Source organism: Felis catus, chromosome A3 (assembly GCF_018350175.1).
Source record: "Felis catus isolate Fca126 chromosome A3, F.catus_Fca126_mat1.0, whole genome shotgun sequence".
NCBI lineage: Eukaryota > Metazoa > Chordata > Mammalia > Carnivora > Felidae > Felis > Felis catus.
The window spans coordinates 32,109,290-32,239,259 of record NC_058370.1 but is presented as its reverse complement, the minus strand read 5'-3'; the positions used below and the strand labels follow the sequence as shown (position 1 = coordinate 32,239,259).

Below are 129,970 nucleotides of genomic sequence, written 5' to 3'. Positions count from 1 at the left end.
TCTCATTTCACAAAGGAGGAAACAGGTTCATAAGGTGAAATAACTTGCCCAAAGCCACACCACCAGTAAGCAAAACCAGAATTCAAAGTCAGGTGTGTCTTACTAACACTGTCCAAAGAGCTACACTGTTGGCATTTTGGGTTCTGTCTTTTCAGCCTTTATACCAACTTGTATACTGGTTTCTGGTTTTGTATTTTAATATTATATCTATTAAGTCATTACACATTCATGGAAATTGAATAAGTCATGAGATATTCACTGAGGAAAAAAGAAGAGTAGCTATTTAACTGCTGGCTGAATGCAAAGTAAGGGGCTATGATCCTACCTGAAAGCAGCTTAAAGCATCCCCACCTTCACACATTTCCTCCACCTTCCATCCCCCACATCTGACAACCATCAATCTAGTCTATGAGTTTGTTTCTTTTAGATTCCACATATAAGATTATACAGTGTCTTTCTCTGCCTGACTTATTTCACCTAATATGATGCCCTCAAGGTCCATCCATGTTGTTGCAAATGGCAGAATTTCCCTCTTCTTAGTGGCTGAATAATATTCCATCGTGTATATATACATGTATATATATGTATATATACACCTCACATACACACACACACACACACATTTTATCTACATCCATTTACCCAGCAATAGACACTTAGGCTGTTTCTATATCTTGGCTGTTGTGAATAATGCTGCAATGAACATGGGAATACAGATATCTCTTCAAGACAGTTATTGTATTAGCCTGATCAAAAAGGAAACTGAAACAACAAAAACAGAAAATCCAAGCCCCCACCTGAGAGCATATGTCTCCTCATCTGTAAAACAAGGGTTTGGATGGTGCGGTTTCTTACAGCCCTTCGTCTCCAGCATTCCTTGGTTGTGGTTCATTTTCCCCACAATCCAGTTGGGGTACATCCTCCACTCCTATGCACCACGTGCACACTTTCCTTCTGAAACTCTAGTATCACTCTGCCAACACGGGCCCATTATTCGAATCAAACCAGGTAGTTCTATAACTCGAATTTCAGGGCAGGTTGACAGGCTGCCCTGACAGTCAAACCACAGGGGCAAAACAGATACCAAGAGGTTAAATGGTTGTGCCAACCAATGTTAGAGCAAGTCAGATCTTGTGTCTGCCTCCCCAGATAATATCCTCAACAATAGAGTTGTTATTACATGGCTAAAAGAATTAGAATGCTAACATGTATTAAGGGGTATCACTTGTGCTTCCCAGGAGTCCTCTCAATTCAGCCTCTGGGTAAGGTAAGTATTGTCAGCCTCATTGTACAGATTAGGAAACATGCAGTGGTTGCTGGTAAATACAGGAGGAGACCTGATTCACCCATTTCCTTGGTGTAAAGACTCCCACCATAGACAGCATGGCATCCGTGAAAACAATTGGGAAGATACCCAGCTCTCTGACAGGGACAAGCCAGCTCTAGCATACACAGGAACTACTGTGTACAGAGTCAAGCAACTTGCATTTTAATAAGCAACTTGTCAAGGTCACCCAACTGGAGTGTTGAAAGCAAGGATTTGAACCTAGACCTCCTGACTTGAGTGGTATTCTCTAGCACCACTCTTGATAATCCTGTGTGAATGGCAAGGCCTCTTGAGTCAAGAGCCCTAGATTGTCTTTATTTGCGATAATCCCTCTTGAGGTGATTTGTCCCCATCCCACCCCAACATACGTCAGTAAGGCCTACAAAACTCCATAGACATTTTTTTTCCTTCAATTACATTATACCAGATTTCAAATGTCAAAAGCGTGAAATTTTCTACTAAAAAAATTTTTCAGATCCCAACGGCCAGCCGACTTGTCCAATATGATATCTGATTGCAAATTTGGGTCAGAGGTGGAATTCAGGAGGGTAGGAAAGAGTTCTGCCTTCTTCCCAGCAGAGAAAACACCAACCCATGACCAGAGAAAACCCCATCCACCCCCATCCCCACAAATGATTGGCCCTGATCCTACCATTGCATATAAGTGATTAATGCCAATTCCACCACAGAGAGGCAACTTTCCCTCAGGGTCTGAGCTCTGTTTTTAGAGGCTGAGTGAAATGTTCTTATTCTGACCTTTTCCTCCCTTTACAAATGGTTCTTTGAATCAGGTAGACATCAGAAGAGCAAATGGGCAGCCAAACACTTGGCAAGAAGCTGTTGAATAATCCACTCCTTATAACCTAAGCAAAGTTCATTCTAGGACAAGGGGCTGCAAATGCTACTGTGTTTGGGGGGAGGTGATGTACACAGACACAGTCAGATATGACACACAGGGATTTGTGAAGCATGCCCTGACTAGTAGTCACAGATCTTAAAATATGTGAATAATCTCTAATATATCCGAGAACCTAATGTAGCCTATGGGCCTACAGTTGTCAATCCATGCTAGGGTTCAGCCAACTGTATTTCAGCCAGTTCAGTTAAACAAGCACATACACACAAACACACACATGTATATAATATATATGTTTCATATAAGCTATATAACATATAAATATACAGTTGATATAACTTACTATACTTACTGTATGTTTGTATATTTATATATAATATAAATTATATATACATATATATTTCTATCAGTTAAAATTGCTTAGCTACAAGTACATATACAGATATATATATGTAATATATATAAAATAATAGTGGCTCAAACAAGAGATGTTTTTCTCTCTTCCACCTGACATTCCTAAGGCAAGTCTGGGCCAATAAAGCACATATACCATGTCAAGGACCCATGTCATTGCATCTTTTCCATCCACTATGTATAGCTTCTATTCACAAAGTCCTCTCATGATCCAACGTGGCTGCTCTGGCTACAGGCATTATGTCATATGGCTTCAATTAACTATAAGGGAGGTTGAAATATTTGGTCTTTATTCAAAGTAGCCATGGCCTCAACTAAAAATCAGAGTTCTTTTACTGATAAACAGGGTGAGAGTAGATATCAGGAAACAAGTAGCTCCATCTGCCATAAGCACCTACTATGTGCTAGGCACTACACTAGCTGCCAAGGATAATACAATCTAGCAAAAGACAGGCAGCTGAGTAAATAACTCTGTAATGTTATATAACAGGCATTATTCTTGATACATTAAAGACATATGAGCACAATAGAGAGGGAGTAGTTTTGTTAGAGTCAAGAGCAAAGGAGGAAGGATCTTCCCAGAAAGAAAGGACATTTAGACTGGGTCTTGAAGGATGAATAAGAGTTTTCCAAGTGAGAGCAGGACAGAAATAAGGTCAAGCTTGGAAGAGGGGCCATTAGTGATTGGTGTGTGTGTGCGCGCGCGTGTGTGAAACTCATTCTGAAAGCAATTCCAGAGCAAGAATTACAAACATGTTTTCAACACTTGAAAGCATCATCTGTAAAACGACATCATCTACCAAGTACCTTTGCTCAAGACCAACCCTTGCCAGATAATTTTTTTAAATCACTCTCAGGAGGTGATGATCCAAACATCTTCTTCAAGTAAAATAAACATGTTCTCAATTCTCCTAAGAAAATGATCTCAGAGTTCTAATCTTGGGTGCTTTCTCAGACTTACTTCATGAAACTAATGCTAGTTCCTCCAGCAACAAAATGGAAATATAATATCATGTGATCCCATCTAAAAGAATTGGTCAGCAACTTCCTAGAATTTAGAGTATCTCAGATAGGTTCCATAAACAGTTGGTGTAATTAATAATCACTAAAAAAGTAATTTTCTTAATATATTATTAAGGATTCATCATCATGTACTTACAATCTATACTATTTTCAGTAATGACAAAAAGCCATCACTGTTAAAATCTTTTCAAAAAAATACTTAACATTCCAACTCTCTGATATTACTATTTCATACCTTCTTTTCTTTTCAACCCACCTCAACACCTACCCTCAGCTGATGATCTGTAACAGAATGACCTGCGTGTTACTGAGCACAGTGATGTCATCAGATGGGAAGAGCCTCATCTCTTCACTCTTCATCTGTCCTCACAATGTCTTTCTTCCCTCTTGCCTCAGTTGGAAAAGTGCCTAATCCACAGCCTTCTGAGTACTGTCCCCTCATGACCTCCAAAGCACTCAATTCCTGCAGTTTCCTCCTCTCTCTCTTGCATCATTCTCTTCTCCCCATCTCTTGACACATTTCCATCAGACTGCAAACATGTTCTCTCTGTTTGGGGGTTTTAAAATACAGCTACAAACTCTCTCAGTGTCCTCCCATCAAGAGATGGGATCTAAGTCCCCTCACCTTAAATCTGAGTAGGCTTGTGGCTGGATTGACCAATAGAGTACAGCAAAAGTAATGCTATGTGACTTCTAACTGTAAGTCATAAAAGGCCCTGTAGCTTCTGTTTTGTCCACAGGATACTCCCTCTTCGAGCCCTAAGGCTACCATGCTAGGGAAGCCACAAGTAGGCATTCCAACTGACAATCTCAGCAGAGCCCGGCCCTCAGGTCATCCCTACCAAGGTGCCAGACCCATGAGTAAATCCATCTTGAAGCCTCAAAACCAGTCCACTGAACAGCTGAATACTACCAATGACTAATCAATGCTAAATGGAACAAAAGAGTCATCTAGCCAAACTCCGACCAAATTCCTGACCCTCAAAAATCATGTAATAGAATATAATAAATGTTGCTTTAAGCCACTAAGTTTTGGGGGTACTTACTGGGCAGCCATAGATAACTACAACGATATTCCCCACCTTATAAAAGGTTTGAACTCTGCCCCATTTTTCTGCTCCTGCTCACAGCAAAAGTTCTCCGAATACGTAGGAAAGCTAACACATATTTTCTCATGCCCTTAACTCACTCCTCTCTGGCTTCTGTCCCCCCCCCCTCACCCCCAATCAACCCTTCTCTTGTCCAGCTCATAAAAGTCCTCCATTATTTAGTCTGTCACAACCTGGCTGGCTGTGCCCCTCTTAATGAAATATTGTTCTCTCTTAACTTCCATGATTCAAAATTTTCCTGATTTTTCTCCTACCTCCCTGGCTTTCTCTCAGCCTGCTAGGCTGATTTCTCTTCCTCTGTTCCACTAGCAAATGTTGGCTTGTTCCTCTTCTCTTCTCTTTCTACGCACTTGCCCTAGGTGGCCTCAACCAGTCTACTGGCTTCAAGCATCATCTATATGGTGATGCCTCCCAAATGTAACTTTCCAGCTCTGACCTCTCCCCAGAATTCCAGTTGGATGTCCAGTTATCTCCCTCAGTATCTCCTTGTAGGTCTAACAGACATCTCAAACTTAATATGGTCAAAACAGAGCCTATGATTTTCCTCCCCCAAATCTGTTGCTGTCTTAGACCTTTCTTTCCCAGTAAATGGCCTCTCAGTCCATCAATCCTTTCAATGTCCTCAGGTCCAAGAACTTAGGGATCATCATTTTTTTTAATGTTTATTTATTTATTTTGAGAGAGAGAGAGAGAGAGTGACAGAGTGAAAGTGAGAGCGAGCGAGCGCACCAGCAGGGGTGGGGCAGAGAGTTGGGGGAGAGAATCCCAGGCAGACTCTGTGCTGTCAGCACAGAGCCCAACGCAGGGCTTGATCTCACAACCCGGGAGATCATGCCCTGAGCCTAAATCAAGAGTCAGACACTTACCCAACTGAGCCACCCAAGCGGCTTAGGGATCATGCTTGATACTTTTTCTCTCATCTCTCATGTATTAGTTTTCCCTAGCTGCTATAACAAATCACCCCAATTAAAACAATATACAATATCATTCAGCCACAAAAAGGAATGAAATTTTGATATATGCTACAACATGATTGACCTTGGCATTAAACATTATGTGAAGGGTACCTGAGTGGCTCAGTTGGTGAAACGCCCAACTTTGGCTAAGGTCATGACCTCATGGTTTGTGAGTTTGAGCCCTGCGTTGTGTGCTGATACCTCAGAACCTGGAGCCTACTTCATATTCTGTATCTCCCTCTCTCTCTGCCTCTCCCCTGCTCGTGCTCTCTCTCTCTCTCTCTCTCTCTCTCAAATAAATAAATAAACAAACAAACAAACAAACAAACATTAAACATTATGCCTGGTGACATAAGCCAGACAAAGGACAAATATTGTACAATTCCACTTAGAGGAGGTATCTAGAATAGACCAATATAGAGACAGAGAGTAGAACAGAGGTTACCAGCAGTTGGGGAGGCAGAGAAAGGAGAGTTGTCATTTAATGAGTAAAGTTTTTGTTGTGATGACAGCAATGTTTCAGGCATAGATAACAGTTACACAACATTATGAATGTATTTAATGCCACTGAATTGTATACCTAAGGAGTGGTTAAAATGATACGTATTGTTCTATATATTTTACCACAATAAAAACAATGACATACGCATTTATTCTCTCAGAGTTCTAGAAATGAGCATTCTGAAATCAGTTTCCCTGAGCCCAAATCAAAGTGCCAGCAGAGCCATACTCCCTCAGGAGGGATTGGGGACAATCCATGTCCTTGCCTTTCTAGCTTCTGCATTCCTAGACCCTCCTCCTATCTTCATTAGTTAAGTATATTTATTTGTTTTGAGGAAGGGGGAGAGAGAGCATGAGCAGGGGAGGGGTGGAGACAGAGGGAGAAAGAGGGAGAGGGGGAGAGAGAGAAACTGAGAGAGAAAGAGAGATAGAAAGAGAAAGAGAGAGAGAGGAGAGAGACTCCCAAGCAGGCTTCCTGCTGTCAGCACAGAGCCCGACAGAGGGTTCAATCTCATGAACTGTGAGATCATGACCTGAGCTGCAATCAAGAGCCAGATGCTTAACTGACTGAGCCACCCAGGTGCCCCTTCCTCTATCTTCAAAGCCCATAGCATAGCATCTTCCTTCAGTCTCCACATGGCCTTCCTCTTCTCTGTAGTAAACTCTCCCTCTGCCTCTATCTTATAAAGACACCTGTGCTTCCATCAGCAGCCCATCCAGATGATCCAGGATAATCTCTCAATCTCAAGACTCTTACCTTAATCTCATATGCAAACTCCTGTTGCCATTTAAGAAACATCTACAGGTTCCATCAATTAAAATGTATGTGTCTTTGGGGCCATTATCCAGCCTACCACACCTCACTTCCAACCCACTTACAAGTCTTGTGGATCCCACTTTCACAACATAATTCAAATGTGAACACTCTTCTCCACGTTCACTATCCTCACTGTCAAACCAGCATCATCTCCCCCCCTTGGACACTTTCAACACCCCCTTAATGTAGCTCTCTTGCCTACAATAGATACAGCAACTAGAGTGACCTTTAACACAACCCCCTTAATCACAACCCTTCCCACCTGTCCCCTCTCCCACCATCCTCTAGCCACAAAGATCTGCTTTCTGTGACTCACACACAGCAGGCTCTTCCCTGCTTCCAAATCTTTGCTCATTTGCTCTGGAATATTATTCCCCATGGCCCTTTGCTTGACAGCTCCATCCCACCCCAGGCCTCAGTGCAAATGAAGCAAGCCTTCCGATGACCACCTCCACTCTCCTCCCCAATTCCTTTACATCACATCAGTCTGTTCATATCCTTTATAATTCTTACTGTAATCTGTAATTATCATATTCACTTACTATTTCCCAATATAGGCACAACAGCCTCAGGGGAACTCTGGTCTTCCTAAGGACCCAGGCTGACACAACAGCCACCTTCCCAAATACTGCCAATTTTCAGAGGGGAAGAGAGAGCCCTGGAGGGTCTCACACCAGCAGCTAAATGCATTGTCTGGAAGTGATACTCATTGGCCAGAACAAAATATGGAAACATTCAACCACAAGGGGTCAGGAAGTATAATCTTACTGAGTGACCAGAAGGAAGAAGAGCTGAAATACGTGGCAACTAGCGCTAATGATCACAACAAAGCCTTTTACAAAATGACCCCCAAATAATGTTTCCGATGTCTTCTCCCTACATTCCTCCACCATGGCTCCTGCTAGTCTCCTACCATATTGAACTGTCCATCCCTTCAACACACCAGGTCTTGTCATACCTCCAATTTGTTAATACATACTGAGCCATGCACCTCAGATGCTCTTCAAAAATAACCACTATTCTGAAGATTGATTAGTTTTGCCTCTTCTTGAACTTCACATAAATGGAACCATATAGTACATACTCTTGTCCCTGGCTTCTGCTGTTCAACAAGTGTCTGTGAGAATCATCTCTGTTGCTGAGTTCATTGTTCACTGCGACTGTGCCATCGTATGACTATGCCATAATTTATGTATTCATTTTCCTACTTATAGCCCTTTGGGTTGTGTTCAGTTTGGGGCCTTCATGAATAAAGTTGTTATAAACATTCTTTTGGTGGATATATATGCTCATTTCTCTTGAGTATCAAGAGTGCACCTGCTCAGTCATTATGTAGATATATGCTTGTCATTCATCAAAACTGCCAGTTTTGGGGAATGCAAGCTGATGCAGCCACTCTGGAAAACAGTATGGAGGTTCCTCAAAAAATTAAAAATAGATCTACCCTACGACCCAGCAATTACACTACTAGGCATTTATCCAAGGGATACAGATGTGCTGTTTCAAAGGGACACATGCACCCCCATGTTTATAGCAGCACTATCGACAATAGCCAAAGTATGGAAAGAGCCCAAATGTCCATCGATGGATGAATGGATAAAGAAGATGTGGTATATATATACAATGAAGTATTACTTGGCAATCAAAAAGAATGAAATCTTGCCATTTGCAACTACATGGATGGACTGGAGAGTATCATGCTAAGTGAAATTAGTCAGTCATAGAAGACAAATATCATATGACTTCGCTCATATGAGGACTTTGAGATACAAAAAAAGATGAACATAAGGGAAGGGAAGCAAAAATAATATACAAACAGAAAGGGGGACAAAACATAAGAGACTCTTAAATATAGAGAACAAACAGAGGGCTGCTGGAGGGGTTGTGGGAGGGGGGATGGGCTAAATGGGTAAAGGACATTAAGGAATCTACTGAAATCATTGTTGCACCATATGCTAACTTAGATGTAAATTAAACAATAAATTTAAAATAATTAATTAAAAATTTGCCAATTTTCCAAAGTAGCTGCACCGTCTGACATTCGCACCAGCAGTGTCTAATAATTCTACTTACTCCACACCCTTTCCCAAACTTGGTACTCTCAGTCCCTTTAATTTTGGTCATTCTGGTGAGTGCACAGTAGTATCTCATTGTGGTTTGAATTTGCATTTCCACGTTAAGTAATAACATTAAGCACATGCTCATATGCTTGATGGATAGTGTGTGTTTTTTCTTTCAACAAAATGTTATCGTGTCTGCAAGTCGCTGTAGCAATGGGGAATAAACAACATCCAAGCTCTGTAAGATTCTAAATTATGACCTTGTGTATGCAACTTGAATACTTTTGCTTCGGGAAGAATCTTCTTTAACATACTAAAAAGTCTATACAAGCAAACCATCACTGTTCTGTGGAAAACCCCAAAGAAAGGAAATAGAACCGATCAGAAACAAAAGAAGCGAAGGACATAGTTAATAAATGCTCATTTGTTCAGCAAATGTTTCTTTTTTAATTTTTTTTAATGTTTCTTTATTTTTGAGAGACAGAGTGTGAGCAGGGGAAGGGCAGTGTTAGAGGGAGACACAGAATCCGAAGCAGGCTCCAGGCTCTGAGCTGTCAGCACAGAGCCCGACATGGGGCTCAAACCCACCGACTGTGAGATCATGACCTGAGCTGAAGCCAGATGCTCAACCACCTGAGCCACCCAGAGGGCCCCTCATTCAGCAAATGTTTCTTAAATACCCATTGTATGCAGGTACTGCCAGACGCTGGGATGCAGAAGTGAACAAGCTAGACACACATTCCCTGGGCTAACAGAGCTTGCATTTCAGCCTTCTGTGACAAGAAGATAGTGTACTCACACTGATGGTGACTTTTCTCTGTCTTCCACCCCTTCTAGACTGGGAACTGCTTGAAGGCCATGGTTCAGGTCTTATTCATCTCTGAGTCCCCATTTTATACACCGAGCACCTAGGGCATGCACTGGCATGTTCTCAGGGACGTGTGTACTGAATTGTTAACCCTGGACTGATCTATTTACTTATAGATGAGAAATATGAGACAGAAGCTCAAGAATACAGAAGCTGTATTCTTATAAATAATTCTTATAAAAAATTCTTATAAAAGAATTCTTATAAATTCTTATAAAAGAATAATATAAATAATTCTTATAAAAAAGGAGCAGCATTAAAATGCAAACCCAGTGGGGCACCTGGATGGCTCAGTCTTTTAAGCATCCGACTTTGGTTCAGGTCATGATCTCACGATTCGTGAGTTCGAGCCCTGGGTCGGGCTCTGTGCTGACAGCTCAGAGCCTGGAGCCTGCTGGGGATTCTGTGTGTCCCTCTCTCTCTGTTCCTCCCCTGCTCACATACACACACACACACACACACACACACACACACACACACACACACACACTCACTCTCTCTCTCTCTCTCAAAAGTAAATAAACTAAAAAAAAAAAAAACATTTTTTTCAATGCAAACCCAATATCTTGTCCCTGTTTTAGGACCTTTCCACTCATGTGCTGTCTCGGGCTGTAATGAATTCCAGAATGTGCTTTATAAAAACAGCCCATGTACTGTCTTATCCCACTCCCTACGTGCAAAATAAAGTGGCAGATTAAAGTCTGACCTCTCATTTCAGTTTGAATCCTTCCCACTACAATTTTAACAGAATCTCAAATGGCATTTTTTTAAAAACTCTAAGCATTCTACAAATCCTTATGCTGCAAACTTACTGCTATTGAGGGACGCCTCAACAGAAAAATAAACAGGACTCTCAACCCATGACTATTTTATTCCCTGAAGATCATTTCCTTACAGGCAGGTCAGCCACGTCAGTGGAGCCCACTGACGTCTTGGTCCCCACCACCTGAAGGCCCCTCTCCTGCATTCCATTCCGTGAGAGCTGGCTGCTGGAGACCTGACAACCTGGTACCATCTCCTCCCTCAGACACTCCCCCATTCCTCCAGCTTATCTCTATCAGAGAAGAATGCAGCCTTCAAGCTAGTACATTCCGGCTCCAGCGCTTACCGGAAGAACCCTCAGCAGAACTGTCTGGCATCTGGAAAGCAGGGCAGAGGCAGCTGGCTGAACAGTCACCTGCCACCTAGGCCAGCATCCCAGGCTGCTACAGCTGTGAACAGAGCTGGACAGGACTCCTGGGGAAGCACCAATTCTGGATCTCTGGGGCAACCTATATTAGGGGTATTCATTTCTGGAGTTCTGGGGATAGGTTGGAGAGAACAGGGGTAAGAACCCCCCAGAAATTCTGCCCAGAGACCTGATGCTCATCAGATGTGTTCAATTGGTCAGACCAACGGGGAAAGACCCTGCTAATGCCAGGGCAGGTGAAACCCGCCTATGCAGATGGCTATGCAGATGAGCCCAGAATAGAATAGGGAGAATGAGGTCACCCTTCCTTCTCACTAGATTGCTAGGATTCACCTCTGTGACCTCAGATAAGCCAATTTCCCTCTCTAGGGCCATTTTCTCCCTCTAAAGTGGACAGGGGAGGGTAGAACCAGACACGTTGTAATGTCACTCTTAAGGCCAAGAATCCACAAGTCTGATTTTGATCTAAATCCAGAAAAGGAGTGTGACCAAATGTATAATTAATTGCTGGCTCATTTTTTTTTCTTCTGCAGGCTTTGGTTTTATTAACACTCTGACCTTGCGATCTTCTTCCATGTGATCTTTCCCCAAAAAATCCATGAGAGTGTCAGGAGTCTGAGTTGGAAATTTCTTTGTGACCCAATTCTCTCCTTCCACTTCCACCCCCACCCACCATACCCCTTGTCAACCCTCACCTGAGCTCTTTCAATGCTGGGATGCTGGCGGGCCTGGGAATTCTATGTTTACTGTTTTGAGTCCTGCCCCATCCACTCCTGGCACTGTGGAGGACACCGTGACTCGCCACATACTCTTCCCATTCATTTAGCGAACATTTCTCCGGAGTGCCAGGTTCCACGCCGGGCACCAGGACTACTGAGAACAACAACGTGGTGCAGTTCTCAGGAAGTTTTAATCCATATATTAGAGAGATGCCATGTCAGGGCGCTTAGGTGGCTCAGTCGGTTTAGTGTCTGATTCTTGATTTCAGCCCGGGTCACGATCTCATGGTTTGTGAGTTCGAGCCCCATGCTGGGCTCTGCACTGACAGCACGGAGCCTGCTTGGGATTCTCTCTCTCTCCCTCTCTCTGCCCCTCCCCAGCTTGCACACTCTCTCTCTTAAAATAAATAAATAAAATATTTTAGAACGATGCCATGTCAATCCACCTGATGGCAGTTGACCTAGGTCAGAGAGAACACCAAGAAGGGCCTGCCTGGGCAAAATCTTGAAGGGTGCTATAGCTGAGGCTAGCACTCTGGGGTCTCTCAAGAGTTGACCTTGAGATAAGGACTTCAGAGCAGTTAGTTTATTGGGGGTGGTGGCCGTAGCCCACTCAATCCATGCGCAGGATAAGCCAGGCATGTCAGGGAGTTGAAGCCCCAAGAAGAACCCTCAAGCCAACAAGAAACAGAAGCTGGCAGGTAAATGCCCCAATTCCTCTCCCACTTGATCCTGATCAAGTATGCTCAAACCCAATGGGATTGAGTGATCCCCATTAAGGCACCTGTAGTGGCTTACTTTCCCTAACTCATTTCCTATTCCCTATCCATGCTCCTTGGGGCCACCAACCCCAATAAACTACCTGCTCCGAAGTCCTTATCTCAAGGTCAGCTCTTGAGAGACCCCAGAGTAGATATGGAAGAGTAAGCTTAAATGGAAAGCCAGGTGGTCAAGGGGGAGAGCACCTAGGCAGAGGGAGCCACTTGGGTAAAGTGATGGAGGTCAGGACGTGGCATGGGATTTGGAGGACACAAACTTATTGTTTCCAGGACTCTGTTGTGGGACCTTAGCATCCTTGTCCAGACGGGACAAACACTTCAGTCATCTTTTCCTGACCTCCCAAAGGGGCTGGAAGAGAAGGACCTTGCCTCAGTCCTGTGCCCTCAGGGGTACAAGAGGTTTCTTCTGAAAATGAGCTGCTCAACTAGGAAAAGGAATTTCCCAACTGTCCTGGCTGCTTGCATAATTTGGGTCTATCTAAATATTTGGAAAAGGTTCTCTTGTGCTTATAGGGAGTATTACAGTGTCAAATGTTGAGGCCTATGGAAGGCAGTATGAAGGAGTGGTTAAGCCAAAGAGACTAACTAGTCTAGGCAGCCCCTGTGAACCTGTTTCCTTATCTGTACCATGGGAATAATAGTACCTGGTGAGGATTCAATGAGATCATGCATATGGCATTAGGCTCTGACTATAACAGATGCTCAATTTTTTTTTAATTTTTTTTTAACATTTATTTATTTTTGAGAGAGAGAGAGACAGAGCATGAACGGGGGAGGGGCAGAGAGAGAGGGGGACACAGAATCGGAAACAGGCTCCAGGCTCTGAGCCATCAGCCCAGAGCCTGACGCGGGGCTCGAACTCACGGACCGCGAGATCGTGACCTGAGCCGAAGTCGGATGCTTAACCGACTGAGCCACCCAGGCGCCCCCAGATGCTCAATTTTTAAAAGATGGTGTGGTGACAAGCAGAGTGCACCCACTGGGGCAAGGCCAACCAGCCACCAGGAAGCAAGCTCTGCCATGAAACGTCTGCCACCAGACTCTCCAGCTCAAAGCCCAACTGGGCAGCCCACCAAGGGCGTGGGCCAGAGCAAACCAGATGGCCAAGCTCAGACATTGGGTCAGCCTGTCCAGGCCAGGACTTTGCCACCATGGATGAGCTAGCCACCAAGCAGCAGGGACAAGAAGCTGGCTCAGAAGTCCTGGGGCTCTGGGCAAGCGCAAGGCAATGCCTCAGTGGGCTTGCTCAGCCCTGGTCTCTCCAGACCCCTTACCCCACTGGAGTACAGAGGAGCACCCAACATTGGTCACTGGGATCTTATTTTATAGGTGTCCATGTCATGGGGGGGGGGGGAAACCACTGCTTTCCTCATCAGGGTCCCTGTCTCAATAGATTTGGCCCCTCACATCTGGGGAGTCCTGCCTGCACTCCCTAAACCCCTGCCAGCCTGTAGTATAGACCTGGCTGGTTTAACTCTGAGAGAAGGTTGGAAGGGAGGGGCACTGGAGCCTAGTCTCTGGCTCCCTGGACAGTGACTGCACTGCCCCAGACAGGGTTGTACAGAACAGGCCTCTCCCTGCCCCCCACCTGAGCCAGACGAAAGAATGCTTCCGAGCAGCAAGCCCCAGACTGGCACTTCGGCTGATATTTTGAGGCTGTGAGTAGAGAAGGCCTCAAAGGAGATCCCAGGGGACTTGCAATTATCCAATTAATACAACATGCCAGTCTCGAGGTGTCCTGGAGTTCCTCAGGGCTACTCAGATAAGGACTGACAGGGGGACAGATCCATGAAGTTCTGGTCCTTGTCTGTGTGCACAATGCTGGGGATGATTAACCCCGGGCCTGGGAGCGGTGGCAGGAAGGGGATGAGGGTAGGGGGTGAAGATCAAAGGCTCTCAGATAAAATGGCCAGTCTTGGAACTCTGGGGAAGAAAGGCTCTGCTCTAAACGAAGCATTTTTAGCATTGTCACAGCTTCAGCATCAACCACTTCAGTCCTAAGGCAGAAATGTTCTTTCTGCATTTCTGCCCTCTTTATTTATCTTCACAAGATGGAGAGACAAACATCCATGATGTCACCGAACTGGGTCCTAGAGAAACCAACCCCAGCGTTCTTGGGGACTCCTGGATCTGGCTCGAGCCTGCCCCTGCTCCCCAGGCTCCTCTGAGGACCTCTTCTCCTGCCACTTTGTCCTCTGAAGCTCTGCAAGCTTTCCTACGGACTGGGGTGCCTTCCTCCTTGGGAAGAGGGCTTCCTCCTCATTCCAGCTGATCATTCAGCCTCCAACCATCCCAGGAGTGGGAACTACCTGGCAGGAGGATCAGATTCCTGGGAGGTGACTGTGCTGCCTCTGCATCACTGCACCCTTGAGCCCTCAGCACTCCCTTCAGCCAAGGAGAGCTGACTCCCTCCCTTTGTCAGGCCCCCAAAAGGCAGTGTCAGGAGAGGTGAAGATGGGGGAGGGCAGGGAGGAGGTGCCAGGCCTAAAAAAGAGCAGGTTCAGGCCGAGTGGGGGAGGAGGGAGACAGGCAGTGAAAGCCTGGGCTAAGAACCATACTGTCTTGGTGGGGAGGGAGGGGCTGCAGGGACTGGAGTATCTCAGGCCCTTGTAGTGGGTGGGGCCGGGAGCAGGGGCACCTGGGAAACAGGCCTCCCTCTGGAATTCACAGTTTAGCGGCTAAGTCACTGACCCCTGGAATCTGCAAGACAAGATAGAGGACTGCAAAGGGGCATCCGGGGGTGCTACACTCCTAAAGGACAGCTTAGGGTGAGTATGACACATTGCCGGATGGGTGGACTCCTGGCCTCAGTTTTCAGGATCCTTCTCATTGCCTTGACCCCCAACTAGCAGGAGGGAAGCCCTTCCCCTGTAGCCTGGCTGCTCTGAAACCTGGTGGCCAGCAGAGACAGCAGGGTAGAGGAAGTGGGGCTATATGAAGCAGTGACCTCAAGGCCAAGCCTGGTTAGAAGTAACTTTGCCGCTCCCAAACCAGCCCACGGCCACATGATCTACCCCTACCTGATCTCCCAGCTGCTCTGAGAAATTCTGGGTACTCTAGAAACTCCACACCTAGGAGCCTTCAGCCATCCCTCCAGAGCAAGGCTGACCTCAGGGGCCCTAGCTTTCTCTGGGACCAGCATGAGACCGGGAAATCTTGACTCCACGTTCTTAACCCTCACAGCTTTCTGGGGGCTCTTTTTTCCCAAAGCGAACCTCTCAGGAAAGAGCCCTCTCAACAGAAAGTTCTGCCTTCAGAACTTGCTTTAAAATAAGGGGTGCCTGGGTGGCTCGGTCGGTTAGGCATCCAACTTTGGCTCAGGTCATGATCTTGAGGCCTGTGAGTCTGAGCCCCGAGTTGGACTCTGTGCTGACAGCCCGGAGCCTGCTTCGGATTCTGTCTCCCTGTCTCTCTGCTCCTCCCCTGTTCATGCTCTGTCTCTCCCTCTCTCTCAAAAATAAATAAACATTAAAAAATTTACAATAAAACATGACCTGCAAACCAGATCACATGCAAAACAGACTCACCTGTGGCTGGGCAGTTCTCAGGGGGAAAATTGAGGCAACTGAGTTTCCCTGGAATTGATAAAATCTTCCAGAAGTTCCATGTTTCTATTCCAATAGGGCTTCTCTTGACGGGGAAGGCTCATTATTAATAGATGTTTCTGGAGCAGCATCTGTGGACCTGGGGAAAGTTTACAGTAATAAAGAGCACAGTCTCTTCCCTCCAGAAGCTCATGCAATGGGGACAAGGAAGGAGGTTACTTGAAAGTTCAAGGCCAGAGGGGACAGATGGAGGAGGCCTTCTGCAAGCGGTCACCTGTGGATGCTGAGCCGCACGGGAATTAGGGGGAAAGGCATCGCTGGGAGCAGGAAGGTCAGGTGTCACAGGAGCGTCCCCCGCCCTTCAGGGTACATCCAGGGCCTGTGCTTCTCCTCAGAGCCCGAGCGTAGCGGGGGACATTTGCTGGCTTTAAGGGACTGTCCCGCTCTTCTCTCCCCAGCCACGCACCATGTGGTGGTTCCTGCTGCCGCTGCTGCTGCGCCCCAGCTGGGCAGGGCCTCCCCAGGAGAGGGCCCCTCTTTTCCGGCTGACTCAGCAGGGCCCCTGGGAGAGCGGGGCCAGCAACGCCACGGTCTCCCCCTGCGAGGGGCTGCCCGTCGCGGGAGCCACGACCTTGACCCTCGCCAACAGCAGCCTGGAGCGCCTGCCCGACTGTCTGCCGCCCACGCTGCGCAGCCTCGACGGCAGCCACAACCTGCTGCGCTCCCTGAGCGCGGCCGAGCTCGGCCACCTGCCGCAGCTGCAGGTGCTGACGCTGCGCCACAACCGCATAGCGGCGCTGCGCTGGGGGCCCGGGGGGCCGGCGGGGCTGCACACGCTGGACCTCAGCTACAACCGGCTGGCCGCGCTGCCGCCCTGCGCCGGGCCCGCTCTGCCCGGCCTCCGCTCGCTGGCGCTCGCCGGGAACCCGCTGCGGGAGCTGCAGCCCGGGGCCTTCGCCTGCCTCCCCGCGCTGCGCCTCCTCAACCTCTCCTGCACCGAGCTCGGCCGCGACCCCGGGGCGGGCATCGCCGACGCGGCCTTCGCGGGGGCGGGCGGCGCGCTCGAGGTCCTGGACCTCAGCGGCACGTCCCTGGAGCAGGGTGAGTCCGGGCCGCTCCGGGAGTTGGGAGCCGGGCTGGGCATGCCCTCCGGGGCAAGGCCGTGAACTTCCTCTAGGGGTGGCTACCGGGCGCCCTGTGCCCGGGTGGGCCAGGGCAGCTGGAAACTAACCCCAGCTCGACTTCCAAAGCCCAGCGGGCCCTGTTCGAAGGGCCACAGTGGGGTCAACTTCCGGAGGCCCAGGAGGTGGGAATTATTATTATCTAACATAGGGAGTTAACTCCTGGAAGCCCAAGAGGTGGAGACTGTTATTATCTAGCTCTGCTTCACAAAGGGGGGAAGGGCATGGATGGGAAGGCGACGACTGGCCTGTGGTCTCACAGCTCGTGCTAACCCAAAGCAACAGATGTCCTGAGGGTGAATTCATTGGTCTTTCTACTTGGTTGACTCGAATTATTCTGTGAATTCTGTGAACGTTGGGTCTTTCAAACAAGACACAGGAGGGAGGTGAGAATACCAGCTCCCCTGTACTTGGCGGTGTTCTGACTCTAATTCACAAGGTTGGTTTTATTTAAAAAAAAAAAAAAAAAACACTTCATGTGTCTGTAATCACCTGTTCCACCACAGACAGAAAAAAGAGCGAGAATGGGAAGCAGGGGAAGTGGTATGGTCTCCATTTGTTAAGAGAGCCACAAAGCTAGGTTCTGGGCCCTCATCCAGCCTTGCTCCTCCTCTCCTACTTCCTCACCTCTCTCAAAAATGTCTCCAGTCGTTGTAGCCATCAGAGTGAACAAGAGGGTGTTTAACAAGAGGGTGGGGCAGCAGAGGCCTTGGAGACAGTGTCCTGGGTTCAAGTCCTGGTTCTGCTCCCACCCAGCTGTGTGGCCCTGGGCCTGTCATTCTCCTCTCTGACCTTGGCTGCCCCGGGGCGGGCAGGCAGGCAGGAAGGACAGACAGGCGGTCTCTGAGGGCTCTTCCAGCTGAAATGGCTATGCTTCTAGATTCCCAAAGCTGCTAACTGTGCCCATGCTCAGCAATGATCTTGTTTCCTTAATGCTGGGCTAGCCTCTTGATGTTTTCCTGGGTAGTGGGCAGTTCCCCCTCTGTGTTTCAGTTCAGTCCGGGTGGATCAGAGACCTGAGAAAGCTCAGGTCTCTCCACCTGAGGAAGATGCCCAGGCTGAGAACCCTGGAGGGGGACATTTTCAAGATGACCCCTGACTTGCAGCAGCTGGATTGTCAAGACTCTTCAGCACTTACCTTTGTCCACACACACATCTTTGAAGACACTCCTCGCCTACAGGTCCTTCTATTCCAGAAGTAAGTGTTTCTTTCTTTCTTTTTTTTAATGTTTATTTTTGAGAAAGAGAGACAGAGAGCAAGCAAGGGAGGGGCGGGGGGACAGAAGATCCAAAGCAGGCTCTGTGCTGACGGCAGAGGGCCTGATGCGGGGCTTGAACTTGCAAACCATGAGATCATGCCTGGAGCCGAAGTCGGACGCTTAATGAACTGAGCCACCCAGGCGTCCCCGAAGTAAGTGTTCCTAAGACCCATCTGAATCACATAACTGATTTCTGCCACTGCGCTAAGTTGAACACGTGTAACCATTTTATGGAACTAACCAGACCTTGATTCTTCTCCCTCTGCTCCTTCCCATCCTCTCGGGGCTTCTGTTCTTCCTCATCCTCTGGGTGATATCGTGGTCAGGTACCAGATAGTGCATCGGCCTAATAACCATGGAACTCAGTCTTCTCCAGAGTAATATTAAAACTCCAAAGTCTCATGTATGTAAACGTCCCTTTAAGCCCAGGCTGAGAAACTTGTAGCGGAAACAGGGGATGAGGCATCAGGTTCTTTTCTATCTCTGGATCCACCTGCTTCCCCAGGTGTTTAGGCAATTCAGCCTTCCAAGGTTTGAACGGGCCAAGGAGGAAAGGTGAAAGGCTAGAAGGGTCCTTCTTGCAGTTGGGACCCCAGGTCAGTGCTTTCAGGCCTACTTATCTGAAGTATCACTACATTCACCCTCCTTCTCAACAGGAAGGTGACTTCAACAGGAAGGGCAGTGTCACTTTGAAGATGACCCCAGGCTGCCTGCTTTCCTGAGGGCCCACATCTGGGCCCTGGGAAGCTGGCACCTTTGCCCTATCATCACTTTCAATGTAGCCACATCTCTCCTTTCTCTGCTAGCCCCAGCCACAGCTGGACTATTCACTCTGGGGCTTGTCATGACAGCAAAACAAATAGAACAGGCACACAGAGCTCTTAGCTCAGCGCCTGGCACAGGGCCCATGCTGTAACATTCGTGAAGATGATGGTGGCTGTGAAGAAGGTGATGGGAAGGATGGCAGTAACAGTGATGGTGGTGATGGTGATGATGTGGGTAATGATCGTGAATCGGTGATAGTGGATGGTAATCATGATGATGGTGGTGGTGGTGGTGATGGTGGTGAGTGTAACGTCCTCTCTGGCTCAGACTCCTCTTCTGAGCTTCAGACTTGTGTCTAAGGTATCAGATATGGAGCCAAAGTGCCCCGGCTCAAATCCTGACTCCATCCACTTTCACATACCCTGTCTCTTCCTACCCCCAGTTAAGAACACTGGCAGTTCAGCCAAGAGATTCTTCTTGGCTGAAGAAGCCAAGGGATCTGTCTAAATCATAATCTGATGGAGTCTCCTACCAAATGAAAACACTGCAGTGCTTTATGAAGGACAGGATTTAATTCCTTCTGGCTCATCCTAGGCCCCCCACTGCACCACCTGTGCTCCAACTGGGGGTGGGGAGGAGCCACTTGCTTTCTGGGTGCTCTCAAGCTTCAGAAGCTCATTAAATGCTATCTGACCTACTGGACCCTCTCTCCCCCTTTTCAGCCTGGCCTGCTCTTGGCTCTCCTTAGCTCACCCACAACCTCCCCCAGGAGGCTGTGATAAATCCTGAGTGATGTTTGGCTGCCCTGACATAGGGAGCACCCACTAGAGATGGGATGGGCACCTTCCTGGCTGCTCTGCCAACCCAGCATGCCCAAAGCCCTCCACAGTCCCCTCTGACATGCAGGAGGGAGGGGCGGTATTTCAGCAAAGAAGTGAAAAGAGAGAGCAAATGGAAACTTCTTTCACACTAGGGCTCTGTCAGTTCAGATGTAGAGATGTACAGGCATGCACCAGGATGTGAGCCATCCCTCAGCATGTGGGTGGTAATTCAACTTGATTTTATCAAGTGCAAGTCACATTGGTGGCAGATATGGCCACCAGAGAAGGAAAGGACACATTTTCCTTATCTGTAAAATGAGCAAAATATTATTACTTCGCTGAACTGTCCTAATGATGTCAACATGAGATAATGGATGTAAAGCACTGGGCAATGTTACCTGCTCAAAAATACGATAATCCTTTCCTCTCTCCCTTCAGGCAAAAAGAGCAATATTTCCTTCGTGTGCTGAAGTGCTAAGTAAACTCTCATTCTAAGATTTCTACTCTAGCTCTGTGAAATCTCCTAAAACAAGCACATATATGTATATGCTCACATGTGTGCATATATATGTATATACCCATACGTGTGCGTTGAATTTCAATATAAATAGCACACACATATGTCTGGTGTCCCACGGGAACAGCTGCCAGGTCCCCATCACCCCGGAGTGTTAGAGCAGACCTGGGGAGTGGGTCCTTCCTCCTCTAGTACATGAGTAGCCCCCTCAGAGCAGTTGGGGAAGGCACATGGTTCCCAGGCAGATGGAGGAAAGCCAGCCTTTGGTCAGAAGAAACCTGAAGGGAAAGTGCAGCTCCTGTTGCTCTAGATAAATTGTGACTGAGTATATGTAAAGGAGGCTAGGGGGCTTGGGGAGTTGAAAACGTTGAGGCCAAACGCTCTGTAAGACCCTAGGGAAGAAAGAACTGAGTGTTGGGAGGGGCCCTGCCATTGCTGGGTGTTCTAAACCCTTTGCAAAACGGCCCCAATAAGTCCTCCCATCCTTGTAGACACACCCCTCCTCAATGTGACTTTGCAGCTCCCCCTGTCAAGAAGTGGAGTCTATTCTCCACCTCTAGAAGCTTGGCTTGGCCATGTGACCAGCTTAGGCAAGTGTGGCATTAGCAAAAGTGACGTGAGGTGAGACTTAAAAGCAGTTGAGGATTGGAGCTTTCCCCTCTTTGATGGTGGGGACCCCTCCACCACCATATGCACTAACCTGGGGCTAGCCTCCTGAATGATGAAGGGCGCATGAAGAGGGGCCCCAGCCTAGTGGAGGCTCCATGTATGTGAGGCCATCTTAGATCTTCCAGCCCTAGCTGAACTTGCCCAGACCACAAGAACCACAGAAGCATAAGAATAAATATTTGTTGTTTTAAGCTACTAAGTTTTGGGGAAATTCTCTACTCACAAGAGCTTCACTGATACACTTCAGTGAGGCGTGTTCCAAAGGACTGGTGTTGAGTGTCATCAGCTACAGTTCAACTGAAAGAGTATATATTCAAGAGTGTTCTCATTAATAAACAGTTTCTGTCACTTCTTGTGACTGGGTCTGGAATAACAATACCTTACTTTTGTGTGGAGATTTACACTTACAAACATTTTCGTTATCACAGACTCTTTTTTGATACAACAGTGGGCAAGAGAGTATTGTCTTCATTTGATATGAGGGGTGACAGTGACTGAATTGGGTTGGTATCTCCACTTTACAGATGACAAAAAATGAAGTCTAAGGTCATTAAGAGTTTTATCCAAAGTAGGATCACCTAAGCCCTAACAGGATGGTTTTGCCATGACACCACCATGGCTCTCTGGGGATAGTCTTGACTTGATTTTTAAAGCCTGACTTGGGGTGCCTCTTTTGGTTGAGCGTCCGACTCTTGGTTTCGGCTCAGATCATGATCTCACGGTTCATGAGGTTGAGCCCCACGTTAGGGGAGCTGTGCTGATAACGTGGAATTTTCTGTCTCCCAATCTCTCTCTCTGCCCCTCACCTACTTGCGCTTTCTCTCTCTCTCTCTCTCTCTCTCTCTCTCTCTCTCTCTCTCCCCCCTCTCTCTCTCAAAAATAAATAAATAAATTTAAAATAAAATAAAATAAAATAAAGCCTGACTTAATGGATTTTTTGTGTATTTCAGCTGCAACTTGAGTTCCTTCCCTCCTTGGAATCTGCATTCCTCCCAGGTCCTAACCATTAACCTCTTCGGCAACCCCCTCATTTGCAGCTGTGAATTGTCCTGGCTCCTGAAGGATGCAAAGAGGACTGTCCTAAGCAGGTAATACATTTACAAAGCAGATGACTGAGGGGTGAGCTGAAGTTCTCACAGCATTTGCCTTGCTCACCTGGGCAGTATAGCGGTGTTGGGCAGGGTGGCCACCCCCAGAGAGTCACACGCAGGGCCCCCAAGGAGAACGGCCTTTTATTGCAGCCAGCCAGAGTAGCAGAGAGCATGGAGGAACAGACATGGTGGTTTTGATGGGCCAAGCCAGGAGGAGGGGGGCGCCCATCACTTCCACTCACATCTCAGTGGCCAGATGTCAGTCAGAGGCCACACCTATCACAAGGGAGGCTAGGAAATGTAGTCTAGTTGTATGCCCAGTGGGGGGGGGGGGGGGGGGGAAGAATGGGCTAAGTGAACAGCTAGCTTGTCTCTGCCAAGGCAGTCTTATTGCCCCATTTTACAGATGAGTGGGTTGGGGCCCAAAGAGAGGAAGTGCTCACTTAAGTTCATGCAGCTTCTGGGCAGAGAAGCCAGGATCTGTCTTCCTTGAAAACTGTGCTCTTAATCACCGGGCCCCTCTACTGAGTCCCCAAGATGTAGCCTGGTCTCCTGCATCATTCAGTCCAAGACCAATGGGCTCTTATGGGACAGGGGAAAAAAAGAAGTCCTTCAGACATCCCATTGGCTGTTGGCTACAAGAGCTGTTTTTACAGTGGGGAGCCATGCCCAGGCTGGCCACCAGGAGAGAATGGGGCGGGGGGGGGGGGGGCAGGGCTGGCAGGGGACACTTCTGATCCTGAATACTCTCAGACCAGCTCCACTAGCTAAACTCTCCTCCTTGCAGCTCACTTTAGGAGACACCGCCCCCCCCCCCATCCTGTGTGTTTTTTTCTCACGTCCCACCCAAACCCAGCCGTGAAACAGGGCTCGGTCTACCCCCATCCCCTTCGTGTTACCTCCAAAGATAAGTAGCTAGGCCCTTTGCAGTGAAGGGTCTCACTACAGTATTAATAAGGAGGTTGAAAAAAATGAAGACTGAGAAAGAAAGAAGAAAAAACAAAAAAAAAGAGGTTGAGAGTGCAGCCTCTTCACAGCACTTACTACTATTGATTTTGGCTGCATGGCTTTAACCTCTTTGTGCCTCTATTTCTTCATCTGTAAAATGGGGATAATAACCTACCTCCTAAGGTTATACAGATTAAATTCGTTGATACAGTTAAGTGCTGACAGTAGTCACTAGCACATGGCAAGCACTCAGAAAATGTTGGCTAGTGTGAGTATTGTTACCGGTACTCAGCCAGGAAGCAGACAGGTGAGAACAAGATGGCAGACCACACTGGGAGAATCTGGACCACCATTCACAGTGCTGGCCCTGGGTTTTGGTTCTGCCACTTGCTGTCTTTGGGCAGTCAGTTCCTCTTGCTGAGCTTGGGTTTCTTTCTCTGCCCAATGGGAGTGTCTCCTCCACAGGTTGCCCTGAGGGTCAGTGAGTGAAGCAGGTAGAGTGTGTAGCATGTTGAGACAGTTTGAGGGGAGCAACTGTCTGCACTGAGGACTCAAAGCCCAGCACACAAGCGGCCCTGATGCCGAATACCCTCTCACTGGTTGGCCTCCCCTCTAGGGCAGCAGACACTGTGTGCACACCAGCTGCAGGATCCCAAGACACCTTCTCAGCCCCTCTTTCGCTGTCCTATCTGCCCAGTATGTGCCATTTGGACCAAAGCACTACCCTCCTGGATTCCAACTCGACCTTCTCTGTTCCCGTCACCCACGCACTATCTACACAGAGTCCTGCCACCCCACAGAGCACAGCCCCCTTTACTCCACCTTTGGAAGTCAGACAGAGTGTCACCAAGACCCCCTCCCCCCCTGCGGATTCCTCCACAAGGACTGCATGGTCGCGCAGTGGCATCAGGACGGGGACCACCCCCTCCGCTGCCATCTCCCCAGCAGATGCCAGCAACTCTAGCGCTCTGCGCAGGGCTGCAAGCACAGCCGAGACAGAGCACCAAGAACACGCCGCCAGGCTTGCCCATGAGTCTGGCATCCCAGCTGCAGCCACCCCATCCACCAGCAAACACCTTGGGCTCTTCCCCACCTCCTGGAACCCGGTGAGGATGCCCCAGCCCGACCACAGGCCACAGGCCACCCCGCAGGTGCCCCACCCGAGTCCTTCCGAGGACACGATTCCAATCTTGCTGTTGGACGACTCCAGTGAGGAGGAGGAGGAGGAGGAGGAAGGGGCGGGGAAGAAGGAGGAGGTGGGAGCGCCTCCCCAGGACGTCCTCTGTGATTACCAGCCCTGCAAGCACCTCCAGACCCCGTGCGCCGAGCTGCAGAGGCTCTCGCGGTGCCGGTGCCCCGGGCTCAGCGGGGAAGACACCGTCCCGGACCCCCCCACGCTGCAGGCGGTGACCGAGACCACGGACACGTCGGCGCTCGTGCGCTGGTGTGCCCCCAACTCGGTGGTGCGCGGCTACCAGATCCGCTACTCTCCCGAGGGCCGGCCGGGCAACCAGTCGGCGTCGGTGGTGGCGGACATCTATGCCACCGCCCGGCAGCACCCCCTGTACGGGCTCTCGCCGGGCACCACGTACCGCGTGTGCATCCTGGCGGCCAACCGGGCGGGCCTGAGCCGGGCGCGGGCCTCCGGCTGGACGCGAGCGTGCGCCGCCTTCACCACCAAGCCCAGCTTCGTGCTCATCTTCGCGGGGCTGTGCGCCGCCTGCGCCCTGCTGCTCGTCGCCACCCTGCTGCTCTCCGCCTGTCTGTGCCGGCGGGCCCGGACGCCACACCCGCGGCGCTACGACACTCACCTGGTGGCCTACAAAAACCCAGCCTTTGAGCACAGGCTGAAGCTCCAGACCGTCAGTTAGCCCAGCGCCCCCTCCTCCAGTGGAACACAGGCCGCCTGGGTGCAGAAGATACAGAGGGTCAAAGATGGCACCCCGTCAGCTCCGAAAGCCCCTCCTTCCTGTGAAGCCAGCGCTCCTCGGGCACACAGGGAGCTTGCCCGCTGTTTCTCAGTCCAAGGAACCACCGCCTTCCCTTCCTCCTCCTCCCCTCTGTGCCCAGAAACGTGCACACCAGTCCACTCCCGATGCCCGTTGCCACCGGGCATCCTTGTGCGTTACTTGGGTCTTTCAGCAGTTAATGCCGCTTGTGTCCAGTCGAATAGATTGCGTATGGAAGTCGATGGAGATAAAAACTAGGTCACACGATTCAGGCTCTTTTGCCATATTGGAAGTGACATCCTCAAGTCCTTTCAGGAAAGGAAGTTCCCTTCATGGTCAATCTCTGGCTAAGGCAGGTGTTATTCAAGGAATCAGCTCCAGTGGAGTCTTCATCTGAGAACTGGGGATAAGGGAGAACTACTGGTTATGTTTCCCCGAGGCCTCCTGGGTTTATTAGTTGTGTCTCAGGATATGGCACAAAATGTGCTTTTGTCTTTGTCGTTAGAACTGCAGTCTGCTGGGAACACTTGTGGAGTGTTCTCCACTTGTGGAGAATCTGTGCTTTTTACTCATTGTTTACTGCATTTCACCTGAGACTAAGTAGTCAGAGGAACTATGGACTCCTTTTCTTAAGAAAGCATAATAAGGTCACTTTCAGGATTTTGTTTTTTAAGAGAGAATAAATGAGCTTAGGAGAGAAACCTCTGGAGGCCTAGGTGGCTCGGTGGGTTAAAGGTCCGACTCTTGATCTCGGCTCAGGTCATGATCTCCCAAGTGGTGAGCTCTAGTTCCGGGGGGTCGGGGGGGCTCTGTGCTGACAGAGCCTGCTTGGAATTCTCTCTCCCTCTCCCTCTGCCCCTACCTGACTCGTGCTCTCTCAAAATAAATAAATGAAAAAGAGAGAAAAACCTCAAGGCTCCAACTGGAAGCTAAAGCATTTTGCTCTCAGTTGCATCAAACATCGCCTTTATGATTTGTATCTGAGTGTGCATGCAGTATCTCACTATACCCCTTTTCACTGGTATACAAACTTAGGGGGGGAAAAGTGATTTTACAAAATTATAGTGTGGATCATATTTCTAGATATTAATTTTCTGCATTAGAATTTATTTTTACTTTTCTGTGATGACTGCAACAATTACCACAAACTGGATGGCTTTAAAACAACAGAAATCTATTCTTAACAGTTCAGGCCAGAAAACCATAACCAAGCTGTCAGCAGGATTGGTTTCTTCTGGAGGCTCTGAGAATTACTCCACGCCCCTCCTGGTTACTGGCAATCTTTGGTGATCCTTGGCTTGCAGATAAATCCAGTCTGCGCCTCCATTGTCTCATAGCATTCTCTGTGTCCAAATTTCCCACCTTAAATAAAAATTTCTCCCATCTTTATGGGGATATAATTGACATATAACTGTGTGTAAGTTTACAGTGTACAAGGTGAAATGACATACACATATATTGGGAAATGACTACAAAAAGGTTAGTGAACACATCCTTTACCTCACATGGTTATCTCTGTGTGTGGGAAGACCTCCTTTCTAAGCAATTTCAAGTATACATTATTAACTATAATCATCATGCTGCCTTCTGGGGATCATTAGATCTCCAGAATTTCCTCATCTTACAACTGGAAGTGTGTACCCTTTGACCACATTCACCCATTGTCCCCCACCCCTATGAAGCACCAGTATACTGCTGTTTCTAGGAGTTGTGTTTTTTTGTTTTTGTTTTTTTTTAGATTTTCATTTAAGTGAAATCATACAGAATTTGTCCTTCTCTGCCTTATTTCGCTTGGTATAATGCCTTCAAGTTCCATCCGTGTTGGTGCAAATGGCGGATTTCCATGTTTATGGTTGAATAATTTTCCTGTGTCTGTGTGTTTGTATATATATACATATATACACATGCATTTTATCCACTCATCCATTGACACTTGAATACAGTTTGAGAGAGACTGAGCAGGGGGTAATAGGCAAAGGAGGGTAGGGAAGAGGGGAAGAGAGAGACAGAGACGGAGAGTCCCAAGAAGGCCCCATGCTGTCAGCCCAGAGCCCAACGCAGGGCTCAATCCCACAACCCTGGGATCATGACCTGAGCCAAAATCAAGAGTTGGATGCTCAACTGACTGAGCCACCCAGGCGCCCCCATGTCCTATGTCCTGACTATGGTAAATAATGCTGCAGTGAACATAGGGGTGCAGAGCTCTTCAAGAGGATATCATTTCCTTTGGATATATACCCAGAAGTCAAATTTCCTTCTTCTTACAAGGACACTAGGCATTGGATTAAGGCCCACCCAAATCCAGTATGACTTTACCCTAACACAATTACAGCTACAAAGACCCCATTTCTAAATTAAGATCATACACACAGATACCAGGGGTTAGAACTTGAACATATCTTTAGAGGAGACACAATTCAACCCAAAACAGCATTTATTTCTATTAAAAAAAAAAAAAAGTTTGATTTCCATGTGTCTTGTTTCCAAAATGTGCTGCAGCACAAAAACCATGCTGCTGCAACTCCATGTATCCCAGTTCAAGTTCAACCTGAATAGGTGTTTGAAGTTTTGAAAAGGCTTCCCAAAATTCTAAGGTGGAGCCTGAGTTTCATCACATATGTAACCAACAGAATTGGACGAAGCAATCTTTTAAGGTAGCTACCAGCTCCTGCTTGAAAAATTGGAAAGCAAAAGCCAAAAATGTGACTAGCATAGTCTTCAGACATGTAATAATCTCAATGCCTTTTTTGTTCCTATCAGTATTGAATCCATTATGTGGAGGCACCAAAATGAGTATCATGACTAACTCTGTACGCATGAGTATACACTCTAACATGTCTGATACAATTCCAGTGTTTTGTCAACTAGCAGAATTTACATTTTGTTACAGCTCAGTATCCAAAACCCTGAAGAAACATGTACCATGTTTCTAACGGTTGAGGTGTACTAACCAGAGCCAGATTAAGACCTTCATACAAAAGAGACTATGGGCCCAACCCGTAAGTAGCTCCAAATAGCATCAACACTAAACCATAAAATAAACACAATGAAGTACAAAATTGTAATTTTTCCCATATATCTCAAGTTATCCCATTTTAAAACGTTTGTGTGCTTGCACTTTGCTAGTGCCACGGCGTGTTCAACGTGCTCCTGGGTGGGGATTCCACCTCCAGCTTCACCACCTCCCAAGCTATGAGACTATACACAGGAGGTTCCAGAAGGAGAAAATGGCCAGCCACAGGCCATCCTTCTCTTCCTCACACCACCGTCCATCTGATTCAGTGACCGTGTCCCTGGATGCAAGCTTCAGTATACTTCAGGCCACGAGCAACTCAGCTGCTAGTCTGGAAACAAGGAAGCCAGGACTGAATGTGACTGAGGGACACACTGATCCAAGGATGCCAGCACCAAGACGCGTGAATTTTGCTTATAACTTCGCATCTTAATTTAACACAGCTCAATAAGCTGTGTTTGGATAATCTCACTGCACACTTCCATATTTCACTTGGGACAGGGGGCAGCAACAGGCCTCCACTGTTAAGAGGAAGAAACCAGCAACAGCCATGGTCTTCCTCCCCTCTCTCCCTGCATCTCCCACTCTTCCAAACATGATGGTGTAGCCAGAGTAAGGACTTGTAAGTCAGATGGTCCCCCAAAAGTTATTTTTACAATGACAGTGCGAGTGATATATCTGAATGGATTTTATGAATCAGAAAACTTACACAAGAGCAAGGCTCATAGCATGTTATACAGACCACCACCACCGAAGGGACTTTTCCAGCTCTTTTATTCCTTTAACATCTTAACAAAAGATTCCCCAAAATTTAAAAAAACTTTTGAAAAATATACAGTTTCATATTATTTACATAACATGGGTACAGGTTCCAGTAACATACAAACATTGCTATGTTAGAAACAGTGGAAGGCATGATGTAACTCACTGCCTCCTGGATGGTGCAGGCTAATGGACATGTTTTCATATTTCAACCACCTCTGTCACTTGTTATCCTGATACATAAACTATTAGGCACCTGAGAGGCTGGAAGACTACTGAACATGGACTTCAATACCTTCTATTTTGATCCTATAATTTTCAAAACTTACTGCATTTTAAGTCTCTTTACAAGTTTACTTCATCCATAACTAAGCTACCTTTATTGTCATTATCCTAAATGATCAAATATTAACCACACGAACTATTAATGTATACACAGTTCTAAAAATCAAACATAAAACTGTGTAGCCAAGTTGTGTAGGATAGATACGTAAATCCAGGAAATTCCCTAGTGCTTTGTAAGCAATCTAAATTCTGTTAAACAGAAGTGGCAACTCTTCAGTTTCCATGCTCTGGACTATGTTTTTAAAAAATGTATTAAAAAGTGACTGACAATAATTGGAATAATTGGTACCTTATAAATTAATCAAGAAACCTAAGATAAAAAATTCTAAATTATAGTTTTATTTGTATTTAAAAATACATTGGAAATTCTGCATATGCCCATGATCAAGCTGATTTTCAATGCACATTACTTAAATTCTGACGACATGGTTTGTTCTGACAAGTCCTTTTTCAAGCTGAACACCCAAATATGGAAAGTCCTGTGGGTCTCCACCGGCCCTGCCACCAATGATGCATATTGCTTCCTTGCTAATGATGCTGGATGACCTTCATCTGCCCTTTATCACCTGAACAGTTTTTCGACCATAATGATAGTAACTGTAAGCGGATGCAGCTGTGGTGAATGCTGTAAAACACCTTTTATGGAAGAAAGAAAGAAAGTTTAATTGTCAAGTCTAAACAACAGTAACCATGAGAATCACAGAGAATACGTTTAATAGTTCTTTAAAAAGCAAACGGGCTATGGGTGGAATTCTTTTAGCTACAACAATCTAAAGCTACTGCTTACAAGATTTCATTTGAACTAGTAATGTCAAACAGAGTTAATCTAGTTAATGAGCCTGAAAAGAAATAATACTAGCAACTGTCACTTTTACCCAGCCATTACTCTAGCTGTCTTATGCTATAGTTTTATTTTCACAACCTTATCTTACAGAGGAGCAAACGGAGTGCCAGAGAACTTTGCTCAGGGCCACAGAACACTGTGGGAGCCTGGCATGGTTTTATCTCTAGAGCCCATGTGCTCTGTCCACTGCTGCATGCTTGCTTAGAATATTAGGCTTTTATTCCCTGCAGAATTCTTTTTTCTTTTAATATTTATTTATTTTGAGGGAGAGAGTGTGAGTGGGGGAGATCTCAGCAGAGAGGGGGAGAGAGAATCCCAAGCAGGCTCTGCTGACAGCATGGATGTGGGTCTCAAACCCATGAACTCTGTGTGAGATCATGACCTAAGTTGAAATTAAGAGTCGGACACTCAACCTACTACACCACCCAGGAGCCCCTTCCTGCAGAATTCTAGGGTCATTTTAAATAATTCCAGCTTTTTTTTTTTTTAAACAATTTTTCCTTAAGTGAAGAGCCAAATTAACCAGATTCTCTTTGAAGTTACTGAGTGATGCTCATGGCTTGCTGAGTGCTTATGCCCTAACGGGTGCACCTGTGCATGTCTGCTTCCAGTAGCCAAGAGCGAGATCACTGAGACTCTATTTTTGTTTCATCCCAAAGCTGTCTGTGCTAGCTTGGTAATCTAAATTCACACCTAACCAATGAAACATACATGTAAGAAGAGGTGCTATTTCTGAGAACTAAGTTGGATGCCTTGGAAACACTTTATAACAAAGTGAGTTGCTAAAAACTACTGTCAAAGGAGGCAATATGATTGTTGAAAGGTCAGAAAAAATGGTAAAAATCTAGAAAGTTTCTGTACTTAGACTGCTTTGTAAAAGTCTTAGGAAGCAGCACAGAGCCTGCTTGGGATTCTCTCTCTCTGCTCCTCCCCGACTCCTATGTGCTCTCTCCCTCTCTCAAAATAAATAAACTAAAAAAAAAAAAAAAAGTTCAAAGAAGCAGCAAGTAAAAATCAGGTTATATTAGGAATGTAGTTTATTCACAGAGGAAAACTCCCACAGATGGAACAATACTCAAAGAAAAGGCATTGGTCCTATATCAGAAGATGTAGGATGAATCAGAATAAATGTACACTTATATTTTAGAAAATAAAATGGTTAGCATGTGTATCATTTTTATGCTTCTTTAGCTTAACTGGTTAACCATTCTCTGGCTCAGACTGCATCAGGAAAGGTTTTAAAGTGCACTACAATACAGTGCCTCAGTATCACTGTGGCACATCTGGACTCTGAACATTTGAATTTGACATATTTTCAAGGTGATACGTTAAGGCTCTAAGTAAGGACAATAAAATAAAAATCAAACTCCTTTCTCCAAGTTTCCCTCCCACTACGTCCCTATGCCACTAGGCTGGATGCACTTTCCCCTACCTGCTCTCCTACTCCTGACTCTGCTCAGGTCAGTCCTTCACCTCAATGGCCTACCCCCCACCCCACCCACGCCCTTCTCTCCCTGTATAAACCCACTAGACCTCTTGCTCAAACGCCACTTGCTCCCTGAAGCTTTCCCTCTTCTCCCTACCTGGAACCAAGTACCTTTCCCTCCTCCAAAATCCCAATACTTACTTTATCTATACGTCTCAACCCTTTTAACTTGCATGAAAACTGTAATTTCTACATCCCATGCTTGATAGTAAATTTAAGAATACTATCAATTATACAATAAAATACCGCCCACAGCTTCACCCAGCTGGTGCTCAATAAACACAATAAGAACTGATAATTCTAAGACTACCATAATAAGCCAATTTGCTGACATTCGAAGACAGTAATTCTAAATTTAGCTTACCACAGTATCTGAAGATAAATGCTGTCAGCGTAATTGAAAACTGGAGCTGCCAAAGAAGCTGCCACCAAGATTAACTGGACTGCTGTGTTTACCTAAAAAAAAGGAGTCATAAATGAACAATGCCAACCAGATCCTGTTTCAAGCTCAAAAGACAAAGGCACAGCCCATCACGATGTAACATAACATACCCTCAGCATGCTTGATGTTGTAATATCCTTGCCAAAGAAGCTGGCATGCATACAAAAGGGTGAACTTCACTAACCAGCTCCTCTGTCTGAACAGCTGCCCTTGACAGTGAGGATAAGGGCATCTGTCAGAAAATACTACTACCTTGAATTTCCATGGCAATTCAATAATGTTGCAAAGTTTTTTGCCTTTTTCAGTTGTCTGTTAAAATAGCCCCGTGAATGTGGAAATAATAAAGCTACCTCTTCACAGAAAATGTAATGAGCTGAGTGACTAGCCTGCAGTCACGGCAGGTTACAGAACAAACCTAGAACCCAGATTCTCCAGCACTTCATTTGGTGCTCCTTCACTTGCCCAGACAGCAAACCCTATGAGGTCAGAAAACTGAAATGCACTCATCTCCATAAGAGAGGCCCTGGAAGAAATGAGTAGGTTTCCCTACATTACAAGACAGCAGGGAAGAGATAAGGAAGAAAACAGAACCAAAAATGCACTGGAGACTGCCTCCTCATCCTGAGAAGCATGCTGGGAAGTGTGTCAAGTATGAAGCACTGGGAAACATGCACAGAAGCATCTCTGTTCTAGAGTACAATCTGCAACCAAAAAACAAGGACTCCACTTCATCTTAAAAAATAAATAGTGAGGGGAGCCTGGTTAAGCTTCCAACCTTGGCTCAAGTCATGATCTCACAGTTCATGCACTGGAGCCCCACACTGGGCGCTCTGCATCAGCGAGGAGACTGCTTCGATCCTCTGTCTCCCTCTCCCTCTGTCCGTCCCATGCTCATGTGCACATGCTTTCTCTCCCTCTCTCTCTCGCTCTCTCAAAAATAAACATTAAACAAAAATAAAAATAAATAATAAAATTGTCTGGAGAACTTCTTGCACCTCTTTAAGTCACTCTCTAAACAGTGCTACACTCAAACTGCTGTACTTAATACAAATATAAGTCATTTAAATCCAAAAACAAAAAACGAAAAAACCCCACACCATCAGTGTAGATAAAAGTCAACCCCAGGGAGTTTTAGGTATAAAAGTATTTAACCCCTCTGTCCCAAAGATGATCTGTGTCCCTAACTTAGGGACAAGGCAAAAGAATAAAGTTATCAAGGCCACTAGAAAAACAAACATGCCGTGAGAGGCATTAATAGTGCGCTCTCTGTATGCAAAGATTGGCACAGTCACTGTCCTAAAAAGGGCTCAGGAAAAACAGATGGACAACTTAAGAGGAGCAGTGGTTTATCAGTACTGAAAACTTGTTCCTATCTTTTCCATGGAATAATCAATCTTGAAAATGAAGGGCCCAATTTTATGGTGTTTCCACCACAGAAAGGTGGGTAATGAAACCAGAAAAGAACCTCCATTATATTTTTGTATCTCAATCAAGCTGTGATTACATTTCCACCTCCTCCACCTTCCCTAAACAGTGGCCCTAATACCTCATTCAGAAACTTAGATGCTCAGACCACCAATAGAAAATACAACGCATATACTAAAGACCCAAAAAGCTAGAAAGAAAAAAAGAACTGGGTTAATGACCCCACTCTCTATCCCATGCAGTCAGGGCATTTAAATTTGTCTCATTGTCAGCTGCTCCAGACTGAGGTTTACACTCATTTTAATAACCATTCACAGGGGAGTCACTTAAAAGGACATGTGTATCTCTTACCTTGCTGATGAAAGTTGGTTTTAACCTAGCAGTGGCATAGCAAGGATTGAAATACTTAGAAAGTGTTCGCTGGCAGAGGACAAAAAGATAAAGTTTATTGAATTTATCATTCAAGTTTAAAACATTTTGGTATTATATGTAGGTAACAGTTACTGAGTATTTACCACATGCCTGGTTCTATGTTAGGCAAGCCCTTTACCTGCATCTTCTTTTATTACCCTAAATGAGCAGTGTCTATATTCCTTTTAAGTCATACACAGGTTACTGAAACAGATTTTTTTTTAATTTATAGATTACTCAATCCCTATAAAACTCTAACATAGTACCTATCATAAAGTCTACTTGATTACATCTTTTTTCTACATAAACTCAATAAATCTCCCTTATGGTATTTTCTCTCATAGACTAAAAAATAAAATTAATAAAATACTGCTATTTTCACTGCACTGAGAATCAAAAGATGAGGTTATTATGCAATCCCTACGTGCTCAAACATCGCAGAACAATGAACATGCAAACAAACCATTACACTGTGATTTTAAAAACTAGATCTAGACAAATCCATAGTAGAGGCTAAATCAGACAGCAAAAGGGGCTTGGTTATACAAAAACTCCTAACAGTTTGCTGCTAGGGACAGGGCTAGCTGGTCTGGGTTTTATGTGCTATCAACTAAAAATGTTTTGACTTATAAACTTATAACTTTAAATCCAAGACAGTTAACATATAGTGCAGTACTGGTTTCAGTATAGTAGTAGAATTTAGTGATTCATCACTTACATATAACACCAAGTGCCCATCCCAACAAGTGCCCTCCTTAATGCCCATCACCCATTTAGCCCATCTCCCCACCCATCACCCCTCCAGCAACCCTCAGTTTGTTCTCTGTATTTAACAGTCTCTTACAGTTTGCCTCCCTCTGTTATTTTTTCTTTCCTTCCCCTATGTTCATTTGTTTCTTAAATCCCACATATGAGTGAAATAATATATTTGTCTTTCTCTGACTTATTTTGCTTAGCATAATACACTCTAGTTCCATCCACATTGTCTCAAACAGCAAGATTTCATTCTTTTTGATTAGCAAGTAATATTCCATTGTACATATATACCACATTTTTAACCATTCATCAGTCGATGAACATTTGGGCTCTTTCCATAATTTGGTTATGAAACATGCACTTTTAAAATTGGTCATTCACATGTTCACTGAACAACTACCATATTAGGTGATTCAAATAGCAAGATAACAGTTGCGTGTGTTTTTAAAATATTCTTGGTAAATGGATCAAAAACTAATGGCCATAAATTACTCCCATAAAGTGAAACTCTGGATTCAATATAGTGGGGTTTTTTTCTTTTCTTTTCTTTCTTTCTTTTTTTTTTTTTTTTTTTTTTTTTTTTTGCCTTAAGTTATAAGTAATAGTAAAAGAATTTTTTTTAAACAAACTCACCGGTGTTGGAAGAGTTCGATATCTGACATAAAAAACAGCAGCAATCAACATTACATCTCTTGAAATTATCATATAAGTAAGTGGAACTGAAAATGAAGTACAAAAAATAATTCTGATTGGGATTTTGAAAATTACTGATATTACACTTACTCTAAAGCCTCATTCAACCTTAATATAAACTGGTGTTTCACATACATAAAAATGTTATAATAAATACTTATTGATGGTTTAGGGACCTTGTAGTGAACCAGTAATTTTTATGTTCTTCTTTAACCTATCTCAAGCCAAGTGAAGAACAGACTATGGCTTTTAAAAGTCTACGTCTGCTTTTCAGAATGTTGATCCTCTTGCCTCTTTTCCTTCTTACATATGTTTTTAAGCTGTAGCTATTAAGTGTCAGCTCTACTCAGTCCCCACAATCTCCTTTGTTACTTCTCAGCTTTGTGAATTTGGAAAAATGATCACCATGATCACTATACTTACGTGGAACGAATGGGACGGTGAAGACTGGAAAGGTTACTGGAAGACTTTATTATGGTGACTCAGATGCTCTGATGGCTTCTGCATTCTGGACTATTTTATAAGCAGTAAAATTTGCTATATGTACCACTTATGGAGAAGCCAAATATTTTAATTCGTGTCTGGCCAGTTCCTACCCCTGCAATTGCTATTTTTTTCTCCTGCCCATTCATTCAATAAATTCTTATTTAACCTGTTAATAGTTTTCTCATTATTCTTAAGGTTCTATAGCATGGCCCCAGAGCAAGAGCCAGCAAAATATTTTAGACTGATACCCAAAGAACTCTCTTGCTGAATAACAATGGGAGGGCGGAGGTCTTATTTCACTTCACATCCTCCATGCTGCAGGAAGTCTTAGCCAAGAACATATACTGCTTTTATTAGAAAAAAAAATTTTTTTTAAGAGAAAAGGGGCAGAGCACCTGGGTGTCTCAGTCGGTTCAGGCTCAGGTCATGATCTCATGTTCAAGCCCCGCATCAATCAGATTCAGTGCTGACAGTTGGGAGCCTGCTTGGGATATTTTCTTCCTTTTCTTTCTTTTCTTTCTTTTCTTTCTCTCTCTCTCTCTCTCTCTCTCTGTCTTTCTTTCTCTCTCCACCCCTCCCAAGCACACTCTCTCTCAATATAAATAAACTTTATTTAAAAAATGATAAAAAAAAAAAAAAAAGAGAGAGAGAGAGCGAAAAGTGGTGCCTGGGTAGCTCAGATGGTTAAGCCTTAAACTCTTGATTTTGGCTCAGGTCATGATCTCACAGTCCTGAGATGGAGCCCTGCATCGGGCTCTACACTGGATGTGGAGCCTGCTGGAGATTCTCTCTCCCTAGCCCTCTGTCCCTGCCCTGCTTGCACATGCGTATACATGCAAGCACTCTCACTCTAAAAATAAATAAATAAAATTGTTTTAAGAAGAGAAAAAAATCCTGACACTCAGTTAAATTGTTTCAAACTAAAATAACAGGGTCACGAATATCCCTTCCATTATACTTTCGAACAGTTTTTCTACGAATTACTTTTGAGATCATGTTTATTTATGGTCCTCTCCAGTTCTGCCATTCTATTGGTTTTGCAACTTGAACAAAATCTAACTACAGATTTAACATTTAAATCTCTGTTGGTTATAGTTATGATGTATGGGTAGATCCTTGGCCTAGTCCTTGATGACAAGACTATTTCAAAGAAAAAATGATCATGGTACTTGGAGCACACAGAAGACACAGCTGTAGGAGTCAAATAACAGAAGAAGCCAGTCACGATTTTAGGAGAATTTTCGTGTTTGTAAAACAAACTTTTCAACAGCAGTCATTAGCTGACAGAACCCATCAGATTTTAAGATGCAACAAACTCATGCAAATTACATATAGTAAACGTCCTAAACACAACTTTAGAAGAGAGTAAACACCTGTTACTGTGTCATCATAGAGGAAAAAGGAATATTATCAATCCTAAATAAGAAGCTTCTACAAAAAAAGATGAGGCAATTTAATATACTGCAAAGACGCGCATTCTTGTTCTATTAACCACCAAAACTACCATTTATTGAGCATCTGGCACTGTTTGAAGCAATTCATACATATTGTCATCTAATCTACATATCAACTCCACAAAATAGGGACCATCATTGTCCCCTTTTTACCAATAAGGAAAACAAGCCTCAGGCAGATTATATAATCTGGCCAAGGTCACCAGTTAGTAAGTAGTACAGTCAGGAACGGAACCTAGGTCTACAGGATTCACAGCCTATGCTGAGGTCAGTGTATTCAGCTCCAACCCAGCAGTGTGAGTTGCAATTAGCATCTCTGGTCTCAGCTTACCATCTGTAACAGCCTGGAGGAAAGGACTGTTAACAAAAATCAAGTGCTCTCTAAACTGACTGCCCACCACAGTATCACCCTGGGAGGGTTTCATAAAAGCGCAGATGAAAGCTCCCTGGGGGATTTTCACGTATGGCCAGGCTGGAACCCTACCGCAGCACCGGGTGATCTCTAAGGCCTCTTATTATACACTGACAGCACATATACAGGCTCTTACTTTGGTTCTTTGGGCAATTCTATCCAGGTCCCTGGCTTTTGTATCTTCTAACTGCTCCTCTTTTCTCTCCAGCCTTCCCTTCCCTCTTATTCCAAGGCTAAAGCAGCTTCCACTTTGCCTATCAGAGTATGATAGTGTGTTAGTGGGGGTAGAAATGTGTAAAAATGTGTCAGGTATTGTTCCAAGGTTTCCTCCTTACTTGCTAACCCTGTCTGAAACATAGGTGAATGTCTGCAACAAAGACGTACATCATTGGCAAGTTTTATTAGCATTCAAGGGAAATTAATAAAACAAAGCCACTTTTACATATTACAAGTGGTACTATCAATATCATAGGTTACTGCATTGAAAACAATAAAATTTAATTTAGCAGAATAATTATTCCAGAAATGGACTTAAACCAGCAATAACATTTTGCTATACAGTAAACCAGTAATAATATAATGAAAAGAATGGAAATCACTATTTAGTAAATGTGGCAGAATACATACACAGTAGAAATTAACTTAGACTCACATCCCAGACTGTTTTAAGTGTAATAAATCAAGTAAGTTTTTTTCATCCTTATCTCCCCTCCCATAGAAAGAGCAAGAAAAGTGGAATTACCCTAGCTGAGGAAGGAAGCACATTTTTTACTCTCGGCAAAACAAAGCTATTCAAACCAAGGTGGATGGAACTTTTACAAAAATGCAGGCAGTATAAAAATAACAAAATGCTAAGACAACATATATACATTTCTCCCCCTAAAACCCTTCTAAAATGACAGTGAAGGAATGAAAAGACATAAAGTCACAAAGAGAATGGGAAGAGGAAACAAATTTCCCCATTCTGTTTGTTAGTAAGAACTACTTTAATTCCAACTGACTAAGGACATCATAAAAAGCCCAACAAATCCCAAGCAAGATCAATAAAAAAGACACTCATAACCAGATATATTACTGTGGAAAACCCCAAAGGCAAAGAGAAAATCTTAAAAACAGCCAGAGTAAAAAAGTTAACTTCAAAAAAGAAATGGATTAGCAGTTGATTTCTTATATACCAATAATGGAAATGAAAAGATAACTGAACAATATGTTAAATACGATGAAATGGCTACCAACCTAGACTTCTATACTCAATAAAAATATCCTTCAAGAACAAAGGCAAAATCAGAGAAAGACAAACACTGCCCAGTATCACTTATATGTGGAATCTAAAAAAAATGAAATAAAATAAAAGTTGAACTCATAGGAATAGCAAGTAAAAAAGTAGTTGCCAGAGGCTGGAGGATGGGAGAGAAATAGGAAGAAACTGATAAAAGGCTGCAAACTTCCAGTTTTAAGATGAATATGGTCCAGGGATCTGATGTAGAATATGGTAACTAGAGTTGATTACACTGTATCAGTATTGTATTAACTGAAATCTGCCAGGCGAGTAGAACTTAAATGTTCTTATACATACAAAAGAATAAAGGCAAAATAAAAATATTTTCAGAGAAACTAAAGACAAGAATGTACCACCAGTTGAGTTGTATTAAAAGAATTTCCAAAGATATACTTTAGACAAAAGGAAAATGATCCCAGATGGAAGGTGTGACATACACCAAAAATATAAGCCAGAAAAAAGTAAATATGAAGATACATCTAAATGAATACTGTATAAACAATATCATGTGGGTTTAAGAAGTATATAAAATCAAAGTATGGCAACAATAAACTAAGTTGAAAAAGGAATAAATGGAGGTAAAGCATTCTCAAGCCCTGCCAGTGCCCAGAGTGCATATTTGTTAACACTGAACTTTGATAAGGATGCATAATATAATTTTGAGAATAACTCAATGAAAACAGAGTGTAACACTTCCAAACTGGCACACAGGGAAAACAAGTATAATGTAAAAGATATATACAAATATAGAAAAGCACATATGAGCCAAATAGAACACATAAAATAAAGACTGCTACACAAATATTAGTAATCACAATAAATGTTAATGGATTAAATGTTCCAGTTGAAACACAAAATAGTGTTAGACTGGATAAAATAGAGAAAACGCATCTATCTATATGCTATTTATAAGAAATATCTAAAATATAAAGATATGGAGAAGTTGAAAGTGAAAGATTTATCTATCAGGCAAACACTGACCAAAAGTAAGCTAGTGGAGGTATAATATTCAACAAAACACACTTTAAGGCAATAATCATTATTGAAGATATGGAGGGTCACTTCATAATAAAACATTCAATTTACCAAGAAGACACAAAAATCTAATTCACATACACTTAACAGGACTTCAAAAGGCACAAAGCAAAAATAGGAACTACAAAGAAAAATCATGGAAAACTTGACACAAAGTAGAAAAACTAACCTACTCTCTCAGTAACTGAGAAACAAGCAGATCAAACAGAAAAAAAGAAGTCAGTAAAGATTTAAACATCAGGATTTAAAATCTGACCAACTGGATGTATACAGAACATCACTACAGAACATCACCAACTAACTACAGAATACCCATTCGTTTGTTTTTGTTTGTTTTTAAATGTTTATCCATTTTGAGAGAGAGAGAGAGGGAAATAGGCAGGGAGGGAGGGAGGGAGGGAGGGAGGGAGAGAGAAAGAGAGAGAGAGAGAATCCCAAGCAGGCTCTGCACCATCAGCACGGAGCCTGACATGGGGCTGGATCTCAGAAAGTGAGAGATCATGACCCAAGCTGAAATCGAGAGTCAGACGCTTAACCAGCTGAGGCACCGGGGTGCCCCAGAATACACATTCATTTGAAGCACACATAAAATTTTTATAAAATTTGAATACTGGGCTAAAGCGCTACTAAAATCCGAGCATGTTCTCTGGATACAAAGTAATTATGCTTGAAATTAATAATAAAAAGATACCTAGAAAACCCCACAAATTATGAAATACATTTCTAATAGCCCTATAAGCCAAAGAAAAAAATTAAAATGGAAATAGATTATTTTGAACTCAATAATGGCAAAAATACTCATATCAACAGATGCAATGCAGTGAAAGTGATACTTAAGACAAAATGTATAGCCCGCCCTAAATGTGAACTTTAGAGAAGCTAAAAAGCAATGAGTTAAATATTCATTTACAGCTGTGCTGTTCAATACAATAGCCACAAGCACCTGAAATGTGGCCAGTCTGAATGACAGGTGCTATAAATGAAAACTACATGCTGGCTTTTAAGAGCATAATATGAAAAAAACTCACTGATTTTTTTTACTGATTACACATTGAAATGACAATATTTTTCATCCAGTAGGTTAAACATTATTAAAATTATTTTCACTTATTCCCTTTTGTTTTTAATATACTTACTAGAAAGTTTTAAATTTCATATATGGCTCCCATTTTACTTCTACTAAACAGAACTGATCTAAAGAATTTAGAGAAAGAACAGCAAAGGAAACCTGGAGAAATAAATGAAAGAGCAAGATTTAAGGGTGTCTGAGTGGCTCAGTCAATTAAGTGACCAACCCTTGATTTCAGCTCAGGTCATGAGTTCACATTTCATGGGATCAAGCCCTATGTTGGGCTCTGCACTGACAGCGCAGAGTCTGCTTGGGATTCTCTCTCTCCCTCTCCCTCTGCCCCTCTCTCACTTGTGCTCTCTCTCTCAAAATAAATAAATGTTTTTTAAAAAGCAAGATTTAATGGAGTAAGCCTATCAGACAAAACCCATAATTGGTTCTTTGAAAAGATTCATAAAACTGACACACCTCTGTTAAGACGATTCAAGGGAAAAAAGAAGAGACAAAGAACTAATAATCAGAATGAAAAGGGGGGCATCACTACATACCCTACAGACATCAAAGTTAATGTGGATACCAAATAGTTAACGGTAAATCTTTATAAATGGAGCTGTAATGGACAAGTTCTTAGAAAAACACCATAACTTACCAAACAGACAAAAGATGAACCAGAAAATCTGAATTATCCTATAACCAAAAAAAAAAATGAATCACCTATTTGAAAACTCTTTCCTAAAGAAAACTCCAGTCCTCAATTCAATAAGTTCTACCAAACATTTAAAGAGGGAATGTTGCAAACTCACACAAACATCTCCCAAGATGGGGAAAAAAAGTAGACTTCCTAACTCTTATTATGAGATTAACATAAATTTGATACTAAAACCTAACAAGGATATTCAGAGAAAAAAATTCCAAGTCAACTTCGTGAGCATGGATATGAAATCCTCAACAAAATATTAGAAACCAAATTTAGCAATATTTTCATAATATATCATGACCGTGTTAGATGTATAGCAGGAATTTCAGGTTGGTTTGACATTAGAAAATCAAAAATATAATTCATCACATATTAACAGCTTAAAAGGAAAATAAACACAAGTCTCATAATACATGAAGAAAAAGAATTTTATAAAATTCAAAACCCAATTGTAATAAAAACTATCAGCAAACTCCCAAGAGAAGTGAACTTCCATAACCTGAAAAAAGGAGATCTATCTACATAACCCTATAGGAAATACCTTATTTAATAGCAAAATGTTGAGGAGCGCCTGGGTGGCTCAGTAGGTTGAGCGTCAGACTCCGGCTCACATCATGATCTCACATTTTGTGGGTTCAAGCCCCACATCAGGCTCTGTACTGACAGCTCAGAACCTGGAGCCTACTTCGGATTCTGTGTCTCCCTCTCTTTCTACCCCTCCTCCACTCACTCTCTCTCTCAAAAATAACAATTAAAAAAAAAAGAGAAAATGAAATAGTAAAAGCTACCATTTAGAAAACATCAAAATTACCCAGCAACTTGGAATAAATTTAATAAAAAATTGTTTATTACCTCTCTGAAGAAAACTAACATACTGACATTATAAAAAGACCTAAGTAGAGCAGATATATCATGCTTGTGAACTGGAAGATCAATATTGTAAAGATATCAATTCTTTCAAATAGATCTAGAAACTCAATGAAATCCCAATTAAAATTCCAACAGGTTTTTCTTGGGAGCTGGAAAAGCTGATTCTAAAATTTACACATGAGGAACACCAGGCTGGCTCAGTTGGTGGAGCATCAGGCTGTTGATCTCAGGGTCATGAGCTCAAGCCCCATGTTCGGTTTAGAGATTGCTTAAATAAATTAACTTTAAAAATATATATTTAGGGGTGCCTGGGTGGCTCAGTTGGTTAATCGACTTCAGCTCAGGTCATGATCTCACAGTTTGTGAGTTCGAGCCCTGCCTGCATTAGGCTCTGTGCTCACAGCTTAGAGCCTGGAGCCTGCTACAGATTCTTTATCTTCCTTTCTCTCTCTCCCTCCCCTGCTCACGCTCGCGCACGCTCTTTCTCTCTTTCTCTTTCTCTCTCTCTCTCTCTCTCTCTCTCTCTCTCTCTCTCTCTCTCAAAAATAAACAAACATTGGGGAGCCTGGGTGGCTCAGTCCATTAAACGTCCAACTTCAGCTCAGGTCATGATCTCACTGCTAGTGAGTTCAAGCCCCGCATTGGGCTCTGAACTGACAGCTCAGAGCTGGAGGCTGCTTCGGATTCTGTGACTCCCTCTCTCTCTCTGCCCCTCCCCTGCTCATGCTGTCTCTGTCTCTCAAGAAATGAATAAACATTAAAAAAAATTATAAAAAAATAAACATAAAAACAAATTAAAAAATAAAAATATTAAAAAAATAAAATTTACACACAAAATGGAAAGGGGTTAAGAATATCAAAGGACTTGCTCTATTATTTAGTAAAGCAATAATAATTAAGAATGGTACTGGTGCAAAAATAGACAAATGAGTGGGGAATAACCAGACAACCCAGAAATGGACTCATGTATATATGACAGTACGATGAGTCTGGAAAGTAGACTTTTCAATAAAAAGTGCTGGGATAACTGGGTAACCACAGAAATAGCTAGAAAATTAATTTTTAGGAGAGAATTTTTTTCTAAAACATCAACTAGAAAAAATGTGAATTAAAAAAAATTCCTAAAAACTTTCCAGTACAAAACATAATCACATATCAAGAAAAAGGTATCAGAATGGCATGAGATATCTCAATAGCATGATGGAATTTGGAAATCCACAGAACAGGATTCTTCAAAATTGAGTGAAAATAATCTGCAATTGAAAATTATGCTCAATTCAAATCTCAATCAAGTATGGAGGGTAGAATAAAGATATCTTAGAAATCTGTATAATAAAGACACTGTGAACCTCTAAAATGCTGGCTGCCACACTGCATCCTTGCACAAGAAACAACTAGAGGCTGTACTCCACCCAAAGGAAGATCTCAACAAGGAAGCCATAGGAGCTTGGAAAAACAGACCCACACAGAAGAGAGACAACAGAAATTCCCAGAATAATAGAAGAGAAGTCTCAGCTTGCAAAGCAACCTACACCAATTATTTAGGTAAAGGTCACAGCAACATTATCTATAATTACTAAAACCTGGATACAAATTCTATGTTCAAAAGTGAAATATCTGGTCAACCTCCATAAAATACAACAAAATACAAAATAACTCTAAAAAATCGGAGTCATGAAAGTATGCACACACATGCACACATGCACACACAAGATCATTTGGATTTTAAACAGTGTCAACAGAATGCTCCTTAGGTTCCTTTCCTCCCCCCATACTGTATTAGAATGAGAGTACCCCTACCCCTTCAACACCCCCCAACCATATGCATACCAAAAATCTGACTTTCAAAGAAACACATAAATATAAACATTAATCTGATTTATTTTTAATTTGTTATGGGAATTTAAAAGCCTAAAAGTAAAAGCCTCTATATTGAGGAAACTATACTAGACTGAAACACCATTACACTTCTTCCTATCAAATGTCAATAACATGCTATTTATTGAAGGACCATGTGGCAGCGCTTTCTTTATTCTCAGATTCTATTTCTAACACTTGGAAATTAACAGTTTCATCTGACCCAAGGGAGAAAAACTAAGAAATAACAGCTTAAGTAGAAAATGAACAACAGAAAAGCGCATGCAAAATACAAAGCAAAAGATTATACAATTCTGTTAGAAAGAGTATTCAGATATGAACAAACTATATATGATTTGAAACTCCCTAACAGTGTCTAAGTAATACTAATGTGAAGTTTTATAGACATCCTCAGGATTTCAAAGCTCTCGTTTTTTATGATCAAATTGCACTTAATATATAATAGACTTCTGAAAACTTTAAATTGCTTTCAAAAAACTAGGCAATAAGGGTATAAAATATTATTTCAAAAAATTCTAGACTGATATGAACTGGCACTGTGAAATAATATTTGCTTAAATTTAACTTTCAACAATCTAAGAAAACAACACATTCTACTAATATAACGAGGACATAAATTCTAAAGTAAAATAACAGCCTGACAAGCAAAGCAATTCAATAATTTAAAATTAGGGAAATAGTTTAAAGTTGAAAAATATACTTTTGGAACAAAAATTATCTATCTCTCAATCAAGAGAAATCCTAAACTGACTAATGTCAATCTTCCCTATGCTATTTAAAAGTACTCATGATGGTGTTCTTACCTGGAATAAGATCTGCATAGGTCAAGCTAACATATAAGATACTGATAAGTATTTTATCAGCAAGTGGATCAAGAGCACTTCCCAAAGCTGATTTTTGATTGGCCCAGTTTCGAGCAATAAATCCATCCAACTGAAAATAGAAGTTTTTTTTAATAAATGTCAGGATCCGTACAGAGCAGATACCTTGAAAGTTAATAGATACCAGAAAACAACTGTATTTTCATAAAAAGTTAATAAAACCTCTTCTGTTTCTTACCCCCAAACCTTCTCATTCTTTCACTAGTATATATTCAGCTTCCAAATTACCAACTGGTCTGAAAATAACTTCACTTTTCTACAGTACTTTTCTTTCTCAAGGCCTTCAGGTATTTCTTATATTTTCATAAGGCCCTTTTGCGGATTGAACTCAGACGCAAATTTAAAGATGTAAAGAACCCAAATAAAACTCACAGAAACCATGGCTGACAGAACAAGGACTAGGAGCCCCTCCCCTTTGAAAGCCTTGGGCTATTTCACTACAGCCAAAATAGCTGCTTTTGCTTGCAAGGCCAGACTTGTGACTCTCACTCCTACCTACTTTTCTATGATATGATCCAACACTCTTAAGTTTTCACTGTTATCATTTTTCTTTTTTTATTGTTTCGTGCAACTGTTAGTTCCAGGTCTGACTGTATATGAATAAAAAACTCAATCCTCTGTACCTGGCCTACATAAAAATTTTCACATGCAAATTACTTATTAACTATTCCTGAAGGCAAATTGCATTTTAAAGCAGAGGGTGTACATGGTTATCAATGGGCCAAATCGGGCCTGGGAGGACTTTTGTTCAACCTGCCCAGCACTTTTAAAAATGTAAATTCGTTGCCAACATTTAAATATTCAAAAATTAACCACAAAAATCCAGACTTCAAGTTTCACTTGACAAATGGGAAGATCTCATCACCCTGGGGTCACAATATGAATCGAAACCAAGTATCTATCATCTATTCCCATTAAGTAAGGGAGGTTATTTTCTGGCTTTCCAAGTCCCTACTTGGCTTTCACTCATTTAACTTCAAGCTTCAACAAATGTTTGGATTTTCTAGTCCTATTTCCAAGGAAAAAGATCAAATTAACTTAGACATAATTTAACATGGTACATTTTAAAGGATAAATAAGTTCTGTATATCTCAAGTATTCCAGTGAGTTAGAGACAGAAGTACAGGACAATGGTTAAGAACTTGCTCTGTGGCAGAACATAACTGGTTCAAGTCCTGGTTCAGCCATTTATTACCTATGTGACCTTGGGGAAGTTATTTGGCATAAGTTTCCCCTTTCTTATCTGCAAAACCTACCTCAAAGGGTTGATGGTCTTCAGCACATAACGGGGATTAATACTTGTTTAGTACTTGGCAAATCCTCAAAAACAGCAGTTACTAGCTATTACTACACTAACCAAAATAACCTATTTTTTTTTTTCTTAAGTATACTACAAGTAACAATGTCTAACAGAAAGTACCTAGAACTGGGTACTGGGGCCTTGGAAGATTCAGGTTTCAGTTCAGTTTCTGATATTGAGGAACTTAATCTCCCACTTTTCCACCACCATTCCATCTGGTCCTCCCCATTCCTCCACCCACATTAGATTCCAAGGTCATCAACATCACCACTCCTTTGCAAACATCTGTTAACTCCCTTACTTCACTCTTCACCCTGCTTACACACAACTATCCATTTACTCCAGGCCTGCACCTAAGCAGCTGACCATTGCTTAAGAATACATAAATGGGCTAACTGGTCTCACTTCAAATTCAGGACCACAAATCTCCCATGGGCATGCAGTACTGCCTGGAAATCCCATACCTGCCTGTGTTTACCTTCTCTTTTCATACTGTTGTTCTCACCTCAAGCCTAGTCTTCCTTCACTCCAACTCATGTTCTTATCTATACTTTCCTTGAAAAATAGAAACAGGTTGTTAACACTCCCTTATATTCCCACCTGCAAATCCACCCCTTACCTGCATCCATTCACATTCTCTCTGCCTTCCCTGATTCCTGATCCTAGGCCCTCTCCCCTTCTGTGATTTGCCTTTCTCCTCCTCCATCTCTCCTGCATCATCAATCTCTTTTTTACCTGGTCATTTAATTAACCAGTTAATTAACAACAAAAATTTCCCCAGTATATATAGGTTTAAAAACTACCTTCCCTTGACCCTACACTTCCCGGTACCCGTTCAAAGCAAAACTTCCTCAAAGCAAGGTCTCTGTCATTACACCTCACATGTGTTGCCAACCCATTCAGTCCCCATTCCTTTAGAGATGGTGGTCAGAAAGGTCACCAACGTATTCTACGTTTTTAGCGTACTTGACCTCAATGCAATTGAAGTACTTTCTTCACTTAACTTCTGGGACATCTGATGGCCTAATTTTCTTCCTTGCTCACCAGCTGTTCTTTCTCAGTGTCCTTTCCTGGCTCCTTTTTTATTACTCTACTCACTGCTCATTTCTCTGATCCTATCTCTTCTTTAACCCAGTCATTTAATTTCACCCAGACTTGATCATCCATATGCTGACAACTCTCAAATTTACCTCCAACCATGACTTCTTCCAACTCCAAACTACTATATTCAACTACCCAATTGATACCTCTATGTCAACAAGCATAGATATTCAACAGACATTCTTGGTATTTTTCTACCCTGTCCTACCCTGAGTGCTTCCCATCACAAAAATTATTACCTTCATGCATCAGTTGTTGAAAAGAAAACAAAACAAAAAAGTAACAGCCTATCACACATATTTCTCACTGCACATATGCAATCCATCGACATCAACTCTATCTTCAAAACATATCCCAAACCCATTGACTTCTCTCCAAACTCCCACCCCAGGCCAAGCCACTGCCACTCCCCCAGGTAACTGTAAGTCTCCTAACCAGCCTCTCTTGCTTCCACTCTCACCTTCCTACAACCTATTACCCATATACAATATCAATCAGGCCTTGCCATCCCCATTTAAACCCTGCATGGCTCCAGCCATCTGCCCAGTGGCCAACCTGGATATCAAAACCTCCACAGAATAAATGTGAAATATGGTGCCAGATAACTCAGGTTTTCACATACACTCTCATATATATTTAGAAATATGGCAAATGAGGCCTGAGTTCAGTGAATATTGCAATCACATGTGGCAGCTAAAAAAAAAAAAAAGGTACAAGGAGGGGTGCTTGGATGGCTCAGTCAGTTAAGCTTCTGAATTCTGCTCAGGTCATGATCTCATGGTTCTTGAGTTTGAGCCTCACATCGGGCTCTGTGCTGACAGCTCAGAGCCTGGAGCTTGCTCTGGATTCAGTTTCTCTCTCTCTCTGCCTCTCCCCGGCTTGCACTGCCTGTCTCTCTCTCTCAAAAATAAATAAACATTAATTATAAACATTTAAAAAAAATTTTTTTTTAAAGGTACAAGTTAAAGAAGAGCAAATTGAGTAACTAAAAAAGATCTCATCTGTTACATTAAAAAAAAAAAAAAAAGAAAATACAACCCCATTACCAATATAATGGCCTTTGACAGACTTGGAGTGTGTCTGAGTAAAGGCGTTCAGACTTCAGAGGCAAAAGCAGGGATCAAAAAAAAAAAAAAGATTGTGAGAATGGGGAGAAATAGTGACAAACAGGAGCTAAATTCTGGAAAAAAAGAAGTAGGAACCATTTTGAGAGAATTTTTGATGCATATTTGGAAATGCTATATAACAATGCAAATGTTCTCCTTTGTTTACCCTGTAAAATCTTCTATCTTAATTCTTCTATGTTGCTCACCAATGCCAACGGGCAGGTGGAATTTTGTTTCTGTGAACCTCAAAGGGAATAGTTGACACTACAGATACTATATAACTGTTATTTATAGAAAATTAGTTTCTCTTCATTCTCACTAAGTAAGTATCAAGGAATGCTTTTCAAACATAAATCCGTTTGAAGAGGCACCAAATCATTATTGACTGTCTAGGTGCTCACATGGATCTCAGATCAGCCTTGTACAAGAATATACTATTTCTACAGGCTAACTTTGCTCTGATTTTAAATTTTCCCTCCATCTTTTCACCACTTCCCTCAACTAGGTTTTTGTAGGACATAGTTTTAAAAGCCATTTCAAATCCATTATGCAACAAGGTGGGTGATAAATACAAGTAACGTCATACACGCAGCTGGCTGGTCAGTCCACAAAAGCCTATTTCATACATACGTTGCCCTCTCTTATAAAATGTTTGCCAAGTTCTAATTTGAAATAACCTGAAAAAATGCTTCCCTCTACCAAAGCTGAAACAGTGTGTCAAGTAGCTCTTTTCTCACTTGTCTACTAGGGGAGTAGAAGAAGGAAGGATGTCTAATGCCTGGACCAAGGCAGGATCTTCTGCTGGGTGGTCAGAGGGGTGCAGAGCAGGGAACAGGGAACAGAAACCAAATGTGTGTGGGTGCCTATGGCTTGCTCCCAGCATAAACCTGAATAGAGCTCTGACCTCTACAAGTGTCCTGGCCACAACAACTAACCCACTGTCTCTCTCTCCACCAGTAAAACCAACTATTGTTGCAGATCAGGTATCACAATAAATAGAAAAATAGTTTCACAACTTCTTTCCTTTATTTCTATCCCTAAAGCAAATACTTGGCTCCTTGGGAATTTCTAAGGGTTTTTCTTTTCCAAAGAAGTGAAAAACCAAGAACAAAAAGCACCCCCTCCTACACCTCCCAACAACTTTCACTTCCTTCCTTAGATCATTTAAAAAATAAGAGTCCCACACAAATGCTAAAGCCAAGTCGTTATACCAAGTACTAGGTCAAATTCATCTTAAGGATTTCCTTCCAGGGAGAAGCAGACTTAAGGCTGTGATATTTCATTGTAGCAGAGACCCTGATACTTGAAAGGGAAGCAAAACAGAAAAAGTGCATTTACAACTTACCAAATCAGTTAGCCCAGCTAGAGCAAAAACTCCTAGTGCAATATTAAAATCCTCTTCAATAATCAAATAGCCCAAAACTGGGGCCAAGCCAATTCTCGTCATTGACAACATATTTGGGATTGTCCATGGGTTTTCATACTGAAACGTAAAGACAACAAAATTTAAATTAAATGCTATGAACTCATACTTTAAATTAAGTATATTAGAAAAATATATATACACCAACTTAGGAGTCAGAAGCTACACAAACTTTAAATTTAGTATTTTGAGCTTTAAAATCCAATCTATTATTTACAGACCATAGCTCTAAAACTGTCTGGAATACAGAAGATGGAGATATATCACGTAACCCACAGACTAAAGTGTCTGCTATACAGAGCATATATATATACACATATATATATATATGTATATGTATATATACACACACACACACATATATATACACACACACTACCTAAAGAGAGAAAAAAAACAAACATATATCATCTACCATACAGGTCAAGACTTCATGATTTGAAGTCAAACCTTACAACACTCTGCTTTTAAAATTGTAACTTCAGGGGCGCCTGGGTGGCTCAGTCGGTTGAGCGGCCGACTTCGGCTCAGGTCATGATCTCGTGGTCCGTGAGTTCGAGCCCCGCGTGGGACTCTGTGCTGACAGCTCAGAGCCTGGAGCCTGTTTCAGATTCTGACCCTCCCCCTCTCACATTGTTTCTCTCTCTCAAAAATAAACATTAAAAAAAAAATTTTTTTTTAATTGTAATTTCAAGAAGGTCTTATACTTCAAGTAGACAGTCTAAATAGAGTGTTAGGGGAAAAAAGCACCAAATGATCAACCCCAGGCATTTTTTGGTTTAAAACACTAATTGCAAATAACCTCCCTCACTCCTCTGCAAATACCCATCAAAAGAAGGCTAACTGCTATGGTGTATGGACATATGAATGAAGAAGAAAAAAATTTAATTCCATAATCTCATCCCTAAATGGATAACTGCTGGAAGAAAATGAAGCTAGGAATAGCAATTGAGATCCTTAGGAAATACAGAAAAAATCTGCAAATCTGTTCAAAATAGTCATGAAAATGAAATGTTAAGATTCCCACCTAGAATCTGAGTGTTTTATGATTCCTTGAAACTTCACTTAAAGGCAAGGTGTTTGCAGTTGGCACTAACAAAAGGGCTCTTTGGCAGCTACTCTGAAGAACATTCCTTCCTTGCCAAACAAAACGTTTCATGAGAATATTTCAACTTTAAAAAGCCCCAGCCTAGTGAAGCTAAGATAATCTGCCCAACAGGATACAGAAATAATACCAGGAAAATGTCTCCCTAAAGCCTGGATTTTTTTCCCCACTGGTGAAGGGTGCCAATTCTACCCCATGGGACTGTCTCCTAACAAGACTAACCCTACTCTTAATCAGTAACCAAATAACCTGAACCTTAATTTCGATTTTTTTAAAAAGCGATAGTTTCCATTTTTTTTTTAACTTTTTAAATGTTTATTTGAGAGGGAGACAGAAAGCATGAGCCAGAGAGGGGCAGAGAGGGAGACAGAATCCGAAGCAGGCTCCAGGCTCTGAGCTGTCAACACAAAGCCAGACATGGGGCTCTAACTCACAAACTGCGAGATCAGGACCTGAGCTGAAGTCGGACGCTCAACCGACTGAGCCGCGCAGGCGCCCCTACAGTTTCCATTTCTAAAGAAATCTTTTAAAATTCCAGGAACGGTCCTGTAAGAAAAGGCAGTTTTCTAAAGATACTAAATTTGTGTTTATAAACAGAAACTGGCAACACATGTTCACCTTAGTTTGAAGAGACAGTGGGGTTGTTTTGGGGTCAGATGGCAGAATACTGCCATTCAAAACTACAGAAAAACGTCAAATTCTCTAAGAAACAATTGCCAACCAAGAAGCAGTATAAACCTCCACTACTCAAGGACCTTTTACTGAAGGTGGGCCATATTATGTAATGAAATGGGAACATTCTTGGAACATATTCCAAATTCAAGTTCAAAGGCCAGAGTGTTTCAGAGTCCAGAGAACAAAAGATAAGCCTGTTCACCATAATGTGGTACAGAATAAGTCAAATACTGATCTAATGTTACAGCAACTCAGAAAAAAAAAAAAAAAAAAACAACATAGTTCATGACTGAAAAAAAGGAATCACGAGGCAAAAGGTCAGAATACAGCCCCAAATATACATAAGGCAAATATCCATAATGTCAGAATAAATGACCAGAAATATCCATAGGGCAAAATTAAAAACGAAGCTGCAAATAGCCAGATTATTTCATTTGGAGAATTAATCAACAGAACTGTAATGTTGTTGGAACAGTGAAGAGTTCTTTTTAGCTCCACATAAAATATTTTAAAGTACCTCATTAATTTCTAATCATTACATTTGTAAACCTTTATAAATTGAATTAAGAGAGCTAATCTCAGATTACCCAACCAGATAACCTGTGGCATACTCGACCACTACTGCCGTTCTTGGGAAGGACTTCAGCCACGATACGGCAACCTCAAAGCATCCAGCATTCAAACTCCGACATGCTTTAGCTATTAGTGGAGTTGAGACCCCTGCCAGGATGTGGCCACCTCAACCCATGCTGTACAACTGACAAAAGCAGTACAAGGGCCCACTGAAGACATAACAATTGAAGATGTAATAATTGCATGAGTCTTGCTAACATGACATCAAAAGCTCTCCCACATTCATGATCTGGTGTCTTCTGCTTGGGCAATTACTTCAACAGGTAAGTGGAACGATATTTCGTTCCGTTACCTCAAGAAGACTTTAATCTTTTTCTGTAAGAAATTAAAGGGTCTTTTAATTACAACTTAATTATCCTTCATCTTATAATACTTAAGGTTACCAAAGGTCAAATGATAGTGAACCAAACCTGCACAAGCAAAACAGGCTGACATACTTTTCTAAAGATTTCTACTGACTTGCCCTAAACATTAGGGAATGGCTTCGGAGAATTAAAAATAGACTTAATGAGACAAGTGAAGGCTATTTTTACCAATGCAATATCCAGAGGCCGGTCCCGCTAAAGGTGCGGACAGAAAGGCAAGTAGGGAAGGAGGGATTCTAACTTGACCGCCGAGACTGACAGTGGACTCGTCTGGCACCCCTGAAATTCCTCCCAACTGAATAATGATGACCTGCCCATAACTTCTCTTCGGGAAACGGTTCCCAGGTTCTGGATCGGAAATGTCCGACTTGGGCCGGCCAGGGCACGTTATTCGCGTCCAGGTCCGAGCCCCGAGAGGGCCGGCGACGACGACCCAGTGCTGCCGCCCTCCGCCGCCTCCTCGATACGTACCAGGCTGGCGGCGCTCGCCGGGCCCCAGCGGCCGGCCCGGGCCTCGGCGGCGGCACCCCCTCCAGCCGCGGGCCCGGGGGCCGCCTTCCCTGCGCCCGAGCAGTGGCCTCGCGGGCCGGTCCCAGGCAACCTCAGGCCGAGCGCGGCCGGGCGCAGCCACCAACGCTCCACCAGGCAGCCTAGGCAGCCGGGCACGGAGCGTAGCAGGGACCCACGGGCGCGCCCCTTGCCCGGCCGCGCCCCCGGCGCCCATGCGGCGCTGCGAAGGGCCCCCCATGAGCCGCGAGCCACGCGAGAAGCCAGCATGACCCTGCGGCCGCGCCGTGGGGACACAGGCGGCGAGAGCTCAACAGCCTGGGGCACTGGCAAGCCGCCTCTCCATGGAGTCCCCGCAACGTCGGAGAAGCTCAGCAGCCTCCATAGCAGTTTTCAAAACCCAGCACGCTCCGCTTATACAGGTGGCCAGGAGCCGCCAAGGAAGGACGCCTTCGCGACGCTTTTGCGACACCGTCGCCCCTGGGCTTCCCAGCGCCCCCGGCGGCAGCGGGAGGCGAGTGTGGTTAGGCAGCGTGGGCTTTCGGGTAGCGGCCGGTGGGCGGTGCTGGCGTCTCTCCGCCCGAGGTCGGGAGCTGAGGGCCTTGGGGTGGGGAGTACCGGAACGAGCTGGGCGGGGTGAAGGCGCGGCCGAGGTGGCCGGAGAGCACTGGAACCAGCGCGCGCCCGGGCTTGAGGGCCCCTCCGAGGTGTGTGCGGCGCTCCGGGGGGCGCCCGTGGGAGGTTTAAAGATTAGTGAAGCGTCCGGTGCAGAAGTCATTAAAACAAGTTTCCTGCTCTCTTCCTTTATCTGAGCGTCTCATAAGCCAAAAATATGGGTATTAGAAAGTGCCAATAGTGGCAATTACTAATTGTTTACCAGGAAAGTATTTACTACAGCTAGGCTCTAGTGCATTCTCCCGTTTAACCCTCCCAGCAACTCCAGAATAGGTTCCATCATTACCTTTACGTTTACAGATAAGGAAATTTAAGCTTAGAGAAGTTAAGAAACTTGCTTATTAGAGGAATATCCCAAAATAATTAAGAATCTGTTCATTGTTAACTGATTGGTATTCTACATTAATTTTTAATATTGCAATGTCGCAGAACTGTTTTCTTATTGAGTTCTTTGAATGGTTCCTGCCGCCTTGTCACCACCTCTCCCCCCGCCCCCCATCGTGTCTGTGATGACAGACCCACGTTAAAGTTGTTCTTAATCTCTTAGTTCAGACAGCTAGGAAAGGAAAAGACCAGCTGAATTTGAAAGTCATTGTAGATCTGAGTATTTATCAAAAGAAATCCTTAATTACTTATGCACATGTTTAAATACGTATGTTGAGAGAAAAATTAAACTGTACTAGCAATGTAAAAATAATTTTCTAAAAAAAATAATCCTACTGGAATCATATACCTACAGTTCTCATTCACAGACATTGGATAATCGTGTCCAGCAGGAGTGGGCGGTATTTCAGCCTCTCCTGTCTTTCCAGCCACTGAATTGTCTTTATTCACTCTTTCCACTTCTTCCTACTTTAAGACAGTTTCTCATTGTTTCTTGGGATTTTTCTTCTCTCTCCTCCACGATGTTCCTGCCGCATCTGCCTGTAATAGTTGCCACTAAGGGCATGGCCTTGCTTTTTTCTTATTGTGGTAATTATTTCCCAATGTATACTGTTTCAAATCATCATGTTAAATGTATGAAATGTTATATGTCAATTGTAGCTCAATAAAGCTGGAAAAAATTTTAATATAGTAAACTAATATATTTTTTCCTTTTTTTTTTTTTTTTAAGAAAGCCAACTTTACTATGGAATCCTGATATCCCTGCTAAGTTATCACAAAGTAGTACAGTAAAGTGTCTGGCATTTTGGCCTTATTTGTCATTTGACAATGACAGCTCAATACACAGGACTAAAAAGTAGGGGTGCCTGGCTGGCTCAGTCAGTGGAGTGTACAACTCTTGATCTTGGGGTTGAATCTGAGCCCCATGTTGGGTGTAGAGATTCCTTAAAATCTTTAAACAAAGCAATAAATAAATAAAAAGTAACAGTGCTTCTAGCAATTCATTTCCCTAACTTTTTTTTTTTTTTTTTTTTTTTTTGAGAGACAGAGTGAGCCCATGAGCGGGGGAGAAGGGGAGAGAGAGAGAGAGAAGGAGAGAATCTTAGCCAGGCTCTGCTCTTATCAAGGAGTCCAACTTGGGGCTCCATCGCGCAATTTTGGGATCATGACCTGAGCCGAAATCAAAAGTCAGAGGCTCAACTGACCGAGCCACCCAGAGGCCCCTCCCTAACACTTTAAGACAGGAGAATATCCAGGTATCCGTCTCTGATTTCATTTTCTAGAACATGATAGGTGTCAATAAATGAACAGGTTAATCTGAGATGAATGATGGAAAAAATGCAGAAGCCTATGAAAACATACAGTAAGTAAAGAATGTAATGTATTTCCTAACATAGTTTAGAAGAGGGTAGAGGAAACCTAAAAACTCTTCAGTTAGTATTTGGTTTGTAGTAAGTTCATTTTCTGTTTTATAAATTCTGTAATAGTTAATTTCTATCCAATAAGATTAAGTAAGTGGGCAGCTCACATGTCTGAGGGGATTGGGGATCTCTATCACTGGACCTTTTCCCAAAACTGGGAAAAAATAATTAGAAAAGTAACAAATATCCAAATAAAAATCCAAGTGTAAACACTAGGTCCCATGCTTCAAATTAATTTCACATTTTTATCACTCCACCCTTTTTATTAGAATTCTTTTTTACAAAAGCAAAATATGCTAGTCAGGTATTTTATCCCAACTTCTCTAGCCAATCATGTAAGTGCTAACAGTAAAAGAACAAAAGAATATGAAAAGAAAAAGGATTATAAATAATCTTGGATAATTTAACCAGTTGACAGTGTACTTTAGTTCTTTGAAAACATAAATGCTATTAACAGCCACTAATATCTATTGTGCAATCACAGTTATACTGTTTGGCTCCTTATCCCTTAATTGATACTTTGTTAAGGAATTATAAAAATAAAGATCCTGCCCCTAGAGAGTAGTAGTAACTTGCCACTTCTATGCTTTCCTTGGTAAGCTGCAAAGCACTGAAGGTCTGGCTCTCCTAAATATTAACACATATTACTTCTTTGCTAAAAATTGGAGCCTGGGGGTGCCTGGGTGGCTCAGTTGGTTAAGCTTCCAACTTCAGCTCGGGTCATGATCTCACGGTCTGTGAGTTCAGGCCCCACATCGGGCTCTGTGCTGACAGCTCAGAGCCTGGAGCTGCTTCAGATTCTGTGTCTCCCTCTCTCTCTGCCCCACCCCTGCTTGTCCTCTCTCTCTCTCTCAAAAATAAATAATACATTTTTTTAATTAAAAAAAATTCCTGGAGCCTGTGTTTAGGCTTTTGAACATTCTGCAACCTAATCATTCTTTCTCACTTGTCACTTCTATTTGAAACATAAGCTTTTTGAAAAAAAAAAAAAAGAACTGTCCCAAATATATTAATATTTTCTGTCTACCGATAAACTGGTGAACTAGAAATATGTTTGCTCTCCCCTTGAGGCATAGGTTTATTACTTATATTGAGTTTTTCAGTCTGGGACACACTAAACTTGAGCCACTTTCTGTTTCTTGGGACCAGAAGAAAATGATAATAATAATGCAAATACATAGCTTTGCAAATGGATCTTATATGAGTAATAATGATTGGAAGTTAAAGCGAACCAGAAAAATGAAATTCTTTCTCTGGAAATCAAGTTAAATCTTGTAGGAGTGAGCTGCTGTTATTGACACTAAAGCCAGAGGTAACCGGTAACCCAAATAAGGCACAGGTCTAAATCATTGTGATAAATACGCCAATAGCCTTAAATAGGAAGAAATAAAATGATTGGATTTAGATTTAAAACACACCGTTCACAAGAGAGGAAATTAGTGGTAAGGCCAACTTCCTCAGGACTTGAGAGGTTAGCTCTACCTGAACTCTATAATTTAGATTACTCTTTAAATTATTGAGAGATCTAGGGGCGCCTGGGTGGCGCAGTCGATTAAGCATCTGACTTCAGCCAGGTCACGATCTCACGGTCCGTGAGTTCGAGCCCCGCGTCAGGCTCTGGGCTGATGGCTTGGAGCCTGGATCCTGTTTCCGATTCTGTGTCTCCCTCTCTCTCTGCCCCTCCCCCATTCATGCTCTGTCTCCCTCTGTCCCCCCCAAAAAAATAAACATTGAAAAAAATAATAAATTATTGAGAGATCTAAACTGTTCATTTTTTTGTCAACTTCTAGGGCCAAGTTTCCATCATTCCTTCTTACAAAAGTACTGATGTTACTAGAATAGGTGAACTGTCAAGTCTTCACCTAAGAGTTTTTATGTGGTCCATTCTTGTAGGAACCTGTAAAGCAAATAAAAATGCTCACATATCAACAAAAAATGAAGTAAAAAGGTTGGTTTCAATATATTTACCCACTTCCCTTAGTAATAAAATTGTTTAGAAGTAATGAAGGGAGGGAGGCCTCAGTAGCTCAGTTGGCTGGGTGTCCAACCTCAGCTCAGGTTGCGATCTCGAGTTTTGTGAGGTGGAACCCACATCGGGCTCTGTGCTGTCAGCATGGAGCCTGCTTCAGATCCTCTGTCCCCCTGTCTCTCTCTGCCCCTCCCCCCCCCCTCTCTCTCTCTCTCTCTCTCTCTCTCTCAAAAATAAACATTTTAACAAAAATCCTGATTCAAAGGGGGCACATGCACCCAATGTTTATAGCAGCACTGACAGTGGCCAAATTATGGAAAGAGCTCAAATGTCCATCAACTGATGCATGGATAAAGAAGATGTGGTATATATATACATGGAATACTACTGGGGGAGCAAAAAGAATGAAATCTTGCCATTTGCAACAAGCTGGATGGAACTAGAGTGTATTATACTAAGCAAAATAACTCAGAGAAAGATATATGATTTCATTTATATGTGGAATTTGAGAAACTCAACAGATAAACACAGGGGAAGGAAAGAAAAAAAGAACATAAAAACAGAGAGAGAAGCAAACCATAAGAGACTCTCAAATACAGAGAGCAAACAGGGTTGCTGGAGGGCTATTGGGTGGGGGGATGGGCTAAATGGGTGATGGGCATTAAGGAGGGCACTTGTTGGAATGAGCACTGGGTGTTATATTTAAGTGTTGAACCACTAGATTCTACTCCTGAAACCATTATTACGCTGTATGTTAACTAACTTGGGTTTAAATTTAAGAAAAGATGGTTAATATTGCACAATAAGAATATAATATATAAACCACCTCCCTGATTTTTTAGACTGTTTATGTTTCACAAATATGAATATACCATCTTAGTACATAAAATTCTGTGCACCTGTGTGTGTATTTCTATACGAGAGATGCACAAGTGAAAATTCTGGACCAAAGTATATCCACTTTACATATTTAATTCCTGTTTAACTTCCTTTCAAAAATGTTAAATAAACATACATCCAGGGGGCAGGGGAAGCATTTTTTTTTTTTAAGTTAACAGAGGGATTTTTTAACATTATTTGGTGTATGACTTGCTTTAGTTTCCATTCCATTCCTCCTTCCTGTCAAAAATTTAAGAATCTTGTTCTCCTTTTTTGTAGCTTAGGGAGCCCTGTTTTCATGTTATTATCTATCCTTTGCATTTCAGGACAAGTGACGGAATTTTGGAAAATGATAAATCCCCTCCACTGTCCACCAGAAAAAAATTAAACCAATGCTGTGGACTCCTTCAGGGATTTACTTCTGAGAGAAACCTTCAAATGTGAGCACAAGATAATTTTTTTTCCCTCCACAGAATCCTAAGCACTCCAGTTAATTTTAAAGGAGTTCATACCGGCTGGCTCAGTCAGTAGAGCATGTGACTCTTGATCTGCGCGTCATGAGTTCAAGCCCCACTTTCAGCATAGGGCTTACATAAAAAAATAAAGTTCACGTAATTATTGCAAATGGAATGAAAGTGTGAGAATTTTATTTTTTAGTGTTTTGAATATGGTACATATTCTTCAGCTATTGATTTCCTGCACATACCTCATATTCCTTAAGAATTGAATAGTTATTACGGTTCATATTTTCATAAACCGTTGTCTCCATACACTTCAGCATTAATATTTTTCCAGTTACCTCAGGTTGTTTAATAACCTTATCTCTGGTGCACATGCTGATATATAGGATAAGAGAGTACAGGCCTGGGAAGCTCAGTACTGATAGCATAAAAACAGTTGTGTTTCTATGTCCTTTCTGCTATTATGAGCAAAGTATAGGGCTGGATCCCTTTTGAAATATTTTTTCACTTTTTTTTTTCATTAAAACTGAGATTTTACCCAGTAAAACTAGGTATTACCAAAGTAAGGTCTACTTGTGGAGCTGTCAGCCAGAGCTTGGGATGGATTTTCTGATGCTAAAGCAACACTATGTCTTCTGTTCTTGTCAATTCCAAGCCCATTTCCCAGGAGGCAAATTAGACTAAATGTATTCTTTCCTTTTTCTCCCTACAAATACTTAGAGGATCACTGCATACCAGTCATGTACTAGATTCTAGGCCATCTGCACAAGTTTCTGTTCTCAGAGAACTTACACTATTGCACACTATCTGAACGTCAAAAGTGTCTTCCATGGAATGTTTTCCAGACCTCCTATAGAATCTGGAGAAAGCTATTAAAAAATATGCAACACAGATTTTGTATAAAATTTTAAGAGATTCTTGTAGCCCAAAAGACCCACTCACCAACCCCTAGGTAATAATCACTAGGCGGCACTCACAGCTCTGTGTTCAGAGCTCAGGTGGTATTACGAGCCCTTTGCCATGTTCCTAAGGGTCTGGTCTTGTGCTTGTTCCCTATAGCCCCTAATCTCATATATCAGGTGGAGAAAATACAGGGATATCACCTTAGCTTTTCTTTTAAAGGTATTAACTTAGCAACCCAGAAATGCCCTTTATTCTTGGCCTTGGTGAAGGTATGTGACCTTTCTCCGAGAACTGCCAGAAAGGTGTCTAGTCCCTTATTAAGAACCTCTCATGTCCAGCTGCTGTTTAGTTGGATAGATTCTGATGGTGTAGAATTACAGCCTAGAAAAAAAAAAAAGCATTTTATGGTCTCATAGGGGAGGTGTCAATAACAAAATGTTAAAAACCTCCACAACTGAAATGTTAGCTGAAAGTCTTTTTCACTGAGAGATTCTCCAAAATTCAGAGAGCAGGAGACAACAGACTGACCTGACTTGCCTTTTTTTTTTCCTTCCAGCTGTTTTCCAGTGTCATGATCAGATTTCAGCTCCTACTGTTAGAATACCATTTCTAAGAGGCACACCTAGGTGGCTCAGTTGGTTGGGCATCTGACTTCGGCTCGGGTCATGATCTTGCGGTTCGTGGGTTCAAGCCCCACGTCAGGCTCTGTGCTGAGAGCTCAGAGCCTGGAGTCTGCTTTGGATTCTGTGTCCCCTTCTCCCTCTGCCCCTCCCCTGCTCATACTCTGTCTCTCTCTCAAAAATAAAAACATTAAAAAAAAAGAATACCATTTATAAGCTGGTGTATTAGTGTGCTGTTGCTCTTGCAACACATTGCCACTACTTAGAGCCTTCACACAAATTTATTACCTTACAGCTCTGTAGGTCAAGAGTCTGACACAGGCCTCACTGGCCTTTAAACGTCAAGGCATTGGCAGGGCTGTGTTGCTGTCTAGAGGGTTGTCTCCTTGCCTTTTCCCAAGAGATTCTAGAGCTCACCCATATCCCTTGTCTGATGCCCCCCCCCCCCCCCCCCATCTAAAAGCCAACAGTATTGTGTCTGTTTGTGCCTTTCTTCTGCAGTCAGATCTTCTTCTGCCTGACACTCTCCTTCTGCCTCCCTCGGGCACTTTTAAGGTCCTTTGTGATTGTATCAGGCCTGCCTAAAGAATCCAAGATAACTTCCCAATTTTAGGGTCAGCTGACTAGCAACCTTAGTTTTCCTTTGCCGTGTAAGCTAACATAGTCTCAGGTTCTGGGGACTAAGATATGGCGATCTTGGGGGCGGGGGGCGGTGGTTGGTAATTACTCTGCCTACCAAACGTGTGAACACAGTATTCTAAGGTGCTTCTCAGAACTTAGAAGGAGGGCCATTTTGGGGCGCCTGGGTGCTCAGCCGGTTAAGCGTCCGACTTCAGCTCAGGTCACGATCTCCCAGTCCGTGAGTTCGAGCCCCGCGTCGGGCTCTGGGCTGATGGCTCAGAGCCTGGAGCCTGCTTCCGATTCTGTGTCTTCCTCTCTCTCTGCCACTTCCCCCATTCATGTTCTGTCTCTCTCTGTCTCAAAAATAATAAATAAACTTAAAAAAAAAAAAAAGCTGCTGAGGATTCAACTCAGTTAAAAAAAAAAAAAAGGAGGGCCATTTTTAATAGTAAAGATAATATACAGTCTCTAGGGAAGAGAAGGTTTGGGGCTCTCCAGTGTTTGGGGGATGTCTGGAGAAAGCCTGTTGAAATTATTATTCACTCATGGATGCAAACACAGAGGTCCTGCAGTCTCAGTGAACTATTCAGTGACTTTGCAAGTCAGTGTACTAAGAAGTTTGTTTGAATGCCAAAACCTCGCTCAATTTTTAAACATTTTCATTTACTTTGATCAAAGCTGTATATACACCTGGTAACTAATTCCACTGTGTAGAAAAGCCGATGACGTAAATCAATAGGTACGCTCTAACTTTCCATCCCCAGGCCCACTCTCCACAGCAAACCTGAGACAGCTTTTCTGCGTTTAGTTCTTCTGATGGTTACCTCCATAACTTTACATGCAGCTTTGGGGAATTATTATTATCTCATAACTTTAAGTATAGCACACGATCTGGGTGGATTGCTTTGGATAAGGATGCATCAGTGAGGGTTTAGTTGCAGGAAACACAAACCGCTCTAGCCACAGTAAAAAGGATTCCAAAATGGAATTGGGTGCTTGTCCTAAAGTCAGGCTGGAGGAGTGGGAGCTCCATGCTGGGTCTCCAGAACTGACTCCTAGAGAAAAGCTGCAGGTTTGGCTTGGCATGGGAGCTGTTTAACCCACGACAATGAGAAAGGGGGGGAATCGGAGCTGCTGCCATCACACCACAGCTGCTGCTTACAGACTACTAGGATTCGCAGAGAAATTAAATGTCTCCTCGGCTACACGTGCCACCGGAAAACGACGAGCAGGAGATAGATGGCTGTCTCTTCACTTCCACCTTCCCGCTCTCACACAGGACAGCTAATCAGGGCAATCCTACTCACAATCAGAACTTTAGCTGCAAAAGGGGTTTGGGAAATGTTTCATTGCTTTCTAGTCTCTGAATGACAGGAAGGCACGCTAAGAGGAGGGTGGAATGAAGGTTGGGTATCAAATCACTGTGTTCATGACCTTCACCTCTTTGGCTCGGCAATATGCACATTCAAAACTCTACCCATTCATAGACTTGTGTATAACCATAGCAACTATAACACGTTGATGCAAGAACCAGATTTCCCGCCTTTATAAAAGAAGTGTTATTCATAAAGGTGTCACTGACAGCGTGGTGCTTATTCATTCCTCTTCTGTTTCAGCTACATTCTCACCTTGATAACCTCTGTCCCAAAGACTAAATTATCAAGCTGATTATTAACAGTCCATTTAAACCACTAGAGGAAAATAAGAGGGAGGGAAAGCAAAGTGGTTAATGTACAGATACAGGCCTTTCCCCAGCTGGTCATGAGGTTCTAGTTAATGTTTAGAACTGTCTTCCGTCCATTCCCATTCCTTACTCCCTTTTTGCTCAGTCAGCATCTCAGCTGGTCTGGATTCTTTACCTTGCAGAGTGACTCAAAGCTTCATTCCTGAGGAGTCTGAGCCTTTAGAGATCCTGCCTGTAGCCTTCCATGACCTTTTCTTTTACTGGTGGATGTGAATGTGGGAAGATTCTCTTCAGTTTCAGAAATGTCCTCCAGGCCCCCATTTGTAGGAGTGACCCAGTTTCCCCTCATTATTGGGTGCAACCCCAGTAACCCTCTGTTTTCTACTTCACAGGTGTAAGAGCCCAGAATGTTTAGGTGGCAGTCTCAGCCTCCAGTTCAATGGAGCCATTGCTATGTCCTCTGATAGAAGTATGCCTCCTTTGGGGCGCCTAGGTAGCTCAATTGGTTAAGCATTGGCTTAGGTCATGATTTCCTGGTCTGTGAGTTCAAGCCCGTGTTGGGCTCTGTGCTCACAGCTCAGAGCCTGGAGCCTGCCTCGGATTCTGTGTCTCCCTCTCTTTCTGCCCCTCCCCTGCTTGTACTCTCTCTCTCTCAAAAATAAACATAAAAAAAAAAAAAAAAAGCATGCCTCCTTTGGAAGACCTCTAGCTGCTAAAAATTGGGCTTTACTAACAGTGATAAGATACAATGCTCACACCTTCTTTCCTAGGCCTGTGTATCCTGGCTACGGGAGAAACAGAATCATATAGGAGTCACTAGCTCAGAGAAGATCCCAGACTTGCAAGGTATTGTCACCTATCTGGCACCATAACTGAATCGCTGTTGTCCATTCTAATGTTCTCTAGGCCAGATGCTTTTGGCTAATGGGGTAAAGACATGCTAAAGACAGCATATGAACTTCAACCCGTTGCCTTACTTCTTCAGTTGTAAAATGTCTTCATGAGAAGTAATATTACATGGGATATCATGAAGGTGAATAAGCTGAGTAAATTCACACACGGGTCATTGCTGAAAGAAACAAGGCAGGAAGGGCAGACATCCAAAATAAGCTCCCTTCTCCCCGCCAGTGGAAACAAATAGCTGCCCCCTCGGGGCCCAGCGTAAATTGATCTCTCACCAAGCAACAAGCTAGTCCCCCTGAAATACAGTACTGTGTTGTTTCAGGATAGGTGCCTCCACTGGCAAATTAGATACTCAGCAATGGTGATCGTCTGTGCCAGCCTTGGTGAGGGGAAGTTTAGGCTTGGTGAGAGAGCAAGCTGAACTGCCAACCTTGGCCTCATGGTCACTTTGTTCATGAACTCATTGAGCAAGGACTGGGGTGGCTAGAGAAATAGACTAGCTGATGTTCATGGAGTGGGTGACATCCATTTAATTATGACGTTCCTTTAGTGAGCATTCACATGGACACAAATATTCTCATACTCAGAGCACATTCTGAGAAGCTCATTCACATGCCTCTTCACCAGACAGACGTTCATTCAGAAAATATTTACCGTGTGCCTTTCACATGCCAGGTACTGTTATAGGAACAGGGGATTTAACAGTGAAGATAGTAGTAAAAATTTCCCATCCCTATGGAGTTTACAATCTAGCCGGGACTAAGGAAACAGACATAAAGATGAGTAAGTTACCTAGTATGTTATTTCGTGTTGATTGCTACAGAGAAACACAGTAGGAAAGGAAATTAGGGTGGGGGGAGTGCAGTTTTAAAGTGTCCAGGAAAGATGTTGCTAAAAGACTGACATTTGAGTAATGACCCAAAGCTAGTTGGGAAGATGAGACATGTGGCTCTCTGGTGGAAAAGCAAACTGGATGGCAGAAACAGCATGTGCAAAGACCCTAAAGATAGGAAATGTGCCTGGCATATTCTAGAACCAGCAAAGAGACCAAATGGGGCTGAAGCAGAGTGAGTCAGGAACATGAGAGCAGTGGGATTTCAGGGGACAGTATGAACATGGGGCAAATGTAGAAGGCATCGTTTTATTTACTAAACAGCTATTAGCTGCTCCCCAGAGCTCCACACCCCACTATTCACCCAGCTATAATCTACAGTGGTATTCTGAGTTTCCCGGGATTAACGTCAGCTCGCAAGCAACATGTGACATTTGTTTTAGGTGTATCTTGCACATAAGAGTTTGTGAACCCATCTGAAAGTCTTTTAGTTTCAGTAGGTGAGTTGAGCCCATTTGCATTTATTATTATGACATTCTTAGATTTAGGTTGACTTTTGTCATGAATATGTTAGTCTCTTATTTTAAAAACTTTTCATGATGTAATGTTTTCTTGCTGTTTTTGTGCTTCTGTTCTAAAATTTGTACCTGGGATTTGTCTTAACTGGGCATGGTAAACTGACGGACATGAGACAATTGCCTTTGAAAGCATTAATTACATTTACCAAGAGAAGGGGGCATATGCCACAAAGGGCCACATGGGGAAGCACCCGGGTTGGTCAGGAGGCAGGAGTGAGGGGAAACCCTAGGCCTTTATTGCTATAGTTGGTGGGAAGTTTTTAGGTAGGGATGTCCCCTACTGGGCAGGAAGTGAAACACTGATGGGGTTTGTGGTTTGTGGTTTAGTTGCAAAAGCTGGGATTGCAGAGGAGATGTAAACAATTTTGGCTGTTAGGTTGGCCTTGTGATTAATGGATGCCAAAGGGACAGCACAATATGTAAGAAATCACAGAAGAGTTTCTTCTGATAATTTATTACCTTTTTCCCTGTGATTTTATATAATAGTAATAGCCTTTGACTTTTTAAATAAATAGTATCTATATATTTTCCTCTTTCAACACAATGTTGTATATTTAGACTATATTTATGATGTATGAACATACTACTTATATAGTATATATCTTTTAGTATATTTATATTTATATATATAAATATATATAATGTTTGAACATACCATTTATGTAGTACATATCCTTGTCCTCTCTCATCTACCATTTTATTTTGTTTGCTGTTATCTGACTTCACTTTTGTGAAATATGCTTTTCATTCCATTAATAGATTTATCAGCATTAAATACCTTTTAAGCCTCCACCCCAGCCTTTAAAGATGAAGTTCTCATATTTACACTATATATGTTTTCCCTCCTGTTTTTCAGAATCAGGACTTAATATTTATATTCTGTTCTGTGGCAGTTATCCCCACATTTATCTTAGTTTTTATCTTACAGTTAAATATCCAATGTACATTGCCAATTTTTCCCCCTGTTCATCTAGTTTGCTATAAGTCACATTTTGGTAGATTCTTCAAGAATGGTTCATGCTTTCTGAGTTCTTGTATGTTAGGACGTGTTTGTTGGCTCTATATACACGAATGATATTGGTCTGGCAGTCTAGTACCACTTGAATAGTCTCATAACAAATGAGAAAGTTTGGCTTTATTGGTCTTGCCTCACTAAAGCAGAACCCAAAACACTCCCTAGCACTCTATGAAAGAGGCATAGAACCTGGCCTCCATCAGTCAGGTGTTTCTGAATGAGATTTCTATTTTTGAATTCAGCAATTGAAACAGACCCTGTGAATAACTTTTTGTGGCTCTTTTGGTACGTGTTGGGGAGGGGGACATTCTTTCACCTTTCTGCAGGGGCGGTCACTTCCCAGTGTCCCTGGTACAGAAGTGGCATCAGTGGACCAGGGCGGCACAGCACTTTCCTCTAGTGCCTTGTGCAGCAGTAGGGTGACAGTGGCTTGGTCTTCGGACCAATCCTAAGGCATGGTTTTAGAAACTGCTCCTTGAAGCTCAGCCTTTGGTTCTCCAGTCTTCCAATAATTCTGTGAGCTAACCAAAATTCTTTTTAAAAAAACCCTAATTTTCCTACTTAATCAAGTCAGGGTTTTATTATTTGCAGTCAAGATGCTGCAAATTATAGCCAAATGGGCCAAATCTGACCCACTACCTATTATTATTAAATATTTCTTTTTAATTAAAATATTTACTACTCTCAACATGACATTTTTATGAAATTCATGGGCGCCTGGGTGGCTCAGTTGGTTAAGCATCCAACTTTGGCTCAGGTCATGATCTTGTGCTTTGTGAGTTCGAGCCCTGTGTTGGGCTCTGTGCTGACAGCTGAGAACCTGGAGCCTGCTTCAGATTCTGTGTCTCCTTTCTCTCTGCTCCTCCCTTCCTTGTGCTCTCTACGTCTCTCAAAAATAAACTTAAGAAGTAAAAAAAAAATTAAAATAAATAAACTTAAAAAAAACAATCTTGTAGGCAATGTTCCATTGTTTTACTGATGAATATTGCTTTGGAGAAATTTGAGCATAGCCAGATTTTTTTTTCCTCCTTCATGGTGGCTTATCAGTGTGACTTCTCATTTAACCTCTCCTGTTCTATTTCTTGTTCTAGCAAGATCCAGAGAAGCTGCCGCTGCCAACCTGTATGCCATATTCACACTATTACAAACATGGGGTTTTACTTTTTACCCCCAAAGATATTTAAAGTATACTTTAAGAAATACACTTTGTTGGTTTCTTCTAAGATATTCACCAATAGGCATCGTCTCGCCTCTTCCCTCCTGTAAGGCTACCTGGGTCATCCTGACAGCTTTTGGCAGCTTTTCCTAGTGTGTTGGGGTTTGGGGTTTCAGTTGTTTCCTAGTTCACAGAAGATGGACTATATATTTGTATTTCTCAGTTTCCTTGTTGGTTTTGAGCAACTTCATAGGAGAAAAAGAGGAGAATGCCTCCATCTTATTAGTAGAAATCCTTTTTATGCTCTTATTATTTTTCATAGTCTTACATCAAGTTGCTTACCTGCTTTGGTTAAGTTCTGTGTCCTCATTCACAAGTGGTATAATCACCCACTGTCTGTGTATCCACCTCAGAGGGGTATGTGTCAAAAATCCGTTCCACCTGCTGGGGCAGCAACAGAATAAAGTGCAGTCTTTGTCCTTATAAAGCGGTACAAGAGAGGGTGGCTTGATCCAGAATAGTGGAACTGGAACCAGTTAAAGGTACTGAGCAAACTTGTTGATGGACTGATACAGGGATAAAAGAAAAAAAAGAGGTAACGATAACACCAATATTTTTGGCATGAGGGACCACCAGGATAGTTATTAAACATTATACAATTTCAGGATACCTGGGAAAAGGGAAGATCCAAGCACCTTCTCAAGAAGAAAAAAAGGTCACATGCTATGAATAAAAATCACAATGGCCTTGGATTTCTACACTTGATCTTAGCCAAAAGGCTGGGAAGCGATTGTGGTCTTGGATTTCTAAACAGAAACATCCAATTTTAGTTTTACAAACTAAAATTCTATGCCCAATCCAGAGGTAAGGGTAGAATTTGCCTTATGAACTTTTTCTCAGGAAGCTACTAGAAGATCGATTCTACTAAAAGGAGGGAGTGAAACAAGAAAGAGGACATAGAACTAAATTGGAAAGAAATGGGAAACTGTGTATGTGTATTTATGTACGTACACAGAATAGGAGAACAGCATCCTCACCCTCTGTGTAGTGAGTTGAGGCGGCTTGGTTTTAATAAGCCTTACACAGCTATTGACTTAATATAGGTACATATTTGGGGCCCCTGGGTGGCTCAATTGGTTGAGTGTCCAACTTTGGCTCAGGTCATGATCTCATGATTTGTGAGTTCAAGCCCCACATTGGACTCGCTATCACCGTGGAGCTGGCTTGGGATCCTCTGTCCTCTTTTCTCTCTGCCCCTCCCCAGCTTGTACTCTCTCTCTCTCTTTCTCTCAAAAATAAACATTAAAAAAAAAAACCAAAACCCACAGGTACATATTTAACTTTGGTAATAAAACATAATATGGTTTAAAATTTTTTTCAGTAACTAAGATGTTAAATTAAATGTGTCAATATAAAATATTTCCAAACTTTTTTTGGAATTGAAAGTTGTTTTCAATTTATTTCTGAAAGATATTCATTTTTTGTGTGTCAGAGCTATTTAAACATTAAGATGTAACTTAGCAAATGTTTACTCAGATGGACATTTTATAGAAAAAAAGTAAGAATAAAAGAGGTCAAAAATACAACTATATATAATACATGTAATCACATCATTTAAAAATATAAACAATTTATTTTTCTCATCTTTCAGAGAAACTGTAAAAACTAAACACATGGCTTTATCACTTCTTAAATCTTTTTTCCTATTACATTAATTTTAGGACATCATTTTCCAGAGAACAATATATATATATATATATATATATATATATATATCAATCATACTCTTTATTACTGAGATAGTTTTAAACTGCTAATAATCTCAAGACGTCCTGGGTTGGTAGTCATTTTACATAGTTTGAAGTTGGTAGACCTTTGGGCCTTTTTTCAAGAGGTAACCTTGGTCATTTAGTGACCCGATAAAATTTTCAAAATCAGCAACCTGGAATAAAACATCAAAAAACAGCCCATTAAATAATATGCAAAAACATGATTTATAAAATGAATCTCTCAAACCATACCATGCATTCCTCAAGTTTCTTGGGCAAATAAATTTATTTGTACTTCCTCATAGAGAAAACTGCTTACATATGAGCTTTCAATTCTATTGTGAGATCCTATTCTATTTGATTAGCCGAGCTAATCAAAATTAAAAACTCCAGTATCCAGAGTATTTTTTGTATTTGTTTTAGATTAGCTTCAAAACAAAAATTAGACTAGCTCCAATTTTGAAATTGAGTGGACAGTTTTCCATATAAACTATCTTACATGTTTAAAGTCTTATTACATTCATTTTCACTAAAACTTTCAAGTAGCAGAGCAGGTGAAATCATGTCTATTTTTTTAAATGTTTATTTATTTTTGAGAGAGAGAGAGAGAGAGAGAGAGAGAGAGAGAGAGAGAGAGAGAGACAGAGAGGGAGACATAGAATCCGAAGCAGGCTCCAGGCTCCGAGCTGTCAGCATAGAGCCTGACGTGGGGCTCGAACTCACAGACCCCAAGATCATGACCTGAGCCGAAGTCGGACCCTGGAATCATGTCTGTTGAACAAACGAGGAAACAGAGATGCAAAGATGTAAGATGACTTGCCCACAAGAGATTTTGTCAGAAAAACATGGAAAGTGAGTCTCTTATGTTTCCTTCAACTATAAAGATGCTACAAAAGAGGTAGGTATGCATTTTAAATAAAAACTGCTGGGTTTTTTTTGTTTTTGTTTTTTGTTTTTAGGTAGGCTTCACACCCAGAGTAGGATCCAACATGGGGCTTGAACTCATGACCCTGAGATCAAGATCTGAGCTGAGACCAAGAATGGGATGTGTAACTGACTGAGCCACCCTGGAACCCTAACACTGCTGGGTTTTTTTGTTTTGTTTTGTTTTGTTTTTTTAAAGCTCTGAGCAGCTAATTTCATAGCTTAAACAAAGAAAATACTTCAAAAAAGCCTATTCCATTCTTTTCATCCAAATCTTTTATTATTTTTCCAATCTCCATTATATTTATTTATTTTAAAATTTTAGTTCCAGTGTAGTTAACATACAGTGTTCATTTCAGATGAACAATATAGCGATTCAACAATTCCATATATTACTTAGTGCTCGTGATACTTTTTTTTGCAAAGATTTTATTTTTATTTATTCATTTAAGCTTATTTATTTATTTTGAAAGAAAGAGAGAGAGAGAGAAAATGAGCAGGGGAGGGGCACAGAGAGAGGGAGGGAGAGGAGCTCAAGCAGGCTCTGCATCATCAGTGCAGAGCCCAATATGGGGCTCAAACCCACAAACCATGAGACCATGACCTGAGCCAAAATCAAGAGTCCAACACTTAACTGACTGAGCCACCATAGGCGCCCAAGCAAAGATTTTATTCTTAAGTAATCTCTGCACCCAACATGGGGCTCAAGTTTACCACCCTGAGATTAAGAGGAGCACACTCCACCAACTGAGCAAGCCAGGTGCCCCTGATAAAGTGCACTCTTAATCCCCATCACTTATTTCACCCACTCCCTCACCCACCTCCCCTCTGATAACCATCTGTTTGTTCACTATAGCTAAGGGTCTGTTTCTTCGGGGCGCCTGGATGGCTCAGTCAGTTAAGCGTCCAACTGGCTCAAGTCATGATCTGCGGTTAGGGAGTTCGAGCCCTGTGTCAGACTCTGTGCTGACCTGGAGCCTGCTTTGGATTCTGCGTCTCCCTCTCTGCCCCTCCCCCACTCATCTCAATCTCAGTCTCTCCCTCTCTCTCTCTCTCTTTCTCTCAAAAATAAATATTTAAAAAAATTTCTTAGAAGTTTTTATTTATTCATTTTTGAGAGAGAGAGAGAACGAGCGAGCACATAGGCGTGCTCTCTCTCTCTATACCACATCTTCTTTATCCCTTCATCCAACAATTGGCACTTGGGCTGTTTCCATATTTTGGCTATTGTAAATAATGCTGCAATAAACACAGGGATGCATATATTCCTTTGAATTCCTTTGTATTCTTTGGGTAAATATACCATAGTGCGATTGCTGAATCATAGATAGGGTAGTTCTACTTTTAATTTTTTGAGTAATTTCCATACTGTTTTCCACAGTCATCAAAATATTCTGATATTTAAAAATTCTACACTTAATAAAGACCTCCTGAAATTTTCATAAACAAGATTAAGTATTTGGCTTATCATACCTGAATGTTAAGCTCTTTGGCAATCTGCCGAAGTTGTTGAAATTGAAATAAGTTATTGTAAGTTCTTTCAGCAATGTTGTTGAGAGCAGAAATAAATCTTTTTGCTGTTGACCTGTTGCTCATTCCAGAACCATGCTGGGATCGCTCAAAATCTAGGTTTCCAAATTCATCAGAATAAGTTCCTAGCATGCTTAACGAGAAGGGAGGAAAACAGAGTTACCCAATGTAGCACGGGTATGGAAATTTTTGTCCCAGTTCATAAGAAGAAAAATGTGGAAATAACCATGAGACTCACGTAGCAAAGATTTCAACATGTATTGCTTGAACAGCCACTATGAAATTCACTATGGTATGAACTATGTGCCGATAAAAATATTTTTGGACACAGTTGCCACTTTTAAGAAACATCTACATTTGAAAAGAGAAAAGCGTAAGAATACAAAGTTGATAGACTATGATATAAATGCCTGGAACATTCTTTTTGATTCATGAAAGAAAGAAATTCTAAACATACTAAATTTAGGCTTTAGAGGACAAAGATATGTTCCCAGCTCCTAGTGCAGCACCTGGCAGATGAAAGATGTTTAAAAATACTGTGGGAATGAACTAGAACGGTTCTGCTGACTTGCAGTAGTGGTGGTTAGATATTAAAGGATCCACCTACTATTTTTAGTTCTCTGCTGCTTCCTCTTATTTTCACAGTATCATCAAAGAAAGACATATGCACTCTTGCTAGTGGATTTTAGCCAGAAGTCTGAAAACACCAGTGAGAGATAAAATTAGCCATCATTTCTAATCCAGCTCAGTGGATGACTCCCTGCCTGTACAATGGGACAGATACAATCTCACACAAAGCCCAGAGGCAAAGGTGTTATTTAATCAGGAATTGGTTAATCATATATAAACCGGTCACCTGCTAGGCAGTAGACTTGCACTGGTGAATAAAACGGATGTAATTCCTGCCCTTAAGGAGCTTACAGCAATGAGTTTATAGGGTTACTAAAAACATAGCTTTGTTTTGTTTCCTGATAAGAGCTTACGTGAAAGAGAAAGCTGTACAAATAGGAATGAATCATCCAAATCAGACTAATAAATGGTAAGAAATGTAATATGATTATGTAAATATAATAAACCATAGCTTATTTTTCATAAGGTGCTTGCCAAAAATGCTTTAAACTACTATGTATTAACAATTCATATTTAGCTTAATTATATTTAATCACCATATGCTACCCCATTTAGTCCAACAATCCTCTGATCTAGGGACTATTCTTATTCGCATTTTACAGATGAAGAAGCAAAGTGTGGTAAGTTAAGTGACTTGCCAAAGGTTACACAGCCAATGAGTGGAATATCTGGGCTTTAAATCCGCGATACATGGCTTCAGATGTGAAGATTTATAAATATCTGAGCCACTTTGCTGAAATAGAAAAAACTCAATGATGTTTCATCTTTGAAGGTGGCTCTATTCTCCTGTGCTTCCTAGTATATTTTTAAAGAAAACTTAAGTGAACTGTTGGCCATAAACATTTAGTTTTTATAGCTATGTGCTTTGATAACTATGATGAACTGTATCACAGTTTAGATTTTATTTTGGCTTCTGCTTCTGCTTAAAATGTAGTTTTATAGATTCAAGACCACATTAAGTACAAGCATTCACAACTCAAGAGAGGGAAACACTGAAATGGAAGAGTTAATGAACGAAAGATGATTCCCATGGTCAATTTTACTATCAATGCAGTACATTTACTGAGGGTGTGCTGTGTGCTAGGAGGGGCCCTGGGAGTACACTGGTAAAGATGACAGATAGGGTCCCTGCTCTCTTAGAGCATAGACTAGGGACAGAAAGCATGCTAAGTATAATAAAACAGACAGTTCACAACCTAGTCTCTGTGTTTAACTGGATCTTGATATCTACCATGGAAATAACTGCAGTCACTAGGAATCACTAGGAAACAATTCCAATCACTAGGAATCAACCTATTCTTTTTATCTGAAAATTTGTGTAAAAGCCAATAAAGCACATTCAGTTCAAGGAAACAAACTAGTAATTTCATGTAGATACTGTTTATATTTAACAATGAGATCTCTTTTTTCAGGAGTTCAGGAGTAAATTGACAGCCTAAAACTAATTCAGAATTACCAGCAAGGCAACTTTGAGAAGTAGTAGAAAAAAATACAAAGTTACACAAAAAAATATGGAAGAGTTCCTCTTGAATGGAAAAAGTACATGTAAACACTGTCCGACATGAGGATTCAGACATGCAGAATCAATATGGTATTTTTATTGAAAAGGTTTAATGTGTCATTTATAATGTGTAATGCTCAGATATGAGAATGAATCAGACCAGTGGACTTATTGTGGGGAAATACTAGATGGCTGCTTGAGGCAATGTCTGGGGTCTGAGGCCTAAGGAAACTAAGTTAGGGTAAAGCCTAAAAAGAGAATGTTACAGGTAAGAGAGAGTAATAAGGTAGTTTGATCCCTGATTTGCTGGATAGCCCAAGTCTATCCATGATATTATTCAGTAGAGCCAGGCACCAGTAGGTCTAAAGGGTGAGAGATCATTAAATGGAAAAGGAAACCAGGAGTAGCAATGATAGCCCCACTGCCACAGGTGGAGAATTTAAGAGCAGGATGCTCAGGGGAGCCTGGGTGGCTCAGTTGGTTAAGCGGCCAACTCTTGGTTTCAGCTCAGGTCATGATCTCATGGTTTGCAGGATCAAGCCCCATGTCAAGTTTTGTGCTGACAGCATGGAGCCTTCTTGGGATTTTCTCTCCCCCTCTCTCTCTGCCCCTCTCCCACTCACGCACATGCACATCCTCTCTCTCTCTCATAACAAACTTAAAAAAAAAAAAGCAGTCTGTTAAGAAAAATTCTAAACTAAGAGGCAACTTCTTATCATTAAACAAGGAGTCCCTACTAGTGGTCCTTGTTTTTAATTGGGAACAAAGTTAGAATCCAAATTTTTTGGAATTTTGGTTAGGTTCAGTGGCTTTGTTTTCTAGTGAAAAAAGAATCTCTGTTGGGGCAATCTCTAGGTATCTTTTTTTTTTTTTTTTTTCCAAGTAAGCCTTACACCTCACATGGGGCTTAAACTCAAGACCCTGAGATCAAGAGTCACGTGCTCTACCAACTGAGCCAGTCAGGTGCCCTGTAGGCAATCTCTAGGATTCTTATTGGTCTGGTCTGCCAGGAAGCTAGGTCCACCATAAGTCAGACAACTGGTATTTATGGCCACTCCTTTATTTCACATGCTAGTACACTGAATCCCTGGCACCACATTGAATGAGACAGTCTAGTAATTCCTAGACTGTCTGGTTGCTGACAAATGGCAACTAAGGGTCTCCAACACAATGAAGTCAACTAGAGAGGGAATGAAGCCAGCTTGGTAAAATTTTCATCTACAAGACCCCTCAAACCCTAGTACTGAATCGTGTAAAAGAGGAAACTGACAGTCCAAGCACAGTAGAATATTAAACCAACAGGATATTTATACAAAAGGGAATGTTAGGAATTGGTTGAAAGGGTTGGTAGTCATTAAGTGTTAATGATGATTTTACCCATTATGAGGCTGTTCTTTTTGAGTATTCTCAAAATATGTATTTTTGAATTGATTTTATAACTATGTGAATGTATACCCATTCAAAAAATCTTAATATAAAGATTGTTTCTTTATACAAATATTTTAAACCAAGAAAATATAGTTTGTTAAAAGGATCCAATGGGCTAAGTAAAAATAATTTTGCTTGGCATAATTAAATATTTAATTTGAGATGAAACAATGACTGATATTTCATTTAAAACAGCATTTAAAATTTAATCTTACCTATACTTCATAACTTCAACTATATCCTCAGCATCTTCTTTGGTTGCTTCTTCTCTTAATTCCAACCTTGCTCGTGCCTTTGAAAGAAAAAAAGCATTTTTAAATAACAATAGTAAGTATATTTGACATTGTTTGAGCAGGTAAAGTAGGTCTAAGATTGTTTCATTTATTCATTTTACACAAAAACTGATTGCAGGAGGAGGACTATAATATCAAAGTCAGAATAAAATTATCTGAAAACTTGAGTATGAAAACAATCACTCATTTTATTTAAAAAAATTTTTAATGTTTGTTTATTTTTGAGAAAGAGAGAGAGAGACAGTATGCGAGCAGTGGAGGAGCAGAGAGAGAGGAAGACAGAGAACCTGAAGCGGCTCCAGGCTCTGAGCGATCAGCACAGAGCCCGACGTGGGGCTCAAACCCACGAACCAAAGATCATGACTGAACCAAAGTCAGACATTTAACTGACTGAGCCACTCTGGCACCCCAATCGCTCATTTAAAATATGGATTAGGGGCACCTGGGTGTCTCAGTCAGTTAAATGTCCAACTCTTGATTTTGGCTCAGGTCATGATCTCAGTTTGTGGATTCGAGCCCCACACTGGGCTCCACGCTGACAGCATAGGGCCTGCTTGGGATTCTCTCTCGCTCTCTCTCTCTGCTCCTCCCCCCCAACAACATAAACAAATAAACTTAATAAACTAAATAAACGAACTAAATAAAATAGGATTAAAACCTATTTTTATCTAACATATATCTTTCTGAGTGTTCATTTCAGAAAATTTGATTATGAAATACCCTTGGTTTTTCCTTGCCTTTTACTTTCAGGAAATCATGCCTAACCAATTTGTTAAAACAACATAGAAGAAATAATCTGATTTTAAAGCAAAAAGCCCAAACTCCAGCTATTTTAACTGCCAGAGTTCTCTTAGCATTCCAAACCTGTGAATAAATGTTACTGCTATTAGAAAAACAGGTACTATGCTTATGGACCTGTCATGTATCAAATCAAATACTGACATATTCCATGCTCCCATATATTCAACTTAGAATCTCAGAATCCTTAATTAACCTAAGTACTTGTCACACTCCAGGAGTCTTCAATGTCATTAAAAGGGGGGGAAGAAAGTTGCATGGTTAGTAATTGGTTCTGTGCCTAGAAAGAAGTGGCTTGATTGGCTCTGTTACAGATATGGCCAAAATTTTTAAACATTTTTGTACATCCACTTCTAATTGTCTCTCAGCTGGAAGAAAAATCAAGTTAATTATGCAGGAAATTGAGAGAAATCATACCACCTCTTGCCCCCATTTTTAAGTCAAAAAAGCATGAATTTAAAACAAACCTCTGTTAGACGAATCAGAGATTCCAGCTGCCTAGTAGTGATTGGTGAGCTATTTAACCGCTGGCTCTGTTTCCGGAGCTCAAGGTAAAAATCTTGAAGAATCTGAGCAGCTTCTGTGGACAGCCTTGGATAGACATACTGCCGAGCATAACCAATGTACTTTCTCAACAGCTGGTGGGGAATTAGATCTATTTTTTCTCCAGGAACCACCTGAAGCATGATAAAAAAAGATTACAAGGATAGCAAATAAAATCTTTCAGTTAAAATAACCTGTTTAGATGCATATAAAGTTCTAAAAGACTTTCCAAAGAAGCCAAACACTAGTTCCAGCTCTGAGTCTAGGTGACAGATTATTTCTAATGCAGTTTATATAAACCCTACTACTGTAATATAAAAGGTTTTGGCATGAAAGCTTATATACTACTACTCTACAATAAGCAACATACTGAACTCTGACATCCAAACAGAACCGAAATGAATAAGGAGCAGAAACATTCATACCTTTAATCTTTCTGATAATGGTTTATCAGACACCGCTTCAAGTACAGAAGTATTTGAGTCTTGACTATTCATGCGAGTTACAGTGGCTCCGCTAACAGTTCTCTGCTTTCCAGCTCTTATTGCAATCACATGTTCAGAGAGTAAGTGATCATGGTCCTCATTTGGGGTGTCTAACAGGATAAAGACCAAATCAAATCTGGACAGCAGGGCACTCCCCATTCTAAGAGGCAGGGAAGAAGGAAGAAACAATGGTTGGAATCAAAACAAGTAGAAAACCATTTACTTATTTACTATTGAAGTTCCACGTAGAACTTTAAAAAAATAAAGTTTATGTTAAAGAAACAAACAATAGCTTTTGTATTCGATACACCCACCAACTCTGGAGAGACACCAGGTCACACACCAGTCATACATGTACCTACCTTTGATAGGTTAATGATAAGGCCCCTTTCTCACACCATGTCTGTGTTCTATATTACTACCTAATGGTAAGTTTCACAATGCCTTTGAATTTTAAAACAAATGCTATATGATACGCCAGAGGTTATCTAGTTGGGTCGTTTTAATCTTTTGTATGTTTTCTTTCACCAAGACATTGAGTCTCTCAAAGCATCTATGATTATTTAGATTAAAAAACCCACTTTTTCTTAGAAGTCATTAGAATCATTATAATAAAAATGCTGTGTTCTACTTAGTCATCTTCCCTGATCCCACCAATCAGATTATCCTTCTATTTGAGACAATAAAACTGAAATTCAAAGTAGCTAAAGAATTTGGTCAACACCCCAAAACAGGTTTGGGTACCACTAAAAACCAGAATCTAAAAACCAAGTCCTTGTTCAATAGGATCTTTCTGATCTTTCCAATATAGCACTTTGTCATTTTATTAAGAAAAACTAATAGATTGACTTTTTTTTTTTTTTTTTTTTAAAGTAGGCTTCATACCCAGCATAGGGCATAGGGCTTGAACTCATGACCTGAGATCAAGACCTGAACTGAGATCAAGAGCTGGCCACTTAACCAACTGAGCCACCCAGGGGTCCCTAGATTGACTTTTTTGGTGGTGGTGGTATAGCATATCCAAGTACTATTGTATATTTTGCCATGTACCATTTCTGTATTAAAGGTACACATTATCAAATATTAGGAAATTTGGGTTTTTTCCCTCTAGAATTTAAGCTTCCAATTTTTCACATGAGGCATTCTTTTGTCTTTTTCTCACTTCCACAATCACTTCAACCTATTTTCCCCTCCCTATGCCTTTTGTCCAACCTGTACAGAACAAACTAGAAGAGAAAGCATACACACATACCAATACAAACTCTGTTTTTGGGAAAAAGTGGGGTCATACCCCATTTATAAGTATGTAATGTGCTCTTTTCACTTAACAGTAAGCACAGACATGTTTCCCTATCAGCACACACAGAGCTACTTCCATTTTTATACCTGCTATTCTCCACTGTTCGGCCTTGCCATAGTTTAACCACTTTCCTACCAATGGGCATTTTAAGCTGTTTCCGCTTTTTGTCTGTGATATACAATGGCATAATACCCAACCTGTAAATGCGTCTCTGTGCACTTCCATGGCTATTTCTGTGAGTATGATTCCTAAAAGTAGAACTGGCTAAAACAAATGGAATGTATATTTCAAACAGTGATAATAAACATGCCAGTTGTCCTTCAATACACTAACCTGAATATGTGAGAACTTATTTTCCCAACCCTTTGCCAATAATGATTATTAATATAAAAAATGTTTGCCAATCTGGTAGCTATCAATGGTACTTCACTGCTTTAATTTGTTGTGCTCAACATGTTTTTGTACATTTACTAGAAATTATCATTTCTGTGAACTATTATGTCCTCAGTTATCTTTTTCTTATTGATTTATAAGGATTCAATACATTAAAGGTATAAATATCCAAAGAGACTTACTTTAAATTCTCAGAAACTGTTTTGGCTTTATTGTAGTGTCCTCCAACTGGATTTGCAGCAGCGACGATGGAAGTTCTTGCAGGGAGGCTACAAACCATGCCAGCCTTAGCAAGACTAATACTCTGTTGTTCCATAGCTTCTAACAAGGCTTGATGTTGATTCCCCATCTTATCAAATTCATCTATCCCACAAATACCTACAGTCACAGTAAAATAATACAGACAAAAAGCTTTCTTTGGTTAAGTTCCAAATCTTACAGGATGGAAACTGTTCCACAATAAGGAAATTATTTGTAATTGTTTCCAGCAGTTAAAATTATAAAATGTCATACAGTAGAGAATTTGTGCTTGTTTTACAGCAAATAAAACACTTGTCGTAACTAACTTTTATGTAATATTTTCTCATTCAACATTTTTCATAGGCAAGGCATGTGTTGTGAGTGCTACAAAAATGAAGACACGAATGACCCTCAAAAAGCTTAAAGACTTATGTTCAAACAGGTGAAATAAGAGATACGCATATTCAAAAGATAGTATATTTCAACAACTACATGAGATAGGCATAATTACATAAGATCAGTTTTCTCGGGTAAGGAAAGGACATTTGAGCAAAAACTTCAAGGAGGAAAGGGAACAAGCCTTGCGGACTTACCTGGAGTAAGGGAAGCACAGGCAAAGGGAATAACAAGTAAAAAAGCCTAATGCAGGAATGTAAAATGTGCTGGTGGTGTAACTGGAGAATAAGAAGGAGGTAGTAGGGGCGCCTGGGTGGCGCAGTCAGTTAAGCGTCCGACTTCAGCCAGGTCACGATCTCGCGGTCCGGGAGTTCGAGCCCCGCGTCAGGCTCTGGGCTGATGGCTCGGAGCCTGGAGCCTGTTTCCGATTCTGTGTCTCCCTCTCTCTCTGCCCCTCCCTCATTCATGCTCTGTCTCTCTCTGTCCCAAAAATAAATAAACGTTGAAAAAAAAAATTAAAAAAAAAAAAAAAAAAAAGAAGGAGGTAGTAGATAATGAGGCAAAAGAGGTGATTAAAAGGCCAGAATGTGAATGGCCCTGGACTACTGTCAAGCCTTGAGCTTTCACTCCGAGTGAGATAGGAAGCCACTGGAGGGTTTTGAGCAGGAGGATAACTTTATCTGAGTTTTAACAGGATTGTTCTGCCTTGTTAAGAACAATGGAAAGGGCAAGGGTGTCACAAGCATTCCAACTAGGAGATCACAGTAATAAGCCATGTAAGAGATGATGGTGTCTTGGATCAGGGTAGCAGCAATGGAGAAGAGTCTCGATACTGCATATATATGTGTGTGTGTGTGTATATATATATATATATATATATATATATATATATATATAGAAGGTAGAGCCCACAATATTTGTTGATAGACTGGATGTGGGGTATATGTAAAAGCCAAATATGACTGTACATTTTCTGATTTTAGCAAATAGAAGGATGGAATTATCATTGACTGAGATGGGAAAGACTATAAAAATAGGTTTGAAGGAGAATATCGGAATTTTGATTTCGGATGTGTTAAGTCTGAGGAAGTTATAGAGATACTGTAAAAACAGGCATTAAGAACCCTATGACCCAGCAGTAGCACTGCTAGGAATTTACCCAAGGGATACAGGAGTACTGATGCATAAGGGGCACTTGTACCCCAATGTTTATAGCAGCACTCTCAACAATAGCCAAATTATGGAAAGAACCTAAATGTCCATCAACTGTGGTTTATATACACAATGGAGTACTACGTGGCAATGAGAAAGAATGAAATATGGCCCTTTGTAGCAACGTGGATGGAACTGGGCAGTGTTATACTAAGCGAAATAAGCCATACAGAGAAAGACAGATACCATATGTCTTCACTCTTATGTGGATCCTGAGAAACTTAACAGGAACCCATGGGGGAGGGGAAGGAAAAAAAAAAAAAAAAGAGAGAGGTTAGAGTGGGAGAGAGCCAAAGCATAAGAGACTCTTAAAAACTGAGAACAAACTGAGGGCTGATGGGGGGTGGGTGATGGGTTTTGAAGAGGGCATCTTTTGATATGAGCACTGGGTGTTGTATGGAAACCAATTTGACAATAAATTTCATATATTAAAAAAATAAAAAAAGAAATATGTGCCTGGGGGTGCCTAGATGGCTCAGTCAGTTAAGCATCCAACTCTTGATTTTGGCTCAGTTAAGCATCCAACTCTTGATTTTGTGAGATTGAGCCCCGAGTTAGGGCATGGAGACTGCTTAAGATTTTCTCTCTCCCTCTACCCCTCCCCTGCCTGCGCTTGCTCATGCTCGCTCTCTCTCCCTCCCTCTCTCTCTCTCTCTCTCTCTCAAAAAAAAAAAAATGTGCCTGGAATTCAAGGAAGAAGAGATATAAATTTGGAAATTTTCGGCATATAGGTAGGCAAAGCCATGAGACTAGATAAGATCACTGAGAAGGTAACATAGACTAAGAAGAAAACAGGTACAAAACCTAAGCACCTGGAGGTGCCAACCAGTTAAGGTTGGGGAGATAAAGACCAAGACTGAGAAGGAACAGTTAATGAAGTAAGAAAACCAGAAGAGTAGAGTGTCCTGGAAACCAAGCAGGTAAAGTATTAAGGAAGGGGGTGGGTGGGGGCTGCTGATAGGATCTGGATTCAGAAATGTGGAGGTCGCCAGCAAACAAAGGAATGAATGGCCTTGACTGGACTGGAATCTGGGCACTGCCTGACACATACATAGGAACATGTTTCCAATAGAGTTACGGCATCACAAAGAGAAACTTAGGTAGCAATGCTTAATCAGAGATCCCTTCTTGCTAAGCCCTCTAACTGGATTTCTTATAAACTCTCCATCAAATCCTGAAAACATCCAATGAGATGGGTTAAAATACAGCAAAATTCTAATTATAATGTAATAGTCTAAATTCTTATTGTAAGTCCTCCGAGAGTAAAGGATAATAACATTTACCTTATTTTCAGTTCCAAGGCATCTCGAAGTATTCTGAACTAAGTAATAGTAATGCATTCAGCAAGTACTTACTATGCACCTATATATTAGACAAGATAAATGTGGCAGTCAACAGATAACCATATTCCACCCCACAGGGAGCTTGATGTAAAGCTTTAAAACAGGCTTTTAAACAATTGTGATGGTTGATATGAAATGGGAAGTGCAAGGAGTTATCTATACCTATTTGACTTGACTGACTTGATATATAATTGTGTCTATCGCAAGATTCTGACAATGAATGACATTAAGTACCAGTTTCAATTCCGCAGGGTAAACTGCATTTCCGGTTATTTTTTTCTGGCACTCATTCTCAACTCACTGGTCAATACAGTGCTGTCCAAATGCCTCTTGAACAGAATGTAAAGAAATGAACTGGAAAAGACTTAAAAAAAAAAAAAAAAACCCAAAAGCCCCAGAATTACTAATTATTTAGATCTGGAATAATACCTTTAAAACCCTTGGCTCAATTTAAAAATAGAAGGTGTAATATTAGTGAAAAATTAAATGCTGTAAACAGTGGAGAGTTTGGTCTCTTACCTTGATCACCAAGTACAAGGGCACCAGCTTCCAAAGCAAAATCTCCAGAGCAACTATCTTTTGAAAGAGTTACAGTCAAACCAGAGGTGGTTGTGGTATTACCACAAACATACACACCACGTGGGGCAACATTGCATACTGCCTAAGGAAACAAAAGGTTTAAGACAATCAACCAAAGTAAAAGAAAAACAAATAGTAACTGCTTACAAATATCAGCTATATGCCAGATATTCTTTTTGCTTAAGTTTATTTATTTATTTTTGAGAGAGAGAGAGAGAGAGACAGAGAGACAGAGAGAAAGCACGAGCAGGGGAGAGAGAATCCCAAGCAGGCTCTGCACTGTCAGCACAGAACCTGATGCAGGGCTTGACTTCATGAACCATGAGATCATGACCTGAACAAAATTCAAGGTCGGACGCTTAATCGACTGAGCCACCCAGGCACCCCTGCCAGGTATTCTTCTAACAGTTTTACTATACAACCTTCACTACCACAGTAGTGAGGTAGGAAGGCATTATTACACCCCCACTTAATCACGTAGAAACCATGCCCTGCATACACTAACTCACAGTAGCTATGAAGGTGGGAGGTGAGGATTCAATCAAATCCAGGCAGCCTGCCTCTGATGACTGTGGTCATGTGAATATTATACAACTTCATTTTATGCTTCGTTTTCAAGTTCAAACAGAAAACACATGAGTACCAATTTTAATTTCAAAGGCTTCAATGCTTCTTCATACATCAGGTAATAAAGTGGCTCAATAATGCTCACCTGAGTAAACAAGCTACGGCAGGTCAGAAAAGTGATTAAATAACACAAGAGTTAAAAGTGTGGACCTCCAGAGTCAAGCAGACCTGGGTTTTTGTTGTTATTCTTCTTAAAGCAAGCTCTATGCCTAGGCCCCAACATGGGGCCTGAACTCATGACCCTGAGATCATGAACTGAGCTGAGATCAAGAGTCGGATGCTTAACTGACTGAGCCACCCAGGTGCCCCAAGAAAACCTGTTTAAATTTTGGCTCTACCATGTACTGGCTATGCTGCTCTCAGATCTCTCTGAGCCTCAGCTTCCTTGTTTAATCATGTATATCCCTGAGGAATAAATGAGATTTTTGTATGTAAGGCACTTAAATCTGGTACCTGGCACACAGTAAGTGCCCAATGCAAGGCCACTGTGCGTGCTGTGCACTGCATAACCACAGGAGACAATGCTCACACTGCTATGTTGATAGTGTGCTCTGGACATGTGCAGTGCCCAACCCAAGGGGCCCTATGATATCTAGCTTATAAACAGTAGTTATCATTTTTTAAAAATGTTTATTCTGAGAGCGTGAGCAAGGGAAGGGCAGAGAGAGAGAGAGAGAGAGAGAGAGCGAGAGCGAGAGCGAGAGAACGAGAGAGCGAGAGAGCGAGAGAGAGAGAGAGAGAGAGAGAGAGAGAGAATCCTAAGCAGGCTCTCAGCATGGAGCCTGATGTGGGGGCTCAATCCCACCACCATTGAGATCATGACCTGGGCCGAAATCAAGAGTTGGATGCTTAACCACCTGAGCCACCCAGGCGCCCCTCACTATTTTTGTTATTTGTAATCCCCTATTAGTCTGAGAGGATGATGATGGCTAACTAAATGGTCAGAGGAAAAGAGAATTAAAAATATAAAGTAAATGATGACTGTATTAGCCTAATTTTTAAAAACTGGTTTAGCAGGGCTAGAAGACTTACATCCAAATACCCTCCTCTGTTTACAACATTTAATTTCCACCAACATTACAGCTTCTATTTTTAAATTGAGCCCATGGTTTAAAAGGCATTATTCCAGGTCTAAAAACCATGAAAAGTTGCTGATGCCATTTCTTAGTATTAAATTTTTTTCGGTACCATTAAATGTATTCTGAAACCATTATCTGCTAAGATCTATTTCTTAAATAAAAAAGGAGTAAGAGGGGGATAAAAAGGAGTAAGAGAGAAAAATGGAACTTTTACACACCGTAAGCAAAATGTATAAACTGTAAGATTTATTTGTATAGATAACTAGCCACTGTGGAAGTTAACCAGGCTTCTACCTATAATACACTAATTCGCTATGTACACAATGATATAAAAGACAGAAAAGAAAGCTGTAACAATTCAGGTCCACACATGGACCTTTTACATGCATAATCTGGCTAGGTATCCTGTTTTTATTTTTATCATCAACTGTTTCCCCTAAAACTAGGTGTTGTGTCTCTGCTGTCAGGTTTCTAGCAAGGGCTCAGGACAGAGTTGTTTTTGTTTTTTTTTTAAAGTAGGCCCAGTTGGTCCAAAGGAACATGGAAATATAGATGAAATGTCAGCTTAGGAATTAAAATGATGGCTGATGTAACAATCAAATGTTGGGAATATATAATGATTCTGATGTGAAGGACAGTGGGTTTATAATGCAATAATGACGTCAAAGTCGTTCTCAATCCTGGTTGCTGCACAGCACAATCACCTGTGGTGGGTTATCTGCATACAGACACTAGGACCCTAATCCAGACACTCTTAATTCAGTTGGACTAGGCAGGCCCCAGGATTTTCAAAGAGTTCCAAAGGTGATTCTGATATGCAACCAAGGTTCTGAACCCTGGACAAAGATGCAGTAGCCGCAGGACTACAACTTAGCAAAGAGACCCCTGGTCTGGTCACATTTTTCTACACTGGGGGTGGTGGTGAAGAATGGGGACACATGGGCATTCTCAGAAAGGACATTATGGCTGACTTACCAGGTGTCACTCAAATGCAACCACAAGCATTCCAACAAGCAGAGCCTTCTAGGGCCATCATAAGCCCTGATGGGGAGAACCACTAGGCTCTGATTGGCAGAGGCAGAATCTTCTTGGGGACCAACAAGAAGTTTTTCACAAAAGTTGCCTTGCTTTAAACTCAGAGCAGTGAAGATGTATAGAGACAGATCTCTTACCTTTATCACACTGTTCCTTAAGCTCAATACACTGTTTATGTAGTTGTGTGATCAGAGAATGTGTGACCCTGCTTCCCTGCTCTTTACTTTCACAAACTATTCTGTTCATAGGTGAAGCCACAACAAAAAAGACTACCAAAACTGATACCACGCAAAAAAAGCAGGGGGTTAGAGAAATGGTTAACATTTCACAATAGGTAACATCTCAATAGACCAGCATGCCTGCAACAGTCTGTGTGACAGAGACTGACTCGATTTGAAAGGATGGCCAGATAGAAGTGACATCTTACTCACATAAACCCCAATTCACTTATACCACCAGGCCAACTATATCCTCTAGGACACAAACACTGCATGCTTTGAGAAAATTCACTTGTGAATCAGTCACACATTTTATAAGGAATACATTAAATACGAGATGATTGATTTCCTACCTGTAGCATCTGACTCTTTCCCAAGCCTGGATCTCCAACAACAAGGACATGTGGATCTCCTCGAATTGGAATTCTGTTTTTGTCATCTGCATATTTTTGGCTTCCTCCAAAGAGTGCTAATGCCAAGCCTGCTTTAACAAGCTCAAGTGTGAAAGAAGAGGGGGGACCCCCAAAGTAAGAAAAACATAAAGATGACTAGCAAAAAAGGGATGTTCTTCCCTCTGTATTTACATTTATTTGAGATTTTTTTTTAATTTTTAAAAAAAAAAAATTTTTTTTTTTCAACGTTTATTTACTTTTGGGACAGAGAGAGACAGAGCATGAACAGGGGAGGGGCAGAGAGAGAGGGAGACACAGAATCAGAAACAGGCTCCAGGCTCTGAGCCATCAGCCCAGAGCCTGACGCGGGGCTCGAACTCACGGACCGCGAGATCGTGACCTGGCTGAAGTCGGACGCTTAACCGACTGCGCCACCCAGGCGCCCCGAGATTTTTTTTTTTAAAGCATGATTGAACTTTACTTTTTTTCCTAAGGAAATTAAAATATAAACTTCCATAATGTAAATGATTAAAAAGCAAAAGGTAGGAAGCACATAAAATCAAAGAGGTATCTTTACTGAGTAAAGACCTACCTTGCAAAGCATGAATCTACTCCACAAAACTGGGAAATATTTTTAGCTTCTGCTTTAATACTTTACACCTAAAGTCACTTTAAAGAACCTCATTCTTATTAGCTTGAATTAGTAAGTAGCTTGTTATTACAAGAAGCTATAGTTTGCCTTTCACATCATTCATTTCTGGAGAATAATGACCTATTAAAATACAAACATCTGGCTAACAGAAATTAGCTATTTTTTTTGCCAACTTTATGTATTTTTGGGTAAAGATGAAGTAAAATACTTACTTCATGACCAAAAATGACAGGGCAAAGTGAGCTGAAAAACAAAATACAACTTAGAAATTCTTATTTTCACTTCATCAATCCATTAGAGGATCTACTTTACAACTTGCTTAACTTGGTTTATTTAGCATAAAAAAATAAAGACAAACATATAGTTTACATCCCTCAAACAACCCAAGACATTTTATTCTACCAGTAAATTTCTCAAAGTTCTTGGTTAATCCATAAAGGGAAGAATGCTTTAAAAACTGTGCCTGTGTAAGGGAGACAGGATACTTGCAAAGCATTTATTTTTTTTAATTTATTTTTATTGTATTTATTATTTTTTTGAGAGAGTGTGTGTGCAAGGAGGGGAGGGGCAGTTGGGGAGGGAGAGAGAGAATCTCAGGCAGGCTCCATGCCCAGCATAGAGCCCAATGCAGGCTTGATCTTAGAACCATGAGATCATGACCTGGGCTAAAATCAAGAGTTGGACACTTAAACCAACTGAGCCACCCAGGCACCCCGCAAAGCATTTTAAAGTAACCAAATATATGGTTGATCCATCTCCAGCCTTTAACACATCATAATCATGGTCTTCTACTTTAGGATACAGAATTATATTGCATTTTACATGAATAGGCAGCTGTGTAGCCAAGTCACGGAAAGAAGACTAATGGGTGAATTGAGTAAATAATACTTTAAGAGGAGATAAAATTTCATTTTTTCAGCTCAACTCAAAGGATCAGAATAAGACCATACATGACTACAAAGAGGTATATTTACATTTACCAATTGTAAAAACAAGGGTCACACAGAAAAGGCCAGAGTGGAAGAGATGTAACCAGGAGTTAAGTATAAATCATTATCCCTTTTAATACATGTAAACACAGAAGTTGCTGTCCTGCCACATCCCCCTGGTGCTCACTGTTAAGCATGTTCCCACATAATTACTGCTAGCTTCTGACCACACACCTCCACCTGTCTGCTGAAGGGCTTTCTCTGGCTGCAGAAGCATCAGCAGCAGGCAGGCTGGACAGGCTGAAAGTGCTGGGTTATAGAATATTCCAAGAGTAGCCCCAAATCTAGGCCCTTGGATAGAAAAATACTGAGGCTAGTTCTACACAGTCTAGTATCTTGAGGTCTCAAGAGGATTAAGCCCCGGATGCTTATAGTAACCTCCTCATTGAGGCACCATACACTACCATCCTTTCTCTCACTCCCCCATTCCCTTACCAGTATTTCTGGGGATCACCTCCCAAATAAATGCTTACCCAAATCATTGCTTCTGAAGGAACCTAAACTAAAACATAACCTTCCACTGTCTTCTGCATTCTGCTTTCATGGTCTTCTACTTGTTACTCTAACGAAGGTAGACAAACTTTTCCTTAAAGGACCAGAAACTGTATCTTTTCAATTTTACTGTCTGGGTCACAACGACTCAACTTGTGTGAAAGCAATGTGTAGATGAATGGACAGGGATGTGTTCCAGTAAAACTTTGTTTACAAAAACCAGGTAGCCTGCCTAATTTGTCAACCCCTGCAAGGTTAACAAATGAAAACTTCTGGTTTTTGATGCTGAAATTACAAATTTAGAACTGAAGGGTAAAAGCAACCTGTGGGAAGAAAATCTTTCTGTAAGTTAAGTATAGCAGAAGGACCACTGCAAACATTTGTTCTTATTTATAATGGGTAAGAGGAACCAATTGAAGAGGCGTTTTGATCTTCAACCAGGTTACTCCTCCCCGTCTGCTCAGAGCCCACACACCACACAGTCACTGATCCACAGATCACACCCCCACTTCAGCTCAGAGTACCTCCTCTCCCAGGGTGGGTCTGGATGGCTACCCATTCACAGGAAGTCTCTGAGGGTTTTGGGACAAAGAATCCCCTGAGGAACTGCGTACTTTTCTTAGTTAATTAACATATTCAAGGCAAAAAGAGTCAAATTCTCTAAAGTGTCCTAAGCCTAGGTGAAGGAAAATGCAACGCATTTCAAAACCTCAGATCTTCACCACCCTTAGGTATATCCAATTTTCAGTCTCTCTTGTTTCTTCTGTTTCTTCAAAACTGTCCAAAAAATTGTCAAGGTTTTAAAATAACAGCATGTTGTGTTAATTAAATTAAATATATTATTGAATTTCATTTAATCTTTGGTACAACCTTCTGAGACAAGAATTATTATTTCTATTTTAGGAAGATAAAAATCAAGGCGATAATAAGTAACATGCATCCAACCACACTGGAAGTTAAGTGGTTGAAGAAGGATTCTAACTTAGATTTATCTTAAAAAAACAAAACAAAAAAACCTCTTAACCACTAAAGCAAAAATGCCTCTACTTTGCTTCTTCTCTACTACATGGCAAAAACATGGAAATAAAAGAATATTAGGAAATACTTATTGAAGTAAGTGACTTCTATGTGGTATCTTTCTTCCTTTTTAAAAGTAAGCAAACAACCCCTGACATACCACTAATTGAAGTGACTGGAATTCATAGTCCCATCACTCTTCTGTTGAGTAACTTCCTATGTGAGATAGTAAATTTTCTTTATGGATAAAACTAGAAATCAGCAAACTTTTCTACAGAGGAACAGACAGTAAATATCTGTGAGCCATTCTCTGTTACAACAACTCAGCTCTGTCATTGCAGCTGGAAAGCAGCCAGACTCTACATAAATGAATGACTCTGGCTGTGTTCCAAAAAAAGTTTAGTTACAGGCAGTGAAATTTGAATTTCATATAATTTTGTGTGTCATGAAATATTCTTTTTTTTTTTTTTCAGCCATTACAAAATACAGAAACCATTCTTAGTTATGGGCCATATGAAAATTGGCAGTTAGGTGGATTTGACCTGGGAATTGTAATTTGCAACCATTTTGACTAGTTTTTTTCTTACTAGTAGCCAAGAGCACCCCTATGGTGCATATACATAATAAAATTTCGGATAACCTCATACATACTTGACAATGAGTTTAAACAGGTTTTCTTCAGCTTGAATCTCTTGGATGGCATAAAGGTCTTTAAGTGAAAACTCCATCAGTGCTCCATGCTTACACCCATCCTCAGAAGTCTTTGTTTTCTGTCCTTTGCTATTGCTAACAGAATTTGCTTCAATGTACAAAAGGAACATGCATTTGTCATTCTTATTTCGAGAACCTGTAAATTTCAAAGCATGAAGTACAATAATTGGTATTTTCATTTTCCCTACAAACACTTGAATAGCATGTTAAAGAAGGCACAATAAGCTACAAATAAACCTTTATTTTGAAGGAAAAGTTTCACCTGTGTAAGAAACAAGCCTTCCCTATACTAGTGTAGATTCAAAAGTACCTTAAAAAGAAAAAAGATGACTGCTAACAAATTATTGAGGGACAATCAAAATGAGAAGAGTTATACCATACCTTCTTCAGCATTTGAGACTTTGACAACTCCAGTAATAGTCACTGTGTCTCCTGGGACACAGCTATCCACAAGATCATGAACAAGTTCACACTCTATTGTTCGTGGAATCCGACCAGCTTCTCGCTGATCGTCAGACATCAGCTCCTGGATTCTAAAAAGTTAAACAATTTTCAGTCAGTTTATGTACTGACTCTAAGTCATTTCTTCAACATGTCAACTATTTGGAATCCACAAGGTACTGAGCTAAAGGGCAGAGTAGTAAAAATAAAAAAAAAAAAAATTCAATAATGTATCTAAAATTAATTCAGCTGTTTCCAATTAAGAATGGCAGGATGAAGAGCACCTGGGTGGCTCAGTCAGTTAAGCGTCCCTTGATTTCAGTTCAGATCACAAGCCCCAATCACACTCAGTGCTGCTGGTGTGGAGTTTGCTTGGGATTCTCTCTCTCCCTCTCTCCCTGCCCCTCCACTGCTCGCTCTCTCTCTCTCTCTCTCTCTCTCTCAAAATAAACTTAAAAAAAAAATTAAAAAGAATGGCAGGATGAGTGTATACACTTGCCTAGCCTCTCTCCAAAATGTCCACCAAAATGGCAGTCATTAAATAAATAAAGAGAAGTTTTTAGGTGTGCAGAGGTGTTACTGATAAACAAGAGATCTTGAAATTTTAGAAAACAGCAAGTGGGAAAGTATTAATGGATAAAACAAAATGAAGTCCAGAATACACACAGGAAAAAGTTACAACAGTACAAGAGAAGTGGGAGCCAATATTCTCAGCAGAGCCCTTGAGAGGCTTCTAGGTTGTAGTCGGCAGGAATGGAGAGTAGGAGTGGATGGCTGAAACGAAACAGGAAAATCAACTGAAAGACAAGTCACAGAACTGTTGATAATTTTTTGGTAGGTGGGTGGATGGGGGTAGGGAAAGAATGAGGGCATCCCAGCAAACCAGGCTTTACTGTTTGGCAAAAACCACAGCACTGTGCTAAAGAAATGGATCCATCTACTCTGTGTGGGGAGCTATGGCATCTAGTGAGGGTATCAGAGTTCCAGAATAAAGCCTCCTTATTCTGGCATATGAGAAGCCCAACTGCAATTCAAAAACACATTCACATAGTAAAATCTGTTAGTTGGAATCCCTACCTTCTTATCCAGGGGGGGAAGCCTCATGAGGAGAAACTCCAATCCACAAAATGGCAAAGGAAACCCACCCTACCTACTCCAACTAACGTCTCATTGCTCATCAGATATTTCATCATGAAACGGCAATAATTTAGGGAGGAGAAGAGCATTAGAAACAAACAAAAAGCTGCCTAAGGGTTTTTGAGAAAATCTTACACCATAAAACAAGAATAAGCACCTATAAAAAGGCACCTACTGGAAAATAAGCGTGAGATCAGGAAAACTACAAATATGTTTCTAAAAATCAAATATTAATAGGAGAGAAACTAGAAAAAGCCAAAGAAAACTAGAAAATGAAAGTTAAAAAGAAAAAAAGTTAAAAGATGAACAATCCAATGGATGTATCTAATTGGGAGCGTCAAAAGAAAAAACATATATAAACAGAGAAAACAGGATGAAGTCACATTTAGATGTACTCTCACTGCTTCAGAACACCATAGACAAAAAGATTTCAAAAGTGCTAAATAACAAAGTTACAGTCCAAACATGAAGCACATTAAAATAGGGGATAATTTAGGGGAGTATAAGGAAAGAGAATTCATTTTGATTTTGATGCTTGGATCATTTCCTTTAAGGGGCAGAACACACGAAAAACACATCCCAGTGATATAAATTACATTTCCTTTTCTTAGCATCTGATCACCTTCTTTGGTTCTTTGTTGAACAAAGTTGATCATAAAAATGTAAATGCTCTTGTTTTTGTTAGATATAAACTATAAATTAAACAAAGAAGACAGTTATGATAGGAAAACAGAAGTAACTCTTGACAATGTAAAATTAACATCATAGCTGAGAAGTAAAAGCAAGCACATCGTCTCTAACGTCCATGATTCACAGAAAGTGGGTGAGTAAAGTGAAGGAAGGAAGGCATACAAGGGTGTCATCTAAATTCTGTATAAGACGAGAAATTGTGGAAACTGTGGCCTTCTATACTGATTGAAGGTTTTCTGTTTTCTGTTTTTTTAGAGAGAGCAAGAGCACGCTAGCAGAAGATTGGGCCAGAGGGAGAGAGAGAAAATCTTAAGCAGACTCCACGCTCAGTGTGGAGCCCAATGTGAGGCTCAATCCCACAACCCTGGGATAATGACCTGGGCTGAAATCAAGAGTCAAATGCTCAACCAACCGAGTCACCCAGGCACCCCTACTGATTGAGTTTTTAAAAACATTTACATGCATTACCTTAAAACTTTTTTTTTGCCACACTCATATTCCAGTTTAATTGTACAGCAAGAGATCAGTAGCTCAGGGCCTCTCATCTGTCTTCTTTTCACCAACTGAATCAGTATCTGTCCCTGGAAGTGCAACTTGGCCTCCCAGGCCCTGGGAATGACCACTGAGGGGGCTCATTTGATGAAGCCAGTGGCACATGTATTTTCTCATTCCACAGGGCCATCTAGACAGCTTCCACAATGACTTCATAAAATCTTCTGGGCCAATAGGATTTTTACTGGCACGTGATGGGAAAAGCTTTAAACTGACCATGGCTTTGAAAGCCCAACACTGGTCAGGCTGGCATTTGTGGTATGTTCCTGGCTCCCCCCCTCCCCCCTCCACCAATTCCAGTATAGATAACATACATTTATAACACAGTGTTATATTAGTTTCAGGTATACAATATAGTGATTCAACAATTCTATACATTACTCAGGGCTCATCATGATTAAGTATATTCTTAATCCTTGTCACCTATTTTACCCGTTTTCCTACCTCCCTCCCTTTTGGTAACCATCAGTTTGTTCCCTACAGTTAAGAGTCTGTTTTTTCGTTTATCTCGTTTTTCCTTTGTTCTTTTTTTTTCTTCCTTAAATTCCACATGAGGGAAATTACATGGTATTTCTCTTTCTCTGTCTTATTTCAATTACCATTATACCCTCTAGATCTATCCATATTGTTGCAAATGGCAAGATCTCATTCATTTTTATGGCTGAGTAACATACCGTTATATGAGTAAATACACGCACGCGCGCACACACGCACACACGCACGCACGCACGCACGCACACACACACACCACATCTTTGTTATCTATTCATCTATCAATGGACACTTGGGCTACTACCAATTATTTTTAATTCTCAAATTTCTTTCATAATTACAGTGAGTTGAATTGTGGCTCTCAAAAAAGATAGGACTGGAAAGTTTCTGTTGAAAAATCAGCTGATAGCCTTACGGGGTTTCCTTTGTATGTAACTGTCTTGTTTTCTCTTGCTTTTAAAATTCCCTTTTTACCATTACTTTTTACTGTGGGGAATAAGCTTAGGAATTCCCTGAGCTTGCACTGATAGGTTAACAAGGCATAAAGAATTAGAAATCCATAGGATGTACACACCCAAGTTTGAGTAAACAATTTAGGTAAATAAGATTAGGCAAAGGCCCCAGTATAGGTAAAGCGGGGCAAAGGTCCCAATATAGGACAAAGGTATAGGAATAGGGAATCTCAGGATAAGGATGAGTTAAAAAGATTAGGTCTTCAGAGTGGAAATGCCCCCCCCCCCCCCAACTTAGTACAATAGCAGAAAGCTGCTTTCACAGGAAGGAACAAATTAGGTAAACTGGTAAATAGGGCTATGGACCGCTGCAGGGCAAAGCTGCCCAGAGAGGAGCTAATTAGCTAAAGAGAGGTGCCTTGTTGACCCTGACATAGCATGCTCTGTCTTTCTTGTCCCCTAGACCAGTTTAGGTAAACAGAGGTGGGGCCTCACATCTACTGTAAACAACCTTCTGCCTGGTGCCAGGATTTTGTTTTGTATTAGCCCAAACCCCTAACACCGCATATCTTCAAAACCCCATTTCTCTCACGCCCATGAGTTAATGTTCATGATTTCACTGTCTCTTTGTGCACTCCCATCACATTTGTAAGCCTCCTGATCCTAATAAAAATAGAGCAAGGACCCTTACTCGGGATTCTCCTCCATCTTTACCACCACCAACCCTGCACCTTCACACTCAATACACACTCAAACACTAGCAGACTGCAATGAGAAGTCTCAGAATGACACAACATGCTAAGGATGCCTTGCTCTAAAAAATTAGACATTTAAACTTTTCTTATTAAAACACAGATAAACATAAAGAAGAAAATAACAATTACTCCAATCTTACTTCCTAGACAGTATACTCTCAACATGTTTTTGTATTTCTCACCAGTGTATGTTTTTTTTATATTAAATATAATTTATTGTCAAACTGGTTTCCTTTTTTTTTCTTAATATATGAAATTTATTGTCAAATTGGTTTCCATACAACACCCAGTGCTCATCCCAACAGGTGCCCTCTTCAATGCCCATCACCTACTTTCCCCTCTCCCCCAACCTCAGATTGTTCTCTGTATTTAAGAGTCTCTTTTGATTTGCCTCCCTCCCTCTCTGTAACATTTTCCCCCCTTCCCCGCCCCCATGGTTCTGTTAAGTTTCTCAGGATCCACTTATGAGTGAAAACATGTGGTATCTTTCTCTGCCTGACTTACTTCACTTAGCATAATATCCTCCAGTTCCATCCACATTGCTACAAATGGCCAGATTTCATTCTCTCTCATTACCAAGTAGTATTCCATTATATATATACACCACAACTTCTTTATCCATTCATCAGTTGAAGGACATTTAGGCTCTTTCCATAATTTGGCTATTGTTGAAAGTGCTGCCATAAACACTGGGGTACAAGTGCCCTTATGCATCAACACTCCTGTATCCCTTGGGTATATTCCTAGCAGTGCTATTGGTGGGTAATAGGGTAGATCTATTTTTAATTTTTTGAGGAATGTCCACGCTGTTTTCCAGAGCAGCTGTACCAGTTTGCATTCCCATCAACAGTGCAAGAGGGTTCCTGTTTCTCCACATCCTCTCCAGCATCTGTAGTCTCCTGATTTGTTCATTTTAGCCATTCTGACTGGCATGAAGTGGTATTTCAGTGTGGTTTTGATTTGTATTTCCCTGATGGGGAGTGACGTTGAGCATCTTTTCATGTGTCTGTTGGCCATCTGGATGTCTTCTTTAGAAAAGTGTCTATTCATGTCTGCTGTCCATTTCTTCACTGGATTATTTGTTTTTTGGGTTTGGACTTTGGTTATTTCTTTGTAGATTTTGGATACTAGCCCTTTATCCAATATGTCATTTTCAAATATCTTTTCCCATTCCGTTGTTTGCCTTTTAGTTTTGTTGATTGTTTCCTTTGCAGTACAGAAGCTTTTCATCTTGTTGAGGTCCCAATAGTTCATTTTTGCTTTTAATTCCTTTGTCTTTGGAGATGTGTCAAGTAAGAAATTGCTGTGGCTGAGGTCAAAGAGGTTTTTTCCTGCTTTTTCCTCTAGGGTTTTGATGGTTTCCTGTCTCACATTCAGGTCCTTCATCCATTTTGAGTTTATTTTTGTGAATGGTGTAAGAAAGTGGTCTAGTTTCATTCTTCTGCATGTTGCTGTCCAGTTCTCCCAGCAACATTTGTTAAAGAGACTGTCCTTTTTCCATTGGATACTCTTTCCTGCTTTGTCAAAGATTAGTTGGCTGTACATTTGTGGGTCCAATTCTGGAGTCTCTGTTCTATTCCATTGGTCTATGTGTCTGTTTTTGTGCCAATACCATGCTGTCTTGATGATTACAGCTTTGTAATAGAGGCTAAAGTTCACCAGTGTATGTTTTTAAACAAAGTCAGTAATGTACAATAGATAACATTCTGCGACCTGCTTTATTACTAAAAACACTGTAAACATTTTTGATGTCATTTTAAAATATTCTCCTGCAACATCATAGTTAATGGTTATACAATAATCCTCTGTACCATCTTATTTATAATATTTTCTTCAGATGTTTAGGCTGCTCCCTATCAAAAAAAAAATCAACACTGTGAAAACATACTTTCAGCAAGCTACTTCTTCACATACTGTGACTGTTTTCAACAGATAAACCCCCAGAACTGGGACTGCTTCAATAGCAAGGCCTTTGTAAGGCTTTCACCTTGATTCATTCAGATATTTCAATGACTAGCTCAGAAACAATAATTTAATTTTTTATGGCCATCCCAAGCTAAGTTTCAGAAAAAATGAAATTGAATTTACTATTAATGGCAGGAAGAGCTTAGGGCAGATAGTCATTTTATAGATCTACATGTTGACAGAATAAAACAATAATGTAAGTTAATATCATACTAATAAATTTTTACTATAACTCATTCAAAATGAACTTTAGCAACATCTTACTTTTAAAAATTCAAGAAAAGGATGTAAATGGCATCCCTCTCTAAGTTTGATTTCCTAATATCAAGAGATCATCATTCAAACCTAATTAAAATATTTAAGCCTATTTTCTTGTCTGCTATTTTTACCAGAAAGCAAAGAGATTTTGTTCAAATCATTAAATTACCCTGGATCTTGTGTGCACCTATCCTATTATGAACCGTAGAGCTCCTCTGAGGCCCTCATTACCCCCTCAGTGGTGAAAGTCCTACAGACTTTCTTTGCACATCTGTACACTGAAAGAGCACAAGATCACATTCAAGAGTCTTAAATACAGCCATAAAAAAGAATGAATTCTTGCCATTTGCAACAGCATGGATGGAGCTAGAGGTTATAATGCTAAGTGAAATAAGTCAATCAGAGAAAGACAAATACCACACATATGTGGAATACGGGGGTGGGGGGGTGGGGGGGGGGTTGGGAGGGGAATGAATAAAGAAAAAAAGGGACAATCCAAAATCCAGACTCTTAACTCCAAAGAACTGTTGACTACCAGAGGGGAGGGGATTTGGGGGATGGGTGAAATAGGTGAAGGTGATTAACAGCACACTTCTCGTGATGAGTGCCGAGCAATCACTAATATATACTAACTAACTAATATAACACTGTATGTTACCAATGCTGGAATTAAACTTTTTAAAAATAAAATGTAGAGGCGCCTGGGTGGCTCATTCAGTTAAGTATCTGACATTGGCTCAGGTCATGATCTCACAATTTGTGGGTTCGAGCCCCACGTCGGGCTCTGTGCTGACAGCTCAGAGCCTGGAGCCTGCTTTGGATTCTGTGTCTCCCTCTCTCTCTCTGCCCCTCCCCGGCTCACATTCTGTCTCTGTCAAAAATAAACAAACATTAAATAAATAAAATGTAAAAAAAAACTTTTAAGCCTTTCTTCTACTGTAAAAGAGTGTTTGTGAAGATCTCAGCATAGTATACAGTTAATTATTGTACATATTGGTCTTAGTTTTTACAGAACAGAAGGAGGTAAAGTTAGGACAGGGCTTGGTAGCAATCTACCTCACTTCTCTCTAGGTTCTTAGTTTTTTTTAAAAACCATCTCTCTCCTGTTTTAGCCAGGTTTCCTGGGTAGCACTCTGACTTCAAGGGATGAGTTATGTATGGGACTACAGCCAAATAAAATAGAATAAATTGTTGGGTTAAAAATATACCCCCCTACACACACACACACACACACACACACAACCTGCAAAAAACACCTTAAAAATAAAAACCTATAGTAAAATGTGTCATGGATAGTGAGAACATGAAACATGCCATTTCTAAGGGATTCTTTGTTTTAAATTTCTAAACAATGCTTCTTTCATAGCTCATTATGGAAAGAAAATTATATAGCTTTGATGGCCTACATCCAGTTCAATGAATCACATAAATGAGAAACAAAATGAACTACTGCTCAATAGCAAAAGGATATGATACTTGCACTTTAAATCCTTTCTGGAATCTGATATACAACAAATTTCAAATAAAGGCAATTATCATTTCAAGACAAACTCTTAATGAAATAAATCTTTTACTATACACTGCATCACTGCCTACAGATAAGAATCACAGTACAATACAGGAATATTATAGATTTACTTGGCAATATGAGAGATCTAAAACCTGTGTTTTATTTAATAGTCTGATTGCTTACTTGATTGACTGCCAGTCCATCGTAACCGTGAGAGGAGAGCTACGGAGAGCAGTGAATGACCTCCCTCGACATATGGGCACAGGACACTGCAACAAGATTAATTCACATCCAGATTTTAATAAACTACAATCACATCTCAGGAAAATTCAAGTTAAAATGCTTCATTTAACATTGTTTTAAGTTGGTCTCAGGATGGCGTTAAAGTAAAATGCACTAAGAGCTTAATGACTTTCTATTTCCTTCTGTATCAATTCTGTATCACAAGCTTTTAAGGTACTTTTGCAGCTGGTCCCTCTTGATTACTGCTCTTATTCTTTCTGCTGTGGGTGTGCAAGGCTCCTCACAAGCCTCTCACACTAAGCATTCCTTCCTTCCTTTGTGCCCATGTAGCTTCCTGATCTTTGAATGCCCTCTCACATGCAGTCCCACGTACCCAGCCCTAATCCTTCCCTTTTCCAAAGGCTTCCTAGGTCTTCCTTAATCCCTAGATCTCCTATCTCACTTCCTTGTGCTCTGTTTATATAATGTTTATTGTACCACAAAGGCAGTCTTCACCATGTGAGTTGTGTTCAAGTTTTTACAAGTCACTTGTTGGCTATTTGGACCCCAAGATGCATTTATAAATTCACAGATCGTGCCACAGATTGGCCAGTTCCAAATATGACTGCAACAATATCTCTCCAAGAGCCTTTCTAGAACCTTACCACTCCCCCATCAAGAGATGGAGTCTAATTTCCCCTTTTTGGAATCTGGACAGGCTTATGACTCACTTTGTAACCAACAGAATGTGATAGAAGTGATGCTGCCTGACTTCTAAGGCTAGCTCAAAAGAGCCAAAGCCATTTCTTCCTGAGAGCTAGATGTCTGTCTCTTGAAGCTGTCAGCAGCCATGTGTGTAGAATGAGTATCCCAAGCTGTCATACTTTGTGTGAGAAACCAAAACCAGCCCGGAGAGACCACTTGGAGGAGAGATGCCCAGCCAGCCCCCAGCTACCCCAGCCCCCAGCCACTGCAGCCCCTTGCTGTTTAGCTCCAGCCACCATTGGACTACAACTCCATAAGAGACCCAGGGGCAGAACTACCCAGCAAGCAGTTCTTCTGAACTTCGAACTGGCAGAAACCATGACAAGTAATTAAATGACTGTTGTTATTTTAAGCCACTAAGTTTTAGGGGGATTTGTTATGCAGTAATAGTGACTGAAACAGGGATCTCCTGGAACAATAATTTTTCTGAGTGCTTCAGTTCACCAAAGTTCAGACACAGGCAGAATCTCTTCACACTAGCACTCATCCTACAGGTCAGCATTACCACCCACGATACTAGAGGGCATGGAAGTATCTTGACCAAACGTGGTGTACGGTAAATATCCAATAAATCAGCATTTAAAATTTGGCCTAAGAGCTAAAGGCAGAGCCTGAACCTTAAGCCCAGACGAATAGTAGGTGACACCCATTTACCAACACCACTGATTACCCAGAACCAATAGCTGAGGGGTGCCTGGGTGGCTCATTTGGTTAAGCAATCAACTCCTGATTTCAGTTCAGGCCATGATTGTATCATTCGTGAGATCAAACCCCATTTATGGCTCTGCACTGACAGCACAGAGCCTGCTTGGCATTCATTCTCTCCCTCTCTCTCTCTCTCTCTCTGTGCATCCTTTCCTCATGCACATGGCCCCCACCTAAATAAATAAATATTAAGAAAATATATTTTAAAAAAGAACCAATAGCTGAATCTAACACATCTTGTTCTTCTTGTAAAAGAAGAAAATCCTACAAATTTCAATTTGTGTAAAAATGTAATAAATGTTAAATTTATTAAAGTCCAAGGTTGGTAGAGGCAACCCTGGAAAATAAGAATAGGTATGGTAAGTCTCCCTGCCTTATCAAAAGTTTTAATGAGATCAGCAAAAGTAAGATTGTATAGAGCTGGGATAGGACCAGTGAAATGAAAGAGTCACATGTCTATAAAAGCACAGTGAACCACAGAAGAAGCAATACACGTCAGTAGGAATAGAGGGCTTAATTAATAAATGGTGACAACTGGCTTTTCACCTAAAAGAATAAAATTAGATCCTTAGCTTTATGCCATTCCCAAGATTAAATTCCTGATGAACAAAAATCTAAATATAAAAAATATGACCTAAAAGTATTAAAAGGGAACGTAAGAGAAATGTTGATAATGCTCGAGTGAAGAACGCCTTTTTAAGAAGGGCATAAAAAGTAAAAGTCATAAGGGAAAAAAAACAATCACTTTAGCCCTGTCAAAATTTAAAACTATATTGGGGCGCCTGGGTGGCGCAGTCGGTTAAGCGTCCGACTTCAGCCAGGTCACGATCTCACAGTCCGTGAGTTCGAGCCCCGCGTCGGGCTCTGGGCTGATGGCTCAGAGCCTGGAGCCTGTTTCCGATTCTGTGTCTCCTTCTCTCTCTGCCCCTCCCCCGTTCATGCTCTGTCTCTCTCTGTCCCAAAAATAAATAAACGTTGAAAAAAAAAATTTAAAACTATAGAACAAAAAATATACCACAAAGTTAAAAGATAAACCAAATACTGGGAGAAGATATCTATAATGTATATAATCAAGATTATTATCTAGAATTAATAAAAAACTCTTATCAATAGTATAAACAGAAAAATAAGCAGAAAACATAAACAGAAAATTCAATAAAGAAGGAAACTGAATGGCCAATAAAGATGTGAAAAGATGTTCAACTGTAACAGAAATAGTAGAAATTCATATTAAAAATGAAATACCATTTACCCCACCAGAATGACAACATTTAAAAAGGCTAATAATACCAAGTGTTAGTGAAAATACAGAGAAATGGTTAATTGTTTAACACTCCAGCAGAGGTGTAAACTGGGACCAACACTCTGACAAGTCGTTTGGCAACCTCTAATAGTTAACAATAAGCTTATCCCAGAACTGAGAAATTCCTCTGCTACAGAGATATGTACGCGAATGTTTTCTGCAGCATCGTATATAGTTGTAAAAAACCGGAAGCAACACAAACGTCCACCAGGAGAATGGATAAACAATCGCTATTCATTCAATGGGGTTCTCCACAACGGTAAAGATAAAAGAATTAGGTATGTGTTAAGATAGGTAAACTCCAAAATAACCAAGTGAAAAAAAAGTTGCAGAATGTTACATTCAATATACCATTCACATAAACACACACAAAACAAACCTTACACATATTGTCAGGTATAAGAATGCAGATTTGAAGAATTTATTCCTATTTCCGAGGAGTGGCTGCCTCTAAGGATGAAAAAAGTGAATGGAACTGGGGAGGGCAATAGAGAGATTTCAACTTTAACTCTAATACTTAGTATTTTATGCTTAAAAAATTAAGCTTAAATCACAAAACATTAATATCTGTCAACTCATAACGGTGGCTCTATAGATATTATTCTCTCGACTTTTCCATGGCTTTAAAATCTATAGTCTAAAGTCAATAAAGATAAAAGGAACACATCATTGTCAAACCTATTAAGTCAAAATATAGAAATATGAATGGAAAGGATACACATTAACTTTAGGATAATGACTGTCTCTGGGAATTGTAGAAGCGAGGGGGCACAAAAGAGACACTAATCACATCCATAATGCTCTAGATCTTTAAAAATATAACTGGAGCCGGCAATATGTAAAATTCTGGGTGATGATTAGAGGAATGCTTTATTGGCTTATTTTCTGTACCCTGAAGTATTTCATAATTTAAAAACTGAAAATAAGTAAGAATAAGCTCTGTGCTCAGAAACACTGGGAAATGTTTTCTGTAAACTGATTTGCCTTCTCTACCAAGATACATAATTAAGTAGGTAAATAACATATTACCTTTGTGGGAAGATTATATTTTCCATCTGGAAGAGGAAAACCCTGAACTTCTCCACATGCAGCACAAAGAAAAGCCATCTTAGTGCACAGAGGCTTTATGTTACTGACACGAACCACTGTCCCTCGCAGAGCAATATATTTTCCATAGTAATTTGCTCGGACATTCTTGAGCTGTGTCAAGGGCTCATAGTTATAGACCCTAAAAACAAAAACAAGAATGTATTTATCTATGAATTTACAATAAGCCAATAGTGGAAATTATCTGTATCTTCACAACTTCCTTTTAGGAGCAACTGTGGAATTCTCCAACCATAGCATCCCTACAGATCAGTAATTTCAGAAGAATTAAATCATTCTTAAAGATTAAAAAATGCTAAATGTTCCCGTTTCTTCTAGTCCCACTGGATATTCTCTAAGGGAAAAAAGGAAAAAACTGTCAAAAGGAAAATTTTGGCAACAAAAAAAGTGACTTGAGTTTCTTCTTTTTCAAGAACTGTTACAAAGTGTCTTCTATAAATTCTGAAAAAGAAAAACCCTAGTGATTACCTTATTCAGCTCTTCTAATGAGAATTTTAAATCTTAAATAAAGATGAATTAAAGAAAAACAGAATTCCATTTGTTCTGTGTCTAGTAGAAACCCAGTAATTTCAACAAAATATAATCACACCATTTACTGTATTACATAGATTATTAATTTAAATAGCAGCATCTTGATAAGTATACATCCAAAATCAATTTTTACAGGAATGTACAGGTTGGGAAATCACCTTATTTGGGCAGGGAAATTTATTTTTGTCATGACCTCTTTGAAGAATTCTGAGTGAGTTTACTTGGGTTTGATAATCAATAAGATAGCACAGAATTCAACCTTTTTTACTGATTTCTCTGGTTTTATAAAATGAGGTTTCCAATCTCAAACAGTCTTACATGCCAGATTCTAAATAATACTTTAATACCGGTAAATCCTTACCTTGCATGAATGTGTGGCACATTTACCATTGTTTCCCCATCCCTAGACAATCCTTCTTGGGCTTGTAATTCAGCTGCATGCCTTTCAAGGTCCCTAGTTAATACCTAAACAGTTGGAAAACAAAATACACTCTTGAAGTACAACTCTTTTATAGAAATGTGAAGTTTATGAATATAAACAGTTCAGAACAGAATATTAACAGAACTCTAATAGCCCTTTAAAACTCTGATATTTAAGGGGTGCCTGGGTGGCTTGTTCAGTTAAGCATCCGACTTCAGCTCAGGTCATGATCTCATGATTTGTGGGTTTGAGCCCCACGTCAGGCTCTGTGCTGACAGCTCGGAGCCTGCTTTGGATTCTGTGTCTCCCTCTCTTTCTGCCCCTCCCCTGCTTGTGCTCTGTCTCTCTCTCAAAAATAAACATTAATTTATTTTTAAACTCTGATATTTAATTATGACTACTTATTTTATAGTGGATTATGTTTTACCTGGGATTTTGTCATCCCTGGACTGGAAAACTCCAGCATCCCTGTCTGCTACTTTCTGTCCAAAGTAAGCTTAATATTAAAAGGCCTTACAGTAGTCTCCAAAGCTATTACTGCCTGAACAGGCTCTGGTGAATACATATTTTATACTTCTCTATATTCAGTGATTAAGATAGAGAAAATAAAGATGACTTTTGAAATATCTAATACCCACTCCCTTGACATTTGATATTAAATATTTAATATCCTCTTGTGTACAAAGCAGTATGCTGACAATCTAAGAGTGAAAATGAGATGCACATCTATAGCTCTAATTGTTATAAAGACCATAAAGATTTAGAGACAAACACTACGCAAGTTTTGAAAAACAGTCCTGAGAAAGGTTTACATGAGAGACAATGGAGTTAGGCCCAAAAATCTGGATGCAATGCAAGGGGCATTCCATGGTTAAGGGACGGCATGTGCAAGAGGTCAGAGTATTGAAAGAATTCTGGGGAGAGCTCAGCTTAGCTTAATGGGTAGTGAGTGAAAGTGGAGGAGGAAGATGAACCACATCATGGAAGGCCTTCAACGCCATGTAAAGGATTTGGATTTCACTTGGAAGAAGTCACCAGTTTCCGAAGACAGATCATGTTTCACCAGTATAGCAACAATTTAGGAAAGATAATCAAGGTTTAAGAAGGGTGGAGGGCCAGTAAGCGTGGAAAAGAGATGGATTTAAGAGATGTTTTAGAAACAGGAATGAAAGAATGTGGTGACTTGGATATGGAGAACTAATGAGTGAGATGAGTCTGGAGACAACACCAAGGTTTCCTGTCTCAGGTTACCAGCAATGTACACATCTTTGTAATTAACTATTCCTTGTGCCTGGATACCATTACCTCCTCTGGCCTATGTCTAATTCTCAGAACCCCTTTAAGACCCATAATAACCCTAGCATCTCTACAAAGTCTTCCTCTGACCTCTTCCCATTCCTCCCCAATAGTCTTACTTTTTCTGAATGCACCCAGTATTTTATCTGTTCCTGTTGTGAGATTTACAACTCTTTACCTAGAAGCATTTATCTATCTGTCAGCCTAAATAATACTGTCACATATGTTGTGTCAACTGACCCTGAGAAAAACAGGCACAGCATATATTATTTTCCATTTATATATGGGGACACTCAGGGAGATTAAGTCTTGCCCCATGCCACACAACCTAAATCTGAGGTTGTTTTCCAAGTTCATAACTGATAACAACATGATCCTTGTCTTATCTTCCTTATGAGATTTTTTCAAGGAGCTCTTCAATTCCTGTATTATCTTTAACAGACTAAACCAATTCAAGTAAATTAAAATAAATGTTATATTTAGATAAGCTGTTGTATATAGAATGAATGCTATCTTTCAGGACAGGATTGAAATTCTTCAGTTCTAGTTGGCTAAAAACTACCTGTTAGGGAAGGTACTGTTACTGTAAAGTCTTCCTTTAAAATTTTGACAAAAGTCAACACAAAAATATTTACCTGATGTATTGCCAAACCCATGCAAGCCAAAGTTTTCTCAGGTGTATCCCTTAACTCATTTGCTATAGTTGGTACCAGTTTAGTCATTTCATCGTCTTTTGTCAGTTCTTTAAAATCCACCAAAATACTTCCCTTTCTTTCTATTTCATCCTATAAAATATTAAAGGCATGAAAACAATGATGGCTTTTTTGAAGTCAACAATCAAAACTAAACATTCAATTACTTTGAAAAAGCATATGTTTATATTGTGATAACAATGAGTATAATAAGCTTTGCGCCAAGCACAGTTACAGTATTTAAAATATATTAATTTACTTATGCCTCTTAACAACACTTTGTGGTAGGTATTAATACTATTATGACCAACTGATAGATGAGAACACTAAGGTACAAAGAACGTAAGTAATACACCAAAGTCCACACTGCAGCTAAGTGGCAGAGGTGGGATCTAGATCAAAGCTGTCTGGCTCCAGCCTCTACTGATCACTAGCACCTCAAACACATCGTTTAAGAAGACAACACATAAAGGTGTACTGGTAGCTTTGTTGTACAGGAATCTTACCTTATCATATAAATCAATACGCCTTGTGAAAAAATTTTCAAATGCTTGAATCTTCTCAATAAAAGGAGAGCTACTGCTGTAAACTAATCCAACAAATATGGCATTAGCACTAATAATCACACACATACAGGCATATTTTTCATGAGACGAAGAAACATTGCACACATGGTAGAGGACTTGTTCCAATTACTTTGCATTTTGATTATATTTACATAGGAATAGTTAAGTATTCTAAAGCAAGTTTAGGTCTGCATAATCTTAAATGCAGATAAGAAGTGTTTCTCTCTAAAAGCACCAATACTATCTGGGAATCTTTGTACTGAACCTTTGGCGCTTAATAGGACCTAGTAGTTCAAATAGTTTACATAATAGAGCTTAAAATGAAAATTATAATAAAGCCAAAGCTAGACACCTGAATTAAATTCTTACCCAGAAACAGAGCTAAAGACAATCAGTCTTTGCAAAGTAAATTCTACAAGTCCAAAATGCCACATGTCAAATCCCTTCCTGACATTAGGGTAGACAGACCTCTATTTCACTCTGGTCCCAAAACTTTTACACTGTAAAGTTCCATAACATTTTCAAACTGGTCTTCCACAGAGAAACAATACAATGAAATAGTTTGGAAGTATAGATGGTTAAATCTAAGGCATCTGCTGAACTCCATCTTTAGGACCAGTCTAAAGATCACTTCTGGTGTTCTGGTCTAACTACTAGGGCAATATTGCAGGTGTTGGTAGCTAATGCATCCTAAAACAACAAAAGACACATCACCTAAGAAACATATCTATGTGATAGAAAAAAAAAAAAAACAGACTCTCAATACAGAAAAACATTTGTAAAGCACTTCATGCACCAAATGAATACTGAGTGCCTGATAGGGGGAAGATCCTTGCCCTCAAAGCAGTACAGTCCAGTGGAAAAAACCTATATATATATATATATACACATATATGAGTACATATATATACATATAAATGTACATATATATACATATAAATGTGCATATATATACATATATACATATATGTCTTTACACATACACACACATATACATATACATAAACCATAATTCAAAAGAGATATAACATATAGAAAAAAACTGTAAGAACACAGAAAAGACTAGTCTCCAAACCTATGATGTTAACTGATATTTTTGACTATAAAAGGGAGAGTCCTTAAGTGTGTTTCTACACAAGCCTGTGTAGGTTCTCTTGGTTCCAAGCCCTCCCTTCTATTTTCTATTCTGTGATGCTATGATTGAGATCTGCACAGTGCACTGCCCAGACTCCTTTAAATTCTGCCAACTGGAGGCATGTTAGAGACTGGAAGGTGGCAAGAAAGAAGGGTTTTATTTTTGTTTCTAATTCTTTTCAGCATCTTGCCAGCTGCAGAGAATTTCCAGCCTCCAGCTCTGAGCATCAATAGTGTCATCCTCCCACCAGAGTTACCAGCAACAACCAGCTTCATTTGCTGCAGTGGTCTGAGCACAGGTGTGAAGAGTACCCTTTGGAGATCCAAGCACAGCTTTTCAGGGTGCCCCTGAGCACCTGAAGCAACAGCTCTTCCTTTGAATCCCTACATCCTGACAACCTCAGAACTTCTTACTTTTTATTCCCTCAGCCATAAGGATGGTTGCTGCTTCTGGAAGTTACTATTATCTGAGGGCTTATCACAGTGTTCCCATTTTGCTCTTTATTTATTTTTTAAATTTTATTTGAGAGAGAGAGAGAGAGAGAGAGAGAGAGAGAGAGAGAGAGAGAGTCAGTCCTAAGCAGGCTCCAGGCTCAGTGTGGAGTCGATGCAGGCTCAATCCCATGACCCTGGAATCATGACCTGAGCCAAAATCAACAGTCAGAGGCTCAACCAACAGCCACCCAGGAGCAACCCCCCTTTTGCTCTTTTTAGACTTCCAACTGTATATTCAATTCACTGTATTAAGTCCCCTTTTTGAAATACCTACTGTGGTTTCTGCTTTCCTAACTGATACAAAACTCTAAACATAATACTCTTTAAATATAAACATGATTTAATTGTTTGGGTGAACTAAAATTAAAGAAGGGGCTATCTATCAGTAAGCCAAATGTACTATAGTAATAGGAGATGTAACATCCGGTGACAAGAAAACAGAATCTGTGATACTCTTTACACTTGTAACTTTACCTTCAGAGAAATAAAGCTTCCAGCCTTTATATGGTATGAACTGACCCAATGTTGACTGTAGTAGCAAAGACTGTGAGGTTTGTTCTAAAAAAAATAGAATACTAAGTCAGTAGAAATAGTAATGTGCTGCTGAAGCGAGCACTAGGTTAGTAGAAATAGAATATTTTTTTTCCTATTTGCTTCTCCTTCTGATAATGAGAAACTGACATGATATTAGTAGTTACAGGTTAAGTTATAGGTTTCAGTAAAAATTTTGGATCTTAATACTTAAATACTACTTTAAGGAGTAACATCAAATCAAAGACTGAAGTTTAAGTTAAACTGCTTTGCAGGACAAGCATAAATAGCTTCCTTCATGAAGGAAAAAAAAATTGAGCAATCTTTGACCTCCCCTACCAGAAGTATGCTTTCTCGTGGTTTTATTCAGGTCAGGTCTGTGTTCTCTCTCTCTCCACTTTCCTGTGAAGCTCCCACCACCTCGTCCTCTTTTCCAGCTTTGAAACCTCCCTCGTCCAAATCCTCTGCCTCTATAGTCTCCATTCATGTCTTCTAAAAGACAAAGACAAAAAAAAATCTTCATCAAAATTATAATGGAAATAGTGCTCCTAAGAATGTATTAACATAGTAAATAAAATTAACATATTCTAGTTTGAGATTAGCAAACAGCACTGCAACATTGTACATCATGGTACCAGCTTCAAACGCTCTGCAGCCACACTTCTAATTCCCATCTCTCTCTCCTTAAAGTTTTTACTTAAATTCCAGTTAACATACAGTGTAATATTTGTTTCAAGTGTACAATACAGTGATTCAACACTTCCACACAATACCCAGTGCTCATCATCACAAGTGCACGCCTTAATCCCAATCACCTGTTTCACGCCCTACATCCCTTCTAGTAACCTCGGTTTGTTCTCTATCGTTAAGAGTCTGTTTCTTGGTTTATCTCTCTCTTTCTTTTTGCCCTTTGCTTGTTTGTTTTGTTTCTTAAATTCAACATATAAGTCAAATCATATGGTATTTGTCTTTCTCTGACTGACTGACTTTGCTTATTTTACTCTCTAGCTAGATCTATGTCATTGCAAATGGTGCCACCTCTTTTTAAGGTATATGTACCATAGGTGTTTAACCAAGTATACTGAACATTCATGGGATAAAAATAAGGTAGTGTACCGGTTTAAGGGGCTCCCTCAATAGAAATGAAAATAAGACAAGTAATTAACTCAGAGATGATTTTTTTTTTTTTGTAGTGTTTTAGACTGATTCTAGGGCAGCACTGGCTGACCATAATTCTGACCTGTGACACTATGAATACATCATCATAGACCCTCAAAAACAGTCAATCCTGCATGTCATATCCACTTTTACAAAAGGTACACACATACTCTTACATAGGCAGCTAATATGAACTTTTCTGAGGATGCATAGGAGTGGAAAAGGGTACATACATGTTTTAATCTTTCTTTCTCTATAGGGGCTAAATAGGAAAGAAGTTAATTTTCTGGGACTTCCAGCTTCTCAAAAAGGCAATGGAAGAAAGATCATTTCTAGGTCAATACTGATTAGATGAATTATTTGCAGTTCTTAGATAAACTCATTGAAATGCAATCATTTTTTAAAAGACATATTTATTAACATATTCTCATCCTTTTTTTTTTTTTTTTTTTTTTTGCTAATTATCCCTTCACATTTTTTGTTTTGTACATAGCAAGATACTCATTTTTTTTTTCTTAACTCAATGATAGATACTGGCTAATTATCAAAGATTCAAAATAAAAGTAACCTTTAAAATAGTTTTTAACCTATAACCAGTAAAAAAAAAAAAAAAAACTGAATCAGTAATCAAAAATCTCCCAAAAAACAAGAGTCCAGGGCCAGATGGCTTCCCAGCGGAATTCTAACAAATGTTTAAAGAAGAGTTAATACCTATTCTTTTGAAGCTGTTCCAAAAAATAGAAATGGAAGGAAAACTTTCAAACTCATTCTATGAGGCCATCATTACCTTGATTCCAAAACCAGACAAAGACTCCACTAAAAAAGAGAATTACATACAAATCTCCCTGCTGAACAAGGATGCAAAAATTCTCAACAAGATACTAGCAAACCAAATCCAACAACACATTAAAAGAATTATTCATCATGATCAAGTGGGGTTTACTCTTGGGATGCAGGGCTGGTTCAATATCCACAAATCAATCAATGTGACACATTGCATTAATAAAAGAACAGATAAGAAACACATGATCCTCTCAATAGATGCAGAAAAAGCATTTGACAAAATACAGCATCCTTTCTTGATAAAAAGCCTGAAGAAAGTAGGGATAGAAGGAACATAACTTAAGATCATAAAGACCATATACAAAAGACCCACAGAGAATATCATCCTCAATGGGGAAAAACTGAGAGCTTTCCCCCTAAGGTGAGGAATGTGAAAGGATGTCCACTCTCACCACTGTTGTTCAACATAGTGTTGGAACAAGTTTCAGCAATCAGACAACACAAAGAAATAAAAGTCAACCAAATTGGAAAGGAAGAAGTCAAATTTTCATTCTTTGCAGACAACATGATACTCTACATGGAAAGCCCAAAAGACTCCACCCCAAAACTGCCAGAACTGATACACGAATTCAGCAACATTGCAGGATATAAAATCAACGTACAGATATCAGTTGCATTTCTATACACCAATAATGAAGCAGCAGAAAGAAAAACCAAGGAATCGATCTCACTTACAACTGCACCGAAAACCATAAATACCTAGGAATAAACCTAACCAAAGGTGTAAAAGATCTGTATGCAGAAAACTATAGAAAGCCTATGAAAGAAACTGAAGACACAAAGAAATGAAAAAACATTCCATGTTCATGGACTGGAGGAATACTGTTAAAATGTCAATACTACCCAAAGCAATCTACACATTCAACGCAATCCCTATCAAAATAACACCAGCATTCTTTACAGAACTAGAACAAACAATTCTAAAATTCAGAAAAGGCCCTGAATAGCCAATGTAATACATTGAAAAAGAACACCAAAGCTGGGGGCATCATAATTCCGGACTTCAAACTGTATTACAAAACTGTAATGATCAAGACAGTATGGTGCTGGCACAAAAACAGACACATAGATCAATGGAACAGAATAGAGAACCCAGAAACGGACCCACAAATGTATGGCCAACTAGTCTCTGATAAAGCAGGAAAGAGTATCCAGTGGAAAAATGACAGTCTCTTCAGCAAATGGTGCTGGGAGAACTGGACGAAAACATGAAGAAGAATGATACGACTTTCTTACACCACACACACAAATAAATTCAAAATGGAGAAAGACGTAAATGTAAGACAGGAAACCATCAAAACCCTAGAGGAGAAAACAGGCAACAACCTCTTTGACCTTGGCTGCACCAACTTCTTACTAGATGTGCCTCCGGAGGCAAGGGAAACAAAGGCAAAAATGAACTATTGGGACCTCATCAAGATAAAAAGCTTCTTTCTGCAAAGCAAAGGAAACGATCAACAACAAAACTAAAAAGCAACCAATGGAATAGGAGAAGATATTTGAAATGACATATCAGATAAAAGGTTAGTATACAAAATCTATAAAGAACTTATCAAACTTAGCACCCAAAATACAAACAATCCAGTGAAGAAATGGCCAAAAGACACGAATAGACACTTTTCCAAAGACATCAAGATGGCTAAGAGCACATGAAAAGATGCTCTACATCACTCATCATTAGGGAAATAAAAATCAAAACCACAATGATACCACCTCACATCTGTCAGAATGGCTAAAATTAACAACTCAGGCAACAACAGATGTTGGCAAGGATGTGGAGGAAAGGGAACACTTTTGTGTTGCTAGTGGGAATGCAAGTTGGTGCAGCGACTCTGGAAAACAGTATGGAGGTTCCTCAAAAAATTAAAAATAGAACTACCCCACGACCCAGCAATTGCACCACTAGGTATTTACCCAAGGGATACAGCTATGCTGTTTCAAAGGGGCACATGCACCCCAATGTTTATAGCAGCACTATCAACAATAGCCAAAGTATGGAAAGAGCCCAAATGTCCACTGATGGATGAATGGATAAAGAAACTGTGGTATATAAATACAATGGAATACTACTCGGGGTCAAAAAGAATGAAATCTTGCCATTTGCAACAACATGGGTGGAACTAGAGTGTATTATGCTAAACGAAATAAGTCAGTTACAGAAAGATAAATATTATAGGACTTCACTCATATGGAATTTAAGAAACAAAACTGGCTGCGGTGCCTGGGGTTGCCTGGGTGGCTAAGTCGGTTGAGCGTCCAACTTCGGCTCAGGTCATGATCTCACGGTTTGTGGGTTTGAGCCCCATGGCGGGCTCTGTACTGACAGCTCAGAGCCTGGAGCCTACTTCAGATTGTGTGTCTCCCTCTCTCTGCTCCTCCCCCACTCACCCTCTGTCTCTTAAAAATGAATAAACATTAAAAAAAATTTTTTTATAAGTTAACAAGGAGCGCCTGTGTGGCTCAGTTGGTTAAGGCTCCAACTTCAGCTCAGGTCATGATATGGCGGTTTCCAAGTTCAAGCCCTGCATCGTGCTCTCTGCTGTCAGTACAGCGCTCCTTCTGATCCTCTGTCACCCTTTCTCTCTGCCCCTCCTCCACTTGTGAGGTGCACACACAAAATAAATACATTTAAAAACAAACCAGGGAGGCAAACCATAAGAGACTCAAATACAGAGAACAACCTTTGGGTTGCAGGAGGGGAGATGGGGCGGGGGGGGGGGCTAAATAGGTGATGAGCATTAAGGAGGGCATTTGTTGGGATGAGCACAGGGTGTTATATGTAAGTGATGAATCACTAAACTCTACTTTTGAAACCATTACTACACTATATGTTAACTAACTTGGATTTAAATAAATATCAAAAAATCAATTCTGTGATGGAAGTAGGAGTAAAAAAAATAAAATAGGTTTTAAAATAATTCATGTAAGTGGAGCACAGGGCATTTTTAGGACAGTGAAACGATTCTGTATGATATTGTAGTGGTGGATATATGACATTATGAATTTGTCAAAGCCCATGGAATTGTACAAGAGAAATAGTGAACTCTAACATAAACTCTGCACGTTAGCTAGTAATAATATCAATATCGGTCAATTAATTACAACCAATGTAACACACTAATAATGCAGGGTGTTAACAAGTGGAACCTGGGCTGTGGGGAGGTAAGAGAAAATATAAGGGAACTCTGCACTTTCTGTGCCATTTTTCTGTTAACCTAAAACTGTTGTAAAAAAAGAAAGTCAACCTTTAAAAATAGCTCGTATCCTAAGGATAAAAAGAAACAAAGAGTATCTCCGTACACTGTAGTGCAATTCATCACACACACAAAAAACCATATCCGAATCTGTTTAAAGGGATTTAATTAATAAATACGTTAATACCCAAACAAGTTCCTAACGTTAGGACAAGCCAGAACTTTGATCATCGTCTAGACCATATCGCAAGTCAGGAAACTGAAACCCTGAGAAACAGATCAAGATCTAAGTTGTTTGGTGGCAGTACTGAACTCCAAACTCCGTTTTTAAAATCCAAGCTGAAGCGCTCCTTCGAGAACGCTACATGCCCTATCTTTCCCAAATGAGATAATATAGTGGCAATAACTTGTAAAAATTCCAACACAGACGCAACATGTAGGACTGTAGAATTGGGTAAAGGAGCCACCTGTAGGCCTGTTGTCCTTCGTTAAACACCCCCACTTCATTTAGTTCTCCTCAGGCTGTTCTTACTTGCAAAGATAGACGTCCCAAAGGTCTCCCAGTTCTCAGCAGGGCAGGTTCCTGGACAGCAGCAGATGTGCCCCGCCCCGCGTTCCCTTCCTCCCGGGGGAATCTAGGCAGGGCCGAGAAAAGGCTGAGGCCCGAGCTCCTCAGGCGACCCCTACCCAAGACCTGCGATTCTCTTCAGTCGCAGCCCTCCAGACGTCCCCGCGTGGGACCTCAGTTTCCCCAACGCCTCACGGGCTCACTGGATCTTTAGCTACTGAAGCTAAATTCCAGTCTCCTTCCACGTTCTTTTTTGGCGCGTCTTTGACGCAACTTCCGTCCAAGGTGCTGCGAGACCGGAGGGAGGGATGGAGTGCAGCCAATCAAGGAGTTCGGCCAGACGGAAGCCGTGAGGCTCCCGGAAGCTGTCCAGAGGTCCCCACAGGAAAGCGGAAGCGGCGCGCAGCACGTGGGGGAGGTGCCGGTCCTAGGGTTCTGCGTCCACTTGGTTTGTGATTGTGAGGCTGGCCTCCGCCACATCAGAGGACGAAGGGCGGGGCGCGGGGAGCCCGAGAGACGCTGCGGAGCGGCGAGACGGGCTGAGCGCCATGGAGGGCCCAGGGGAGGCGCCGGGCCCACAGCCACCGCATCCCGAGGACCACCGCATCCGCGACGGCGACTTCGTGGTGCTGAAACGGGAAGATGTGTTCAAAGCAGTGCAAGTCCAGCGGAGAAAGTAAGTCAGGTCGCTGGCCTTAAGGGTCCCCGCTTCATTTTCTAGATACCCCCTTTCTCCAGGTCTTCCCACCAGGGTCCAGTTCTTGGATCTGTGGATCCCCAACCTCCTTCCTCGTTTTCTCCTCTTGATCTTCTTATAGAAACCTTTTCCCCCAACATCCCATTCTCGTGTCCCTTCTGCCTTCCTGCAGACTGCCGCTTCCAGGGTTTCAAACCTGGTCTTCTGCCTTCAACATCCCTCTCGGTCTTTCCACCGGGTTCCCTTTCTCATACTTGGCCCTTGGGTGCTCAAGTGCTTTCCCCCTTCCTTGTTCTCACCCTTCCCTGTGTCCTGGAGTTGTTCTCCTAGGCTCTTGAGATGTTCTCTCCTGTTATCTCACAGAACTCACCAACCATTCTCTCCTATCCTTGACTCTCGGGGTCTTCCCCTCCCCTGCCTTTTTCCCATAGACCATCCTTTCTCCCTACTCCCTCAGCCAGGATCAGTTCCACAAAAATGAAACGTCTCCCACCTTATCTGACCTTTGGTCTCTTTTCTGTATCCAAACTGGAATAACTGTTTACACATAGTAACGTTGGAAAACAACTTCCCATAGAATGTAGGATTACTCTAGGATTCCCTCACTTAACACACAGGGATGCGAAGAGATCTAGGAAAGTTAAATTACCTAAAAGCAGTTTGCTCAAGATCTCAAAACTTGAAATCAGGCTTGATTTGTGAACATGCTGATTAGTTGTAACTCTGTTTTAATATTAGAAAAGTGGGAATTTTTGGTAACTTTTTGGCAGGAGTGGTGAGGTTGTTAAATCCCAATAGCTTATTAATGCTGAAAATGTATTGAGATGTTTCTGTTAATTATCTGAAAAGTACAACCAAGTTTTCCTTTAAGTTTAGTTATTATAGTACTTTAGACAATGAAACAAGTTGAGTTCAGTGTCAGGAGAACAGCTTTCTGCAGAGCACAGTCTAGGTGCTCTGAGATTTGGAGTTTCTAAGTGCTCCCTTCAGATAAATTATTTTATTCCTGTGTGAACCAAACTGTTGACTGGTATTTAAAGTGAAACAGGTGTCATTAGAAAATAATCAAGTAACAGCCCGCAAAGCACCATGCTGGTGACAGCCAAGTTTTATTGCACAAGAACCAGCGTGGTAAAGAAAAATAAATGCAGTGGGGGTAGGGGGTGGGGGGTTCTTTTAGTCCAGAAATATATCTGCATCATTTTCTCTAGAATTTCTGATTAGAAATGTGTGCTGGCCTTCAAGTGTATAATTTTGGAAAGAGCCAATATTAATTATTTCAACTTTTTAATTGAAGTGTAACAGTGCAGCAAAATCCTTAGGTTATGTTTGATGAATGATACCAAGTTTACACAGCTGTATAATGACCATGCAGGTGAAATTTTGTTTTTTCTTTCTTTTCTTTCTCATTTGCCGTTTTCTCAAGTTGCTTAATTTTAAAAGTGGACGTTTGAGTGTGGTTGTTAATAATGTGCTCTTTTAAACAAGAGCTTTTTCATTACCAACAATGCGGACAGTAGCATCTTTATTTCTAAAAAGTACTCTATTCGTACTCTAGACATACTTGTTTGGAAGCACTTTTCTTGGCAGAAGCCATTGCATTAGTTTCCGTTTGATGTAGTAAATGATGCTTTGAGCTCATCGAAATCCCAGGTCATACTCTCCCTTTACTGTTCTTCGGGTCTGCACACATCTGGTTGGGCAGAAGCAATCCTGGCTTACTGCAGAGACTGCACATCCCACTCTTTCTCGGTGAAGACATGGCATTGCATTGCTCTGACTGGGCCCCACTTTCCTGACTAGGGCAGTGACGTCTTGTCACACCGCTCAGTTTGAGTGGCACACCTTTCTTTGCATATCAGACCCCCAGCCAGAAGGGTAAACCCAAACCATCTCAGACTCAGTATTTCACTAGCACTGGGGTGCTCAAGGGATGAGAGTGTGGGTTGCACATCTGAACTGAACGGAGTTTCAATTTCTGATGGGATTTATGTCAGCAAATATTTTTAGAGTCTGTTATGTTCTATTACGTTTTAGAAACTGGGCACACAGCAAAGAATAAGAATTGATCCTATCTGGATTACTTAGGATCTTGCAGAAATTCACTCAGATGGTTCAAGGGAGGAGATTTAATGAAGATGTGACATATACACGTACAGTGGTGTGGCGAGGTTTAGAGAACCAACAGAGAATGGTGATGCACCCAGGGTCTAGCAGTGGTGAGAAACTTTTGGCAAGGGAGCTTGGGTGATGTGGTCTATGCATTCTGTCATAGACTCCTGGGGCACAGAAAAAGGAAGAGAAGGTGTAGGGTGGGGCACAAACAGAATTAATCAGTACATGTCTTCAGGATTCGGAGTTCTGTGGACACTGGCCATGTCCTAAAACTAGGCAGGGCTTCCTGAGATCCATTGGTCTTTTCTGGGGCAGACTGTGTGGTATAGTGGAAGGTACCAGGCTTTGGAGTTAGTCAAACCTGGATTTTAATCCCAGCCTCCCACTATGTAACTATGAGTCTTGGACAAGATACTTTTCCTAAGCCTTAGATTCCTCATCAGGAAGGAGCTATGTCCCAGGATTTCTGTGAGAATTAAATGAAAAAGCATGAAACTCACTGGCATGTACTGCCCAGCCACTTGTCAACACTCAGTAGGTGTTTTGAAGAAAAAGAAAAGGTTGTTTGTTTTTGTGGGATTTTCCTTTTAAATGGTAATAAGATAAAAATTTAGATAATGAGGAAAGCTAAAGTTGCCAGATCCTCAGTAGAGCATTGTCAGCATTAGACATATTTCCAAATGTATAGATTGTCAGTAATGTTTATTTGTAAACATAGTTTGCTTTTACTAGATATTTATTTATTTATTTATTTATTTATTTATTTATTTATTTATTTATTTATTTATGTGTTTGTTTGTTTTAGTAGGCTCCACATCTAATGTGGGGCTTGAACTCATGACTCCAAGATCAAGAGTCACATGCTCTACCGACTGAGCCAACTAGGCACCCCTGCTTTTACTAGATAATTTTTAAAGGAAATAGCCAGTTAGACCAGGGAATTTGTTAAATCCCTGTCTTCTCAATGATTGTTTGAGGGGTGTCACAGTGTCACAGTGTGTGTTCAGTGGCCAGGCAATCTTGGTGACCCTTTATTTAGGAAATCTGCAAACCTGTGAGTTAGGACATCCTGTCAGTGCAAGTTGGAGTCAGACCAATGCCTCAGAAGAGGAATGTCTTCTGTCCTTGTTTCTCATTCCAAATTCACTGTTTTTGTGGCTTTTTATTAATTTTGTCTCTGTCCAACCCAGTTCTCTCTAGTTCATTTGTCAGTTCATGTTCAGAGATAATGTTCAGAGATCAGTCTCTGTGGGACACCAGTTTTGAAATAAATTTGATTGAGCATATATTTTCTACACTGAATGCAAATAAGATACAGCTAATTGCATTTTCTTCCCCAGAAAAGTAACTTTTGAAAAGCAGTGGTTCTATCTGGATAACATCATTGGCCATAGTTATGGAACCACATTTGAAGTGACCAATGGAGGAAGTCTTCAGCCTAAGAAGAAGAAGGAAGAGCCTACTTCAGGTGCACTCCTTTGGGTATATGAAATAGGTGCTCTTGAGCTGACTAGTCAGAAACGTGTCAACCCCAATTCTAAAATGCTAACCCAAGCTATCCTCAAAGAAACTTAAACTCATAATCTAAGAACTGTAGCTTGATGGAATGAAGTGAGGTCTGCTTTTGACTTTTGAGATACCTGGATTCTGGCTCTAGCCCATCATTAACTGGCTCTCCGACCTTAGGCCAAATTTTTAATCCCAGGAACCCTTGCTAAGAGCAGGTAGAGGGCCCTTTCAGTGCCCAGAAGTTAAATAATTGCTGGAGGCAGTTAGCATGTAGGGTCGAGGTTGAGAATCTGGCTTCAAAGTTAACTGGCTAGGTTTAAGTTTGTTTTATCACTCGCCTTGTCACCTTAGGCAAGTTACTTGGTTTCTCTAGGTCTTAGAGCTTCATCTATAAAATGGAGCCATATGTACATTTAATGCCCAGGATGTTGCTGGTGTTCAGTCATATGATATATGGGAAGTTCCTAACAGTGCCTTGCCTGTAGCAAAGGCCCATAATTTTAGCAGTTATTTTAATTAAAATTAAGTACTCCAACATTTGTTAAAATAAATGTACTTAAGATATTTTATTAATTAAAATAATTTTTAAAATCAAATAATTAAAATACTATTTTAAAATTTTTGTTCAAACCAATTAAATGCTTTTCAATTAACATCCATATTTTTATTGAGCACCAAATATGTTCCAGGTATGATTAGGCAGTGTGATTGTAACAGTTTATGAGATGAACCATCTCATGAAATGTACTTAGCAGTGGGGAACACCAAAAATAAGTAGACAAGCTAAACACATACTTGTAGGTGGTGGTATGTGCTGTGCAGACCATAAAACAGGGAGGTGTGCTGGAAGCTGATTGGCTGAGACTTGGCTGAGATAATGAGTTCACTGCTGAGTGATGGGAAGGACCTAGGCAGAAATCTACCCAGAGATTGTCATAAAAGCACTCCAAGTGGAGGCAGCAGCAAGTGCCAGAGCGCTGCAGTGAGCCTATGTTTGGTGTGTTTGAGGAAGAGAAAGAAGGGCAGAGTGGCTAAAGTGTAGGGGCCAGAGCGTATACAGCCTTGCAGGTCGTCTTTGGAATGTATTCTGGTTGTAGGAAGCCACTGTTTTGTGCACGGGAGGATTTGATGAGCCGGTTTGCATTTTGTAAAGAGAACTCTGGTATCTGGGTGGATTGTAAGGGAGCAAGAGTGGGAGGGAGCAGGAATAGGAGTTAGAGACTGGAGCAGTCATGGCAAGAAAAGAGTGGAGGGAGGAATAGAGGCAATGGAATTAGAAGGCCAGATTTGAATGACTGATGGGCTGGATGTGGACATGAACTTAGAAGAAGAAAGATTTTAACTAACTGCAGATCATAAATGTCATAAAGCAATTTCCTTCCTTAGAGACCAAAGAAGCGGGCACTGATAATCGAAATATAATTGATGATGGGAAATCTCAGAAACTTACTCAAGATGACATAAAAGCTTTAAAGGACAAGGGCATTAAAGGAGAGGTAATATTCAAAGGATGTTGTGTTTTGTTTTTGTATGGTTTTGAGGAAATTGTTTGGTTTTTAAAGCAGGATTTACCCAAGGTGAAATGTAAAAATACTTTCTCTTAAAAATAGTTTGAAATGTACATGCAATTCAATATATCAAAGATATCATTTCTTTTATGCAGGAATGTGAGTGACCTTACTGATATCGTTAGCAAAAGAGAATTTAATAACTTAGTGCATATCAGAGCTTAACTTGGTTCATTTTCAGTAAGTTTTCAGCCAGTGTCTTTCTTTTACATCCCTTCTCCCTTTATTATGTATGTCTCTCTCTTTTTTTTTTTTTTATCCTGTTTTAAGTGGAGTTACAAAGTACTTGTATTTTAATACAAGTTCTAGATAGAGTGAAAAATGCAGTGTATTCATTTGGACTTGTGTGGAAAGGGGCCTGGAAAATCAGGTCTTTGTATACGTTCTAGGGTAAGAAACCTTTGAAGTTATCGTTTCAGTGGAAATAAAATTTCAGGAAATCTGCTTGCTCCTTTTCTTACAGGAAATAGTTCAGCAATTAATTGAAAATAGTACAACATTCCGAGACAAGACAGAATTTGCTCAAGATAAATATATAAAAAAGAAGAAAAAGAAGTAAGTGGCCTTTGTTTGAAAAAGATGAAAGTATTAAATCTTTATAGACTTATAAAATTATTAAAAATAAAATATTTTTAAGCCAATTTTTCAAGACTGATGTCCTCTTTTTTCTTCCCTCAGGTATGAAGCCATCATTACTGTTGTGAAGCCATCCACCCGCATTCTTTCAATTATGTATTATGCAAGAGAACCTGGAAAAATTAAGTACGCTTTGTTTCCTTTCAAAAGTATAATTGGGGGAAAATATGTCTTTAAGAAAAGTCATGATTTTAAGTAAAATGAAAAACTTGCACACCTGCATAAAGTGTCCTCCTACCTCATGAATTGTAAGTTCTTTTTACTGTTGTCTCCAAAGCAATCTATAATCTTACCAACATCATTTTTTTGTGAAACAAACAAATAAAACTTGAGAAATGATGATTAAGATAGCTGTCTCTGCTTAGCTAAAAATAAATGAATCATTCCTTTTTTTCTTTAGCCACATGAGATACGATACCCTAGCCCAGATGTTGACGTTGGGAAATATCCGTGCTGGCAATAAAATGATTGTAATGGAAACGTGTGCAGGCTTGGTACTGGGTGCAATGATGGAACGAATGGGAGGTAAGATTTAATGTTCTCAGGTTCATTAAAGCACCACCATGACATAAGTAGAGGGGCCTAAAAACACAACGCACAGAAAGTGAGGCTGAGTTACTACAAGATTAATGAAATGGCTTGGGTGGGCCTGCACAGCTCCCGTCCCTGGGACCTTCCTGCAGCGTCCACATCTTCCAGCCAGTGCTGTGTTGGTGCCCCTGGATGGTATTTGCCCTTTCCAGCTTCAACATCAATGGGGATGTTTCTGAAGCTTTTTTCCAGCTTGGACCTCCAGGACAGTGATTTCAGTGAATTCTTGGATAGCTGGTGCTCATTTTATTGGCGTGAATTGAGGGGATAGTATGAGAAGAATACTGGGGGTATATTTTGTCCTGGAGGAACACAACACGGCCTGGTTTGCCTGTCCTCTCTCTAACCCTGTAGAAGATAAGAACTTTTAACTGTCCTGATTGAGGATTGGAGTAGGGGAAAGCTGAGAGCCAGTCACCGATCACATGACATCCAAATTTGCACGATCACAGGGTTTTACCATAGTGTCAAGTGGGGTAAGCGTTAAGACTTCTTGTTCATGTTGGGGCACCTGGGTGGCTCAGGATGCTCTCCCTTCTCTCTCTCTGCCCCTCACTGCTCATGCGCGCACTCTCTCTCTCTCTCTCAAGACAAAGAAACATTAAACAAAAAAAAAAAAAAAAAAAAGATTTCTTGTTCCCGTGTTTTGGAATTATATTTCCTTCACTGGGCATATTCATAGACTGAACAGACCCCAGAGGAGCTGCATCATGTTGCAACCTCTGAGCAGAGTAGAGACCTTCTATCTTCTTACTGTGGCGGACCCTGAGGTTTTGCATAGTCTAGAATCACCTCCGTCAAGCAGATGTTTGCTTTTTTTTTTTTTTTTTTTTTTTTAATCCAGGCTTTGGTTCCATTATTCAGCTGTACCCTGGAGGTGGACCTGTTCGGGCAGCAACAGCATGTTTTGGATTTCCCAAATCTTTCCTCAGTGGTCTTTATGAATTCCCACTCAACAAAGTGGACAGTCTCCTAAATGGCACGTTTTCTGCAGAGATGTTATCTTCAGAGCCTAAAGACAGTGCTTCAGTTGAAGAAAATAACGGCACCCTGGAGGAAAAACAGACTTCAGAGCAAGAGAAGGAAGACAGTGTGGCAGAAGCCCAAGAGAGCCATCACCCACAGGAACAAGAAACAATGGAAATTGTCTCTCAAGATCCAGAATATAAGGAGCCTAAAGAGAGAGGAAGCAAAAAAGATTATGTAAGAGTATTAAGAGTCCCCACTACCTTCATAACATTCCCCTCATTATGGCTTTTCCTGATCCTTTTTTTTCCTTTCATGTCAGGATCTATTACTGTGTAACTCCCTCAGTTTCAGTTAACTTAATTTAAGCACTGAGATTTGGCTTGGCTTTGGAGCATCAGTGCCCAAGATAGTGAATATCAAAACAGATGGAGAAAGCGTGTGTGTGGGTGTACACACGTATGCGATGTGATCTTTGGGATGGAGCTTTAGGATACAGAAGCATTGTATACCAGGTAGCTTAATGATGGTTTTATAACATATGGATTTATGTGTTTGCAACTTTCTTATGAATGACCTTCTGTTGCTTTAGTCTAAGTTGCTAAATATTGTTGAAATGTTCTGACAGACCAGCGTTTCCTAAACCTGACTGAATGGCCTCAGTACATTAGTTTCTTCTTTTTCTTCTTGAAGATTCAGGAAAAGCAGAGGAGACAAGAAGAGCAAAGGAAAAGACATTTAGAGGCTGCTGCTCTGCTGAGTGAAAGAAATGCAGATGGGTGCGTTGATGAAGGAATGCAGATATCTGGGTGCTCATGGGTTCTGCTTCAAACAGATTAGAATTGTCTGTCTGCTTGTCTGCTTTGATTATAGTGGGAGCTGAGATGATGATTCTGTCTTGGGTTTTTAAAGAAAGGAGGCTGCATCTAGTGGAGGTGGGAAAGTGTGCTGGTTTCAGAGTTTTAGAATAAGTTTGGAATTTCTCTGATGACCGTGTGTCAGATGGGTCTGTGTGGTCCTGCTGCATACAGGTGGTGGGGCATTCAAACTGGTGTGATACTGGCTACCCGTAAGGGCTAGGGGAAACCTGACAGTCGTAGATTCAGATATCCGTAAAGCCAGTAAGTACCATGTTGGATTTGTTTCCAGATTTTTTTGTTTTTAAATCAGGAGTGTCATTAAATGCGACTTAGAGTTGCCAAGCACCAAAAGAGCTTTTTTTTTTTTTTTAATGTTTATTGTCGTGAGAGGGGGAGAACGAGCAGGGGAGGGGCAGAGAGGGGAGGGGAACAGAAGATCCGAAGTGGACTCTGCGCTGACAGCAGAGAGCCTGATGTGGGGCTTGAACTCACGAACCATGACATCGTGACCTGAACTGAAGTTGGACGCTTAATTGACTGAGCCACTGAGTCACTCCCAAAAAAGCTTTTAATTCATTTTGTGTTTCTTAGAAAGTAATAGCTTATGATTTTGTTTGTTTGGTTTTTTTTTTTTGAATTTGTAGAATGTTGTATATCAAGCTCTTCCTTGTGCAAGTCATAGCAAATAAATGATCATTTTAAATACATTTTAAAATCTGCGCTCCGCCTTGCTGAGCAGAGAAATAATTTGTCTAATGTTTTCCTTACAGTTTAATTGTAGCTAGTCGTTTCCATCCCACTCCACTCCTGCTGACTTTGCTGGACTTCGTGGCCCCTTCAAGGCCATTCGTGGTCTACTGTCAGTATAAAGAGGTAATACTGAAATGGAATGGATGAGAGTTCTTGCGTCTGCATGTTAATACTCAAATCACAGCCCTCAAAGTCATCCTCAACTCTTTTTATGCTTTTAGCCACTGTTGGAATGCTATACAAAACTGCGGGAAAGAGGAGGGGTCATCAACCTCAGACTGTCTGAAACCTGGCTCAGGAATTACCAGGTATGTGTTCTTAGAGCCAGTTCCTGGGAGCTACTCTCCTGAGTTGCTGGCTCTTTGCAGTAGTGCCAGAAGTTGTTAAATAGAAATTTGCCTATTTCTGTCTACAGAGATGAAAGAATCTCCTGCCTGTAACTCAGAGAAAGTGCCTTGGCTTTTCCTGACCGTTTTTTCTCCGTTCATGTCAGGGTCTATTACTCTGTAACTCCAGTCCAGAGACATTTAAAATGTAAACAATTATGATTCATGTTTCTTCAAGGCCTCGAGATCATTGTGGAGGAAATAAATGATAATAGCAGATTCCCTAGGCCAATAAGAAAGTGATTCTCTTCTCTCTCCCGGGATATCTTTGCATCAGATTTTCAGGATTTACTTCTGGGCTCCATGTCAGTTCAGGTCCTCTGGAAGGCATTTGCTAAGATGGAATTAGCAGTGGAAGGGATTTATTGGGGGAAAATGTCTTTGAAAGATGAGAGAGGAAGCAGGATTAGATGGGAAAGCCCTCAGACCATGGTGGAGGTCTGATGGCTGTGAGAGAAGGGGGAGAAAGGAAGATGGGCAGGAAGATCCTGCAGTGCTACCCTCAGAAGGTCTCAGCCAACATAATGGGGAACCCCAGAGCAAAGAGTGCCTATTAAAGGAGCCCTATGTTGAGCAGAAATGTTGTGGTCCTGGTACCCATGCTCAGTAATCGACTTGGAGTGGCCCATGGCCTCCCTGGCTGTGAATGCTGCAGAGGATCCCAAAGGAGCAACACCTAGAGGCTTTCTGCTGCCTGAACTCCTCACAGCCGGTTCCCTCTGGAAGGTCTGAGGGAGCACCGCCATGGCTGCCACGGGCACTGCCCTGCTGCTTGGACATCGTCCTACTTAATCCAGGATACTTAAAGCCCTGAGCGGACCCTGCCCTTCATGACAGTCATGTTATTGAGCTATGGTAACGGCAGAGAAGAGATCTTGTCAGAGTTAACAAGGTATTGGGGCAGGGAGGCTCTGGATATGTGTCCAGTAGCTACTTCTCCATGGACTGAAACTCCACTGTTGGCCATAAAGCTTCCTGGAGCCAATAGAAAGAAAGTTATGCACAGGCCCAGGAGTACTACACCAACCATTTGTTTGTTTGCCACCAGAAACTTGCATCAGGTTTGAGAGCAGCAGCTCCAGCTTTATTTTTCAAAAGAAAACCACTTAAACCAGTTTCTATACTCTTATCTGCACTATTATGTGAAGGAGGAGCTCTTTAGGAATTGATCCGATTAAATCTTCAAGAGAATCCGTGTCGTTTAAACTCTGATTTCCAGCATGTGTATTGTTAGTATGCGCTTTATCTGCTTAGGAAAACATGAATGTCTTTCTGTCTTGATTAGGTTTTGCCAGATCGAAGTCATCCCAAACTACTGATGAGCGGAGGTGGGGGGTACCTTCTCTCAGGCTTCACTGTTGCCATGGATAACCTTAAAGCAGACCCCAGTCTCAAATCCAACGCAAGCACTTTAGAATTACACAAGACTGAAGAGCCAGCAGCTAAAAAACGGAAATGCCCAGAGTCTGACTCTTAAGCTTTCAAAAATTGCTCTGATTTTTGTCCTCAGGCACTATACAGTTAGTAATTAAACTTTAAATGCTATTACTAATTGTTTTCTTACATTCAAAAATAAGAACATGTCTGTACGCCTGCTCCTGGGAAGGACGAGTAAGCCTTTTTTCCACTTCTGGCACAGATAGATTTGGTCTGTCAAAACGTCGAGCCAAAATACCTAAGCCTGGGGTGTATGCAGTGGACTGGTATATATGGCCAATCTGTTTATTTCACAAAAATCCTCTGAGTACTCTGCAAATATCCTGAGAATTTAGACATCCTAGAAATATATTTATACAAGACTTTATGTGTTAAGCTAAGTGGAATAACACAACATAGAGAAAACTTAGGTACTAAAAAGGAGTTTGTGGAAGACATTTCTTGTGTTCATTCCGCTCTCTTTAACCTAAGCAATATGGATGTATGAGTGTCTGAGATTTACAGTACCAAAAATGTCCTCCCTGTTTCCTCCAGTGGAATAAACTTTTTTAAAATGCTAGGTTTTTTACTTTTAATAGTCGATAACTTAGGAAAGTTCTGAGTATTTATTTTACTGCTTTTTTTTTGTCAACACAGAGGTGTAGTAGGGTACTTTTTTGGGTTAATTTGCCAATCCCCTCCTTCTTTGTTCGAAATGAAGTGACTAGAATTTTTGTGTACTATTCAATTAAAGGCAACAACAAGGGTTTTTTTCCCCCCTACCCAGACACTTGTGGAGAGATATATAAATATATGTATATATATGTACACACATACATATGTATATGGTTGTTGGTATATACGCATATATATATTTATATATACACATATACACGGAGACAGAGAGAATGCACTATCTATGTGAACTATGACAGTTTAGTGCAGAGCTTAGACCAGTTCTCATTGCATTAGTGTCACTCCTTGTCAGTTGTATTTTAAAGTGCCTTTTTTGGTGATTATTAATGCTGGTTTGTTGAGCTCTGGCATGATTAGGTGGTTAGCCTTTCTAAGCTCTGAAAACATATAATCATATTATTTGGTCATCTATAGCCAAGGAAAGTGTTTACAGTAAGCCACGGCTCTTGTCTTGCTTACTAAACATGCTCATAGTGTGTATTGTTCACATCATTATAGCACAGATGCTGATCATCCAGCAAGGAGCATCTCAGAAAAAAAGAAATTACATTTTCCTAATAGCATGTACTATCCTGATAACGGTCAATGTGATTACCAACAAGTACAGTTTTGATTCCTTTTTCTTAAAACAATTCCTTTTAAAGAATAAAAGTGTTTCCTACTACGATTTGTCTGATTTACATTAATGATGCGGTCAGTGACACCACATTCACTGGCTTTCAGCTGATTGTGACATGTGATCTGTATGAGAAAACGTGCCCAAATTGATAACCTCACTGAACACGTCCTTGCAAACAGTCCTCACCCACATACAACCAGTCAAGTTTTGTCAAGGAGAATACATGCACAGACTGGATTCTGTAGCGGCTGCTCTCCACGGGTCATTGTCATTAGAATCCTCTCATACTTGTTATTCATTGAGTTTTCAAGTCCCATCCCATTTCATTCATTCTGCAAGTCTGCACTACCAAGGCCCTGTGTGCCCATGTAGCTGCCCTGGAGTTTCTTGTGAACTCATATATACCAACAGTAAAAGTTAACCTAAACCAAGTGTTGTTTTGTTGTTTTGTTGTTTTTTTTTCTCTTTCATATTATTCACTTCATCTTTGAGAACTGATGCTTAATTCAATAACTTGAAAACTTAGTGTGCACCAGAATTCCCTGGAGGGTTTATTAAACACAGATTGTTTAGCACCTCAAAGTTTCTGATTCAGTAAGTCTGGGGTGGGGCAGAAAATTTGCATTTCTAAGAAGTTTCCAGGTGATGGCTGGTACTGCTGACCCAGGGACCACTGCTTGAGAAACACTCCTGTGTGTACACCCACATCAAGAGCACACCAAACTACATGATGCTTTTTTTCTTGTTTGTAAAGTAGACATCCACCTTTGGAGCAGATGAGTGGATAATTCTATGACTTCTGGACAGGTAGCCACCAAGAGTTATGTGCAATAACACTTTAATGAGTGGCAGTCAAAAAATAAAGACAAAAATCAGTTTGTAATGTCCATCTTATTTCTTCATTGGATTAGGGTACTTGGACATATACAGTGGTGCCAACGAGATGATTTTTTAGCTTAGAGGTGTGAAGCAGATTCCCCCCCCCCCCCCCATTATTTCTTTGAATAAATTTCTGCCTCTTTCTTTCTGGGACCCCTATAATGTGTATATTGGTCCACAAGTCCCTTAAGCTAACTTTTTCATTATTTAAAATTTTTTGCATCTCTGAATGAATTCCACTGCCCAGTCTTTGAGTTCATTGATCCTTTCTTCTCTTTGACCTATCTGCTTTTGAACCCTTACATTGAATATTTTAGTTCACTTATTATTTAGCTCTATGATTGCTTTATGGTACTTATATTTTCTCTATTTGTTGAAATTCTCACTTTGTTCATGAATTGTTCTGACCATGGTGAGCATCTTTATGATCATAATTTGAACATTCTGTCAGATAAATCACTTCTCTCTGTTTCATTAAGATCTGTTTCTGGAAATTTAGCTTGTTTTGTTTGAAACCTATTCCTCTGTTTCTTTATTTTTTTCTCTCTATATGTTGGTGCTTGCATATTAGATATGACAGCAGCCTCTCCCAGTCTTGACAGGTTGGTCTTGTGTAGGAGGTAAACCTCACTAACCAGCTTAGTCTGAGCTGCTGGTTGTCTCTTCATGATTGCTTAAGCCACTATCTTTGTTCTTAGTGGTCCCTGGTAGTTGAGGGTGTGCCAAGACCTGCTATTAATCAGCCGGTCCTCAGGCAGCAGGTGGCGATGTGTGTGGTTAAGGCCCTTCCAGAGAGAAATTGGGAGATTGGCATGTTTGCCTGCTTCCTCTATGCTGACCGCAGTTGAATAGCTGCAGGGATGTGTTCCTGCACCTGTTTAAAAACTGATTCTTTGCCTTTGTGCTGTAGGAGTCATGAATGTAAGTCCCATCAGCTTTAGAAGTGATCCAGGGTCCCTTAGGTGGCATCCACAAAAGCCGGGGTGCCAGACACATGTACAAGCTCCTGTCATCCAGGTAGGTGCTGGTGATCTGATTTTATCATTGGAGTGAACAGAGGGAGAAGGTAAGGGAGGTGCCCATTGGCTCCCAGGACCTCTTGGGAGGATGGCAGCTGGTTTCTAAATGTGTGCTAAATCAGAAACTGGACCCTCAGGCAGCAGCTTGTAAAGTATGCAGTCATATCCTTCAGGGAAAGACTGAGATGAGCATTTTTGCTCTACACTGAGCCCCAGGGCAAATGCTTTTGTGACTTTGTGAACTTCTTTGCTCCAGTCATATGGGTCTCATGGACCCAAGCGCTATTGGCTTTCAGAGATAAGTGTTTGGGGGGTCCATTCCTTGAGTGGGAATCAAAAGTTGGCGTGCTTATATGTGTGGTCCAAATCCATCACTCAAGAGAAGCTGGGAGTTAGGGTTGGGGATTCTCTTCAAATTGTCTTACTGTGCCCAGGGTAGAGTTGGTGGTGGTGAATGTCTCAGCCTTCCCTACTTGTTTTGATGTGGGTATTTTTTCATTCCCCTGATGTGTAGGAGTCAGTCATCTAGTTTCTGGGTCTCTTTTATTTATTTTTTTTTAAGTTTATTTTGAGAGAGAGAAAGTTTATTTTGAGGGGGGAGGGGCGGACAGAACAGGAGAGAGAGAATCCCAAGCAGCCTCTGCATGCTTGTTAGCACAGAACCTGAGGCAGGACTCAATCTCACAAACCGTGAGATCATGAGAACTGTGAGATCGTGACCTGAGCCGAAATCAAGAGTCAGAGACTTAACCAACTAAGCCACCCAGGTGCCCCCTAGTTTCTGGATTTCTGTCAAAGGAAATTACTCATGTGTAGCTGTACATTTGGTGTATTCATGGGAGGAGCAAAGTCCAGGACCCTCCTATGCTGCCATCTTGGTCCTGTCTTATATGAAGCAAGTCTTAATAGGCAATCATTCATTCATTAGTTGTATATGGAAAAGCCAAAAATACATTCTTCACTAATATGTACAAAATTGGGGGGGGG

At 41.0% G+C, this 129,970-nt stretch overlaps 4 protein-coding genes across 15 annotated transcripts; 2 read left to right on the top strand and 2 right to left on the bottom strand.

Moving 5' to 3' along the window:
- Positions 1–15,179: 15,179 nt before the first annotated feature.
- On the top strand, positions 15,180–26,774 carry LRRN4 (leucine rich repeat neuronal 4). Its single transcript, XM_019828065.3, has 5 exons — positions 15,180–15,386; positions 16,622–17,264; positions 18,338–18,542; positions 22,326–22,463; positions 24,031–26,774. The coding sequence occupies exons 2-5, from the start codon at positions 16,631–16,633 to the stop codon at positions 25,283–25,285; spliced, it is 2,232 nt and encodes a 743-aa protein (XP_019683624.3). The 5' UTR covers positions 15,180–15,386; positions 16,622–16,630; the 3' UTR covers positions 25,286–26,774.
- Positions 26,775–29,133: 2,359 nt separating this feature from the next.
- On the bottom strand, positions 29,134–54,228 carry CRLS1 (cardiolipin synthase 1). Of its 2 annotated transcripts, none has more exons than XM_023251446.2 (7): positions 53,781–54,228; positions 50,454–50,591; positions 45,524–45,653; positions 35,481–35,566; positions 34,032–34,100; positions 32,178–32,269; positions 29,134–30,119 (listed from the first exon to the last, which is right to left on the bottom strand). In XM_023251446.2, the coding sequence occupies exons 1-7, from the start codon at positions 54,084–54,086 to the stop codon at positions 30,032–30,034; spliced, it is 909 nt and encodes a 302-aa protein (XP_023107214.1). In that variant the 5' UTR covers positions 54,087–54,228; the 3' UTR covers positions 29,134–30,031. The 2 variants fall into 2 exon arrangements, with proteins under 2 accessions (XP_023107214.1, XP_003983794.1); XM_003983745.6 differs by lacking the exon at positions 53,781–54,228 and adding an exon at positions 52,912–53,217.
- Positions 54,229–58,046: 3,818 nt separating this feature from the next.
- MCM8 (minichromosome maintenance 8 homologous recombination repair factor) lies at positions 58,047–114,528 on the bottom strand. Of its 8 annotated transcripts, none has more exons than XM_045053857.1 (20): positions 114,176–114,528; positions 108,853–109,005; positions 108,457–108,540; positions 106,294–106,376; positions 105,731–105,880; positions 103,740–103,843; positions 102,770–102,968; positions 98,929–99,014; positions 90,875–91,026; positions 90,434–90,629; positions 87,497–87,527; positions 86,594–86,734; positions 83,222–83,363; positions 79,694–79,889; positions 77,759–77,978; positions 77,258–77,467; positions 75,915–75,991; positions 72,084–72,273; positions 68,260–68,361; positions 58,047–58,193 (listed from the first exon to the last, which is right to left on the bottom strand). In XM_045053857.1, exons 1-19 carry the CDS (start codon positions 114,213–114,215, stop codon positions 68,284–68,286), a joined length of 2,532 nt encoding a protein of 843 aa, XP_044909792.1. In that variant the 5' UTR covers positions 114,216–114,528; the 3' UTR covers positions 58,047–58,193; positions 68,260–68,283. The 8 variants fall into 8 exon arrangements, 7 of the variants coding, with proteins under 7 accessions (XP_044909792.1, XP_044909791.1, XP_044909793.1 ...); XM_045053856.1 differs by lacking the exon at positions 58,047–58,193 and adding an exon at positions 59,772–60,889; XM_045053858.1 differs by lacking the exon at positions 58,047–58,193 and adding an exon at positions 59,772–60,889 and having other exon boundaries at positions 68,260–68,358.
- A 142-nt stretch (positions 114,529–114,670) lies between these two features.
- TRMT6 (tRNA methyltransferase 6 non-catalytic subunit) lies at positions 114,671–127,130 on the top strand. 4 transcript variants are annotated; one of them, XM_003983744.6, is made up of 11 exons: positions 114,671–114,952; positions 118,429–118,556; positions 119,984–120,093; positions 120,629–120,720; positions 120,844–120,927; positions 121,202–121,326; positions 122,237–122,595; positions 123,052–123,137; positions 123,989–124,091; positions 124,190–124,276; positions 125,640–127,130. In XM_003983744.6, the coding sequence occupies exons 1-11, from the start codon at positions 114,825–114,827 to the stop codon at positions 125,829–125,831; spliced, it is 1,494 nt and encodes a 497-aa protein (XP_003983793.1). In that variant the 5' UTR covers positions 114,671–114,824; the 3' UTR covers positions 125,832–127,130. The 4 variants fall into 4 exon arrangements, with proteins under 4 accessions (XP_003983793.1, XP_019682376.2, XP_019682377.1 ...); XM_019826817.3 differs by having other exon boundaries at positions 124,162–124,276; positions 125,640–125,780; XM_019826818.3 differs by lacking the exon at positions 118,429–118,556 and having other exon boundaries at positions 114,781–114,952.
- Positions 127,131–129,970: the final 2,840 nt, after the last annotated feature.

What these genes read in the sequence shown, in the direction of transcription:
- MCM8 (XM_023251443.2), bottom strand. Translation starts at nt 114,215, where the DNA reads ATGAAGTGGGGGTGTTTAACGAAGGACAACAGGCCTACAG. An exon ending in CACGAGAAAGCATACTTCTG is followed by an intron (nt 108,541 to 108,852) that starts GTAGGGGAGGTC and finishes TATTTTTTTTAG; the next exon opens with AACAAACCTCACAGTCTTTG. An exon ending in GTATTGATTTATATGATAAG is followed by an intron (nt 105,881 to 106,293) that starts GTAAGATTCCTG and finishes AATATTTTATAG; the next exon opens with GATGAAATAGAAAGAAAGGG.
- CRLS1 (XM_023251446.2), bottom strand. Translation starts at nt 54,086, where the DNA reads ATGCTGGCTTCTCGCGTGGCTCGCGGCTCATGGGGGGCCCTTCGCAGC. An exon ending in ATCGAACTCTTCCAACACCG is followed by an intron (nt 34,101 to 35,480) that starts GTGAGTTTGTTT and finishes GTCCTCTGCCAG; the next exon opens with CGAACACTTTCTAAGTATTT. An exon ending in AACCAACTTTCATCAGCAAG is followed by an intron (nt 32,270 to 34,031) that starts GTAAGAGATACA and finishes CCTTTTTTTTAG; the next exon opens with GTAAACACAGCAGTCCAGTT.
- LRRN4 (XM_019828065.3), top strand. Translation starts at nt 16,631, where the DNA reads ATGTGGTGGTTCCTGCTGCCGCTGCTGCTGCGCCCCAGCTGGGCAGGG. An exon ending in CAGGTCCTTCTATTCCAGAA is followed by an intron (nt 18,543 to 22,325) that starts GTAAGTGTTTCT and finishes TGTGTATTTCAG; the next exon opens with CTGCAACTTGAGTTCCTTCC. An exon ending in AAGAGGACTGTCCTAAGCAG is followed by an intron (nt 22,464 to 24,030) that starts GTAATACATTTA and finishes CCTCCCCTCTAG; the next exon opens with GGCAGCAGACACTGTGTGCA.
- TRMT6 (XM_003983744.6), top strand. Translation starts at nt 114,825, where the DNA reads ATGGAGGGCCCAGGGGAGGCGCCGGGCCCACAGCCACCGCATCCCGAG. An exon ending in ACAAGGGCATTAAAGGAGAG is followed by an intron (nt 120,094 to 120,628) that starts GTAATATTCAAA and finishes CTTTTCTTACAG; the next exon opens with GAAATAGTTCAGCAATTAAT. An exon ending in ATAAAAAAGAAGAAAAAGAA is followed by an intron (nt 120,721 to 120,843) that starts GTAAGTGGCCTT and finishes TTCTTCCCTCAG; the next exon opens with GTATGAAGCCATCATTACTG.